The sequence below is a fragment of the Pinus tabuliformis genome, chromosome 7, assembly GCF_031772625.1.
Source record: "Pinus tabuliformis cultivar Carrire ecotype Pingquan chromosome 7, CPIR1, whole genome shotgun sequence".
Taxonomy (NCBI): domain Eukaryota; kingdom Viridiplantae; phylum Streptophyta; class Pinopsida; order Pinales; family Pinaceae; genus Pinus; species Pinus tabuliformis.
In genome coordinates, this window is record NC_142293.1 from 122286732 (window position 1) to 122430910 (window position 144179).

The 144179-nt window shown below is 40.8% G+C and overlaps 1 protein-coding gene across 1 annotated transcript; it reads left to right on the forward strand.

The window, feature by feature from the left end:
- Positions 1-28216: 28216 nt before the first annotated feature.
- On the forward strand, positions 28217-64453 carry LOC149246045 (uncharacterized). Its single transcript, XM_089439771.1, has 3 exons — positions 28217-29366; positions 29834-31657; positions 64191-64453. The coding sequence occupies exons 1-3, from the start codon at positions 28217-28219 to the stop codon at positions 64451-64453; spliced, it is 3237 nt and encodes a 1078-aa protein (XP_089295897.1).
- Positions 64454-144179: the final 79726 nt, after the last annotated feature.

The window sequence follows — 144179 nt, forward strand, 5'->3', positions numbered from 1 at the left end:
CCAGCGGAGTCGCCAAATTTTTGGAGAGGTAAATCCCCTCTACGGATAGAGGCGATCCCTACTAGCCCAGAAAGGGTCTAGCAACAATCACACAATGCTGCTACGCATGTTCCTAATTACAATTAAACAAGAGGTAAAGAGCACCTACTTGGATTCCTGCGCTGTCGTTTGACGAAGAGATGTTGCCTTCGCTCCTCCGCTTCAGCTGGTCACAATCCTCCACGATCTCCGCGAATAGATACCTGCACACGCGAAGAGGAAACAAACACAAGCGTGAAATCTAGTAAAAGCAACCATACATCAGTCAGAAAAGATGTAATTCACATTTAACCATTGCATAGACAAATGAGAATGGAACAATAATAGCAGTCATCTATTATTAATCAGAATAGAGAAGAGTACAACCAAATGTTCTGACGTCAGTAACCTTCTCAGGAGGGGCCAGTCAGCATGTATCTCAAGCATTCACCTTTGAGGATGATTCTCTCAAGACAAGCAACTCTCTCTCTCACACAAATAGCACAAAACAACCTTCCCTAAGCAATCAATCACTTCCACACCTAGCACACCACACCTATAGCAGCAATCTGAGCACTACAAGCTCTGTACAATCCAAGCTATTCCAAGCTAAGTCTAACTAGCTGCTCATGGTAATGGTGGAAGTTTATATAGGAGAAGGAGTCTCCTAAAAGGGTGGAAGGATGAGCTTATCTTTGAGGGAAATGGTTGCAAAAGGTCGAACATTCATGCCATAGAAAGGAGTCGATATTCACAAAGCTAACAACCAAGCCTGGAGTTATCTGGAAGGCTGGTTGTTTGAACGAATTCACCCAAACTGGATCAGCGCGGATAATGAGGAAACTGTCGCGCTGTCGGCGCATCTCAATAACTGGGACAGTCATGTCAGCGCGGAAGAACACGGGAAAGGCGTGATGTTCACCAGCGCGGGAAAGGGATGTTCTTCCGCGCTGGCAGCGCACGGAATACACTATGGAGCGCCAGTCATCGCGGGTATTTTTAAAACAGACGCGCTGATGCATAAAACTTTGGAAAAATGGGTTTTTGGGCTAGTTCAGAAGGCATGAAGCTTGGTGATTGACACAGCAGGGTGACTGACAGGAAGGCAGTGACAAATTACTGTGTAACAACTCTCCTCTATTTACTGCTCATCCTATCACTCTCTTTCTTTTTACTGTTTGTCTTCTATTATTGACAATTTTCCACTGCAATCACTCTCAGAGCTATTCCATGACCAGACCACAACAGACACATGATAGTTCCCTATTTCTTTGACTTGACAATTTGTTACTCAAACACTTTCCCCGATAAGATCTTTTGTAAATTCTTCTTATTCTCATATTATTACAGTCATGCCTCCGAAGAATAAGACTCAAGATACGCCTATTAATCCTTTGATTCCCCATTCTGTAGATTAGATCATATACCTTTAGTTGATAGGGATTACAGGATTAATGAATCCCAATGTGACTGTGATTTTCTTGAGTTATATTGTTGGTTAGAAGATAAACATGCAAATACGACCAATGAAATTGGGTTCTAGGAGTCCAACCTCCCCCATTATATTTTCCCCTTAACATTCCAAGCCCCAAAGTTTACCAAATGTGTCAAGCATGCTATGTCCCTGCCCAAAGAGCTATCATGGCCTCTTCAGGTGACATTCTCTTCACAATTACTACCCAGTCCATTGACCAAATGATGTTGGCTCCCATTGTGGAAAATACTGCTTCTTTCTCCCTAGAAGCCCTCACCCAGCTTTATCAGAAGCTAGATTTCACCACCAGAGCTAGAATCTTTGAGATATTCTTGCCTGAGAATGCCCAATTACCCAAAAGGAATCCTCCATATCCTTCCTCCATTTTCCCTGATTAGGCCAAACAAATTATATCCATGATTTCCTACATTTTAGGTTATTTTTCTGATCAGTGGGTAGATGAGCCCATTTTAGGATTCCTCTCCATATTTTCCACAGACAGAAAGCCTTCCACTGTGTTCAATTTCAGTCAATTGTTGGCTGACAGTATTCATGAACAATTCATAAAGTTTCCTATAGAACAAGTGTTTAATTACACCTCCATTTTGATTTATATGTTCCTTTACTATCAGTCAGACAAATTCAGTTTTGCACTACAGAAGCTTGATGATGCAAGAAATCAACAGCCAATGATCTTTTGGATCTCATTGATCATGAAATAACAGTAGGAGTTTTCTTATAAGAAGTTCATTGAATATTTTTTTCACCCAACCATGAACATTATGAACAGTGCAGTACATCCCAGGATTAGTGAAGAAATCAAGAGAATTCTGCACCTAACAGATGAAGAAAAGACTGGGGATTGGTATTTATACCAAAATTACATAGAAATCGAGTGTACGGTTATGAATTGGCACCCTATAAACTCCTCAAATACCTGCCAATGAGGATTTTTTCCGTGGAGTATATTAGAAAAATGTTGAATTCGGATGACATCCATTTTGTTGTAGCCAAGAAGAAATCACAATTCAGAATAAAGAAATAGGTGGGCCCATTTGTGTGTAACATAAGGACAGCAAGTGAAGAAGCAAATAGAATGCTTAAAGAAATGAATTTCAGTCTGAGATTTACATGGTCTTTTGATCCCTGTGGCATCATTTTAAAGCTGAGAGTGGAGAATAAAAGAACTCCTTACATTCATACTTCAAGAGATGAAATAGAGAAGTATGCCAATCAACTAGAATGGACAAAAAACACTTTGTAGGAAGCTGAATAACGACTCTTTTCCACTTCTAGTTTGCAGACACCCATTCCTTAGGAAAAATCAAGAAAAAGACAAAGGGAGGAAGGATCATCATCGACAACAGGAAGTGAAGCCAAAGAGTTTAGAATCAGTTATAGGAAGAGGATAAATTTGACTCCTAGAGTAGAGTTGGATAAAGAAACTGAGGAGCAGGCTGCCATCATAATCACAAATTCACCACTTGCAACCAGAAAATTCACAACATCTCCTACTGAACCTTCATCATCACAAGGTTGGAAGGAAACTGAGCTAGATTCACAGAATGTCCAAATAGAAAAAGAGAAGACAGTTTTTGATAGGTACAGGGAGATTAAGCTCATAAATGAGATTTTAAAAAATAGTACCTATAACTAATTTTGGAAGCAGACCTCCAGCTCACAGAGTAGGTTGTTGTTAGTCTTTGACACAGAGCATGGCAAAATGTAGATGGCCTTTCTTGAGGCCCAAATTCCACAGCCAAAATCAACAACAGACTACAAGAGCACTACTTTTGAATTCAACACTAAAGACATACATCCCATTGATCAAATGGAGATGCACAAGTAAATTGGTGAAATGATATCCTCCACTTTGACTAGCACTGCTATGTCACTATCTAAATTGTAGGTTTCATTTGCCAATGTTCAATCATAGTTGAAGATGGAGAAAGTGTCCTCCTTAGCCAAAGATAACAGGATCGATTCTTTGGAAGAATTGGTACTAAAGATAGGGTATGACCCTAAAGATGTCAATGTTGCTGAGGAGATTATTAAAAAGAAGAACCTGGACATTGAAGCCTTGAGAAAGCATCTCAAGCTATCAGCCATAGAGGATCCATTGACCAATGACATTGAAGAAAGTGAAGCAGAGAAATTAGACATGATGAAGCTAATCATAGAGAAGAATATACATATTAAGAATATGGAGGCAGAGATGGAGAAAATGATAAAGGAGAAAGAAGAGAGTCGGAAGATGACCATTGTCCCCTTGGATTCCATACCCATTTCTCAGCTTCCAGCAACAGGGAAAACCGTTGCAATCACTTATTCCACTCAATTGTGAGTGTTGAACAAGTAACAAAGACACTAGAGAACATGTCACTCCAGTCAAAGGAGATTGAGACTTTGTAGGGCCAACTCAAAGCTTTAGAAGTGCAAAAGGCCAAAGCTAAAGATGCTCGGATTACTGAAATGCATAAATCCTAGAGATTGTTGGAGAAGTTGCAGAAGATAGAGAGAGACACTTCAATTGGTCAAACTATGGCCCAAGCCAAGGAAACCATTTGGATGAATATAGTAGACTCTATGAATGATATTTGGCCTTTTATCCAAATTATATTTGAGTAAAAAAAGCTAATAGAAAAGGCTACAGAAACTATTGTGAAGGGAAGAGAGAATATTGGAGAGATGCCCACAGAAGCCTCCAAAATTATCAGGTTCTTGAACTCTAAGTCCAAGTATGAGCTTGAAGAAGTAGGGATCAGTTACAATATTACTACTATTTTGGAAATCAAGAAAGTCTTGACAAAGAGAAATCTTATTGATCAATTGGAAGAAAGGTGTGAAACCTTGGAGCTGCAAGTAAACAGGTTCACTAACAGAATTGAAGCATTGATCCAGAAGGGACTACCCATCATTTATGTAATAAATGACAAATTAATCACTCACAAAGACCATGTCCTGAAGATGAAAGAAATGGCTAGAAGCAACATCAAATCTAGTGGAATAAAGGGTAGTATGACATCAAGAGTGTTTTTGGAAACCATGTCAAATCATTTCTATATACAAAATGAGGTAAAACACATTTTTACTGTGAAGATGACTTTTTCCAAATACACAGAGGTAGATGAAATCTACCGCAGGGTAAAAAAATTGACCATACTAGATGAAAAAATATGGCAAGAATTGATCGATTTAATGGATTGAATGCTAATTTAGAAACAATAAATCAATTTCCAGCGTAGCAGCCAACACGATAATCAATTCAGCAACACAACACAGTTTTGGGTTGACTCAGTAACCGAAACCATCAAAACAGCGCCACCTTTCTTTTTCAACTGTCTACTTGGCCTATTCTTTTGCCATTATTAGATCATATTGTTTGTAATTAGGATAATAATACATTGTCAGTTTGACGACGATTTTGTAAAGGATTTTTGTACTTTTCATTGTAAATACTTCGTTGTTTGAAGTATTAAGGGTTGATTTCTGAATGTAATTTCTTCTAGATATTGTATTTTCCCAAATACTAGAGCATTAATAATACAAGGACCTTTCACAGGATTCATGTGGTGTACCAAATGGTAATGTGTCTCTTTTGTTTATCAGTTTAAGAATTGTTTTTCTTCCTCTACTATTCTAAATATCTTAATTACTCAATAGAAACTGTGATAGATAGGATTTGTTACTTAGAGCACCCTATTTTGGCTGTTGGTAATTTTAATGTTTTCCACTGAAGTCAAATCAAGGAATTCTTAATTGCTCCTTGATTTCTACTAAACCTTACATTTATGTTATTTCTATAGAAATTCTACAAATTCTCTACAAATATCACTCTGAGACCATATAGAAAATCTAACTGTAGATTAACCTAATAATTCAATATACCAAAGCAAAATACTATAACCTATGTCTACTATCAATTGTTTGCGGAAGTTTAAAAGATAGAGCAAGATCGAGCTGAACACATATAACCAGAATAAGAAGAATCAATCATCCAAGACACATAAAAATACTTTGGGGAAAACCTCAGCTAAAAACCCCACTATTTGTATTATCATACAAGGTGGAAATACATCAGAATTATACAAAGCCTTAGCTCTCACAACTAGCCAGCTCTTAGTAAAATCCTCCTAGATGCTCACAAGCAATCAAAGCTTCTCACAAGCCTTCTCCTTTGCCCTCCAAGCTCTTATTTCCTTGCGTTGTTTCTCCTGGGTGATCCTCCCATTACCAAGTGGAAAACTCTCAACAAAGTGGAGCATTGATCTCTCACATTGATCACACACCCTGTTAGAACTGCGCAATCCTCAAGGAACCTTACCTTGAATGCATGCATGAGTTTCCTTTATAGGAAAACACATGCAACTGATAGTACACTGTCCTTGACATTTAGCTCAACTGGGTGTTTCTCAGAATAGACATGCATGAGTTTCTAATGAGAGAATCTTCAGTTATCTGGAGTACACTGGTTGAGTACATGCATGCATCAACTACATGATAACTAACAATTAGTTCCTCAAACAGTTTGGAACTAATTTAACTGGACTTAACTCAGTAAACTGAGCTAGCTAATTACAACTCAAATATAACTCAATCTTATCTCCTTAATTAAGGGATAATCTCCTTAATTTAAGGGATAACTGTTGCATGACTTCAGAAAGACTTCTAACTTGAATTTTTCCAACTAATTAATCCGTAATGAATTAATTAATTATTTCCAAGCAGTTGGTGAGACTAAATTCGATTTTAATTCACAATTTTAATTCAAGGACAAATTAAAATTGGAATATTTTTTATTCTATTTTTATCATTTCTTCTTGTTATTTTCAACACTCCCTCTCAACAAGAAAGTAATTCAACTTGATCTTGATCCTGAACATTTGGAATGTTTTGCATGCAACACTTCTCTGAAGTGTTGTTGCTCCAGCAACTCTAGAAACAAAAAAAAACATCCAACCTGAATTAGTATGATGCATCTGTCATCAAAGTCTCTGACTGCTATTGCCTCTGTCAACTGAAACCTTTGCACTTCGGTTGACTCTACCTTTCTACACTGTTGTCAATCCTTCTCTACACTCTTCAGTATCTGACTGCTCTAGCCTCTGTCACTTTGATCTCTAACTGCATCAATCCCATTGATTCCTTTTGCTACTATGTACTTTGGGATCCCGTATCAAGCTACGATCCATGAGATAAAACCTCTCAATAGACCCTACCCAATTTCAACCTTCTTGAGACTATCATTTCACATCATCCCACCTCACACCTGGAGGTATGGCTGCATGTGATCCCTCTGCCCACTTCTCCAATTGTGGCTCCTCCACAATTGTCTGAGACTTCTTCTGGGGTTGCATGTTGAGAGGTAATTTACTCTCCCTCTCAACCACGAAGTCTCTAACATTTTCCTTTCTCCTCAAGGCTTTGCATGCATCTTGAACCTCAAGAACATACAGGTTCTTAACTCGTGAACCGATATGTTTCACATGTCTCATGGTGATGTGTCTAAGGAACTCCTTTCCTTTACTGAAGACAACATAGTAGCCTTTGTCCTCCAACATCGTGATCGATACCAAGTTCTTCTTTAATACAGGCACATATTTCACATCTGTCAAAGTGATAGGAGCTCCATGCTCCCTCTAAAAAGAAATCGTGCCCACTCCTAAAAGCTTATACTTTCCGTCGTCACCCATCTCTATGCGCATCTTGGGGTCTTTCTCCTCCAAGGTACTGAATAAACTTTTATCGCCGATCATGTGGAATGAGGCTCCACTGTCAATATACCAGACACAACCCATCATCGATGACACCATGCATACGATGAGGGTAAAGTCCATTTCGAACTGAGAGGCTAATGCCTCACCTTCCAATCCATTCGAGGATCCCTTCGTGGACTTCTTCGATGGGAAATTAGTCGCATAATGTCCCATCTCAATTAAAGTATGATATGAATTCGATTTGCACTTGCAACCCCGAACTTCAAACTCCGTATTCTCTTCTCCGTATATTGTTCACAGCTCTGATAAACTTGGCTCCGATACCATGTAGAAATTTCTCTATGGATCAGCTAGCTCCGATACCATGTAGAAATTCTGCAAATTCTCTAAAAATATCGCTCTGAGACCATATAGAAAATCCGACTGTAGATTAACCTGATAATGTAATATACCAAAGAAAAATACTATAACCTACTTCTACTATCAATTGTTTGCGGAAGCTTAAAATATAGAGCAAGATTGAGCTGAACACATATGACCAGAAGAATAAGAATCAATCATCCAAGACACATGAAAATACTTTGGGGAAAGCCTCAGCTAAAAACCCCACTATCTATATTATCATACAAGGTGGAAATACATCATAATTATACAAAGCCTTAGCTCTCACAGCTAGCCAGCTCTCAGTACGGATGCTCACAGGCAATCAAAGCTTCTCACAAGCCTTCTCCTCTACCCTCCAAGCTCCTATTTCCTTGCGTTGTTTCTCTTGGGTGATCCTCTCGTTACCATGTGGAAAACTCTCAACCAAGTGGAACACTAATATCTCACACCCTGTCAGAACTGCACAATCCTCAAGGAACCTTACCTTTATTGCATGCATGAGTTTCCTTTATAGGAAAACACATGCAACTGATAGTACAATGTCCTTGACATTTAGCTCAACTGGGTCTTTCTCAGAATAGACATGCATGAGTTTCTGATGAGAGAATCTTTAGTTATCCAGAGTACACTGGTTGAGTACATGCATGCATCAACTAATTGATAACTCACAATTAGTTTCTCAAATAGTTTGGAACTAATTTAATTGGACTTAACTCAGTAAAATGAGCTAACTAATTACAACTCAAATATAACTCAATCTTATCTCCTTAAATAAGGGATAATCTCCTTAATTTAAGGAATAACATTCCATGACTTCAGAAGGACTTCTAACTTGAATTTCTTCAACTAATTAATCCATAATGAGTTAATTAATTATTTCCAAGAAGCTGGTGAGACTAAATTCGATTTTAATTCACAATTTTAATTCAAGGACAAATTAAAATTCGAATATTCTGGATTTTATTTTTATCATTTCTTGTTTCTATTTTCAACAATTTCACCATCCATTTAATTTCTGAAAAGATCCAAATAGTGCAACCTAGCTTGCCCTGTGAGAACTCCTCTAAAAATTTAAGCAAAATCCAGTTTAATTTATAGACTCCATAGCCCAATGGAATTATAACACTTAAATCAACCAAACCAGGTTAAATCAAACAATCAGTACAGTCATAACTAGCCTAAAATTTACATAAAACAAAGCTAAATTTTACAGAGAGATCCCTCTCTGAAGCTGACAAGGCTAGATCCCAGCTTCCAAAGTGGTTTTGATGTTGTCCTATGTGTTTACTCCCTCAACCTCAAAAATACAGAACGACAACAGCTTTCATGCTCAAGTCAAATTATTATTTTATATAAGCATGTCCTTCATGCTTCTAGGATTTATTGAGCCAAAGTCAAAGTCCTATTTGGACCTATTGTAAAGAAAAAGGAAAAAGATTTTTTCTAATTGTAATTTAGGTCAAAATTTCCTCTAGATGCCAATTCAACCTACCTATCAAGTCATCCCTACACCAAAGGACATGTCTATTCGAACCCCTCTGGACAAGTATAAATAGAAGGAAGATGGAGTTCATTTTTCAGACATACAATTCGCTTGATCTAATATGAAATTTCACAGAAGAAAGGAAGGCCAAAGTCTGAAGTAGAAGAAGGGTTTTCTCTTGAAGTCAAATGTGTGGAAGTTCTACCTTATCACATCTCTTGTTGAAGGTTTGTTGTTGGTCTCTTGCTATTGATGAATTTGTTGTGCAGAAGGAGGGTTTAACTTAGCATCTAGAAGGTTGGAGTCTTTGTGGTCATGGGTCTTGGATATCTCATTTTGATCTAATTCTATAAGAAAAAAATAATTGGGTTTTCCCCTTGGAGGGGTTTTTCCATGGCTTAGAGCCAATATCTTGTGTTCCTTATGTTCCTATGATATTAATGTTTTGTACATTTGATAATTTTTTGATGAAGAAGAACATAATTAAATTAATAAGAAGCCAACATATTTCACAAACGTGTACCAAAGAAAGAAAAATGTAATTTAATTTGCATTTCTTATTTCTCAACATGGATTCAGAGCTAAGGTTTGAAGTATGAGGTGTGAAGATCATACTTTTTTAGCATTTGGTTTGAACGATCTTCCTCACTATAGCTTTTATTGAACACATTTTTGTGACTTTTGGTGGACTGCATGAAGTTCTCGGCACAATCCTTTAGATCGTAATGACTTTATGTTAGGGTCCCACCCTAACCCCCTTATTTATGTCAGGGGATCACGTCATAGTCAAGAGTCAATAAAGCCCATATTAATACTTGTAAGTGGTTAACCTGCAATTAATGACGGGACCACAGTTAGTTGCAAATGGGCGGTAGTATTAGTTAGATGGTAAATGGGCGGTAGTATTAGATAGATGGTATTAATAAAACCCACGATATTGGCTCGTGGTATTGCATGTATGAGTCATATATAAAGGATAGAGACTCCCTGCGAGGAGTATTGTGTCTTGTTTTGTAATCGAGCTTTGCTCTATTGGAGGTTGCCCCCTCGAAGAGGCCTGTGAACATTTCTCTCTGGATAATAAAATCATTGCTATTCTGTGCTCTGGGTATATTTTCTTCGCATATTTTGTGTTCTCGGTATCTTTTCTTCGCAAATTCTATGTTTGGGTATCGCTTTGCAGGTTAAGAGCATAACAAGTGGTATCAGAGCACTTTCCAGGGCTCGGTGGGATCTCCAAATTTTAGCAAAATTTTTTTAGGCTAGAGACGTGTTCCGGCGTCTTTAAACCACGGGATCTGTCGTTAAGCGCATAAACCTGCGGAATTGGGGAGGCATGCATGCAGGAAATACAAGAGGTGGTCACGTCTGTTGGACTCCCTTGTAACCCCTGTGGGTACCCCTTCGAGTAGTAGCGCATTAGACAGAACCGCGCACGGACTGTCTTCCACGTACCCTCTGGGTATATAGGAAGCCCCCTAGCTCCCTTGAAACCTCGCCATAGATAAACCTTCGGCCGTCTTGTTGCTACAGTACACCGAGAACAGCACTCGGAGAGATTACTCGCCCGTACGATAGGGTAGTCGGGTTGTACGGCTAAGGGTACGGTCGATCCTCCTTAGTTAGAGCCCTGAAACATTGGGCTGAGTACTACTGTCAGACCCTTATGTATATTGCGATCTGTAGCACCTGACACTCCCCAAGACCATAGTTCCCTTTCTCTCGAGGGATCACACATCATCTATTCCAGATCAGCAGCAGCAGTTGTTCCACCATTCAGATCTCTCAGATCCACCAGATCGGATATTCCAGATCAGCAGCAGCAGTTGTTCCACCATTCAGATCTCCCAGATTCGCCAGATTGGAGTAGTTGGAAAGGGTTCCTGTACCGGGATATAATTTTCGCAGGACTTTTGGTGGCATTGACATTTTGAGGATTTGGCGACTGCAGTATTGATGAGAAAGGAGTAAAACTCCGTTAGGAGTTTTCAAAAAAAAAAAAAAAAAAGTCTGAGATCTTCCAGGGCGCTTATTGGTGACCTAGCCCATCAGAATCAGGACGACGAGCTGAGCAAGGTGGTACCATTCAATTCTTGGCAAAAAAAAATTTCGGCGGTCCCAAATTTTAGTCAGACGGGTGTATGGTAGAAACTCGTGCTCAAGCAATGGCCAATGAAAGGATAGAAAAAATAGAAGAAGATGTGCACTCCCTCCACTCTACGGTGGAAAGGATCGAAAATCATCTTAAAGGATTAGAATGCCTACTACAGGACAAGGGCAAAGAGCCAGCCCACGAGGAGGCGTATAAGGGTCATGAATACCATGAGGGGGAGTCTAGCCACTCTCCTCACGTCTGGCACACCCATCCACCACCCAATCAGAGACCTCCCAAGTTGGATATGCATAAATTTGACGGTTCTCACACGTCCACATGGCTAGCACAAATGGAGCAGTATTTTCAATTGAATCATATCATAGATGAGGGGACTAAGCTTATGGTGGGCACCATGTACTTGGACAGTGAACGATGGCAATGGAAGGAATGGTATCAGCGTTGCAATGGACAATTTCAGAATTGGGGCCAATTTACCAAAGATCTTCGAAATCGCTTTGAACAGGAAGACTCTTTTTTGGGGCGTCTCACTAAGCTCCGACAGACGGGTACAGTAGATGAATATATTACCGCTTTTGAAGCCTTAGCCTTCCGCACTAAGGGTCTCACAGATGAATTCTACATGGAATGCTTTATCAGCGGTCTTAAAGAAGCCATCAAAGCTCAGGTTCTACTCCACCACCCCCCCACATGGAACGAGGCTTGCCAGGTAGCCCGTAAGGTGGAACGGGCATTAACATCTCAATCCAGCTGCCCCAACTTTCCCGCTAAAGGTCGTCCCTCACAGGCTCCCAATATGACCCAAACACTTAAGATTCAAAAGGTGTCACCTGCAGAAATGGCCGAAAGAAGGAAGCAAGGACTATGTTACTACTGTGATGAAAAATATTCCCCGGGTCATAAATGCAAAGAGCACAAGTTTTTTCAAATAGATGCCACTGACTACAGCTCCACCGAGGAAGATCCACCACTTGAGGAACCAGAGGTGACCGAAGAAGATAACCAACAGGAGATGGTATCTGATGAACCAATGATTTCGCTACATGCATTGGCAGGAATTTCTTCACCTCAAACTCTCAAAATCAGGGGTTTTCTTAAACATCGGCCAGTAATAGTTTTGATTGATAGTGGAAGTACCCATAATTTCATCCACCAAAAGATCGCTGAAGCAGCACATTGTTATGTCCGAGCAGTTTCTAACTTCCAAGTCCAGATTGCAAATGGAGGCACAATGAAATGTGAAGGTCGCTGTGAAAATGTCAAAATTCAAATGGGGGATTATCAATTGAAAACCCACATGTTTGCAATACACATGGGGGGTTGCGACATTGTCCTAGGGGCGGAATGGCTCCGCACTCTTGGGCCAATCACAATGGATTTCCAAGAGTTATATATGAGTTTTAAGCAGAACGACTACACACATACCCTCCGTGGGCTACAAGCGGGAGCCCCTTCTATCATAAGCTCGCATCGTATGGAAAAATTGTTAAAAAAGGGCTATCATGGAGTAGTAGCTCAATTTAATGCCATACAGGTAGTAGATACCATGTCTTCGCCAATTCATCCTGAGATGCAACAGATTTTGAATAAACATCGGACGGTCTTTGACAAACCTCATGAAATTCCACCCTCGCGAGGGGAACATGATCATAGCATCACATTGATCCCAGGGGCCCAACCCCCAAATGTGCGGCCATACAGACATCCGTTCACCCAAAAGAATGAAATAGAAAAAATCATCAAGGAATTGTTGGAAGCAGGTGTCATTCGTCCTAGTATTAGTCCTTACTCATCTCCAGTCGTCATGGTCCTCAAGAAAGATGGGGAGTGGCGGATGTGTCTAGACTTCAGGGCCCTCAATAAGTTAACAGTCAAAGATAAATTTCCCATCCCAGTGGTGGACGATTTGCTGGACGAACTCAATGGGGCTCAATTCTTCACTAAATTGGATCTTTGCTCAGGCTACCACCAAATTCGCATGAAGGAGGTTGACATTCCCAAGACAGCTTTCAGAACTCATGAAGGCCATTATGAGTTCTTGGTCATGCCATTTGGTCTCTGTAATGCCCCCTCTACTTTTCAGAGTCTTATGAATCACCTCCTCAGACCATATCTCAGAAAATTTGTCCTGGTCTTCTTCGACAACATCCTCATCTATAGTGGCACTTGGGCGGCACATCTTAAGCATGTAGATATCCTCTTGCAACTGCTCAGCAAGCATAAACTATTTGTCAAAATGTCTAAGTGTGCGTTTGGCATGGAAGAAGTTGAGTATTTAGGCCACATTGTGGGCCGTGAAGGTGTCAAGGTTGACCCCAAAAAGATCCAAGCAATGCAAGAATGGCCTCAACCTAAGACCTTGAAAAGCTTGAGAGGATTTTTGGGTCTCACAGGCTATTATCGTAAATTTTTCCGCAACTATGGCCACATAGCGAAGCCCTTGACGCAACTTCTCAAGAAAAATTCCTTCTTCTAGAACGAAGAAGCACAACAGGCATTTACCGCTCTCAAAACCGCCATGTGTTCCACTCCGGTCTTAGCACTACCGGACTTCACCAAAACATTTGTCATTGAATCTGATGCTTCGGGAACAGGTATTGGAGCAGTCTTAATGCAGGAAGGGCGACCATTGGCCTTCACCAGCCAACAACTAAGTGGGAAGAACTTGGGCCAATCTACCTATGAGAAGGAAATGATGGCCATCTTACATGCAGTTGAGACCTTGCGACCTTACTTGTTGGGGCGACGTTTCCAAATTCGCACAGATCATCACAGTCTTAAATATTTTTTGGAGCAACGCCTATCTTCCCCCCAACAAAATAAATGGTTAGCCAAAATGCTGGGTTATGATTATGAGATCATTTACAAGAAAGGGAAAGACAACAGGGTAGCAGATGCATTGTCACGCCAATTTGAGGAGGAAAGTACTCTGCTCGCAATATCCCTCCCCATTCCAGACTGGATTGAAGAGGCTCGCGGGGAATGGTTTTCACATCCTGAGCTCTCCCAACTCATTTCTCAATTACAGGCAGATCCTAATTCCAGCAAGGGCTACTCGTGGCAGAATGATATTCTTCGCTACAAGGACATAGTCGTCATATCACCAACTTCCACCCTCAAAAGTCGCATTTTGGCAGAATTGCACTCCTCTCCCATTGCAGGACATTCGGGCTTTCATAAGACATACGCTCGCACCAGAAGATCATTTTTTTGGACCGGCATGAAACAAGACATCCTTACTTTTGTAGCAGAATGTGACGTCTGTCAACGCCACAAGGGGGAAACCGTCAACACACCAGGCACATTACAACCATTGCCCATTCCGGCATCAATTTGGATGGAGGTCTCCATGGATTTCATTACAGGTCTTCCAAAGTCTGGGAAGAAATCAGTCATCATGGTGGTTGTGGACCGACTATCGAAGTATGCTCATTTCTGCGCTCTACCCCAACCATTCACACCTACTTTGGTTGCTCAAAATTTCATGGATCAAATCTTCAAATTGCATGGCATGCCCACTTCGATTGTGTCCGACCGTGACCCAATCTTCACCAGTAATTTTTGGCAGGAGCTCTTCAGAATACAAGGCACTCAACTCAAACTCAGTACTTCATATCATCCGCAAACAGATGGTCAAACCGAAGCAGTCAACAAATGTCTAGAAACCTACCTTAGGTGTTTCACTTCAGAAAAACAACACCTTTGGGCACAGTGGTTACCTCTGGCGGAATGGTGGTATAACACCAACTATCATGCCACCACCAAAATGACTCCCTATGAAGCAGTCTATGGACAACTTCCGCCGTCCCCTACTTCTTATCTCACGGGGTGCTCCAAAGTACAAGCAGTGGATCAACTCTTACAACACCGTGCAACCATGCTGGCCCACTTGCGCGAGAATCTTCATCAAGCTCAGAACCGTATGAAGCAACAGGCTGACCAACATCGCTCAGAGCGCCAATTTCAAGAAGGGGATCAGGTCTTTTTGAAGCTGCAACCATATAAGCAAACATCACTCAAAGACAAGGGCTGTCAAAAGCTCTCTCCAAAATTCTACGGACCATATCAAGTACTTCAGCGCATTGGAGAAGTGGCTTACAAGCTGGCTTTGCCACCTACAGCAAAAATCCACCCAGTTTTCCATGTATCATGCCTCAAGAAAGTAATTGGGAACAATTGCCGAGTTCAAAACAGTCTACCTAAATTGGATGAAGAAGGATCAATCTGGCTTCAACCTGAACAGGTTCTAGACACACGAGACAAGCACCTGCGTGGCCGCGTGATTAAGGAGGTCCTAGTCAAATGGAAAGACACCTCGCCGGAAGATGCAACTTGGGAACCAGCCGCTATTCTTCAGCAGTTTCCGCATCTTCAGCCTTGAGAACAAGGCTAGTCTTAAGGGGGAGGGCATGTTAGGGTCCCACCCTAACCCCCTTATTTATGTCAGGGGATCACGTCATAGTTAAGAGTCAATAAAGCCCATATTAATACTTGTAAGTGGTTAACCCGCAATTAATGACGGGACCACAGTTAGTTGCAAATGGGTGGTAGTATTAGTTAGATGGTAAATGGGCGGTAGTATTAGATAGATGGTATTAATAAAACCCACGATATTGGCTCGTGGTATTGCATGTATGAGTCATATATAAAGGATAGAGACTCCCTGCGAGGAGCATTGTGTCTTGTTTTGTAATCGAGCTTTGCTCTATTGGAGGTTGCCCCCTCGAAGAGGCCTGTGAACATTTCTCTCTAGATAATAAAATCATTGCTATTCTATGCTCTGGGTATATTTTCTTCGCATATTTTGTGTTCTCGGTATCTTTTCTTCGCAAATTCTATGTTTGGGTATCGCTTTGCAGGTTAAGAGCATAACACTTTATTATCTGTATGGCATGACAAATATTTGTGGCTCATCTTCTTTGTCTGTTACAGGGAAAAGTGTCTATTTAGAACTGCTCTATCCCACTAAGGTGTGACAGCTGCCTTAGAAACAAACAGAGAAAAGCTACTTTTGGTTTTCCTTTATGAATTATAGATAGAGAGGAACAGAAAGACCAACCTCTGTCTTGCGCCAATCTCCTGATTTGATCCCTCTCTTCTTTGATAGTCCTCAGCTACCTGCTCCCTTGCACGCCCAACTTCAAAAAGTACCTATAAGATCACAGAAGCATAGCACTATACAAAGACATGGATCTATAATCATAAACAATCTAGGATCAGATGTAAATTGGCCATACAAATGTAACAAGCATCAATGATACAAAAGCATGGAGGAAAACTCAAATTGCTTTTATTGATAAACAAGAAAAGAGCCAGGAGGAGTTACAACCAGTTGTTCTGACCCAGCATCAATCTCCCAGCAAAGAAGCCCCTCTTCACCTCAAACAAAGCTTAGATCACCCAACAATCTGATGTTTGTCTCAAGAAACGAATAGAAATTCCTTACAATATGCAAAATTCCAGCCTCTGGATCTCTGGGATGAGGGATCCATATATAGATATATGTAAGGGGGATGAGTCAGCTTGTGATTTGATTAGTGTCTTCTCTCTGATAGTTCTAGCTTCTACTTGGAGACTGATGGCCTCTTACTCATCCTTGGTCGAATTCAGTGAGGCAAGTGTCACAGGAGAAGATTCTGGAAGCTTCCATTGACTCTCCACCTCACGGAATGACACTGCCATTTGTCACTTCTCACCCATCGCACCCCACAGAAGGGACTTTTGAAATGCAACGCACCCTCACAGTGTATTTGGGTGAGATGCAATGCACTTAGCCAGTGGAGCAGCTGCAATGATCCTGTTTTGACTAATTCTGAGCAGTTTCTCATGGAGAACTTCTGGGAGAAGCTGTAATTTGTTGACCTTGTTCCCTTAGGGGTTAGAAAAACACTTTTAGGGACTTAGGAGCCCTTGGTTTATGGACATTTCATGCTTGGGGTTGTAGGGCCCAAAAATGTCTATAACAGTTGCCCCCTAAAGTATGATGCCGTTAATCTTTTGGTGTCGGGTGAAATGCTTTATTATGAGGATCCGAAGTTCTTTCAATGCTAGGAGGAGACCTGTAATAAGATACAATACAATACATTATCTTCATACTATTTTCATGATCTAGCTGAGGCGGGAATTCCCATGCTCAGCTTTATAAATTCATTTTCATGTACATAGGACAGACAATCATCTGAGTGTAGACTGATGATTCTGATAGAGCCATCATCCTTTTGAGTGGATGATTATCTGTGTGGCAATGATGTACATTTAATGTCTTTATTTCCTTGAATATATATCGCAACCTGGATGGATGAAACTAGATCCGAGGTCTTTAATCTCGTCCGATCTTCACTCGAAGTACAAGTCGATCCATGTGAGAAATGTTATGAAGTCGAACATGGAAAGACGTCGCTTGATTACCAGTCAATGATGTAAACTGTTAACAAGTGCGAGAGGAATCACCGATAATGATAATGACCCTCAAGGTACTGCAGTACAATTCACGTGGTGTGAATAAAGGACTTGGCATCGAACACCACGCAAAATCTTTCGGTCGAAGGCCATTGATGTAAACCAGTCACCGGAAGTGAGAAACTTGCCATTGAGGCATGCAAGCTTCAAAGTACTGAATGGGGTGTTCCTAGATCAACTTCTTGGATAATGAGCTGATGTCGACAAGAAGTGATCCGTCACAGGAGGGTAACATATGAGGGTAGAAGTGACCAGTACCTCTTTATTTTTGTCAAGCTTGAGGAGGATAACATATGCTTGTTCTATAATTTTCCCTTCGCTCAAACCCATCGCTATGTTTTAACGAGCCTAGCGATAGTGAAACTCGTTCTCGTCTATATACAAGTTTGTCGCTATTAATCTTTTCAACGAGTTTAATGACAAAGATAACTCAGTCCTTTTCAATTTTATAGAGTCTGAAAAGGAACGTAAAGGTAACTCCAAAATTCCTTTTTCGTCATCTAATCCCTTAAGTCTGAAAAAGTATAAAATAATACAGAAGGGATGGATTTTCGATACTTTTAACGAGCCGAACAAAACAAGCGCTCAATCTTTTTGTGTAATAATCCCTCAGGTCCAAAAAGATTAAAATCTAGAGGAGGGATGGTACTTCCTGTCCCTTTAATGAGTTGGAGAGGCCAATGGCTCGGAAATCTTTTCATATTTTACGAGTCAGTTGAAAAGAGCTTAAAGGAGACTCGTCTTTTGAGGAATGAGTGATAAAACGGGTAGCAGCTGATTCCAGGTAAGGTTTAGAATTTTCCAATCACGGTAGTGTCACAAGGATGGCTAGTGAAATCACTCTTCGCAGCTGTTCCTCAAAATGGGTAAACAATCAAATGGAGGTGAATGATCGGCCAATGAAAAAGTGGAGGTGACGGTGCAAACACGACCAAGGCTTTAACGACTGAAGTACTACATTCACGATGGTTATTTACCAGGGAATAGTTCATTTTTTAACGAGCTTAAACGTGGGGGGAAACATTTGCGCATGTCTTATGTTTATTTTTTAACGAGCTTGAACTATGTGCTAAAACTGCTCGTTTAATCCAGTCGTGTGATAAGAATGTCTCATATAAAACGGAAACTTTTAGAGTTTTGCCCCACATCCTTTCTTTATGCAAGTTAGGAGACGACCAATCTTACGAGTTTAAAGGGTTAGAGGTCCTACAAATTTAGAAAATAAATAGTCGATCTTCGCTTGCATGCCAAAAGGCTTGCATGCCCCCAGGTATAAAACAGAGTTTCAAGGTTACCCCTTCTTTAGTCCGTTAAAACATTTGTTTTGCCGAGAGAGGCCTACCTCTTACAGGTTACCAAAAATTGTTCCATTTACAGCGCAAACAAAACACTTCTTCGGCGATGTCTACTGAAATAGACAAAGGTGAGTGAAGGAGGCTACTCCACTCACATAACTTTGACAAGAGAATCTTGTTCTAGAATAACCCCCTCTTCCAATCACGGACGGGGGTACAGACTAGTCTCTCGCGGAAACCTACCCTATACTCGAAGTTTTCCTGCCGAAGCAGACCAGGGTGCATGCCCCCTAGGTTTCAGTCATGTCCTCCCGAATCACTCGCGCTCATCGGGAGGACGGACTGGAGATTGAGACATTTCTTGCGTGAAAAGACCATTCAGGGATGGTATATGACTATTTGCTCTGTATGATCCGGGAAATGAAAGCTGGTCTACGAGCTTGACCACTCTTCCTTCGTGCGGAAAACACATTACTCTAAAGAGTGAGGAGACAATTACTCCCATGCAATAAATATAGTCTCGTCCAAGGAGTAGATTGTAATCCAAGGGTCCTTAGACTACCATTACGTTCATGTGAACGGTTTTCCCTCTCAATGTTATGGGCACATCGGGAAGGATCCCTAACAATCGACTGGTTCCTTTATCAAAGCCTGTTAGATTTCTCATCTCAGACAAAAGCAATGGCGAACCAAGAAATTTCCAAGCAATTGAGGAAAGGATACTCACAGAAGCCCCTTCATCTATGATGGTACCAGCCATAACCATTCTATATATTTAAACAATGATTCGGAATGGTATACTAGCTGGTAAACGGGGTCTGTCTAGTTGATTCCAGTCGAAGGAGACAACTAGGTTGCTTGGAGGTGGGACCGAATAGACGACCGGGTACGACTCTGACGAACTTCCTTCCTACGGTAAAGGAACGGGTAAATTGCCCCCATGTTCGTTGGAGTTTGTGCTTATGAAAAGAATTTGGACGGTGTCATCCTTGTTCTCTTCAGTGACTATATCATCTGAAGATGGAGCCTCTGAAGGCAAGACCAGGTCAACTGCCGCCTTGACCTTTTGACTTTTGTCTGGTATGGATTCAGATGGTTTATCTTCAATGATAGATGCTTCAGCCGATCACCTGAACGGGCTAGCCAGATTTTCAACTAGTGACGAACTCGGCAAGAGTTTTTTATATCCAGGAGGAAGTCGTAACAGTGAAACCGGACGACCATCCAAAACTCTTTTAGCTTCGTCTAAGAAGGGACAACGATGGACAGCATGATCGCCTTCGCACAGTTTACAAGGAAATCTATATTTTCCTTTTTGTCCTGGGGCTTCACTTTCACTAGTTGACGGTGTGTTTTCAACATGATCATTAGAGGTTGATGACACCGGGTTGTGAAAACGAGGAGACCAGTCCCTTAAGATCCGAGGGATGCAAGGACAATATCTGTGATAGTGGTCTCCTTTGCAAATGACACATGGTGATTTAGGCCTGGTCGGTGCGGTGTGTGGATTTTCGCTAGACGACACTCATTTGCCCCCATTCGCTTTTGGCTCCTTCTTCTTCTTCTCTTTCTTCTTCTTTTCCTTCTTCTCCTTAGGTACTTGAATTTTGGCTTTACCAGCCCCATCAAGCGAAGAGGAAGGAGGAGAGGAAGAATTAGAGGAAGTAGAAGGTTGGTGGGTAACTCTGGACTCGTCTAATTGTTGATTCGATTGTTCAGGAATTGTGGTGTTCTGAACGACAGAGGTTGAGAAGAGCCATACAGGAAAACCAATTGTTAGTCCTGGAAGCGACAATGTGGCCATATGGGGTGCACCAACATCTCCCCAAGAGGAGAAGGGACTAGGATTTCCTCCAAGGGGAATTCCTTGGTTGGTGGACTCCATTTTCTCAACCCAAGGACAATGTAGGAAAGGGTAATGAATATTCCGTTTAAAATAAATTTTAGACGCTTTGACACAACTTGTTTTTTTTCAGTTTTTAAGAGTCAAGAAAGAACAAAAGATGACTCTATTCTCCTTCGATTTTTAATGAGCCTGAAGTGACAAGTGCTCAGATGGACCTTTTCTGTTAAGGAGTCTAAAAAGGAACGAAAGGGACTGCTCTGGAAATCTAGGTAGAGGGATTACCAAACCAATCGCAAAACTGCAGAATACTTTTTACGGTACGGCAGTCAATCTTCCCGAATGTTGTGTTCAGTGCATTACGATCGATAGGGCGACAGACACGGCTTCCTATGGATAAAGGATTAAGCCTATTGGGGTCTCCCAAAATATACTCGACGGTACGTGGGAGCACAAGTCCGTACTGGCACTTATCGTCTCAAAGTGGAGGAATCACTCAACCATCAGTAAGAACAACAGTTACTAGGCTTTACGACGCCGGAATACGTCTCTAGCCTAGACTTCTAAATGTTGTGCGTTAAGTTCCAAAGCGTTGTTAGATTCATTGAATTTATTTTAAGTTGATCTTGTTTATGAAGTTTGCCTTTCGGGTTCACCACGACATGTAGATGTAATTCCTAAAATGCAACCTAAGATGATAAACAAACTTTTTATCTCCTTTATGCAATGAAAATCCTAGCTACTAGGGAAAAGAAAGACAGAATCTTTTCACAAAGAGCAAAGAGCACAATCTAAATGCACTTTCCTAAATCGAGCTAATAAAAATATCTATATGCAAATGCACATGCATGTATTTGTTTTCGACTTTCTTAGTATATGAATGCTAAAAAGAAATTTGATGCACAAATCTGAATTTCTTTTCAAGCGACAAATATCAACAAGTTTCTTTTCGAAATCAAAAAATGGAGACGATTACAACACCTTACGATTTTGAAATGAATACTTGTTCTCGACACTAGAAAATTACAAATTCAGACCAAAAGCAATAGTAACAGGATAATCGACCATCAACAGTAATTAAACTTTTTCCTACGATTGAAGTCGACACTTGCGACAACTTCAAATCAAAGGGCGACAGTACGATTATGCTACTTTTGCAAAGGAGAATTGTAAATGACTCAACAAACACACAAAAACATCTACAGTTATTTTGTACAAAGGAGGCAGAATAACAGTAAGGAAAAGGGGTTTTAAACAGACATATACCGATCACAGGCAGCAAAATTCAGGAATAGAACTGGAAAGAATGAATCACAGAAGCCACAACTGCATAGAGCTAGTTTCATTAGCGCACCTGTAACACAGAGAATCTGAAATGCAGCACAGGTTGTCCACTCGGGAAGTGCACTAAAATTCAGAATCTCTGAACAGTACCTGTGCTGGGCCAGAAACGAGACTTTGTTCGGGTTCCGGGTCACAGTTTGCAGTTCAGTTCTTGGGTTTTGGCCGAGCAAAAAACAATCAGTAATGCAACAATCAGGGGTAGATCTAAGGAGGATCTAAGAGGTATCACAAGGGCAATCAGATAGTTTGTGAATCAGTTGTTTAAATCATAAACAGATCCAGTATATGGATTGAAGTAGCAATTGTCTACTTTGCATTTGTTATGGCAAATGCAGTTTGAATGCTACTTGTAAGTTTATGAAATAGACAACAAAGAATGATAAACAAATAAAGTAATTAGTTCCCCAGCGGAGTCGCCATTTTGTTACAGGGAAAAGTGTCTATTTAGAACTGCTCTATCCCACTAAGGTGTGACAACTGCCTTAGAAAAAAACAGAGAAAAGCTACTTTTGTTTTTCCTTTATGAATTATAGATAGAGAGGAATAGAAAGACCAACCTCTGTCTTGCACCAATCTCCTGATTTGATCCCTCTCTTCTTTGATAGTCCTCAGCTACCTGCTCCCTTGCACGCCCAGCTTCACAAAGTACCTGTAAGATCACAGAAGCATAGCACTATACAAAGACATGGATCTATAATCATAAACAATCTAGGATCAGATGTAAATTGACCATACAAATGTAACAAGCATTAATGATACAAAAGCATGGAGGAAAACTCAAATAGCTTTTATTGATAAACAAGAAAAGAGCCAGGAGGAGTTACAACAAGTTGTTCTGACCCAGCATCAATCTCCCAGCAAAGAAGCCCCTCTTCACCTCAAACAAAGCTTAGATCACCCAACAATCTGATGTTTGTCTCAAGAAACCAACAACAATTCCTTACAATATGCAAAATTCCAGCCTCTGGATCTCTGGGATGAGGGATCCATATATAGATATCTGTAAGCGGGATGAGTCAGCTTGTGATTTTATTAGTGTCTTCTCTCTGATAGTTCTAGCTTCCACTTGGAGACTGATGGCCTATTACTCATCCTTGGTCGAATTCAGTGAGGCAAGTGTCACAGGAGAAGATTCTGGAAGCTTCCATTGCCTCTCCACCTCGCGGAATGACACTGCCATTTGTCACTTCTCGCCCATCGCACCCCACAGAAGGGACTTTTTAAATGCAAAGCACCCTCACAGTGTATTTGGGTGAGATGCAATGCACTTAGCCAGTGGAGCAGTTGCAATGATCTTGTTTTGACCAATTCTGAGCAGTTTCTCATGGAGAACTTCTGGGAGAAGCTGTAATCTGTTGACCTTGTTCCTTTAGGGATTAGAACAACACTTTTAGGGACTTAGGAGCCCTTGGTTTATGGACATTTCATGCTTTGGGTTGTAGGGCCCAAAAATGTCTATAACAATGTCTGAGGATTGGTTTTATTTTTATTGGTTCTCTTTGGCTTGCATTCCTTGTTGTAGATCACACTTTTATCTTTGTGTCACTATACTATGTGTGGCATCAACATCATGCTTTAAATTTACGCATACATCTTAAATAGTGGCTTTGTAATATGTTTGCAAAATGACACATGTTAATCTAAGGATGCTCTATAATAGTGCACATTGTACCTATGGCTCTAACTTGCATATTTGAATAATCATATATGTGTTGGCTTGCACTCAAATTAGTGGACCATATCTACACTCTATTGCATGCTATATTAAGCATGCATTGATGGATCACATATAACAATGGTTTACAATACAATAATTCACATTATACACAATGGTAAGGATGTTACATATGTTTGTGACATAATGGCTCATTTTTCAATAACAAGGGTTCACATATTTTATTCATGAGGCTTGCATCATATGATGCTTGCCCAATTCTCTTCCTTGGCTTCTCATTGCATTTATTACACTATAATGCTCTCTCTACGATTCGTGGCTCACACTTGAATGACTCAGTTCTGGCTCTTATATAATGGCATGCATTGTTTACTTTGTGATTGCATCACATCTCTATTTGGTTTGAATAACTTACAATGTAATCTTAGTGGTATTTCTCCCATGACATCGCATAGTGGTTCGTGATATCACACAAAGAAATCATGACTTTGTGGCATTATAATTCTTAATGAAGAGACATCGTAATTCTTGAATCTATCTCAAAGTGGCTATATTAATAACTCGGTCTCACAATAGTGGCTATGCTATTATGGCATAATTTTCCAACAATAGTTCTTCTAATATTGCATTATATATGACATCATTCTCTTTGGATCACTATTGTATTAGATTGATTCGCTCATTACATTAACTATCTCATGACGACTAAAACTTCTTCTGAAGCTCTCACACCTAAAATTTTAATACTTTGTAATGGCCAACATATGTACCTTGTGATCTATGGCACACATCTGGATTACATTGTCACTATGTATACTTGCATCTCTTTGATGACTTTGAAATGGTTCGAATTCTCTAACAGTGGGATCACAATTATTCAACAATAAGATCATAATTCTTAGCAGTGGGATCACAATACTTCAACAATAAGATCATAATTCTTAGCAGTGGGATCAAAATACTTCAACAATAAGATCGTAATTCTTAGTAGTGGGATTGATGTACTCTGGACTCTCTCTATGGAGATAACATTATAATGTGGAATTGTAGAATTTCCTATAGATTCACAAGCTCATGCAATTTACTAAAGCAAAAGACAAGAATCTACTTCTACTTTCAACCAGCGAAAGCCAATAGATCGATGAAAACAATATGGACAGGAAGAAGACAAATCAATGGCACACAACACAATAAGTTTTCCTAGGGAAAGCCATTACTCAAAACCTCACATATATATATTGCATTAAATCATAAATATGAGTGAAGATACAAAGCTTGTTCTCACGAGAACAATTCCGCACAAGTATGCACAACTCTCTACCTCACAAGTCCGTTATTAGCCAACACTTCGCCAATTTCCATTGCTTGCCAATACCTATTTCCTTGTGCAATTCCTAGGATGAATAGACCATATTTAAATGGAATTCATGCTTCCAAAACTATGTAATCCAAACAAATGTCCTTCTCTGATTGCATGCATGATATTTACAACTCCCTAAATCATACAACTAATAGTACACTGTCCCTACACTCTAGTCTCAACTAGGTCTTTCTCTGAACTAACATGCATGAGTTAATTCTCATGAGGGAATCTTCAGTTAACTAGAGTAACACTTGTGAATGCACCAATGCACCAACTGTCTGTTAGTCCTCTATTAGTTCCACAAAGAGTTAGAACTAATTTAACTGACCATAACTCAGTAAATTGAGTTAATCTAATTACAACTCAAATAAACTCATCCTTTACCCTTAAAATTTAGGGAGAACACATGCATGAGTTAATTCTCATGAGGGAATCTTCATTTAACTAGAGTAACACTTGTGAATGCACCAATGCACCTACTAACTATTATTCCTCTATTAGTTCCACAAATAGTTAAAACTAATTTAACTGACCATAACTCAGTAAACTGAGTTAATCTAATTACAACTCAAATAAACTCATCCTTTACCAAAAACATGGTGTTGGTTGAAAGAAAGGAGCTCCGGCGATTGACAATGGTGGAACCCTAACCTAGGGTTTGTTACAGAACTCCCACCCATGGCGGCTAGCAGTTTGGGCTATCGGGTCACGGGCGCACTATCGGCTTGAACCGCGACAGCGGCTTCGGGGATCTCGGAGTTTTGTTTTACTTTGCGGTCCCCTCCTGGTTTCTCTGCCGCTCTGACCCCTCCTTACATTCCGCAGGCCGGTCCCCCGTTCGATTCCCGTTCTGGCCTTCTCACCGACAGACAACATGGGCGATGAAGATTTGGTTGACTATGAGGCGGACCCCACGCCTCACCAGGACATATGGGCTCATACAAAGAGACCTCAAATGATCCCGCGGAGTGTTGCTCTGGGCTTCGAGACAGGTGCTTCGTCTCTGCAGCCGCACCTGGCGAATACAGGGAAAAACAAATCTCCTGCCTTCCCTCCTGCGGACTCTTCGCCTCTCGACTGCCCGCCCCTCTCCCCTGCGACGGCACAGTTATTGGGTTCATGCTTTCAGAACTCGCCCTTTCTCGACGCTCCTCTCCAGTACCAGTTCCGCCCTGCATTACCTCCGCCCCCTCCGCCTCCGCCTCCATCTAGCTCACATTCACCCTCTGTTTCATTTATGCCGCAGGCCCATCAGCCCCCCCTCCGCCCCTCCGTATCCCTTCTCCCCGGAACCAGCACCTCGACCCCTCGTACTCCGATACGCTCGGGATGCTTCACTACCCCGCCGCTACCGGTTCGTTCCGCGGGTTCCGCTCAGCATAGCTCTACCGACCCATGCCGTAAACTTCTAAAGGAGTTCCCCTTTGGAAAACGCTCCGAGAAGGTGACAAAAGGCAGATGCCTCCGGGCAATTGATTCGGATTTCAACATAATTTTCGGGCCTGAAGCACCGCTACCGGACGTGATGGATGCTGCTCGAAAGGTCCTGGTTGGGAGGGTCCGTGGCCGAACATACACTGCGGAGCGACTCAAGCTCTGGGTAGAGGAAATTTGGGGATCATTTTTTAAAGAACTTCCAGATATTATGGTCCTCACGAGGGGCTGGTTCGCTCTACATTTCCACCGGCCCGAATACACTCAGTGGGTCCTCTCCCAATACTGGCACATTGAGCTCGCACCAGTCATGCTCAAGCGGTGGGATCCTCTCTTCGACCCGGAACGAGAACAATTGGGAGCTGGACCCATTTGGGTTCGCCTTCCTGGTCTGCCATGGCAATTTTGGAACCAGTATACATTTAAAAGAATTGGGGACACTCTAGGTACTTACCTGGAGCACGACAGATCTTATGAGAAATCGGGCACCAGGTCAATGGCTCGAATTCTAGTCCACTTGGACACCAGGCCAGGGTTAGAGGAAAAAATCACACTGCACCACAATCATGTCTCGCGCAAACAACCACTTGATTATGAAGGCGTTCCATTCCGATGTCGTAGGTGCCATAAAATTGGCCATCTTTACAAGGATTGCCCACTGATTGTGGGGGGGACATCTGAGGACACCAAAGGACCTCGTCAGCAGACCACTGTGGAACAAAATGCTGGAGATAATATACCAACGGATGGCGAGCAGGCACAACAGGAGACTCCATCCAAGAAGGTTGGGGATAGCGCTAAAAAGAACGCACGACGGAAGGCATCGGCTACACCAGGACCGCCGCGTACTCGCTCAAAGACTGCTGAGGCTGCTCCAAAACCGGCGGAGGCTGCACCTATTCATCCGGGTAATGATTCCACCCCCACTTTTTCTCAATCTTTCTCTAATGATTTGCAATCATTTGTAAACTCTCCTTTGCAAGCATCCCACTCTGAGTTTGTCTCCCTTCCCTCCATCCTTTGCACCATTGCCCCACCCCCTCCCACTTTTTCTACCACTCCTCCCTCTCACAACCTGATATTGGACTGTCCTGACTCACCATCCTCTCCGGTCGGATCCGGCTCACATCATTATCACCTGAGACCTCGTGCACGGTCTAGAATTCTAGGCCTGGGATCATCCCCTGGTCGGCACCGCAAACAAAAGCGAGGCAGACCTTCACAAATTTCTTCAGCAAAGCTACATGCTGTTGCGGATGTTGCCATGGGGCGACAGTCTACTATTGAACGGGCACTTAGAGCTATTGAGCCCATGACCTGCGGTGCCCCATGATCTGGCTCTCCTACAACTGCAGGGGACTAGCCAACCCCAAAAAACGTCTGGCTCTGAAAAGACTCTTGCATGAAGCTAGATGTGATATCATTCTCCTACAAGAAACACTGTGTACTTCCGAGGTGGCGGTGAGATGCCTACAAGCTATGCTCCCTGGATGGGTTTTACATGGATTGGATGCGTGTGGTCGATCTGGCGGACTGCTCATTGGAATAAACCCAAGGAAAAGTAGGACACTCTCTGTCTGGGGGGGAAGAGGGTTCCTAGGCATGGACATAATCATGGGTGACCTGGGCATTCCAATCAGATTTATCAATATTTATGGGCCTAATCAGAATAGACTACCATTTTGGCAAGACTTCCTAAATGGCAATCATATTACTCAGAATACAGTGATTGGGGGAGACTTCAATTTCTCATTGGGGGTTGGAGAATCCTGGGGTCATCATGCACAGTGTGATCCTATCGCGGATCAAATGCATATGCTATTAGGTGCACACCACCTCGTGGATATCCCCATGAACAAGAAGCTTCCTACTTGGCACAATCAGCGCACAGGAGAGGCCGCACTGGGGCGGCGACTGGACAGATATATGATGCACGAGGATCTGATACAGTTGGTTCCCTTATACAGACAATGGGTCAGCTCTGGGGGGCTATCGGATCACCACCCGATACTACTTCAGATCAGTGACAAAAAATCAAAGCCGCGTTCTCCCTTTAAATTCTTTGCTGGCTTTCTCCAAGAGCCGGAATACATCAAGATGGTCACGGATTTCTGGACAACACAGCCCCCACTGAGGGATCAGAGGAAAGCTTTGGACTTTTGTGATAGACTTAAGATGCTCAAAGTAATGACCGAGACCTGGGCGCGATCAAAGAGGAACAGAGACGAACAGATTCTGAAGGACACTGAAGCTCAGATTGCTCTATTGACTGATGAGAGAGGCACTGGCTATCATTCCGATACTTCCAAAACACATCTAAACCAGCTGCTAGAGCAAAAAGCAAAGATTTTACAAGAAAAGGAGGAGCTATGGAGACTTAAAAGCAGAGCCATTTGGCTCAAAGCTGGGGACAGCAATACAAAATACTTTCACAACTTTGCCAATGGCAGAAAGGCATCAAATACCATTTGGAGATTACCAAGGGAACCAGATGGATGGGCTACCACACACCAGCAGCTTGCTAGCTTGGGAGTAACACACTTCAAGCGTCTATTCACGGCGCCGAATGTTGTAAATCTACCAGATATCATCAGACTTGCAGAAAAGTTCCCTCGGTTTGTTGGACAGGAAGATATTGAAGACCTCAATAATCCGGTCACTATACAAGAGCTGGAAAGTACACTCAAATGGTTTAAGAAAGACAAGAGCCCGGGGCCAGATGGCTGGCCAGTGGAATTCTACCTGGCATTTTATGATCTGCTGGGTGGGGACCTATTGGAAGTAGTTGAGGAGAGCAGGATCTCGGGGCACATCCATCCGCCTATGAACCAGACCTTCATTGCCTTGATCCCCAAATCCGATGACCCCACATCCTTCAATGATTTTCGCCCTATCTCCCTCTGTAATTGCCTCTACAAAATCATTGCCAAAATCATAGCCAACCGCATTAAACCTATCCTGTCCACACATATATCTGCAGAACAATTTGCCTTCCTCCAAAATCGCCACATCCAAGAGGCCATAGGCACTGCCCAGGAAGCTTTACACTCCATAAAGGTGAAGAACCTCAAAGGTGTGTCACTAAAGATTGATCTTGCAAAGGCTTTTGATAAGGTAACTGGCTCTATCTTAAGATGATTCTTACCCATCTGGGTTTCCCCCATCTGTTTATTAACTGGATTATGGGCTGTGTTTCTTCTGTCTCCTTTGCCATTCTTATAAATGGTGCAGCCTCTGCCCGCTTTTACATCAACAGGGGAATCAGGCAAGGCTGCCCACTCTCCCCTCTACTATTTCTTATTGTTATGGAGGGACTGAGTAGGCTCATTGAGGATGCAAAAAGGAATGGTGAACTCAGTGGTCTCAAAATCACTGACCAGTACTCTCTTACCCATCTACTGTTTGTCGACGATATTCTAATCTTTCTCAATGGTAGTGTCCGAGACATTATTGCATTAAATGATATTCTGCTACTCTTCTGTAAAGCCACGGGCATGGAAATCAACAGGGACAAATCCACCAGATCAATGATGAGATGCACTCAACAGGAAACTCAGCTGGCAATCCAATACTTCCCTTTCTTGGAAAATAACTTACTGGAAGGAATCAAATATCTTGGATTCAGATTAAGGCCGGATGGATATAAATCTGAACACTGGACCTGGCTTATTACTAAAATTGAAAAAAGGATCATCTGTTGGCAGCATCGACTACTATCAAAAGCTGGTAGATTACTGTTGATCAAATCAGTACTTGAGGCCACCCCAGTCTACTGGATGTCCCTCACATGGATTCCTAAAGGCATCCTACAAAAAATACAACAAATCTGCAACAGGTTCCTGTGGAATGGCAATAAAAAGGGAAAGATTTTTGCTTGGACACGATGGTCTCTCGTTTCCATGCCAAAGAGATGGGGTGGGTGGGGGCTAAAATCCCTTTCTGAATTCGCACAAGCTTTAACAGCGAAACAGGGCTGGTCTCTCCTCAAGATGGACAGTTTATGGGCAGAAGTAATACACCAAAAATATATTTGGCCTTCCAACATCATTGAATGGCTTCGCAGACCCTCTTGGAATCAACAAGGCATATCCGCGATCTGGAGGGCCACACTAAAAGCCATGCCTCTCATCCGAGATAATCTTTTATGGAGAATTGGCAATGGGGCACAGGTTCGTATAGGCTTAGACCCTTGGCCTGGTTCAGGAAACGCACACCTCCTGCCGGATGGTCTGATACGACATCTTAATAATGGAGGCATTAAATATCTGGCTCAGATTGGTGACCCTCATCGATCTACCATATTCACACAGGCATGGGTTACGGATCAACAGTGGCACCTAACAGAAGAATGGACTGAACATTGGCAAAGATACATACAGGCACTTTCTGAAACACACATCAAGCTTCATGATAAGGAAGATGAACTAATATGGGCACCGGCAAAATCTGGTATATATGCACCTAAGCTCGGCTACTTAAAAATCATCGAGGCCAAGAAACCTGATATACAAAAAAACTGGTGGAAAGATATATGGCAACTACAAGCACAGCCAAGGGCCAGACTTCTAATGTGGAACATTTTAGCTGACAAGCTTCCTACAGGCGCTATTCTTAAAAACCGGGCTTTCGCTGGACCTACCTGGTGCGTTCTCTGCAGAAAGGAGGAGGAATCAACGCCCCACCTATTCCTCACCTGTGAAGTCACATTGGATATATGGCAGCAGGTCAAACAGGCCCTCAATATTACCACGGCATGGCACGCTGCAGATATACCCACTGCCTGGGATCAGTGGTGGACTGCGGTGGCTACGGAAAAGGCCAGGAATTTACCGCTTGTGGTGTCCTGGTTCATTTGGAACAAACGCAATAACATTATCTTTGAGGACGGCAGGATTAATTGGCAGCTACTCCCGCCATCCATTTGCGCGGCATACACAGAAATTCCATTTGAAAACAAAATCAATCCACCAAGGAATATCATGCCCGAAATCATTAACAGGGATATGCCTTGGGCATATTTCGACGGGGCAGCTCCGGCTCATGGTTGTGGAGGGGGTATAATTTTTCATCTAACAGAAACACATTATTTTCACCTGAGATTGGGACTCGGTCCGGGTACCAATAATCATGCTGAGCTTATCACACTGAGACATCTTTTATTTTTTGCTCTATCCAAAAATTGTCGACAAATACAAATCTTTGGAGACTCAAAGATTGTGATTGACTGGGCAAATAATAAATCTATCTGTCATGCATATTCTTTGAAACACATCTTGGAAGAAATTGTTTTTTTAAAAACACATTTTGACCGGATCACTGTTTCTCATATCTACAGGGAAAGAAATGCAACTGCTGACCGGCTCTCGAAAGAAGCGGCGGATCGTCCTCTAGGAGACTGGTTGATTGAAGAATACAATCCAGAGGGGATGCACAGATTCTATCATCGTCCATATATTGACGGCCTGCAACAAGGGGACATCCTCCCCAACTGAAATTTTTTGATCTTCATGTCAATTTTTTGTATATAAACAGCACAGCTCTGATTGGCGATATATAGATATTTCACTGTATGAGGGATATATACCTCAACTCTGCTCTATTTATGGTTTTTTTAGTGAGATACTGGTACAAATTTTGTCGGATACAGACCCATCGTATCCTCAGTGACTTTTTATATGTAAATATTTGAACAGTGGTAAAGCCACACTACTGCATATGCCTTGGCATCAACAGCATGTAATCTCTATTATTTCTCTTTAATAGAAATTACGAACTCTATTTTCCTTGGAAAAAAACTCATCCTTTACCCTTAAAATTTAGGGAGAACACATGCATGAGTTAATTCTCATGAGGGAATCTTCAGTTAACTAGAGTAACACTTGTGAATGCACCAACTGACTATTAGTCCTCTATTAGTTCCACAAACAGTTAGAACTAATTTAACTGACCATAACTCAGTAAACTGAGTTAATCTAATTACAACTCAAATAAACTCATCCTTTACCCGTAAAATTTAGGGAGAACATATACATGACTACAGAAAGGCTTCCAACTCAAATTTCCTAAGATAATTTTATTAATTAAACTTAATTAACTATTTACAAGTTTATATGAAATAGAATTTGATTTTACTTCACAGTTAATTCAAGGAAAAATTAAATTGGAATTTCTTGTTTCCATTTCTCAACACTCCCTCTCAACAAGAAAGGGATTATCTTCTACTCCGATCCAGTCTCTACAAAACTCGAATATACATCTTGATAATTCCTTTGTCAAAATGTCAATGTCTTGCTCCTCTGTGGGAATGTACTTTAACAACATGATCCTCCTCAATACACAATCTCTGAGATGATGATATCAGATATTAATGTGCTTCAACCTATCCTGAAAAACTGGATTTTCAGAGAGTTTGATACAACTTGAATTATCACAGTAAATCACTGTTGGATCCTTTTACTGACCAAACATACCAACCAAGATCTTCCTCATCCAGATGGCCTCACATGTTTCCTGACTTGCAGCGATGTACTTTGCCGCTGCTGAACTAAGTGTGACCAATCTCTATTGCTTGTTGTACCCAGAAACTGCCACTAACCTAATACTAAAATCCCTCCTAATGTGCTTTTCCAGTTGGATGAACTCCCTACCCAATCTACATCTATGAAGCCTTGAAGCTTCACCCCCTTTGTTTATTGGTACCATAATCTATACTGAGTAGTTCCTTTGCCACCTTCCAATACAGCTTGGTAGGCCTAACCATCACTTGACTCAGTTGGTTAATTGCATAACATAAATCTAGTCATGTGTTCACTAAGTACATGAGTGAACCCACAAGCTACCTATAAACAATATTTGGCAGTAATCTATTTTCCTCTCTGGTGTGTTGTATCAAGTGTACATGTCAGGTGACATCTTTTGTCTATCTTGTGATGTGGATGCTCCCACATTCTCTCCATCATCTGACAACAATCTATCCGCTTCTCTAGTGCCCTTTCTCCCATCTATAGAAGACTCTACTTGAGTGGATGTCTCCACTCTTAGATCCTATACATGTAGCTGCTCCACATCAATTTAAGGCTCCTCAACCTTAGGAGATAAAACCTCCTCATCTTCATGTAGCTGAAGCTCCCTCTCAAGAGAAACTCATATGGCCTTCTCCTCATCGAATATGACATCCCTACGAGCCACTATCATCTTGTTGGTCGACAAGTACACTTGATAGTTGTGAGGTGTATCAATGTACCCCATAAATATCCCCAACTTTGTTGTTAGCTCAAGCTTCTTCCTTGCATATTTGGTCACATGAAATATACCAATGACTCAAAAATCCTGAAGTGACCAACATCTGGCCTCTTACCGGAATAAGCCTCCTCTAGTGTCTTCATCCCAAGAATCCGATGCGGGTTACGGTTCTACAAATAAATCATTATGTTGCATGCCTCAGCCCACAAGTGTAGTGGTAGGCCTTGATCATGCAACATTGCCCTTGCTGCCCCTACTATGCTTTTGTTCTTCCTCTTGGCCACCCCATTCTGTGGAGGGTTATGGGGTGTCGTCAATTCCTGTTTAATCCCTTCCACTACACAGTTCTTAAAATTGTTTAAGACATACTCACCACCATTATCACTTCGTAGAGATTTAACCTTCTTTCCTGACTCTTTCTCAACCAATGCTTTAAATTAACAAAAGTTTGTGAAAGTTTGATCCTTCTTCTACATGAAAAATATCCAACATTTACGAGAAAATTCATCAAAAAATATAACATAATACCAGTGTTTGGTTGTGGATGATGTCAAGAATGGTCCACACACATTTGAATGGACTCACTCTAGAATAACCTCTGCTCGATTGTCTCTGTTGTGAAAGGAATACTTGGTGTATTTACCCAAAGTACACCCCTTGCATATATCAAATTTCTATAGTGTACCTTTGGGAAAACCAGTGGAGATCTGTTGCATGATCTTCAAAGCCCCACGATGCAAGTGGCCTAATCACATGTGCCACAACTCGCCAATGTCTTGGCTTTGCACCATCTCTTCTTTCGTGCTCAAAGCAACACAATCCTCTACGTTGCGGGTGGAAACACCCTAGGGTCTTGGGCTGAAAACTCCAACAGAGTAGAGGGCATACAGCAAAAAGAAATGTGCAGACAAACAATCTAAATGCTTAAACTATTGAAGTGGGAAGAGGTGGTATTACCCAGAGGTCCTACATTCGGGGTCGATCCTACAAGGTCCAAACCCTCTGCTCCTTCTGATGCCTTTAGAACCTATAACTTATCCAAGAAAAGCATATACAATAGCAGTAACAAAAATAATGTTCATGATATATGTGTTAGATCATATAAGAAAATGAACAATTGAGCATTAATATAAGATTTATAAACAAATCACAACATGGATCAATGCATAAACACGATAAATATCAGGAACAAAACAACATTTCTTTATCGATGTAAGCTAAATGAAAGGTGGAAAACTACAACCTGAGTCTTTATCCAACTCCAAGCGGAACTATCCTTGGATCTGTCCTGTCCCAGCCTCAGCAATCTTCCTCCATCGATACACATGAGGATGTCATAAGAGGGATGAAGAACATCTCAAAAGAGGAAACAAAGGTTTCCTATAACTTTGGAGTGCAGGAGGCACAAGGATTTCCTCAGACTCAATCAAGGATCAATCAACTATAATATCAATATCTCATCTCCTCCCCGTAGGCCTTCCCATGGAGGTTCGAACCAACAAGTGTGGTTCATCATCAGGACCAAATGAAAAGGCAGACCATGGAAAAGGCTTAAATAGAGAGCAATGTAGAGACATAATTTCAAGTAATGACTATATTTGAACAATATTGTTTAAATTATAATATTAATTTTTTAATATATTAAAAACAAATATTATTAAGCAACGACTGTATTAAACGACTAGTTTTTGGAAAAAAATATTTAAATAATGATATTATTAAAAATATTAATAGGTAACAACTATATTAAACAATTAGTTTTTGAAAAATAATATTTAACTAAATTTATTAAAACCAAATATTAAATAATGATATCAGTTTATTAATTTATTAAAATATGAATATGTAATGGGTATATTAAACAGCTAGTTTTTAAAAAAATATTTAAATAATGATATTATTTCATTAATTTATTAAAAATATTAATAGGCAATGGCTATATTAAACGGTTAGTTTTTTAAAAATAATATTTAAATTAATTTATTAAAACCAAATATTACTAGTTCTTGAAAATTAATATTTAAATAATGATATTAGTTTATTAATTTATTAAAATATTAATATGTAATGGCTATATTAAACGACTAGTTTTTGAAAAATAATATTAAAATTAATTTATTAAAACCAAATATTACTAGTTTTTGAAAAATAAGATTTACACTGTGATATTAGTTTATTAATTTATTAAAAATATTAATAAGTAACTACTATAGTAAACAGCCAGTTTTTAAAATAAATAAATAAATAATCAAAATCAAACTTTAAAGGAAAGAAGTCAAAAATTATAAAAACAAGTAAATGCCTAATCGAGACAAGATCATTTGATGAATAACTAATGGAAGTAAAATAAAATAAAACAAAAATATACACAAGTCAAAATAAATAAATAAATATATATATATATATATATATATATATATATATATATATATATATATATATATATATATATATATATATATCTATATATATCCAAAGAAAAATAATCAATAAATAAAATGGGGTCAACAATAAAATATGGGGCTCAGGACCATTAAACAAATAACAAAAATACTAAAAGGAGTTAAAAACGAATAGGGTGATAAAATACATAGGAACACGAAGGATCAAGAAAATAAACTCTAATGAAGAATAAATCAATAACAAATACTATAAAAAGGATGCCAATATCTACATAGATTAAAAAAAAAAACTAGGAGGACAAGGCAGGAACCCAACTTCTACTAATATTCCAACCATCATCTCTATTCAAATTATTGGGTCTTTTTTCAATTTCTAGGGCCTCCTTCAATTTTCGATGATGAAAATGACTAACCTTAGGAACAACTTGGACCTCCTCAATGCAGATGTGATGCTTAGATTTATCTACATGCTCCTCCAAAGCAGAGGAGCGGGTCCGGCCAAAAAATTCTCTCATGTGATTTCTACCGAAAGACTTTGTTTGAAATTATTTATTTTTTAGTGTTTTAACACATATACATGGGTTGGGTATATACTGACTCACGTGTACATGCTTTTAACACAGGGCAAAGTAGCGTATGGGAAGTAAAATACTGTTTTTAGAATTTGGACCAATTTTGGAAAGGAAGGGTTGCACTAGGCCATAACCAGAGCATCAAATCTACCAAGAGTGGTAAATGGTGCTATAACATATGCCCCCTAATATATGAGGTCAGAAGGGGTACATGATGTTTGAAATGTATTAAGTGTATAGAAGGAATCATGCTGAGATCGGAGAGGAGTTCACCAGAATTTAGCCTGCCAAGCCAGTGAAAGAGATTATAAAGAAACCGTTATCTAAGGCACGCATACCCATGCTCAAAGATAATAAAGCATGTCTGCATGTCAAGTAAAAAAGTGGATCCAATATGTATACAAGTATAAAGGAATTGGAAATACATAGTGGATCATCCAATCATGTCCAGATAAGTACATGTATCAATATCACATATAAAGAACTGATCAATTATGTTGAAGTAGAAAGCTGATCACTGAAGTCATAAAGTTGATCCAAATAGTACCAAGTCAAAGTGGTGGAACAAATGGTACTACACGCAACTACGGTGCCAACATATAAGTTGTCGTTGTAAGGAACTGCAACATATAAGGTGGATGGTGTTAACTAGCAGAAACAGGAGCTACTGACAAGTGAACCAAGAAATGCTGATGCAAACCTGAGGTCTTCATTGACCACCATGGTACATTTATATACAATGGGAATAAATGATATGAAGTTGACCATTTGAGAAATCATTTGTTACCGGTCATTGATGTATACCATTAATAAACACGAGACTACTCACTGATAATGATGATGAGAGTTAAGGTACCCAACACAATATAACAAGTGAGAATAAATAAGTTGTAGTTGAACACTTGGAAGAATCTATCAATCAAGAGACAATGATGTTTTCCCACTATCGATAGTGAAGGATTATGCCACCGATGACTGCAAACCCTACGGTACTGCCAATTGGACTCTAGATCTTGTTCTTAGAGCAATGAGTTGAAGTCGATGGGAAAATAATCATTGGAAGGAATTAAGGCATCCTTCATTAATCCAGCGCAAGTGTAACCTATAGGCCAATAATGTTGGAAGGAATCAAACAAATAAAGATGTAGTAACCCAACTGAAGCACGTTTCTGGCATACACAAGATGTAACTAACGCACGATAAAAACCCTCTAAACCAACCAATAATGAAAGTTGACACAGAGGCGAGGAATCCACCAATAGGGTCAAATGGAAACCAAGGTACTGCACGAATCCCAATGTGTGAGAATGAAAGCTAACGTCGAACATAAGGGAAACCACTCAGGCAAAGACCCATGATACTAATTGATGTTGAGTGCAAGGTGACCTATCAATAATGAAAATAGGGGCAGGATGTGGCTCTAGATCTACTTTTAGAGCAATTTGTCGTAGTCAATAAGAGACAGACCCACCAGCAAGAAGTCAATGGATACCTTCTCAAAACAGCACGAGCAAAGGACCAAATAGCTGATTTGATAATGAATAGGACTCTGACAACCAGGGATGGCCGACTGAAAAATAGGTCAAGAGACAATGTAGAAAGGCTGACTCAGGTTTACTTCCCTTGAAAAAAAGCATGACTCAAATTTGACTACATGGAAACATATGATAACTTTGTATAAGTTTGTCATGCAGAAGTGTTACACAAAAATATCATCACCATGATTATTTGCAGTCAGTATGGGTCTATCATTACTTGTACTGTCCTCCTAAGCAAGTCTCAGGCCTCAGCTCTTCAAATCAAGCTTTGGAAATGAGAGAAAGACATTAAAAATCAATGTAACTCTGGTTCCACACTTTCTCTCATGGTCGCCTACGGTCCCTCACCTTCTGTGTACAAAAACTGCGGACCTCCCCGCTCTGTCCCTAACGGTGTAGGTGCGTACCCCTATGAAAGTCAAAAAGCGCAAGTTTTATCTTAAAAAACTCACTTTGGGTTAATTCTAGAGGTTTCTAGAAGGAATTTTGATGTGGATTGTTCGCTCTGAGGTGGTTCATGCATCCTAAAAGAGAAGGAGCTAATCCCTTGATGAGAGGAGCTATCCCTTTGAAGGATGGCTTTATCCCTTTGAAGGAGGACCTAGTAACCTCCCTCCATTGCACTATAAATACAGGCATTGGGCTGGTTGCTAGAGAGGTTAGAAGCTGAACATTTTTTAGGGTAAATGCTGGTGAAATCAAGACTTCCTAGTTGAGCTTAAGAGGAGAGATCACACATCTTTTTGGCTTCATTGGGGAGTGAGTGAAACTTGTCAAAGTAGAGGAGACTTCTTGCTGGACCCTGGGAGGAGCTTGTACAACGTCAAGGCAAAGGTTGTAAAGTTCTTCTTCTTTTGAATTAATACAATCAAACTCATTTTTCTCAATAAGTATCTCATGTTATTTGTTTCATGGACTCCTTGACTTTCATGTTAAATATGTTTTATGCAATTGGCTTTTCAGGTGCTATTTAATTTGTTTTCCTTGTTTGTGTTTGCAGATTCGCGAAAAGGAGCTCATTTGGATCAAAGGAGCAAGGGCATCCACAAGCTTGCGTTGGACCTAAGGTAGGCCCTAAAAACACTTGTTTGCTATTGTTTATCAAAGCATATTTAGAGAAAGATAGTTTCTGGTTGGTTTGCTTGTCATTAGGTCTTCTTTAGATTCTAGGAAGGTCTATCTTGTCTGCAAGATCAACTTATTCTATGTGACAAAATGGTGACTCCACTGGGGAATTGATTGTTTTCCTTGTTTTTACTTTGACCTGAGAAACTCTATTTTTGTTTCTGTTTTTGGCTTGTTGTGTGTAAAAATGGGTAGAGTTTGTAGATCCAGGGTTATTTTTCATTTTTCATAGCTTTGGGAGAGGACCGCACCATAGTCGTTTGACACAGTGCATACCTACTCACAGCTTGGCTTTTAGCACAGAGCGTGACCGCACCTGTGCCAACTGTGGGCCTGCAAACCCTGTCAAAATTTTGAAAACCCTAAGATTTCCTCTGTTAGTCAGCTTAGTTTGTGTTTAGAAATTGTTATCCACTGCCCAGACCTGCATATAACTTGTCAGAAGATTTCCTTGGATTGATTTCGTTAGTGTTAGGGCTTTAGGTGAAATTCCTAGGAGTTTTGCTTGTTGGGTTTGTTTTTCATTTTGGTTGTGTAGTGGCTATAAGCTTAGAAGCTGTAGGGACTTCAGATCACCTTAGTGTCTACTAGCTTTCTTATGAGTCTGACCATTTATGAAATCTCCCCTTGTTTGAGGAATCCGCTTTGAGTTTTCTCTTTCCAAACTTCGAAAAGCTTGTGTTTGAGAGTTTGGATTTTCATTTTCAAAAAGAAAACAAAATTGATTGTTATTGACTTATTTGTGATTATGCATAAATTGGTCCTTAGCTTACATCTAGCTAAGTAAAACATCCTTAAAAAAGACTTTTAGTAGGCTTTGACTTCAAATAGGTTTTCATAATTTGTAGATCTCAAAGTTAGTCATTTTCATTAGTTTTGAGTGTTTTATAAAAATATAAAAATCTCTTTTGAAAACAAAAAGTTTGTTTTTTGTCGTGATTGAGTGTTTTGAAACGAAAAAGGGAAATTTTTGTGAAATAACTAGTTGTCTCATTTTGAGTGCTTTGGAAAAGAAAAGCTCTTCTTTTAATTTTTTTAATTGAGAAAGATTTGTGTTTACAAAGTATTTGCATTCTCAAACTCTTTCTTAGTTTAGAAGTTCATCGAAGAGAAAAAGATTGTTTAGATCATCTTAGGTGCATTTTTAGTGATTTTGAGTCGAGTCTTCATACCACGAGTTTCATCTCCGCACCTTTGGACTTAAACAAAAACCACTAAAATTAATACCTAAAGTAAAATTCACCTAGTAACATTTTTATTTCTAGGGCTCTGATACACCAACTTAGCTTAGGCTAGTGTCTTGGAGTAGGTGAGTAATTAACTCTCCAAGACAGTAAAAACAAACAAGTAGTTGTATCTTGTGGTAGGGAAGAAATCCAATTGTTGCATTTATGCTATGGGAAAGCTCCTCTTAAAGGAGAAGCACGATATCATGTCCGAACCAGTGTGGGAATCTATCCTTCCTCATTGGGAACGACGCCAGATATTCATGTATTAAAAACGGTAAACCTCGGATTAACCATTGTCGAGGAACCTAGGGTCACTTGTTGGTAAACCTTGGATTATGTCAAGGAGCCTTCAAGGGGATTGAGCTTGCTACTCTACCCTTGCGTGCGTATCGGATCGTAGACTGTTCCCCCAGGTGTATTTGTCTCAGTGGGTAACCTTAGTGGCCATATTCTTTAGGACTCTTCTTGAGGTGACAGTGGTGGGAAGATCCCACTGTACCTGGAGCAGACGTCGGCTAGACTCACTTGGATTTTCTGGGGGGTTCTCTTCACTCGAGACGGTTAAGTGGAGGAACTTGTGCCAGTCTATTCATTAAGCAGGTTTCCGGGGTAGCTGTTCCAACCGCCATTTCTGTATTGAACTCTGCGACGTTGGATTTCATCACCAACTAGTGTTTTCAGTCCGGAAAGTTACTGTTTGTGTGTGTTTGTTCTCCTAGATTCTTTAGGCGTGTGATTCAAATTTGTTTTGGTTCTTTAGAGAATTTAGGTGATTTTCATTGAGATTTTACTTTGTTTGCGTGTGAAGTAGTTAAAAGTTTTTAACTGTGGCTGAATTACCAAGACAGTCCCGTAGACTTCGGGGCCAGTCTCCTGAGTTTGTAAACGTGGCTGAGTTACTTAGGAAGTCACGTAGACTTCGGGGCCAACCTCCCGAGGAAGTACCGAGCCAGCTTGAAGGCTTGAAGGTCCTCGTAACTCCTAGAGACAGTAGAGTTGGGTCACCCGAGGAAGGAGAATCTTCTTTGATGGTACATCCTGATTTTCAACCGTTAGTAGCAGAGTATAATCCACATTCAGTGTCTGTTTCTGAAATTGTTGGTAGCTTTTCATCTACTAGTGATATAGATGAAGAACCCGACATATCCGAGCCTGAAAGTGAATTTGCTGCTACTCCGACATCAGGGTTTGTTTCTCCAACTTCTAGTGGTCCTGGTTCACCTAGGGTAGAAAGAGTAATCACCCAACATCTTCCTTCTGGACTTATTGATATTGAAGAACTTGTTCTGGAAGAAGAAGTAGGCATCCCTATCCATAAAAATCAACCTGTTATTGAATTAAGGGAGCGTGAATCAATTTTTTACACTCCACCTAGGAGTAGTTCTTGGTATCTTTCTTTGACTAATTTTCTAGAAAACTCAGGGTTAAGTTTTTCACCACCTCGTGCTCCTTATCACCCAACGCCTAGAGGTTTTTATACTCCCGTCAATATGGCAGGACAGTCATCCATGTTTACTCAATCGCTTGAATCTTTTTTGTACGACGGTCCTTCTGTTCCCTCCGAGTATCAGTCACTTTCTCGTACTTTTTCGGGAGCATCTCCTCAACCCATTGATCAAGGGTTATTAACTGGAAGCAATGGTACTAAGCCGTTGAGTGTAGAAGACATTCTTATGATGTCAGGTTCTAGTCCCAATCCTCAACCTCAAGGTGGCCAGTTACCACCTGGGGGCCAGCCTCAATTAACGCCTGGGGGGCAACCTCAAGGTACACAATTTGCATCTGGGGGGCAACCTTAAGGATAGTACATACCTATGGGAAAGTACGTTCCTCAAGGTCAACCCCAGACTCAATATGTACCCCAAGGTCAACCCCAGTATCAATTTATACCTCAAGGTCAACCCCAGTATCAGTATGTGCCTCAAGGGTATCAACCCCAAGGTTAATACTCGAACCAAGGTTTCCAACCACCCCAAGGTCAGACGTATGTTCAAGGAATGGGAAATGTACCTTTCAATTATCAATACTACCCTCAACCCAGTTATGGTCCTCAGTATTCTTAACCAGTTATGGGTAAGTACCTCGGAATGAATATAGTGTGGGATCCATCGCAAACCCAACAAGTGTTGCAGCCAAGTGTACAATTGTCATCTCAAACTGGACAACCCTTAGTTTCTGGTACACCCCAGCAACCAGTCCAGTCTAACATTCAAACTTTTGTACCTTCGGTAGTTTCTCAGCCTGGGCCTAGTACACCTCGTACTCCGCCTCAAATGATTGTTACAACTGCCGCAACATCTATTCAATCTACCCCGCCTACTTATGGAGTATCGACAGCTTCAGTTTCTACTGTTCCTGTATCTACTACTCAAACATCCTTACCACCGTCTGGATCTATGATTCAAACTTTGGTTCAGATGCCTGTAGGACAACCTGATTTAAGTACGGTTGTCATAAGTCAACCACAATTCACCTATCAATCATACCAGGGACAGTACCAATTCGGTCCTGCTGTGCAGCAGCCAGTTTATCAGTATCAACCGTACCCTGGGTACACTTATCAACAACCTCAACAACCCCAGTACAGTCCGGTTAATCCTGGTTTTCCGGGAGGATACAATATCCCGAACTCGATTCCTATTCCTAGTTATCCTGGATATCCTCCTCCTGGGGCTGGTCTCATGACCTAGAGTTTTAGGAACCCTAATCGGCAGTTACCGTTTATCGCAACTTTGGACTTACCTGACTTGTTGCGCCTAACGAACAATCCCATTAATTATCTTCCGTTTTGGCTGCCAATGCCGAATAAGTTTCCCAGTGACATTCCCAAGTTTGAAGGTAAATCAGGAGAGGACCCGTCGAACCATGTGATGACTTACCACCTCTAGTGTGCGTCTAACTCCATCACAGATGATTCAATCCATCTTAGACTTTTCCAGCGCACTCTAATTGGTCTCAGGGCCAAGTGGTACATTGAGTTACCGCGAGGCACTTTTTATAATTTTAGTCAGTTAGCTACCTCGTTTTTAACTCATTTTCATTTGCCAGTCCGATATGAAAATGGCACGGAATTGTTAACTTCGCTAAAACAATCGACATCCACTTACATTTCAGATCATATTCATGAGTGGAGACGTCGACGTCGTTTAGTGAAGGTATTTATTCTGGATCAAATATTGGTTGAGTGGTTTGTAAAATCTTTGTTGCCAAAGATCACTCAAGATGTTGCTAAAGCCGGAGTTGTTACTGAGGAGCAACTGAGGAGCAAGTCATTGCTCAAGCATAGTACCTTGACTTGGTCTATACTCAGTCGGGTATGTTACACGAAAAATCCCCAATCTTCCCAAGCAAAATCAAATCACTGCAGCTCCTTCGGGATCTCATGCCACTGATGGTATGATTGGTATGGTTAACACTAAAAGTAAGAAGAATTCTTCCAAGAATTATTCTCCCATTATAACCATGCCTGATTCCCCAACAGGAGATTCTTCTACAGAGATTTCCGCCGATATTCATGTTGTAAAGTCATCTGCAGCCAAATCAAAATCCGGTGGGAAGAAGAAAGGAAAGAAGAAGAATAAAACGGACAAAAGTTCAAAGGAGAAACCTGAAAAGGCGGAATCCAATGATGAAAAACGCAAACCTCATTATCCTTGTCTCATTTGTGACGATGAAAATTTTACAAGAGACTGCCCTCATCGTGCAGAGGTTGCGAAGATTGTCAAGGGTTCCCAAATTCCTGCTGTTTTGAAGGATCCTTTTCCGGCTCAAGACAGTAAGATGATAAGTTCATCCTCGAGTGCAAATGAAGAACCCATACTGATGATGTCCCATGTTAGGATTGTGACTCGATCGCAGGATTATGGTAGTAAGAGTCCTGTTGATGGTAAAGAAGCATAATCTTCTCATTCTAATCCATCAACCTCAGCTCTCGGTTCTGATCCACTACAAATCGAGAAACCTAATCCAGACTTGGTAATCAAACCGCTCGCCAAGGGTATACTTCGAAAGTCAGCTTTCAATCCACATGCGAGAGCGGCTCATAATTATAACATTGTTGAGGATTTAGCTGTTTCACCCTCAGCAATGTCAGCTTTGGAAGTGCTGCAATCATGCCCAGCACAACGTAAATTACTTTTGTAGGCTATAGGAGCTGTTGATGTTCAGGACCCGAACCTAATAATTTTCGATCTAGAAAATAGTACACCGTGTTTGCCTCATCAAATGGCTTTCCAAATTCCAGTGATAGTAAAAAATAGGCCTATTCATCGGACTGTAATTGATGAGGAAGCCTCAATGTGTATTATGTCAATACAGTGTTGGAGATCGCTTGGTTCTCCTTCGCTAAATCAATCCTCGATGATTCTAAAGGCCTTTGATGACCGTGGGTTTCATCCTTTTGGCATTCTACAGGATTTGCCTATAGGGGTTGAAGGAAAAACCGTTAGTCTAGATGTGGAGGTGGTTGATGCCCCTCTAGATTACAACCTTCTCTTGGGTCGAAGTTGGTCTTACACTAGGACAGCGGTCGTTTCATCGGTCTTTCGAGTAATAAAGTTTCCACACAATGGGAAGATCGTAACAATAGACCAGCTGGCTTACTTTTCATCCGATCCAGCCTCTTCGGAGAGTATTCAACATGTTGGTAAAACGACTATCCCATATAAGGATGTTGGAGTAGGACTAGTTAAAGATGCCGTTTTACTGGGAACTTTTCCTTTTCCTCCGATCAACACATCATCTTCATTTGCGACCATTCATATGATTACATCAGACACCATTATTTACGATGATCCTTGGATCATTCCTTCTGAATCTGAGATAGACTCATTTGGTAATTCCATGCCTTTGAGTCCATATGAAATTGCCTATGAAGCCGTGCATTCTTTTGCTGACCCATGTTCAACTGAAAATGACTTAATGAATGTGGTCTGTGAGGAATCACTTTTCACATCAACCTCAGATTTAACTACATTTTCTGAACTTGTTCACTCTGATGAGCAATTCATGAAATCCTATGTGTAGATGATTTACCATGGGAAGATCTCCATCACAGATCTTCGTTTTTACCTGAGGATGATCGTTTTGAAAATGATTTCTCATCAATTTTTACAACTGAATATGTCAAGGAACCTCAGAATCCAATGAAACATCTCGATTCAGAGTTAAATTTGGGAAACATCTCTCAAACTATTCCTATTGACATTTTGGTTAAGCCCGGAATTGTTGAGAACATTCATATAGGTGCCTCATGTACAGATGACGAAATTCAATTATATAAGGCCTTATTTCAAGAATTCCACGATGTGTTTTCCTGGTCCTATGAGGAATTGCCAGGAATTGATCCCGCGATTGTTGTTCATGAGATCAAGACTTACCCGGACGCTAAACCCGTCCGGCAACATTTGCGTCAGATTCACCCATGAAAAGCTGCTGCAATTAAAGCAGAAGCTGAAAAATTGTTGAAAGCAGGTTTCATTTATCCGATCCCGCTAACGGATTGGGTATCGAATATTGTTCCGGTTAACAAAAAGTAGGGAACAATAAGAATATGCATCGACTATAGGGACATTAATCGAGCCTGTCCAAAGGACAATTACCCAACTCCCTATATCGATCAAATCATTGATGATTGTGTCGGCAGCGAAATATTTTCCTTTATGGACGGTTTTTTCGGATACAATCAAATCAATATTCTACCTATCGATCAACCAAAAATGGCTTTCATTTGTCCATGGGGGACATTTGCTTATTGCAAGTTACCTTTTGGGCTTAAGAATGCCGGAGCAACTTTTCAAAGGACGATGTCTTATGCGTTTCATGACATCAAGCACATTGTGCAACCCTATCTCGATGACTTGCCTGCTCATTCATTACATCGAGCTGATCACCTCGTCCATTTACAAGCAATCTTTATGAGGTGTAGGCATTATCGTATTCGGTTTAACCCACACAAATGTTTCTTCTGTATAGAAATGGGTCGATTGCTGGGGTTTGTAGTTTCGAAAGCCGGCATTCGCGTTGATCCCTCAAAGGTCGAAGCTATCATCAAATTGCCTCCTCCTTCGAGTCTTCGCTAACTCCAAAGTTTGCAGGGGAAATAAATTTTTTATGACGATTCATTCCTAACTACGCCGAGGTTACAAAGGGTTTTACCCAGTTGTTGAAGGAAAACACTCAATTCTATTGGGATGAGATAGCTCAGAAATCTTTTGATGCACTCAAACACGCGTTGACCCATGCACCGTTGTTGCATCCTCTCAATTACAACCAGGATTACTTCTTGTATCTCGCCGCCTCTCATTCCACCATTGGAATGTTCTTAGTTCAGGAAGATGAATTTGGAACGAAACATGTGATATATTACCTTAGTCGAACGTTAAATCCAACTGAGCTAAAATACTCACATGTAGAGAAATTGGCATTGGTAGCCGTTCAAGCTGTCCAACGTTTTCATCACTACATTCTACTACGTAAAACTACGGTAATTTTAGATTGCAACCCTATGATCTAAATTTTGACCAAGCAATTGCTAGGGGGCAATTACTCTAAATGTATCATTATCCTGCAGGAGTTCGAATTGGAATTTGAGAAATCTAAGTCTAAGAAATCTTTAGTTTTTGCAGAGTTAATGTGTGACTTCCTACGTGCTGACACGGAAACTGTGGCGGAGGAGCCCATTGCGGACGAATCCTTGTTTCTAATCAGCACTTTAGATCTGTGGTATGGGATATCATCGTTTATCTCCAGACCCAATCCTTTCGGCCAAAAATGTCAAAGTCAGAACGTCGAAAAACTCGTTTCCAGTCCCAACAATTCAGGATTATTGGAGATACTCTTTATCGCTGTGGGGCGGATTCTATTTTTCGACGTTGCTTAACTCACGAGGAAGCTGAAAGGGTTCTAAATGACTATCACTCTGGAGCATGTGGCGGTCATATGTCTGGGTTTACCACAGCCCAAAAGATATTGCGCACTGGCTACTTCTGGCCGTATTTATTTAAAGATTGTATTACAGTGGTCCGAAAATGCCACAACTGCCAGATTTTTGATCGTAAGATGCGCGCTCCACCTGATCCTCTCCACCCTATAATTGTTGTTGGTCCTTTTGCCAAATGGGGTATCGATTTTATTACATGTAACCCTCACTCGACCGGGGGGCATGCGTATATCATCCTTGCGGTAGATTATTTTACTAAGTGGGCCGAGGCGATGCCTACATTCGAGGCAGACGGCAAGACAGCTGCAATTTTCATGTTAAATCATATAATTGCTAGGTTTGGTGTCCCACAAGCGATAATCACTGATCATGGGCATCATTTTCGAAACGTTATGATGACCGAACTTACAGGCCAGCTTGGTTTACGTCACGATAGTTCAACCTCTTATTATCCACAAGCGAATGGTCTGATTGAGTCCATCAACAAATTTTTAGTTATCATGATCCGACGAATCATTGGGATTCATCGGTCGAATTGGCACAACATGCTATTTTCAGCGCTTTGGGCGTACCGAACTTCAGTAAAATCATCAACAAGGTTCACTCCTTTCCAACTAGTCTATGGTTTGGAAGCTGTGTTACCCATTGAATGCGAAATCCCGTCATTGTAAATGGCCATCGAGTTACTTCCAGCCACTTCCGAAGAGGAAAAGCGTTTGTTATACTTGGCTCAATTAGATGAGAATCGACGTAATGCTGCATTGGCGATCGAGACTCACGCAAAACGCATGAAAGCTCAGTATGATCGAAATGTGACCCCTCGAAATTTTCGGAAGGAGATCTAGTCTTAGTTTATGATCAAGCTAATGATAAATTAGGCGCTGGAAAATTCGTTCCTATGTGGCATGGTCCCTATGTTGTCAAGTGAAAGCTAGCCAAAGGGGCTTATGAATTGGTAGACTTTGACGGGGACTCTTTGGGTAAACCCAGAAATGGCCTTTACTTGAAGAGGTATTATGCTTAAAAGAATGGGTATGGAGATTTTTAGTTAGGATAATTTTTTCTTTCTAGCTGGTGTGTTTTAGTTTAAATAGTGTGCTTAGCTTAGAAAGTGTTTTTTCGTCATTATTACTGCTTATCTTGGTTTTACTCTTGATATTGCAGATGTCGATGCCTCTCCAAACATACATTGGTTTCACTGATGGTGCTTGTCGTAATACACGGAACATCTCTTCCGCGGCTTGGGTTATCTATTCGCCCTCTGACGAGTTAGTATCTATGCATGGGGTAAGCCTCGGTCAAACAACAAACAACATTGCCGAGTATAGTGCAGTGATTGAGTTATTGTCTGAATCTATTTCATTTTGGATTCAGAGTTTGATAGTGAGGTTAGATTCTAAACTCGTTGTATTACAGCTTAATAGAGTGTATGCCATTAGAAATCCAGTGTTATTAAGATTATTTTTGAGAGTGCGTCTCTTGGAACGTGAATTTGATTATATTGAATATTAGCATATTCCAAGATCTTTAAATACATTAGCAGATGCAATTGCTTCTCGAATGTTAAATAGACATTTGCAATAATCATACATGTAAATTTAAAACCATTCCATAACATGATTTACAAAATAAGCTGGTAATAGTGATATATATATATATATATATATATATATATATATATATATATATATATATATATATATATAGGAGTGTGTCAAAAAATACATCGTCCTCGATCATAGGTTGAAAAACATCTTATGATCGGCAAAAATGATAAGTACAAAAAACAAAAATGTCACATGTGCCCACAGTAGGCGATCATCCTATCACTGGTGATGATCTCTATAAGAAACCACTACACGGGACACCTTGCAAAGGAACCTCCTAAAAGGTCCTGGGACTCCAATCACATAGCGCTGAAGTCGACGAGGAATGTCGTCTATAGTGGTCTCAGGAATATCTCCTGTCAAGCGCTTGAGATGACCCTCCAACTCGGCCAAAAACTCTACTGATTTGTCCTGTGGGGCTGGCGCGGGTGCAACTGGTTGCCTCCTCTCGTAAGGCCAGAGAGCAGCTGGTTGCTGTGGACCCACATCTACATTTGAAGTTTTTACTATCAGTTTTGAGACAATGAAAAAATAACAAAAAATTAAAATAGGAAAAATGTTCAAAAGGATTTTACCTGACTCGTCCCACTGCTCTCCTGGTGGAAGAACCATGTCTGGGTCACCACGAAAATCTATCCCAGCGTAAGGAAAGTCCTGAATGGAAAAGACCTGGTTTTCCAGCCATTGGAAATACTCAGGTTTGAATCGAGCAACCTCTGTCCTCTCGTCCGGGTGATGGGCCATGACTGCGACCCATCGCATCAGTTTGGGCTCTCGAGGAAGCCCAGCTCCAATAGTAAGGTGTTGTGGGATCAACATAGGAACCCTCTCCAGGCCAAAAATCACAACCAAAGCCCCATAACCAAAGGTCTTTAGTCGTCCGTTCTTGGCCTTGGTCAGTTGGCCTTTCACATTGGCCAACATAGCATCGCACCAATTGAAGATGGTGCCTCGAAAGCAATCAACTGCCATACGCATTTGAGATCCGGTGGCAATATGTAATGCGGTAGCTCCGCAAAGTCTGGTGACAGTGAATGCAATCACCATGAGCTCAGGACGGGATATCGTCTTTATGTCTATCCCTTTGTCTCTAGCCTAGCTGTTGCAGTACTCTTGCCGGAGGTTATCGACAGACTGGCCACCTTGCCTAGTCCCGTGCAGAGTCAAGTCTTCGCCTCTCTTAGGCAAACCAGTCAAGAAATAAATGTCCGCCGGCTCGATTTCGAGCTGGTGGCCGCCAATGAAGAAGCACTAGTCCTGTATTCTCCATCTGTCAACCAGCCACAGTAAGAAATCCACCTGAGCCCTCATGCCAGGAATGGCCCAGAATTTGTACAATCTGCACACTATCAAAGCATCAAGTGAAGGCTGATGATTCCATGCGGCAGCATCCACGTCCTCATGCTCTCGTTCACGCAAATCTAGCATGATGTACTCTCTGCATCAAGTATAAAGACAAATTAAAATGCTAGAAAATATTTTGTGTGGTCCATTTTTGATAATTTTTGGGTTCAAAACCCTTGCGGCGGGGACCGCACCTTCCAGGTTAGACACAGTGCGTGGGACCGCACTTTGTCTACACGGAAGGTGCGGACCCCGAGCTTTTTCCCAATGGAGAAAAAGTCGGGGTCCGCAGGCCCGCAATGGTAAACCTGTTGGCCCCCACGCGTGGGTTTTGCGCCTAAAAACCCTCCCAAAAATGAAATAAAGGACTAAAACAAAAAATTAAACGGTTAAAAATGAAGAGTGGGATGATGTGGATTACCTGGAGAAGACGACGTTCGATTCCGACGGTTGGATTTTCCGCAATCTTCATGGGAAGTTTTCTGAGCAAAAGCACTATTTTCTCACCCAAACTCAAACGGTAAAAATGAATTGACAAAGGCCCTTTTTATAAGTTTTGTGAGTAAATAAATTACAAATTTGTTTATGTTTCACTTTGAAAAGGTATTTTGCGACATTTTTATCCATTTCAAACAGGTAAGAGTAATGTTTGTGTTTTTGTGCAGAATCATGGATTATTTAGGTAAAATCTATCATTTTCGACGAAAAAACATGTAGAGTCATCTTTAAGCTCTTTTCTGACTCCTAAAACATGAAAAGATTGCCGAGTGTTTCTTTTAAACTCATTAAAACGGAATTAAAAGACAGTCCACTTATAGCTCTTTTCTGACCGTAAAAAACATGAAAAGATTGCCGAATTTTTGTCGTTTCAAATTCGATATTGGTTATAAAACGACGTGTCATTGATCGCTTTTTTACTTTTTCGGGTCAAGGGCACTAATAATGAAAAGTACTCCTTGGTCGTAAAAGATCAAGCGGTTCTCTCAAGTATTATTTTATACTTTTTCGGGCTTGGGAGACACAAATTTACGAAAAAGGTCAACCCTAGAGTCTTCTTAAGTTTTTTCAGACTCTCTAAAATTGAAAAATGCCGAGTTTCTCCTATACTGGACTCATTAAAATTTCATAGTAAAGGACCTATTCAATTACAAACAGGAACGAACCACTCCTTCTTAGGGTTCGAATTTAAACTAAGTTGGACTCATCCGAAGGATGAGCTTATAATCAAGCAAATGTTATCCTCCTCAAGCTTGTCAAAAATAAAGAGGTACTTGCCAGAAATGGTGGGGGAAAAGAGAGAAAAATGAGCCTGTTTGTCATACTTTGTAACCACTCTTAAACACGACACTTTTATTCACCTGGGTTGGGAAATCCTTTGCCTAACAGTTGATCAAACCACATTGAAAGTCTTCAGCCGATTTCTGGGTATTAACTTTGGGTCAATTGTCACCAAGCCATCTGTCGTGTCGTTATGTGTTCAAGAGGTCACTGCCAATAAGCCATTCATCTGCAAAATATCTGTCATCCATTTTGACCATCCCTGAGTTAGTCCTTGCAACTAAATTTCTTCAACTTGATCTATGATTTCGTGTTGTGGTCTTGCCTACGACGAATCGCTTTCTATCGACATCATCTCATTATCTAGAAAGATGATCTAGAAATCGTCAGTACCTTGAGATCTACATGCCTCAATGGCAGGTTTCTCGCCTTTGACGACAGTTTACATCATTGAATTTCGATCAAAGGATTCCGTGACATGTTCGACATCAACACATTTATTCACATCTAATGGATTGTACTGGGTACTTTGAGAGCCATTGACATCACTGGTGGTTTCTCTCACACTTGTTAACAATTTACATCATTGACTGGTAATCAAGTGGTTTCTACCATGTTCGACATCAACACATTCATTTGCATTGATAGAATCGTACTGTTTCGGAAGTAGAAATGAAGACCCTGGATCTAGTTTCCACAATCCAGGCTGCGAGGAATTTTGTATTCATTATATCATGGACTATTCATAAATAGATGGCTGCGTCCATACTGTGTCCACATGAGTCTATACTTGTGATTTTTTACAAGATCATTCCTGTATCAGAGAAGTAGTTAGTTTTTCTAGTCAGTTTTGATCTGAACATGGGAATTCCTACCTCAGCGATGATATGATCTCATATATATATCTTGCATTGAATGTTTTTACAGGTTCCAACCGAGTTCTCCACAAGATGATCCTCGAAACGATAAAGTACTTCAGTCTTCCTAAATGACAAGAAATCCTCATCTACTACAGACTTCGCACTTTACGGGGCAATCTGTTACACAAAAATATCGTCACCATGATTATTTGCAGTCAGTATGGGTCTATCATTACTTGTACTGTCCTCCTAAGCATGTCTTAGGCCTCAGCTCTTCAAATCAAGCTTTGGAAATGAGAGAAAGACATTAAAAATCAATGTAACTCTGGTTCCACACTTTCTCTCATGGTCACCTGCAGTCCCGCACCTTCTGTGTAAAAAAACTGCTCACCTCCCTGCTCTGTCCCTAACGGTGTAGGTGCGGACCCCTGTGAAAGTCAAAAGGCGCAAGTTTTATCTGAAAAAACTCACTTTGGGTTAATTCTAGAGGTTTCTAGAAGGAATTTTGACGTGGATTGTTCGCTCTGAGGTGGTTCATGCATCCCAAAAGAGAAGGAGCTAATCCATTGATGAGAGGAGCTATCCCTTTGAATAAGGGCTTTATCCCTTTGGAGGAGGACCTAGTAACCTCTCTCCATTGCACTATAAATACAGGCATTGGGCTGGTTGCTAGAGAGGTTAGAAGCTGAACATTTTTTAGGGTAAATGCTAGTGAAATCAAGACTTCCTAGTTGAGCTTAAGAGGAGAGATCACACATCTTTTTGGCTTCATTGGGGAGTGAGTGAAACTTGTCAAAGTAGAGGAGACTTCTTGCTGGACCCTGGGAGGAGCTTGTACAACGTCAAGGCAAAGGTTGTAAAGTTCTTCATCTTTTGAATTAATACAATCAAACTCATTTTTCTCAACAAGTATCTCATGTTATTTGTTTCATGGACTCCTTGATTTTGATGTTAAATATGTTTTATGCAATTGGCTTTTCAGGTGCTATTTAATTTTTTTGCCTCATTTGTGCTTGCAGATTCACGAAAAGGAGCTCATTTGGATCAAAGGAGCAAGGGCATCCACAAGCTTGCGTTGGACCTAAGGTAGGCCCTAAAAACACTTGTTTGCTATTGTTTATCAAAGCATATTTAGAGAAAGATAGTGTCTGGTTGGTTTGCTTGTCATTAGGTCTTCTTTAGATTCTAGGAAGGTCTATCTTGTCCGCAAGATCGACTTATTCCGTGTGACAAGGAGTGTTACCGGGAAAAGTGTCTATTTAGAACTGCTCTATCCCACTAAGGTGTGATAGCTGCCTTAGAAACAAACAGAGAAAAACTACTTTTGTATTTCCTTTATGAACTATAGATAGAGAGGAATAGAAAGAACCAACCTGTGTCTTGCGCTAATCCTTTGATCCAATCCCTCTCTTCTTTGACAGCCTCCAGCTACCTGCTCCCTTACTTGCCCAGCTTCACCAAGTACTTGTAAGATCACAGAAGAGGAACACTATACAAAGACATGGATCTATATTCATAAACAACTTAGGATCAAATTTAAGTTAACCATACAAATGTAACAAGCATCAATGATACAAAAGCATGGAGGAAAAACTCAAATAATTTTTATTGATAAACAAGAATAGATCCAGGAGGAGTTACAACCGATGGTTCCTGACCTAGCATCAACCTCCCAGCAAAGAAGCCCCTCTTCACCTCCAACAAAGCATAGATCACCCAATACTCTGATGTTTGTCTCAAAACCAACAACAATTCCTTACAATGTGCAAAATTCCAGCCTCTGGATCTCTGGGATGAGGGATCCATATATAGATATGTGTAAGGAGGATGAGTCAGCTTGTGATTTGATTAGTGTCTTCTCTCTATCAGTTCTTGCTTCCACTTGGAGACTGAAGGCCTCTTACTCATCCTTGGTCGAATTCAGTGAGGCAAGTGTCACAGGAGAAGATTCTGGAAGCTTCCATTTTCTTTCCACCTCGCGGAATGACACTGCCATTTATCATTTCTCGCCCAACGCACCCTCATAGTGAATTTAGGTGCGTTGCAACGCACCTAGCCAGTGTATTTAGGTGCAATGCAACGCACCTAGCCAGTGTATTTAGGTGCAATGCAACGCACCTAGCCAGTGGAGAAGCTGAAATGATCCTGTTTTGACTTATTCTGAGCAGTTTCTGGTGGAGAACTTCTGGGAGAAGATGTAATTTGTTGACCTTGTTCCTTTAGGGGTTAGAACAACACTTTTAGGGACTTAGGAGCCCTTGGTTTATGGATATTTCATGCTTGGATTTCTAAGGCACAAAAATGTCTATAACAGTTGCCCCCTAAAGTATGAGGCCGTTAACCTTTTGGTGTCGGGTGAAATGCTTTATTATGAGGATACGAAGTTCTTTCAATGCTGGGAGGAGACCTGTAATAAGATACAATACAATACATTATCTTCATACTGTTTTTCATGATCTAGATGAGGCGGGCATTCCCATGTTCAGCTTTATAAATTCATTTTCATGTACATAGGACATACAATCGTCTTATTGTAGACTGATGATTCTGATAGAGCCATCATCCTTTTGGTAGTATGATTATCTGTGCTGCAGTGCTTGTACATTTAATGTCTTTATTTACCTAAATATATATCGCAGCCCGGATGGATGAAACTAGATCCGGGGTCTTCAATCTCGTCTGATCTTCACTCGAAGTACAAGTCGATCCATGTGAGAAATGTTTTGAAGTCGAACATGGAAAGACATCGCTTGATTACCAATCAATGATGTAAACTGTTAAAAAGCACGAGAGGAATCACCGATAATGATAATGACCCTCAAGGTACTACAGTACAATTCACGTGGTGTGAATAAAGGACTTGATGTCAAACACCATGCAAAATATTTCGGTCAAAGGCCATTGATGTAAACCTGTCGCCAGAAGTGAGAAACTTGCCATTAAGGTATGCAAGCTTCAAAGTACTGAATGGGGTGTTCCTAGACCAACTTCTTGGATAATGAGCTGATGTCGACAAGAAGTGATCCGTCAAAGGAGGGCCCTAATGAATCCCACATCAATGACACGGAACGGAGCAAATGATTTTGATGGAGGTGAAAACGATTTGATGATATACGGTTCAGGGTGGTGGTCATGAAAGAATGGAGTATAATGTATGGTAGTGGGTGAGACACAGGTGGCTTCTCTGGATGACTTCTCTTGAACATGTCGGTGACACTGATGTGATGGATTGGTAGAATTAACCCCAAATGTGGATGGTATGGTGTGACCATGGCGATGTGACTGGTGAATGAAACAACCCAACTCGACTCGGACACGGAGTGGAAGTGTCATGTTCAAGAGCGACTTGCTACCAATAAAGATTCTTTGAGTTTTCTTCCCAAATTTTCCCCAGTCATTGCTGACCAGTACCTCTTTATTTTTGTCAAGCTTGAGGAGGATAACATATGCTTGTTCTATAATTTTCCCTTCGGGCAAACCCATCGCTATGTTTTAACGAGCCTAGCGATATTGAAACTCGTTTCTCGTCTAAAGACAAGTTTGTCGCTATTAATCTTTTTAACGAGTTTAACGACAAAGATAACTCGGTCCTTTTCAATTTTAGAGAGTCTGAAAAGGTATGTAAAGGTAACTCCAAAATTCCTTTTTCGTCATCTAATCCCTTAAGTCCGAAAAAGTATAAAACAATACAGAAGGGATGAATTTTCGATAGTTTTAACGAGCCGAACAAAACAAGCGCTCGATCTTTTTGTGCAATAATCCCTCAGGTCCAAAAAGATTAAAATCTAGAGGGATAGCACTTCCTGTCCCTTTAACGAGCTGGAAGGCCAAGGACTCGGAAATCTTTTCATATTTTACGAGTCAGTTGAAAAGAGCTTAAAGAAGACTCGTCTTTTGAGGAACGAGTGATAAAACGGGTAACAGCTGATTCCAGGTAAGGTTTGGAATTTTCCAATCACGGCAGTGTCACAAGGATGGCTAGTGAAATCACTCTTCGCAGCTGTTCCTCAAAATGGGTAAACAATCAAGTGGAGGTGAATGATCGGCCAATGAAAAAGTGGAGGTGACGGTGCAAACACGACCAAGGCCTTAATGGCTGAAGTACTACATTCACGGTGGTTATTTACCAGGGGAATAGTTCATTTTTTAATGAGCTTAAACGCGGGTGGAAACATTTTCTCATGTCTTATGTTTATTTTTTAACGAGCTTGAACTATGTGCTAAAACTGCTCGATTAATCCAGTCGTGTGATAAGAATGTCTCATATAAAACGGAAATTTTTAGAGTTTTGCCCCACATCCTTTCTTTATGCAAGTTAGGAAACGACCAATCCAAAAAACAGATAAATGATCGCTCTTTGCTTGCATTCCAAAAGGTTTGCATGCCCCTAGTTATAAAACAGAGTTTCAAGGTCACCCTCTATTCGAGCTGACAAAACATTTGTTTTATCAGGAAGGGTATACCTCTTTCAGGTTACCCAAAGATTGCTCTATTCACAGCGCAAACAAAACACTTCTCTGGCAATGTCTACCGAGATAAACAAAGGTGAGCGGATGGTATAGTGTGACCATCCCTGACATAACTTTGACAAGAGGATCTTGTTCCAGTCCAACTCCCTCTTCCACTCACGGACGGGAGTACGGAGGTCATATTCTCTCGCGGAAACCTACCTTATACCCGAAGTTTCCCTGCCGAAGCAGACCAGGATGCATGCCCCCTGGGTTTCAGTCATATCCCTCCAAATTACTCGCATTCATCGGGAGGACGGACTGGAAATTGAGACATTTCTTGCGTGAAAAGACCATTCAGGGATGGTATATGACTATTTGCTATGCGTGATCCGGGAAATGAAAGTTGGTCTACGAGCTTGACCATTCTTCCTTCGTGCGGAAAACACATTACTCTAAAGAGTGAGGAGACAATTGCTCCCATGCAATAAATATAGTCTCGTCCAAGGAGTAGATTGTAATCCAGGGGTCCTTGAACTGCCATTACTTTCATGTGAATTGTTTTCCTTCTCAATGTTATGGGCACATTGGGAAGGATCCCTAAAGGTCGACTGGTTCCTTTATCAAAGCCTGTCAGATTTCTCATCTCAGGAAAAAGCGATGGTGAACCAAGCGCTTTCCAAGTAGTTGAGGAAAGGATACTCACAGAAGCTCCCTCATCTATGATGGTACCAGCCATAACCATTCTATATATTTGAATGATAATTCGGAATGGTATGCTTGCTGGTAAACGGGGTCTGCCTAGTTGATTCCAGTCAAAGGAGACAACTAGGTTGCTTGGAGGTGGGACCGAATAGACGGCCGGGTACGGCTCTGACGAACTTCCTTCCTGCGGTAAAGGAACAGGTAAATTGCCCCCTTGTTCATCGGAGTCTATGTTTATGAAGAGAATTTGGACGGTGTCATCCTTGTTCTCTTCAGTGACTGTATCATCTGAAGATGAAACCTCTGAAGGAAAGACCGGGTCAACTTCTGCCTCAACCTTGTGACTTTCATCTGGTATGGATCCAAATGGTTTATCTTCAATGATAGGTGCTTCAGCCAACCACCTGAGCGGGCCAGCCGGATTTTCAACTAGTGACGGGCTCGGCAAGAGTTTTTTATATCCAGGAGGAAGTCGTAACAGTGAAACCGGACGATCATCCAAAACTCTTTTAGCTTCGTCTAAGAAGGGACAACGATGGACGGCATGATCGCCTTCGCACAGTTTACAAGGAAATCTACATTTCCCTTTTTGTCCTGGGGCTTCACTTTCACTAGTTGACGGTGTGCTTTCAACATGATCATCAGAGGTTGATGACACCGGGTTGTGCAAACGAGGAGACCAGTCCATTAATATCCGAGGGATGCAAGGACAATCTCTGTGAAAGTGGTCTCCTTTGCAAATGACACATGGCGATTTAGGCCTGGTCGGTGCAGTGTGTGGATTTTCGTTAGACGACACTCGTTTTCCCCCATTCGCCTTTGGCTCCTTCTTCTTCTTCTATTTCTTCTTCTTTTCCTTCTTCTCCTTAGGAACTTGAATTTTGGCTTTACCAACCCCATCAAGCGAAGAGGAAGGAGGAGAGGAAGAATTAGAGGAAGTAGAAGGTTGGTGGGCAACTCTGGACTCGTCTAATTGCTGATTCGATTGTTCAGGAATAGTGGTGTTCTGAACGACAGAGGTTGAGAAGAGCCATACAGGCAAACCAATTGTCAGTCCTGGAAGCGACAATGTGGCCATATGGGGTGCACCAACATCTCCCCAAGAGGAGAAGGGACTAGGATTTCCTCCAAGGGGAATTCCTTGGTTGGTGGACTCCATTTTCTCAACCCAAGATCAACGTAGGAAAGGGTAATGAATATTCCATTTAAAATAAATTTTTATACGCTTTGACACAACTTGTTTTTTCAGTTTTTAAGAGTTGAGAAAAAACAAAAGATGACTCTAGTCTCCTTCGATTTTTAATGAGCCTGAAGTGACAAGTGCTCAGATGGACCTTTTCCGTTAAGGAGTCTGAAAAGGAACGAAAGGGACTGCTCTGGAGATCTAGGTAGAGGGAGTACCAAACCAATCGCAAAACTCCAGAATACTTTTTACGGTACGGCAGTCAATCTTCCTGAATGTTGTGTTCAGTGTATTGCGATCGATAGGGCGGCAGACACGGCTTCCTATGGATAAAGGATTTAAGCCTATAGGGGTCTCCCAAAATATACTCGACGGTACGTGGGAGCACAAGTCCGTAATGGCACTTATCGTCTCAAAGTGGAGGAATCACCCAACCATCAATGAGGACAACAGTTACCAGGCTTTACGACGCCGGAATACGTCTCTAGCCTAGGCCTATAAATGTTGTGCGTTAAGTTCCAAAGCGTTGTTAGATTCATTGAATTTATTTTAAGTTGATCTTGCTTATGAAGTTTGCCTTTTGGGTTCACCACGAGATGTAGATGTAATTCCTAAAATGCAATTTAAAGATGATAAACAAACTTTTATCTCTTTTGTGCAATGAAAATCCTAGCTACTAGAGGAAAAGAAAGACACAATCTTTTCACAAAGAGCAAAGAGCACACTGTAAATGCACTTTCCTAAATCAAGCCAAACAAACTGTCTATATGCAAATGCACATGCATGTATTTGTTTTGGACTTTGTTAGTATTGATGCTAAAAAGAAAGTTGATGTACTAATCTGAATTTTTCAAGCGACAAATACAAACAAGCTTAAATCAAAAGATAGAGACGATTACGACACCTTGCGATTTTGAAATGAACACTTGTACTTGACACTGGAAAATCACAAATTCAGACCAAAGCAATAGTAACAGTATAATCGACCAGTAATCAAACTTTCTCCTATGATCGAAATCGACACTTGCGACAGATCCAAATCAAAGGACGACAGTACAACTATTCTACTTTTGCAATGGAAAACTGTAAACGACTCAACAAACACACAAAAACATCTACAGTTCTTTTGTACAAAGGAGGCGGAATAACAACAAGGAAAAGGGGTTTTAAACAGACACATATACTGATCACGGGCAGCAAAATTCAGAGATAGAACTGGAGAAAATGAAGCGCAAGAACCACAGCTGCACAAGGCTAGTCTAATTAGCGCACCTGTAACACAGAGAAACTGCACTGCAGCGCAGGTTGCCCTTTCGGGAAGTGTGCTGAAATTCAGGATCTCTTAACAGTACCTGTGTTGGGCTAGAAATGAGAATCTGTCCGGGTTCTGGGTCACAGTTTGCAGTTCAGTCTTTGGTTTTTGGCCGAGTAAAAGCAATCAGTAATGCACAATCAGGGGTAGATCTAAGGAGGGTCTAAGAGCTATCACAAGGGCAATCAGATAGTTTGTGAATCAGCTGTTCAAATCATAAACAGATCCAGTGAATGGACTGAAGCAGCAGATGTCTACTTTGCATTTGTTATGGAAAATGCAGTTCGAATGCTACTTATAAGTTTATGAAACAAACAAAAAAGAATGATAGACAAACAAACTAATTAGACTTCCCCAGCAGAGTCGCCATTTTGTTACCGGGAAAAGTGTCTATTTAGAACTGCTCTATCCCACTAAGGTGTGACAGCTGCCTTAGAAACAAAAAGAGAAAAACTACTTTTGTATTTCCTTTATGAACTATATATAGAGAGGAATAGAAAGAACCAACCTGTGTCTTGCGCTAATCCTTTGATCCAATCCCTCTCTTCTTTGACAGCCTCCAGCTACCTGCTCCCTTACTTGCCCAGCTTCACCAAGTACCTGTAAGATCACAGAAGAGGAACACTATACAAAGACATGGATCTATATTCATAAACAACTTAGGATCATATTTAAGTTAACCATACAAATGTAACAAGCATCAATGATACAAAAGCATGGAGGAAAAACTCAAATAATTTTTATTGATAAACAAGAATAGATCCAGGAGGAGTTACAACCGATGGTTCCTGACCCAGCATCAACCTCCCAGCAAAGGAGCCCCTCTTCACCTCCAACAAAGCATAGATCACCCAATACTCTGATGTTTGTCTCAAAACCAACAACAATTCCTTACAATGTGCAAAATTCCAGCCTCTGGATCTCTGGGATGAGGAATCCATATATAGATATGTGTAAGGAGGATGAGTCAGCTTGTGATTTGATTAGTGTCTTCTCTCTGTCAGTTCTTGCTTCCACTTGGAGACTGAAGGCCTCTTACTCATCCTTGGTCGAATTCAGTGAGGAAAGTGTCACAGGAGAAGATTCTGGAAGCTTCCATTGTCTTTCCACCTCGCGGAATGACACTGCCATTTGTCATTTCTCGCCCAACGCACCCTCATAGTAGGTGTGTTGCAACGCACCTAGCCAGTGTATTTAGGTGCAATGCAATGCACCTAGCTAGTGGAGCAGCTGAAATGATCCTGTTTTGACTTATTCTGAGCAGTTTCTGGTGGAAAACTTCTGGGAGAAGCTGTAATTTGTTGACCTTGTTCCTTTAGGGGTTAGAACAACACTTTTAGGGACTTAGGAGCCCTTGGTTTATGGACATTTCATGCTTGGAGTTGTAAGGCACAAAAATGTCTATAACAAGGAGGCATAAGAATACTCTCCATATGATTGGAAGTGATAACCAATTGGAGGAGTACTAACTCAATAACAAGGTTAAGGCTCTCCTAAGTCAAACTAAAGCCCATCCCAATTGAAGAAAAACTTATTTTTTGAGTGCTTTGTTCGAGGGTGACACAACTGACTCTAGCTACCATCAATTATGGAAATAATGTCCCATTCCCACTCTTTTTGGGATATATAATTTTTTTGTCTTTTTCATATTCATGAAGCCTAAAAAGGAATAAAATAAAGCTATAGTATAGTGGAAAGAATGAGTTTCCAAATACATATGTGCTAGTTCCTGGGAGGGAAACATTCCTATGCTCAATGCAAAGTGACGAAATTGGCCAATGACACTCAAAGGAATGTTCTTTCCACGGGTAAAAAGGTGTGTCAAGTTGTAGAGGCTAAGTGATTGTAAGGTTGATTTTGTAGAAGACATGGTCAAAAGGTGGCTAAAATACGAGTCCAAGTGAAGCCGACTCAAGGACAAAAGGTACAAATGGTCAACACGCAATGCAATAGTACAACTCAACACAAAGGAGCTTCTCTGGTATAAAGCCAGAAAAATAGTGAAGAAGAAAGAGAATGAGTCTTCAACACGCAAGTCATGGCGGGACTAAAGAGGACTCCCGATCCTATGCAATATAGCAGCATGGGCAACATATGCTAGCGAGGATCTAACTAAGATGTCCATGTAAAGGTTGGATCTACCATCATATCATGATTTTATAAGTCGGCGAGTGAAAATGGTTTTAGAATCAAGACATGATGGGGTCGACCCTATGGAAAAAATATCGCAATATGGAGGCTAGTATGCAAAATGCAGCAGAAAGTGATATTCCCTAACCTATATGCCAATAATAAAATGATACCTACCATGATGGGTCTGCAGTCATGGAACCGAAGCAATTTCTCAAAAAATCTCCAAAGTATCCTATAAAAACAACCCATCCCAACACTCCAAGCCAAAAGGTCAAAAAGTCCACAAAAAGAAAAATAAACTTTAGAAAAAGTAATTTTCATTTGTCAACCTATATAAGGAATTTTTGACTCACAATTTCTCATTTGTGTTTTGAGCAATTGGGTGAAGGAGCTATGGAGAAAAATCCAAGCAAGCTTCCTCCATCAAATTCAACCGTCCAAACTTCTTCCAATCTTCTAGGTAACCTTCTAATTGAACTTTTGACAAGTTTTAATGCTTTTTAGATGTTTTGTCTCAAATTTGACCATGGGAAATTATTTTTAAAATTTTCGCTCTGTGTACACATGGGTTGGATACATGTGATCTGTGTATAGGAAATCCCTATATGCGACTGTGTTAATAACGAACTCGCATGTGCGCAAATTCAAAATTAAAAAACATGGTTTTAATGATTCAAAACATCATTTTTTGCAGGATGTTGATTACTTGGTGTGAAAGAGAGCATAGTGAAATTGATAATCAAGTAATGGAGGATCAAAATGCATTAGATGCCTTACGAGGATGCGGATTGTTAAAATTCTTCAAAATGTCGAATATGAAGGAAAATACCAAGTTGCTTGAGATGTTAATCCACTAATAGAGTGTAGAAGAAGATGCCTTTGTGATTGATCGTATGCCCTTGAGGATTGAAATAGAGGATATATATTTCATTACAGGTCTTTCATGAAGGCTAGAGAGAGTCCACTCAACTGGAAGGACAAGAGGTAGCCTTAGTGTACAAGACTATGTCTTTATATACTGTCCTGGAAACACCGAAAAGATTGGAAGCCATATTCCAATCAAGCATGTAGAGATTTTATCACTAAGAATCTCGTTTTTCACCATAGCCAGGGTAAATGGTTCTGCTGCTCTACATCAGGCTTCATGTGTTTCAATGAGTCTTGCAGTGGATTGTCTCACTACAATCTTCGATTGGTGTACACCTCTGCTAGCCAATATGAAAAAACAACTTACTTCTATCCAGAAGGGTCAAACAAAGAACTTTGGATATAAAACCATCTTGTGTTCCTTCTTCTTTGAGAGAGTACCTAGGCTTAGTCCCAAGGTAATATCCACCATTAGTAGCCCAAGAGATCCACGGATGTGTAGGTGGGATGACTTAATGAAACGACTAGGGGGCGGTGAGGTCCCTAGGACTACATTTGATGACGAGTTTTTCCTTGGCTGGGAATAACAGGTCATTGCGGTCAAAGACTACCCTTATGCCGGAATGGATTTCAGAGGAGATCTAGATCTATTGTTTCCACTAGATGGAGCATGGGGTGCCATAGGTATAAATGATTTTGAATTTTAATATTTTTTGGATTCTAAGTATAAATGAAATAAAAAATATTTTTGATGAGACAAAAAACTTACATAATTATTTATCATGACACATATGTTGGACCAGAGAGACCTGATGGTCTTCCTCGACACAGGCGTCATGGAAGAGACGTTGAAGGGGCTGCAGCAGAGACTGAGAGGACCCTCCATGCAGTCCAGAGAAACTTGGTGAGGTTAACTCACCAAGTACCTATGGTGGCTATAGAGGACCTACCAGAGGATATGCAACGATGTGTGGTGGGAGTACCACGGGATTGGGTGCAACTATTTCAGTGGGTGGCCAATGCCATCGTTTTCTTTCTTGTCGCTCATCCTGAGCAGGATCATTAGATAGATGATCAGATTTTTTTTTATTAGACATGATGATGGGCATGAGCCCTAATTTTGCAAGACATCTTCCCCCTATTTTGTATATTATTTTGGACACAAAAATCTATCTATATATAGACAGTTTATCATGATGATCATATATATATAGATGATACTTCGATTATTTTTTATGTTTTAATGTGATGAATGATTTATATGAAAATCCAATGCTTGATTAGTGATAAAATCTGCTAATGGATTTTATGATCGTGGAATATGGACAAATGTGATATAAACAAATGATATTTGTAATAAACTCACTCTTAGAAATTGGTGATATAAATAAGGGTCTCTCATGCGATAGATGTTATTTAGTTGAGATACCACTAGTTGTGAATCCAAATAAACTACTAATGAATCAATATTAAGGGATATTTCTTGAGATAGTAAATTAATAACAAAAATATATTCAGCGATATTATTTGAAGTGGGACCGATATATACTCCTCTCGAAACCAACAACTGGCCAGATGGATAATAAATCACCCATGCCGTGGAAGCAAGGTTCTGGGTGTGTCTATTGGCACCATCGACGAACCCTAGATATATCAAATTGTCCATCAATACCTCCCAAAGTAGATCAAAAATATCGACATCACTAAAACTGATAGATATATATGTACAAGGATATAATATATACAATCAAGCAAATGCTAAGCTGAAGCCTAAGAAAAGTACTTCTTAAGGTAGAGCCCATTTCTGCGCTCCGCCAACTTGTTTCCTTCAAAATCAATCAATTCATAAGCTCCTTTTTTCAAAACTTTTTTTACAATGAAGGGACCATACCACATGGATTTAAACTTGCCTACCCCCAAGGCATCTTTGTCTTGATCGTAGACCAGGACAAGGTCACCTTCAGAAAAATTTCTATGACAGACAACTTTATCATATTGAGTTTTTACCCTCTTGTGAGCTTCATTGATTATGGCATCATCTCGATGTTGTTTATCGAGATGTTCCAAATGAATGAGGTGTTCTTAGAGACTAGAAGTATTGGGAAGAAGTTCAACAACTAGTTTAAGGGAAGGAATTTCACATTCCACAGTAAAAATGGATTCCAACCCATAAATTAGTTGAAAGGGAGCAAAACAAGTGGAAGCATTAAATGAAATTCGGTATGCCCAAAGTGCCGGATATAACATGATGTGCTAATTGGATCTAGCTTTGTTAATCGTCCTTTTCATGATGATTTTGAGGGATTTCTTCATGGCTTCAACCTGCCCATTGGCCTGAGGATAATACAGAGATGAATTCTCCTGTCGGAAACCCAACTTGAGAGCCAATTTAGACATCATTTGATTTTGGAAATGACTGCCATGGTCAGTGACAATCTCTTTAGGAATACCGAACCAGGAAATAACTTGATTGAAGAGAAACAAGGTTGTTATTTCACCATCATTCTTGAAAGTAGGCATAGCCTCAGCCCACTTAGTAAAGTAGTCTACAACTACTATGATATACTTTTGATTTCCTGTCGAAGGCAGATTACAAGTAGTAAAATCAATACCCCACTTCGTGAAAGGACTGACGGGGATCACAGGGAAACATAGAGATGGATGTGCGCTCATTTTCCGAGTATAAACCTAACAAGGATGACATCTCTTGACCGCTTCAATACAATCTTTGAAGATCGAAGGGAAAAAGTACCTTGCTGGCAAAATTTTTTGGGTTGTTGCAAACCCAGATAGATGACCACCACAAGCTCCATTGTGGAAATCATTAAGCACATACTCGTCTTCTTCTAAGGTTAAAAAACGTCTAAGGATTGAATCAACCCCACGATGATATAAAGTGTCACTTATAATAATATAACTTTTAGCGAGGTGACACAATTTTCTATGTTCATCCTTGGAAAAAGAGAGCGAAAACTTTAAAGTCTAGAGATATATAATAATATCCCCATAGCAAGGATCTTGTGAGGAAATAAGAAACATATGTTCATAAGGAAAAGTTTCCTCATAAATGATTTCTTCCTCACAAGGAAAATTTGAGATCAACTCTACAAATACTAAAGATTTCTTAGACTTAGCTGACTTGAATTTAAGGTTGAATTCTTGTAAAATGAAAATCTATCTATTATAATTTCCCTCAATCACTCACCTACTGAGAACAAACTGAAATGGATTGAAAACTGCTAAGATGAAAGTTTTTCGAAGCAGAATATAATGTCTAAGCCGCTAGACAACATGGGAAATTGCCAAAGCTAGTTTCTCAATGGGAGAATAACATAGTTTAGGACCTACTAACCCTCAGATCAGATAGTAGATTACATGCTCACATAAAACATCATCTTCCTGAACCAGAACCATACCAATATTTGATTTTGCTACTGCGATATAAAAAATGAAGTCTTTGTTATAATCAGGTGGTATCAACAAAGGAGCATAGGTTAATGCTTTTTTCAAAGCATCGAAAGAGTGTTAGGCGAAATCATCCCATAGATATGGGATCCCTTTCTTAATAAATCTCATAAATCCTTTTGTGATCTCGACATAATTGGCTATAAATCTACTCAAGAAATTTTCTTTTCCTTGGAGACTCCGAAGTTGACGTATAGAAGATGGGGGAGGCAACTAAAGTATTACCTCAACCTTGAAGGGATCTACATGAATCTCCTCAGTCGACATGATGAATCCCAACAACAAACCAGATGTGACAATGAATTCAATTGGATTTTATGAAAACAACATCATTCAAAAATCATTGAAGATGTTTAGGATGATCTATTCTCTTTCAAGAATGGGCAGCTAAATCATCTAAATAAGCTTCGATAATGTGCTTGATATTGTGAAAAGCATATGACATGGCCTGTTGAAAAGTAGCCCCCGCATTTTTTAGGCCAAAAGGCATCTTTTTATATGAAAATGTACCCCAAGGACAAATAAAATTTGTCTTATGTTGATCTTTTGGATGGATAGTAATTTAATTATAACCAGAAAATTTGTCCATAAACGAGAAAATATCATTACCCACACATTCATAAATAATCTGATCAATTAAGGGTGTGGGGTAATTGTCCTTAGGACAAGCATTATTTAGGTCCCTAAAGTCAATGCATACATGGATTGCTCCTTGCTTTTTGTCTACAGGGACTGGATTAGAGGCCCACTCAGTTAAGGGAAGGGGTTATATGAAACCCGCCTTAAGTAACTTCTCAAATTCAGTTTTGATAGCTACTACTTTTCTAGGGTTTACCGGTTGAAGTTTCTGATGAATAGGTTTTTCATTTTTGTACATCTTGATATCATGTTGGACTATAGATGGATCTATCCTATGAATTTCCTCATAAGGCCAAGCGAACACATCTCGAAACTATTTAAAGAGATCAATATAAGTTTGAATTTCTCCAGGGGAACATTTAACTCTAATGAAGACATTTTCAATCATGTTGGGATTCCTAGAGATGTTCACTGGAACAATTTGTGAAATAACAGACATTTTACCTTCGGCAGAAAACTGTGCTAGAGCCAAAGGGTTTAAAACTTCATGAACATCACTAGTAGATGAATAACGGGAAAAACTTGATTCAGCTTCCTACAAATGAGGGATGAAATATGAAAGATGATGTAAATCATTCCATGGTCTTTCCACACCTGTCATTGCTTCTAGAATTGCTTCTTCAGATGGCAAGACAATATCTAAGCAATCTAGAGTAGAAGTTGAATCTAGAGTCCAGGTCAGAGCCACATCCCCATCCAGCTCCTCTGGTGAAAAAGGAGTAGGATCAGAGTCTGCAGTGTTAACAATAGAATGATAAGAAATTTCAGCTGCAGACATAGGACATGCCATTCCACCTACCTGCCCCTCATCTAATGTGGTGGTAGATGAGGGTAAGGGCCAAGGATCCAAAAAATAATGAGTTCTAAAGAACTCTCTTCGAGAAGGTGCCTTGGAGGATGAAATAACATTAATTCTAGCTATAGGAGCAAGAAAATAAAAGGTACCCATTAAGGAAGAGTACATTCCAACTCCTAAATTCTTTATAGGCGGCTGGGGATTATCCACTAACGGAACAATATATTCAGAAGATGGATGGGAGTCACCCAGAGAATAATCCATATGATCAACCTTTACAATTCTCCCTTCATGAGGAAAACAAACTGTTAGCCTCCTATACCAATAGGTTTCATATATCATGATTGGCAGGGGAAATTCCAAATATGTTCTGCTTTGATGATGCAAAGGTCCCATATTTGTGTGTAAAAACACATCTGTAAACAATTTTGTTGATGTCCTACTTGTTGATGGATGATCCAACAGTGTACGCTGGATCATGCCATGTTTAAATTGATGTTATAGAATAGAGAAAGAGAATCTATCCAAACAATTTAAGCTTGGCAGATCAGTAGTTAGGTAGAGAACAAAGGCGCTCAACTGCTTAATCTGGGCCCTTGGAAGTGATAAGGGTAGTTTTAGATAGCAAATCATTTGAAAAGAAAAAGAAAAGATCAATTGAGGGTTTGCAAGTCCAAGTGCACCCTCCCTGAAGTAACAAAAAATGATAGGTACTAAGATGGGTAGGTAGACAGGGGTTGCCGAAGCCTGATTTTATTCATGTGTTAGCTTGACAAAGAAAGTTTATATTGGCAAGAACAGAGCTGTCTATTCAGCATTTTGATAAAAAAATATGGAAGCATGTCTAATTTCCCCTTTTTCCCCATAAGACCTCTTTCTAACATCCTTCCATGGACCATTGGGCTCTCCCCAACAAAGTCCTGCTATCACCTTCTCTTTTGAGAAACATCAAATCAAAGAGTTGGTTTCCATCACACAAGAAAGCCACATTTCTTGTGTAAAATCATTTCCCACTCTCATCTGCTTCCAAACCTAAGTTTACTCCTTAAACTTAGCTCCCAGTTCCTCTTTCACATCCCAAATTCATATTAACTTCTAAACTTACTATATAGCTCCCTAAGTTTTCCCCTTCCCTTATTATTATAGCATTTTATGTAAAAATCCCACAAATATGTGCATATCCTCCCCTCGGGCAGTTTAGCCATATATCCCAAAGTTTGGAAGTGTGATGAAGTCGGAGTCCCATGTAAATATTTGTTCATACTATAATCGGGAATTAAATTAACACCTAGTTGATTTAATAACACTTACCCACCTTATAAACTGTAATGTCATGTTTTCCCCGTTTGTTATGTAAATTTTTGCAAAACCCACAATTATCATTTATCCAAAGTTTTTATGTCTCCGCGTGTTTTACCGAAAAATGAAAAATAATTAAATATTGGTCGGGTCCCGCCGTAATCGCGCTGGCTGTTTTGTCTCCCGTCTACAGTCAGATCTGAGCCCTCCCATCCGACGGTCATCGGGTACTTCGGAACCCCTCCTCCATCCGACCGTTAGCGCCTGAAATTTTCAGACTACTGATGTATTGCCAGGGACGCGTGTCCATTTCTTATTGAATCGGGCGACCTCTAACAGATACCGGACCCGTACCACAAGCGGTCCGATAAAATCACTTACCACTATTTCTTTTCCGCCCATGTCATCGTTGCGTCATAATTACGTCAGCAATCATGTCAACTCCCATTTCGCTGTCTATCCGACATGGCCGCCATGTCATCCCTCCACGTCAGCCCAGTCACGCATCGCCACGTCACCTGCCGTACCCGGACCTGACCAGTGATGTCATGCTGACGTCATTTATTAAAAAGGCGCCAAAAATCTCATTTTCTCCATATTTTGCGCAAAATCACGATTTTTCTCACCTTTTTCATTTAATGAAGCGCTTTACCACCTGCATGCTATTTTCACGTTGTTGTCCGCCAACTCCAGAATTGAACTCCTGAGCTGCTGCCACTGTGGATTCACCACTGTCGACACCCCAGGCCTCATAATTATCAGGTATTTACCATTTCCTCTGTGCAACCTGGTTTTCGAGTTTCCCTGTATTAAGAAATTCTAAGCAAACGGTCAAATTCCCTGTGTTCTCAGACCCTGTAATTGCCAAATTAAACCAGAGCAAATTTGAAAGGGGTCCCGGGTCCCATTCTGCTCCATTCTCACAATTATTGCTCCATTTCCAACTCAAATCCATTAGCAAACACATTCCACTTCGCAAGGCAGCCCGCTGGATTACAATTCACCCCTTCCACCTCTTTCAGTGGCATTTTCACTCTGTTAACCCAATTCACCTTCATTCTCATCTCTGCAAGTTATTTCATCGACCATAATTTACTGTTCAGTGCCATCTTTGCTAAAACCAAAGCACAATTCAACTCCAAGTGACAACTAAGCAATGGAGACCCTTGTGGCATTGAATATTGCACCCCTGAATGCCCCACATAAGAGCCTAGAATGGTTGGCCCTTGCTGACAGAGATTATCAAATGGTGGAGTTGATTGAATTGTCCAGCAGATACCATATTCCAATCATAACTAAGATAAGAGAAAGACATAGAAATGGGACTGACATCTTGAGAATCTGGGATTCCCATTTACCAATTTATTACCTTCCTCAGGTGAATGTCTTCCCTGACTTGATTCACCAATGCTGTGCAAATTATGATCCAAATCAAAGGGTTGTCCTCAGTCCTTCAGGCTCTATTTTATTCCGCATCACCCCTGAAGCCATCAACCAAATGCTTCATTTTCAATCAGCAAAACCATTGACTCCTCTTTCTATGCAACACCTGATAGAGCAAGGTGCCAAGCTTTCCAGTTCACAAATCACAAGAATTGCTCAATTATTTATGCAACCAGATTCTCAACCTCAACAGCCTCCTCCATTTCTACATGTATGGTTCAATGGCATAGGAAGGGTACTGGTAAATATGATTTCCTACATCCTGGGTTACAATACCAGTGAGTATGTGGATGAAACTATCTTAGTCATGCTGTCTATATTCACCCCAAGAAAGCCTCCTGCAATCCAATATGACTATGCCAAATTCATTGCTGATAGAATTCATGAGCAATTCATGAATCTGGAGAGAGAGAATATTCAAATATACCTCATACATATATCATTTGATATTATACAATCAGCTTGACAGTTTCCCTATTTTCTTCAAAAAGCTGGATGCAAAAGGAAACAAGAGATCAGTGATATTCTGGACACCAGTCTGTCACCATATCTTTTACTCTCCATACAACTACTGTGAGTTCATGGATCTGTTCATTCATCCAGCCTTGTCCCTACTGTTGAGTTCTCCTCCTCCTAGACTCACCGATGAAATGCAGAAGATCCTCCAGCTTTCAAAGAACTATAGCATTGGAGATTGGTACTTCTACCAAGACCACATAGTAATCAGAGTATATGGCTGTGAGCTAGCCCCATACAGACTGCCAAAGTATGTTCCCATGAGATTTTTTGCCCTAGAATACTTTCGGCAATTTGGAAATTCAGACATGGTACACTTCCATAGCAAAAATAAGAAAGCACAGCTGAAAATTAAGCACCAACTGGGTCCATTCATTTTTAATAAGAGGGAAGAAGCTTGGGAAGAGGCAGACAAGATCCTAAAAAGCTTCCAGCTCAAAAAAAGCTTCTATTGGGCACCATATGACCCTAATCATTTCATAAGCCTTAGAAGAATCAAGTATAGGCTTGCTACCTATGATCACCTTAGCATTCCACAAACTAAAAAATATGCTAACCAACTAGAGTGGAGAATTATTCTAAAGAAGAATTAGCAGAAAGAGCAATTAAGAAATTAGAAAAAGCAGTTGACTTGGAATATTTTGGACAGGTTTGGTCTCCAGCCCCTCGGCATCTTGGAGAAAGTGCCTCATCTTCCACTGTTCCCCAGCAGTTTTCCCAAGCAGCTGGCCAAGCAGCAACCACAGCTAAAGAAAAGGAAATACAGCAAGAACAACCACTCCCCAATTTGGAGCAACCAGAGGAAATGGCTGAGCAACCTGCCTCCACAGACCAGCAAACTCAAGAAAAAATACCTCCAATGCAGGAAGCAACAGTTGAAGCTACAGTTTTACAAACACCAGCAAATGAGGAAAGAATGAAGAAAAGGGATAGACAAGAGGAGACTCCTCCTACCACTTCAACAGATCAGCAAGGTGAGAAAAGGCAAAGACTTAATCCTTTCTCTGAGGAGGAAATGCCTGACAGACCAACTATGGGCATGGGTCCTCCTAGCACAGAAGCATCAGCCAGCTCCTTTCAGCAGGAGCAAGAGAGACAGCAAGGAGGGGAGGTCAGCTCCTCAGGGAAACAATTAAGACCAGAATCAGGCATCAAAAAGCAGTTCACAGACATAAAAGCAAGAAATGAGCCGGTTAGATACCAGCTCTATAACCAGCTGCTCAGAATGGCACCAACCAATCAAGAAAGGCTCATGTCAGCCTATGATATTCAAGAAGGAAAGATGATTCTCAGTCATTTTAGACCTACCATACAGCAACCTCAGTCAGCTGCAGACTACATCAGAACTAACTTGGAAGTGTTTGCCAAAGACATCCACCCCATGGACCAGATCGAGCTACACAAGAAAACAGGGGAGATGGTCTATTCTACATTGGCTGATAAAACTCTATTAGCACACAGATTGCAAAATTCTCTACATAACACTACTGCCCAGTTAGAATTAGAGAAGGCTTCATCTCAAGCCAAGGACAACAGAATCAAGTCCTTGGAAGAAATTATTATAGAGCTGGGACATGATCCAAATGACCCTAAGGGTGTGCAGGCATTAATGAAGAAAAAAGATGAAGACATAACAGCTTTAAGAAAGCAAATTAAGCTACCACCTACCCTTCACCCTCAGACTGAAGGTGTTGCCCAGCAAAAGAAAGATGAAGATGTGGTTGCTTTGCTCTTAGCCCTACATAAGAGGCTGATAGAGACAGAGGGTGCCTTGGAGGCAACCCTAAAGCAAAGGCAAGAAGAGCAAGCACCTCAGCCACCACAAGCAACCATAAATATTGAGGATACTCCTCAAATAATAACTCCACCAGCTCCTCCCACTGGGAAAACATCAAAGGCAGGCCTTTCAGGCTCAGCACCAGCACCGGAAGTGACATCATAGGTAGCAGTGTCAGAACAGGTACCTAGCCTTAGCATGCAGAATGTGATGAAGGAGCTTGAAGCTCTAGAAGTAAAGATGGCTGAACTTAAAGAGGCTAAAAAAAATTTAGCCAAGCTTGAAGAAAAATATGACAATTCCAAGAAGAATTTGGCTAAAAGGGCAAGAGAGATAAGAGCTCTTGAAAAAAGGATAAAGGAGTCAGAAAAAGAGCTTACTCTGGACAAAACTATAAGTGAAATCAAGAAGATTCTATGGGCCAACATTGGTCAATCCATTATAGACCAATGGCAGTCCATTGAAACTATCCATGAGCAAATGGATCTCCTAAGCAGGGCAAAATCAGAAAATCAAAGAGCCCGGGCATCCCTAGGGAATATGCCTGAAATAGCCAACAGAATGATTCAAGTCCTTAACAATTGCACTGGCCTTCAGCTAGCAGGAATGGGTATCAGAAACAGGACTGATACCATTTTACTAATAAAGAGGGTGCTTACCTTGAGGAATTATGTGCAGACATTGGACAGAAAGTGTCAAGAAATGCAAACAGAGGTAAATGAATTTATTGCAAAAATCACAGCATTGCATAACAGAGGTCTTCCCAGCTTGGTAACTAGTGCAGGAAGGTTATTATCACATGAACATTATGCCAAGAGGGTCAACAATTATGCAACAAATCAAATAACAGCATCCGCAAGCATTTCAGAGGAAACAGGGCCCCCATCTGGGCAGAGTCTCTATGAGAAGTTAGAAAATTTGTTTTTTATTGAGCATGAGATCAAGCACCTTTTTGAAGTGCCTCCAAATTACTACAAATACACTGAAGCTGATGAGACTCTGATTAAAATACAGAGACACCAATTGCCTACTGAAGATTGGTGGAGAGGCATGATAGAAACATTACTTTGATAAATCAAATTTTGTTTGAAGTCTTTTTGATCAATCTCGAGTCAGCATTTTCAAATGACTCACATGTTCAATCTACCTGGGCGGCAATAGAAAGAGCAGCTGGATAACAAGGATAGTGACTTGGCACAAATGAACGAGTGCAGATGACGGGGCTAAAGCAGCCGCGCCGTGACAAGGCAGCAAAAGGCGAAATTCCTCGAAATGGATGCAAAGCACTCGGCCGGCCCAGTTGGTTGCAAAGTCAAAGAACTCTGACAGAAATGAACAGCTGTTGTTTGTCTATTTTAATAGCAATAACTGTTGTATCTACTATTTTTGGAGAGTTGGTAAGAAAGTTATGAGTTAATGACTCATCTTTCAGATATTTTGTGAAACACTTTTGTATATATATCCCCACGCATAACTTATTTGGGGTTGTTGATTTTATTCTGGAGAGCTCTGTTGTATCTTCTCAGAGTTGAATACAAGAAGCTGTTGGTTTTCTCAATTTGGCTTTGCTTGGACATGTTGTGATGAGATTGCTGGCTACTGCAGGATTCCCGTGTTATCTCATGATGCAATAAGTTTTTCTGAACCGTGTTTTGTCTTTTCTTTGTTTACAGAACCCATCTATGCTCTATGTTTAATAATCTTAGCAGTAAGGAAAAAGAATAGTTCAGGATTTGTCCATAGAGGCACCTTAAACTCAATCTTTGTTGCTAATTATGTTTTCTTCAGAACTAGTTATAAATGTGGAATTCTTAAATGCTCCCATTTACTCTAACTTTTCCATGGTGAAATCTATTCAGGAATTCTTAATTGCTCTTGAATAGCATTCAACCCTTTATTCTCATTTTCACAGTGAAAGAAATCTTCATTGCCTTTCATTGTGTGAGTTCATACTGTTTTTTCTTTAAATCGAATGTTTGTTTCATGAATACCTGTCTGGCTATGCAGTGACACTATCTTTATCACATACTCTAAGCACCACACAATTATGGACTCCCATTGCCCAATGGAATAAAACCCTCTGAATATTGCATGCCCCTCTTTTAGAAGATATCATTCAACCAAACTTCAAACAAAATTCAGTATTTCATAGCTAGCCTAAAATTCCCAAAACAAAGCTAAATCAGAAAGAGAGAGCCCTCTCTGATTGCAGGTAGGCTAGGACCTGCAATCCAAAGATTGGTTTGTGGTTACCTCGGCCGTATTCCCTTAGGAGTCAAAGGGAACAACCTGAGTGATAACATCATTGGCGACTCCACTGGGGAAAAAACAAATTTTTCAACTGCTGCCTACTCCTTAATGCTGTATATAAATTCTGAATGACAGCTAGAAAGCCTTGGAAACTGTTTTTGCTTTGCATTTGCAGGAGTATATAAAAGCTGCGTCACTCAATCTTTATTCAGTCTTAAGTTTTATACAGTTGTTTCAAAATTTGATCAGTTCCTTGCTAGTTCTAAAAGCATTCCGAGAAAATACCAAAACGTATTCGGAAGCTGGCTCCCAAAAATAATTCTTGTTATACAAGGTCCAACCCAGATCCAAATCCTCCTGCTGCTTTTGAAAATCCGAACCTAATCCCAAAGATCCTGAGGAAGCAAGAGCAAGTAGAAGATTTTGCTGACAATACTCCTGAAACAGTTAACCCAAGCTGTGTTCCAACCCCTGTCAAGGTTTTATTTCGTTCATCCCCTGCTTCCCCTTGTTCATCATCCACATCTCAAAGCACTCCTTCTACACCTCCATTTCCTGCACATACTACCACTACCACTGCAGCAGTTACTGCTTTTCCAGTTACTCCTATTATCCCCATTGTTCCAGTTGTTCCCTTTATTCCTGTTGTTCCTTTTGTCCCTGTGAATATGGCTAATAGATATGCGCCCTTGCAACTACCTGCTAATCCTGGGGCTTTGCCTCAAGATTACCAGTCCAAAATCACATATTTTGATAGCACTGGTTCTTCCACAGCCCTTCAGCATACCAAGAAAATGCAAGACTATTTCGAGAATTATGAAATAGATGATGATAGTGTGAGGATGAGAATTTTTGTTCAAAGTTTAACAGGTGATGTAAGAACTTGGTTCAGATCACTTGCTGCAAATTCCATAACTACTCCTGATGAGCTTTATCAATCCTTTACCAACATATGGGAGATAAAGAAAGACCCCTTGCACATACTAGCTGAGTATGACACAATTAGAAGAGGCCCACAGGAGACTGTCTTGGAGTATTTTGAAAGATTCAATAATGTCTACAATGCAATACCACAGAATTTAAGGCCTCCACCCGACCTTGCCTTGTATAAATTCCCTGATGGATTTGACCCAGATATAGCCTACCAGTTAAAGGAAAGATCCCCTCAAACTCTTGCAGACATGCAAAATGTTGCTGTTAGTGTAGAAGCCAACCTAATTGCCAAAAGAAATAGGGCCAAAATGGAAAGAAGAACCACCTTTAAGGAAGAACCCTCAGCCCTAGAGTAAAAGCTAGATGTTATTATCAGTGGCATGCAAAGACTAGAAGACAGAGTAGAAAGTGTAGAGAGAAGAGCTTCATGGGAAGGACAACAATCCAATACTACAAGGAACCCAAATTTTAGGAAAACCCAGAACACAAATGTTGGTAGGGCTGGCCTAGAGCAAGACATAAGACCTCCTTTCCAAGAAAAATTTACTGAAGCATCAACATCAAATGAGCCAATAGATGACACTCACATCAACTTGATGGGCTTAAATGATGAGCAGCAGGTTTTCCTAACACAATAAGACCAGGAGGATAATGATATCAAACAGTTTCAAACCAAGTCAGGGGAGTCATTTGACTTCAAAGAAGGCTATGACACAGCTGTCTATGAAGTTCACAAGCAATATAAGTTAAGAAGTAGGATCATAGATGTCCCTGAACCTGCCAAACAAAGGATACTAAACAGCCCAAGATGATCAAGGAGAAGGCTATCCTCATAGAACCAGTTGACAAAATAAATCCAGACCCAAAAGAAGTAATAGTAGAAGATGTGACTGAGATATTTCCATCAAAAAAGCAGCCATAGGTAACATCTTCTTCACAGGAAAACCCTGATAATACCCCTCAGAAAGTTTCCAAAACAAATATACTCCAATAGGAAACTGACAATCAAGACAAAGTCACTAAAAACACAGTTGAAAAAGAAAAGTCTGTCACTCATAACACCAAAATTCAATCTAAAAAACCCTTTGATCTCGAGGCAGAGATTGCCAAATTGAAGATAACCATTCCTCTCTTAGAACTTGCCAAACATGATGTGTATAAACAACAAATTAAAAAGTCCCTTAAAATGTCTGAGAATAGAGATGATGTTAATGTACTGGATGACACACCTGAGTTACTTTTTGGACCAGAAGTTGATGGAAAAACAATAAATACAGGTGTCTTACCCTTTTATGTCAGTCTACACATCCATGACAAGATTTTACACAATGCAATGTTTGACTCAGGAGCCTCACATAACCTCATGCCTAAATCTGTAATGGAGAAACTAAACTTAGACATTACAAGACCATACAAGGACTTATTTTCATTTGACTCTAGCCAGGTCAAATGTTTGGGCCTAATCAAAGATTTGTGTGTTTCTCTAGTCCAATACCCAAACAAAACCATCCTGATGGATGTGGTTGTAGCTGATATCCCACCTAAATATGGGATGCTATTATCAAGATCCTGGGGAGCCAAACTCCAGGGATCCCTCCAATTAGACATGTCCTATGCCACTATTTCAGTCTTTGGGCAACCAAAGAGACTGTATAGGGAGACATTGATGAAATATGTAGTGAGCAGTGAGGATAAACCCCAAAATTTTCCTATTTATGCAATTCATTCTGACATGGATTCTTTTATCCTGTCTAATGATGATGCTTGCCCTATAGCTGATGATAAACCTTTGGCCCTGGAACAAGAAACACTCACAATTAAGCAGTCAGTTGTCCAAAACCTTGAAACTGTTTTAGAAGATAAATCACATAAAAAACAAGAATCTCAATTGTCCATTCCAAATTCAACTGAGCCTCCTAATACTGTTCAAAATCAAGGCATCCTCTGGTACCTTGAGTTTGATGGCTCAGTTAACAGATTAGGAGCAGGAGCAGGAGTGTGGATCCACAATAGGCAAAACAATCATGCAGAGGGTCGTGCCTATAGGCTAAATTTCAGATGCACTAACAACATGGCGGAGTATGAAGCCCTCCTACTAGGGCTCAAATTAATCAAATCCTTACAGGCAACAAGAGTGTCAATTCTAGGAGATTCTGACCTGATTATTCAACAAATGAAAGGTAGTTTTGTCACTAATGACAATAGATTGAGAGCATACAGATCTGCTGCAACTGAAATACTTAACACTTTCACTGAATCCCAACTTACTAAGATATCAAGAACTCATAACCTCCATGCACACAGTCTGGCCACTTTTGCTAGCACTTGTAAATTGCCCTTTGAGCCTAATCATTGTTTCATAGCTGAGATAAAGCACAGACCTGCTGTTCCAAACAATGTCAAAGACTGGCAAGTCTTTGAAAATGATGCACAAATAAATAACTTCCTAACTTTACAACATGAATTTTCAGGTTTAAATATTGATGTTGATGCTATGGATGACCTACAATAGCAGATGAACCAAAACCAACAAACCATATCAGCTCAAACAGCAAGTAAAATGCTGCACCCTACGACCTTTGATAACAAGAATGTGCAAGAGCTTAAAAAAATCAATCTTGATGAAATAACTAAGGCAGAGTCTGAAGTTATTGAATTAAAAGACAATTTTTTACCCACAGGCCTGACTCCTTTGGAAGACATTTTTGACTCCAATGATATTCCTAGGAAACCAAAGATGCAGCCCCTAAATGCTGCCATTGAAGAATGCAACATTGGAACAGTTGAAAAACCCAAGATAATAAAACTATCAAAGTCTTTTCCCCTTGATCAGAAGCCGAAGTATGTTGACCTCTTTAAAGAGTTCCAAGATGTGTTTGCATGGAGTTATGAGGACTTAAAATCCTATGATACTTCAGTCATTCAACATACTATTCCTCTCAAACCAAATCAAAAGCCTTTCAAGCAGAAACTAAGGAGAATTAACCCAATTCTTCTCCCTTTGATTGAGAAAGAGGTACAGAAAATGTTTGAAGCAGGTATTATAGCACCCATTAGATTTTCAGAGTGGGTTTCTAATCTTGTCCCTACAAGGAAAAAAACAGGTGAGATTAGGCTTTGTGTTGACCTCAGAAATTTGAATCAAGTATCCCTCAAAGACAATTACCCCTTACCTAAAATGGATCACATCCTCCAAAGAGTGGTGGGGGCTTCAAGAATTTCATTACTTGATGGGTTTTCAGGCTTTAATCAAATCCTGGTCCACCCGGATGATCAGGATAAAACAACATTCACAACCCCGTGGGGAACATTTAAATATGTCAAAATTCCTTTCGGACTGAAAAATGCAGGAGCTACCTTTCAACAGGAAATGGATATTTCCTTTGCCAAGGAGATACATGATTTCCTAGTTGTTTACCTTGATGACCTCACCCCTTTTTCAAAATCAGACCAAGAACACCTTAGACACCTAAGGCAAATATTCATGACATGTAGGAAATATGGCATTTCCTTAAATCCCAAGAAGTCTCTGTTTGGTCTAGAGGAGGGTAAATTGCTAGGCCACATTATTTCAAAAGGGGTAATTAGAATTGATCCGGATAGAATTCAAGCCATTCTACAAGTCCCACAACTGAGAAATATAAAAGAATTGCAAGCCTTTTTGGGAAAAATCAACTTTTTAAGAAGATTCATCCCAAACCTAGCAGAATTGATAAGGCTACTAAACCACATGTTGAAAAAAGATTCCAAAGTGAAATGGACGTTGGAGGCCAAACAGGCCTTTGAGGGCATCAAGACCGCCTTGACTCAAACCCCAGTCCTTACAAGTCCCCAATTTGATAGGGACTTCATTATTTTCTCCTTTGCCTCCCAACATACTATTGCTGCTGTTTTACTGCAGAAGGATGATCAAGGGAATGAGAAGCCCATTGCCTTTTTCAGCCGAGCCCTTAGAGATGCACCCTTGAAGTATCAGATCATGGAAAAGCAGGCCTATGCCCTGGTTAAGGCCATCAAAGATTTTAGGATTTATATTCTATACTCTCATGTCACTGCTTATGTGCCAAATGCTATTGTGAAAGACATATTGACTCAAGAAGGGCTAGAAGGCAAAAGAGGCAAGTGGATTGCTAGCATTCTTGAGTATGATATTGAAATAAAACCCACTAAGCTGATAAAAGGACAGGGTTTAGCCAAATTAATGTCTGAAACAAACTTTCAAGCCCTAGACATCAATGAACTGGACAATGAACCGGAGCTGGCGACTCCACAGATCAATATAGCCTTTGAACAATCCCCCTGGTATGCTGATATTTGTTATATATTGCAAAACCTGTGTGCTCCCCCAGGGTTGTCCAGAACTAAAAGCAGATTTTTAAGAATGAAAGCTTCTAAATTTTGTGTTGCGGATGGTGCCTTATTGTGGAAAAATCATGAAGGTATATTGCTTAATTGTTTAACTATGAATCAAACTGACAATGTTATGAGAGATTTTCATGCAGGGGATTGTGGAGGACATCTGTATTGGAAATCCACTATGGATAAGATATTAAGGGTTGGCTACTATTGGCCTGTTATATTTGCAGATGTCAAGAAATTTGTTACTTCATGTCATAAGTGTCAGATATTTGAAGGCAAAATAAAATTACTGCCATTACCCCTTAAGCCCATTTCAACGGAGAAGCCTTTTCAATAATGGGGCTTAGATTTTATTGGGGAAATTCATCCTTCATCCTCAGGTCAGCACAAATGGATCCTAACATCCACAGATTATTTTACCAAGTGGATTGAGGCTGTTCCATGCAGACAAGCAAATGACTCCACTATCATTCAGTTCCTTGAAACTATTATTTTGTCCAGATTTGGTTTCCCTGAAAAGATCATTACAGACAACGCTGCTGCCTTCAGATCCAAGAAAATGGTCAACTTTTGCCATAAGTTTCATATCACTTTGGGCCACTCCACAACATACTATCCTCAAGGCAATGGTTTAGCTGAATCATCTAATAAGAGCCTTATTAACATCATCAAGAAGATATTGGAGGAAAATAGGAAAAATTGGCACAAAAAGCTTGTAAATGCCTTATGGGCAGACAGATTGACGACCAAGAGATCTATTGGGACCAGCCCATATGAGTTGGTTTATGGTATGGAGGCCAAGTTTCCCTCATCACTAGGGGTTCCTGTCATCAAGTTACTTCAAGAAGTTCTAGCTGAGCCCAATGATATACAAAGAAGAATTAACCAAACTATCTGTTTGCAGCAGACTAGAGACCAAGTGTACAACAGAGTTCAGGCTTTACAAGAGAAACTCAAGAAAATCTTTGACAAAAGAACCAAATTAGAAGATTTTTTAATTGGGAATAAAGTGCTTAAATGGGATTCAAGAAGAGAGGACAAGAGAAAACATGGAAAATTTGATTCCCTCTGGAGAGGGCCCTTTGTTATTCAAGCAGTGCAAGGAAACAACACATTTTTTAAAAAATCTGGATGGCACTGAGGTTGAAGAGGGCCCTGTAAATGGCCGAATGTTAAAGCACTATTTTGACTACTCTCCATGTATATAACCCAAGGCTGCCTTGTACATTAATAATTGTTTTTAGTAGTTTGTTTTCAGCAGACAAATAGAGTTCCAGTTTCACAAATTTTGGGAATGATCAAGGGAAAAGGTACTACTGCATAGCTCCAGTTTTGGTCATCTAGAAAGAAAAAGTTCTAGATTTTGGCAAAGGTCAAGGACCAAGGAATTTTGACTTGCTGTTCTTGGTCTTTCATATGAAAAAACCATCCCCAAGTGGAGCCACTGTTAGCCTCCTATACCAATAGGTTTCATATATCATGATTGGCAGGGGAAATTCCAAATATGTTCTGCTTTGATGATGCAAAGGTCCCATATTTGTGTGTAAAAACACATCTGTAAACAATTTTGTTGATGTCCTACTTGTTGATGGGTGATCCAACAGTGTAATCTGGATCATGCCATGTTTAAATTGATGTTGTAGAATAGAGAAAGAGAATCTGTCCAAACAGTTTAAGCTTGGCAGATCAGTAGTTAGGTAGAGAACAAAGGCGCCCAACTGCTTAATCTGGGCCCTTGGAAGTGATAAGGGTAGTTTTAGATAGCAAATCATTTGAAAAGAAAAAGAAAAGATCAATTGAGGGTTTGCAAGTCTAAGTGCACCCTCCCTGAAGTAACAAAAAATGCTAGGTACTAAGATGGGTAGGTAGACAGGGGTTGCCGAAGCCTGATTTTCTTCATGTGTTAGCTTGACAAAGAAAGTTTATATTGGCAAGAACAGAGCTGTCTATTCAGCATTTTGATAACAAAATATGGAAGCATGTCTAATTTCCCCTTTTTCCCCATAAAACCTCTTTCTAACATCCCTCCATGGACCATTGGGTTCTCCCCAACAAAGTCCTGCTATCACTTTCTCTTTTGAGAAACATCAAATCAAAGAGTTGGTTTCCATCACACAAGAAAGCCACATTTCCTGTGTAAAATCATTTCCCACTCTCATCTGCTTCCAAACCTAAGTTTACTCCTTAAACTTAGCTCCCAGTTCCTCTTTCACATCCCAAATTCATATTAACTTCTAAACTTACTATATAGCTCCCTAAGTTTTCCCCTTCCCTTATTATTATAGCATTTTATGTAAAAATCCCAAAAATATGTACATATCCTCCCCTTGGGCAGTTTAGCCATATATCCCAAAGTTTGGAAGTGTGATGAAGTCGGAGTCCCATGTAAATATCTGTTCATACTATAATCGGGAATTAAATTAACACCTGGTTGATTTAATAACCCTTACCCACCTTATAAACTGTAATGTCATGTTTTCCCCGTTTATTATGTAAATTTTCGCAAAACCCACAATTATCATTTATCCAAAGTTTTTATGTCTCGGCGCGTTTTACCGAAAAAAGAAAAATAATTAAATATTGGTCGGGTCCCGCCGTAATCGCGCTGGCTGTTTCGTCTCCCGTCTACCATCGGATCTGGGCCCTCCCATCCGACGGTCATCGGGTATTTCGGAACCCCTCCTCCGTCCGACCGTTAGCACCCGAAATTGTCAGACTGCTGACGTATTGCCAAGGACGCGTGTCCATTTCTTATTGAATCGGGCGGCCTCTGACAGATACCAGACCCATACCACAAGCGGTCCGATAAAACCGCTTACCACTGTTTCTTTTCCGCCCATGTCATCGTTGCGTCATAATTACGTCAGCAGTCGTGTCAACTCCCATTTCGCTGTCTATCCGACATGGCCGCCGCGTCATCCCTCCACGTCAGCCCAGTCACGCATCGCCACGTCACCTGCCGTACCCGGACCTGACCAGTGACGTCATGCTGACGTCATTTATTAAAAAGGCGCCAAAAATCTCATTTTCTCCATATTTTGCGCAAAATCACGATTTTTCTCACTTTTTTCATTTGACGAAGCGCTTTACCACCTGCATGCTGTTTTCACGTTGTTGTCCGCCAACTCCAGAATTGAACTCCTGAGCTGCTGCCAATGCGGATTCACCACTGTCGACATCCCAGGTCTCATAATTATTAGGTATTTACTGTTTTCTCTGCGCAACTTGGTTTTCGAGTTTCCCTGTATTAAGAAATTCTAAGCAAACGGTCAAATTCCCTGTGTTCTCAGACCCTGTAATTGCCAAATTAAACTAGAGCAAATCTGAAAGGGGTCCTGGGTCCCATTCTGCTCCATTCTCACAATTATTGCTCCATTTCCAACTCAAATCCGTTAGCAAACACATTCCACTTCGCAAGGCAGCCCGCTGGATTACAATTCACCCCTTCCACCTCTTTCAGTGGCATTTTCACTCTGTTAACCCAATTCACCTTCATTCTCATCTCTGCAAGTTATTTCATCGACCATAATTTACTGTTCAGTGCCAGCTTTGCTAAACCAAAGCACAATTCAACTCCAAGTGACAACTAAGCAATGGAGACCCCTGTGGCATTGAATATTGCACCCCTGAATGCCCCACATAAGAGCCTAGAATGGTTGGCCCTTGCTGACAGAGATTATCAAATGGTGGAGTTGATTGAATTGTCCAGCAGATACCATATTCCAGTCTTAACTGAGATAAGAGAAAGACATATAAATGGGACTAACATCTTGAGAATCTGGGATTCCCATTTACCAATTTATTACCTTCCTCAGGTGAATGTCTTCCCTGACTTGATTCACCAATGCTGTGCAAATTATGATCCAAATCAAAGGGTTGTCCTCAGTCCTTCAGGCTCTGTTTTATTCCGCATCACCCCTGAAGCCATCAACCAAATGCTTCATTTTCAATCAGCAAAACCATTGACTCCTCTTTCTATGCAACACCTGATAGACCAAGGTGCCAAGCTTTCCAGTTCACAAATCACAAGAATTGCTCAATTATTTATGCAGCCAGATTCTCAACCTCAGAAGCCTCCTCCATTTCTGCATGTATGGTTCAATGACATAGGCAGGGTCCTGGTAAATATGATTTCCTACATCCTGGGTTACAATACCAGTGAGTATGTGGATGAAACAATCTTAGTCATGCTGTCTATATTCACCCCAGGAAAGCCTCCTGCAATCCAATATGACTATGCCACATTCATTGCTGACAGAATTCATGAGAAATTCATGAATCTGGAGAGAGAGAGAATATTCAAATATACCTCATACATATATCATTTGATATTATACAATCAGCCTGACAGTTTCCCTATTTTCTTCAAAAAGCTGGATGCAAAAGGAAACAGGAGATCAGTGATATTCTGGACACCAGTCTGTCACCATATCTTTTACTCTCCATACAACTACTGTGAGTTCATTGATCTGTTCATTCATCCAGCCTTGTCCCTGCTGTTGAGTTCTCCTCCTCCTAGACTCACCGATGAAATGCAGAAGATCCTCCAGCTTTCAAAGAACTATAGCATTGGAGATTGGTACTTCTACCAAGACCACACAGTAATCAGAGTATATGGCTGTGAGCTAGCCCCATACAGACTGCCAAAGTATGTTCCCATGAGACTTTTTGCCCTAGAGTACTTTCGGCAATTTGGCAATTCAGACATGGTACACTTCCATAGAAAAAATAAGAAAGCACAGCTGAAAATTAAGCACCAACTGGGTCCATTCATTTTTAATAAGAGGGAAGAAGCTTGGGAAGAGGCAGACAAGATCCTAAAAAGCTTCCAGCTCAAAACAAGCTTCTATTGGGCACCATATGACCCTAATCATTTCATAAGCCTCAGAAGAATCAAGTATAGGCTTGCTACCTATGATCACCTTAGCATTCCACAAATTGAAAAATATGCTAACCAACTAGAGTGGAGAGAAGGCACATTAGTGGAGAATTATTCTGAAGAAGAATTAGCAGAAAGAGCAATTAAGAAATTAGAAAAAGCAGTTGACTTGGAATATTTTGGACAGGTTTGGTCTCCAGCCCCTCGGCATCTTGGAGAAAGTGCCTCATCTTCCACTGTTCCCCAGCAGTTTGCCCAAGCAGCAACCACAGCTAAAGAAAAGGAAATACAACAAGAACAACCACTCCCCAATTTGGAGCAACCAGAGGAAATGGCTGAGCAACCTGCCTCCACAGACCAACAAACTCAAGAAAAAATACCTCCAATGTAGGAAGCAACAGTTGAAGGCACAGTTTTACAAACACCAACAAATGAGGAAAGAATGAGGAAAAGGGATAGAAAAGAGGAGACTCCTCCTACCACTTCAACAGATCAGCAAGGTGAGAAAAGGCAAAGACTTAATCCTTTCTCTGAGGAGGAAATTCCTGACAGACCAACTATGGGCATGGGTCCTCCTAGCACAGAAGCATCAGCTAGCTCCTTTCAGCAGGAGCAAGAGAGACAGCAAGGAGGGGAGGTCAGCTCCTCAGGGCAACAATTAAGACCAGAATCAGGCATCAAAAAGCAGTTCACAGACATAAAAGCAAGAAATGAGCCGGTTAGATACCAACTCTATAACCAGCTGCTCAGAATGGCACCAACCAATGAAGAAAGGCTCATGTCAGCCTATGATATTAAAGAAGGAAAGATGATTCTCAGTCATTTTAGACCTACCATACAACAACCTCAGTCAGCTGCAGACTACATCAGAACTAACTTGGAAGTGTTTGCCAAAGACATCCACCCCATGGACCAGATCGAGCTACACAAGCAAACAGGGGAGATGGTCTATTCTACATTGGCTGATAAAACTCTATTAGCACACAGATTGCAAAATTCTCTACATAACACTACTGCCCAGTTAGAATTAGAGAAGGCTTCATCTCAAGCCAAGGACAACAGAATCAAGTCCTTGGAAGAAATTATTATAGAGCTGGGACATGATCCAAATGACCCTAAGGGTGTGCAGGCATTAATGAAGAAAAAAGATGAAGACATAGCAGCTTTAAGAAAGCAAATTAAGCTACCACCTACCCTTCACCCTCAGACTGAAGGTGTTGCCCAGCAAAAGAAAGATGAAGATGTGGTTGCTTTGCTCTTAGCCCTACATAAGAGGCTGATAGAGATAGAGGGTACCTTGGAGGCAACCCTAAAGCAAAGGCAAGAAGGGAAAGCACCTCAGCCACCACAAGCAACCATAAATATTGAGGATACTCCTCAAATAATAACTCCACCAGCTCCTCCCACCAGGCAAACATCAGAGGCAGGCCTTTCAGGCTCAGCACCAGCACCGAAAGTGACAGCACAAGTAGCAGCATCAAAACAGGTACCTAGCCTCAGCATGCAGAATATGATGAAGGAGCTTGAAGCTCTAGAAGTACAGATGGCTGAACTGAAAGAGGCTAAAGAAAAGTTAGCCAAGCTTGAAGAAAAATATGACAAATCCAAGCAGAATTTGGCTGAAAGGGCAAGAGAGATAAGAGCTCTTGAAAAAAGGATAAAGGAGTTAGAAAAAGAGCTGACTCTGGACAAAACTATAAGTGAAATCAAGAAGATTCTATGGGCCAACATTGGTCAATCCATTACAGACCAATGGCAGTCCATTGAAACTATCCATGAGCAAATGGATCTCCTAAGCAGGGCAAAATCAGAAAATCAAAGAGCCAGGCATCCCTAGGGAATATGCCTGAAATAGCCAACAAAATGATTCAAGTCCTTAACAATCGCACTGGCCTTCAGCTAGCAGGAATGGGCATCAGAAATAGGACTGATACCATTTTACTAATAAAGAGGGTGCTTACCTTGAGGAATTATGTGCAGACATTGGACAAAAAGTGTCAAGAAATGCAAACATAGGTAAATGAATTTATTGCAAAAATCACAGCATTGCATAACAGAGGTCTTCCCAACTTGGTAACTAGTGCAGGAAGGTTATTATCACATGAACATTATGCCAAGAGGGTCAAAAATTATTCAACAAACCAAATAACAGCATCCGCAAGCATTTCAGAGGAAACAGGGCCCCCATTTGGGCAGAGTCTCTATGAGAAGTTAGAAAATTTGTTTTTTATTGAGCATGAGATCAAGCACCTTTTTGAAGTGCCTCCAAATTACTACAAATACACTGAAGCTGATGAGACTCTGATTAAAATACAGAGACACCAATTGCCTACTGAAGATTGGTGGAGAGGCATGATAGAAACATTACTTTGATAAATCAAATTTTGTTTGAAGTCTTTTTGATCAATCTCGAGTCAGCATTTTCAAATGACTCACATGTTCAATCTACCTGGGCGGCAATAGAAAGAGCAGCTGGATAACAAGGATAGTGACTTGGCACAAATGAACGAGTGCAGATGACGGGGCTAAAGCAGCCGCGCCGTGACAAGGCAGCAAAAGGCGAAATTCCTCGAAATGGATGCAAAGCACTTGGCCTGCCCAGTTGGTTGCAAAGTCAAATAACTTTGACATAAATGAACAGCTGTTGTTTGTCTATTTTAATAGCAATAACTATTGTGTCTAATATTTTTGGAGAGTTGGTAAGAAATTTATGAGTTAATGACTCATCTTTCAGATATTTTGTGAAACACTTTTGTATAGATATCCCCACGCATAACTTATTTGGGGTTGTTGATTTTATTTTGGAGAACTCTGTTGTATCTTCTCAGAGTTGAATACAAGAATCTGTTGGTTTTCTCAATTTGGCTTTGCTTGGACATGTTGTGATGAGATTGCTGGCTACTGCAGGATTCCCGTGTTATCTCATGATGCAATAAGTTTTTATGAACCATGTTTTGTCTTTTCTTTGTTTACAGAACCCATCTATGCTCTATGTTTAATAATCTTAGCAGTAAGGAAAAAGAATAGTTCAGGATTTATCCATTGAGGCACCTTAAAATCAATCTTTGTTGCTAATTATGTTTTCTTCAGAACTAGTTATAAATGTGGAATTCTTAAATGCTCCCATTTTCTCCAACTTTTCCATGGTGAAATCTATTTAGGAATTATTAATTGATCTTGAATAGCATTCAACCCTTTATTTTCATTTTCACAGTGAAAGAAATCTTCATTGCCTTTCATTGTGTGAGTTCATACTATTTTTTCTTTAAATCGAATGTTTGTTTCATGAATACCTGTCTGGCTCTGCAGTGACACTATCTTTATCACATACTCTAAGCAACACACAATCATGGACTCCCATTGCCCAATGGAATAAAACCCTCTGAATATTGCATGCCCCTCTTTTAGAAGATATCATTCAACCAAACTTCAAACAAAATTCAGTATTTCATAGCTAGCCTAAAATTCCCAAAACAAAGCTAAATCAGAAAGAGAGAGCCCTCTCTGATTGCAGGTAGGCTAGGACCTGCAATCCAAAGATTGGTTTGTGGTTACCTCGGCCATATTCCCTTAGGAGTCAAAGGGAACAACCTGAGTGATAACACAAAGGATGCGAAATAAAAACGATACAATAGCATCCATCTCATAAACCCAATTCCTACCTAAAATCATATTGTAATCCAGATTTGCATCAACTATCTCTACCTCAATATTTACCACCTTATCTCCAAAACAGACGAGAAAGGCTAGAATAATCCCATGCCGTCTATGAGAATGACCATCAAATGTTGTCAATAGAGTAGGTGAAGGAAGTTACAACATGAGGTGATCCAATATCTTTCCAACATGATATGGACATTACACATATGGAAGATCCCTCATCGACTACAGTTCAAAAGATATTGGTCTTTCGATACGCAGACTCAATATGAAAAGACATATGATGTGGGAGTTTCTTCTTGATGTTTGACATATTGAATGTAAGCACAAGAGAGTTTTTTGGATCAATTGCTCTGATCGTAGTGAGAAATTAACTCCTTTGTGCTGGGCACAACTAGAGTACCTCTAATGCCGACATAGCACAAGGACTCTGAGCTAGATCTTCTACAATAGAGTAGTTCTAGGTTGCCTTAGCATTACGGTTAATGATTGAGCATTTTGCGGAGCCTTTCAGCATTCGAGGTATAGACTCAACTATAAGCCTCTCGATATGGAGCAGCTCTGAAACATTAGGAGTATACTTAGCCTTGGACATTTAATGTTCACCGTAGTCATGTGACGTGTATAAACGTCAATATGTGAAATCTTCATGTAAACATTTGATGTATTTTCCCCTTCCCTATTGCCCCCAGCGGGGGTACCGGTACTAGAGTTCGCGCTAGCAAGTAACTGTTGCCCTTGGGGAAAAGGGTTAGTTAGCACAACCTGGGAGCTGGAAGAACCCTGCTGAACTAATAAGCACTGAGCATCTTGGATCTTAGGGAAATATTAGTCAAATTATCTCCATTGAACAACTTGCATGGAAACTTTACTTTCTTCTTAGACTCATTTTTACCCCCTCCAACATCATTGTCAAGTTTGTTTGCATTACCCTTCCCATCCTAATTATTTTTCCTACCTCATCCTTTCTTCTTCCCATCGGATTGTTGGTTTCCTTTGGGGTTAGAATTTTGGACGACATTTATAGATGAAGGTTGAGAAGGCATAGGAACTGATGGTGATGCCTGCATAGAAGAATTAGTTTGTAAAGACAACTGCTACAATTGATTTAGCAGGTTGGTTGTGTTAGCATCAATTGATCTGACTAGCCCGTCGGCATGGGGACCTGGCTTTAGCTTGGCTAAATCAACCTTGGACCTAGGAGCATTAGGAAGAATTTTCTGAAGAACCCCAGATTGAGAATATATAATTTCTAACTGTTGGGCTCTAAAAATACCCTGCTCTTTGGTGAAAACACCGGAGAGCGACACGTCCTTAGAGATCTCGGGTTTTAAAGATTTAAGAAACCATTCAAGAAGGAATTCTTGGGGAATATTAGCTTTAATGAGCCTCTTCCTTCTCCTCCATTCCTGGATATGATTCAAAATGTCGGTTGCCTAGTCTTGGTGGAAATTAGCCAATAGCTCAGTTCCAACATCATAACGGACATGCAACTGAAAATGGTTCAAAAATATTGTAGCCAAATCACCAAAAGAAGAAAAGGTGCCCCCTGGGAGTTCAATTAACCACTTAAACACATTTTCAGTTAGGTTACATTAGAATAATCTCAACTTGATTGAATCATCTATCAGGGAGTTTGATGAACACCATAAGTGAAAAGTGGTTATATGGTCACCCGGATCTTCACTAGTCTTCCCTTCAAATTTGGGTATATCTAACGAAAGTTTGGTTGGAACCAGAGGCCAGGCCGGGTTATATCTGATTGGATCATTAGTCAATTTAGATAGATCTGGCAAGTTTAATGTTGCTAGGAAAGGTATCGTGGAGGATCTTGAGGATTCCACCCTGTCTGGGTGGAATTCCCAACGTTCTAAAAAGAGTACCTTGGATTTGTGAAGGCACCAGGTTTCCTGAAGTAATTCATAGAAACACCTGAACCATGAGGAGATCCTTGTGGCCCATAAAAAAATAGAGTTTGACCAACTCCTACTGAAAAATTTCCATATCCAGTGAAATTCTCCCTAGAGAGGTGTTGAATGGAGTAGAGAGCCCTTGATAAGGGTTCCATGCATGAGCATAGGGAGAAAAAATATGGAATAAACTAATGGAAGAATATGACATATTACCCTGTTGGCCGAAAGAGAATTGACTCCTAACTCCATGTCCACTAATAGCAGGGTTTGTTAGGATATTCCGACACATAGGAAATAGTTAAGTATAACTTGGTCTAGTGTAGAGTTAGGTAAAGTATGTTTCTTTACTATGTACATTTGTAACTTACAATCTGATGGTCATGATATGTTCTAGACATGAAGCGATCCGACGGTTCATTCTCTCCTTGGTATTATCGACACTTGATTTGTGGCTTAACACCCGATTGGACCATGATCTCTATTTAAAGAGAATGGAGGGTCATTTGTAGGGTGACCTTTCATGAGAGAAGATTATGTAAATTTTCTTTCTTTTATTAATAAATAGTCTAAAGTGGCCACATTGGATCAGGCCGTGGACTGTTTCCCTCTTTGAGGGTTTTAACCATGTCAAGAATACTGGTGTATTGATATGTGATCTATTTGTGAGTGGTGTCCTTTGGTGTTCTATCTGAGGAAATTACCCTATAAATTCCTACATGGTATCAGATCTATTTGAGGACCACATCTGTTGGTGATCCAAATTGGAAGCCAATACAACTACATCCAACTGTCGTTTCCTAGATCTACTATTTCTGACTGCTTTCGGGCCGAGAGGACTACTCTATTATGTTAGGAGCATCTGTTCCAGTGACTTCTGATCCTGTGTTGAGTCAAATGCTACCAAACACTAGAGTTGTGTCACCGATATGTTCAAGAGAAGTCCTATCTACAGTTTTTACCACTTATACACTATCCGATCTTCTTACCACAGTCCTGAATCAAGCTTACCTACTCTACTATATCCTTTCTTTCGTGTCGATGATGTGGGATACATTATGGCCCTCCTTTGACAGATCGCTTCATGTCGACTTCATCTCATTATCCAAGAAGATGATCTAGAAACTCCCTTCCAGTACCTTAGAGCTTGCATGCCTCAATGGAAAGTTCTTCACATTCGATGACAGGTTTACATCACTGGCCTTCGATCGAATGATTCTTTAGGTGTTCAACTTCAGCTTCATTATTCGCGCTCGTGGATTGTGTTGATTGTACCTTGATATCCATTTTCATTATTAGCAGTTCCTCTCATGCTTTTTAATGGTTTACATCATTGACCGGTAATCAGGTGGTTTTCTATCATGTTTGACTTCGACAGATCTATTCGCATGCTAGAACTAGTACATTGATTGAATCAGGACAGAGATCAAGACCCTAGATTCCATTTGATAAAATTCAGTTGCATGGAGTCGTGAGTTATTTATGATTGTACACATGATTATATGGATGTTTGTGACCATACTATGGGTCCATATATATGATCCTCTTTATTCAGATGGTTGTGTCCATACTGTGTGTTACACAGTAATTTATCACTGTCCTTATCTCAGTCCCTCTGCTGTGTCATGTGTCAAAAAAACATGTTCATGTCTTTCCACTAATATAAGAAGATTAAACAAATGCTCTCTGATGCTGCAAATTGACCCTCTTTCCCTAAGTTTCTGCCTCATCGTGAGTAAATCCTTAATATACGTGACGATCCCATGTCATAAATAGTCTCATTGTGACTCTTTCGCAGGTGTACATCTGTTTCCCACGACAGTCGGATTTCTAGACCCAGCGCGAGGTTATGAGCTATATATAGTGACGATGGGTCTACGTGCATTGCCTCCTAGCGATGTCGTCGCAGAGACTTAGTTTATAGCTAGGGACAATCCAGATTGGGCGAATTTGTTCCAACGGTTGGCATTCTGGATGTCTCTAAACCTGGTTGTTGGGTTAGTTTGGGTCGCCCTTTCCCCCCTGGAATGGTAGTTCCGTCTTTTGTGCTACCTTCCTTAAGGATAAGTGCCCTCTCCCTCATTTCATGGAGACTCTTTCTCCTATAAAAGCATTCACCTTTGCTATGATCTGCTAGTTCTTTTGGTTAGGCAGTGTTGCTAGTGCTTTTGAGTTTGATGGATAGCTAGTGTGAGTGTGACAAGTGTGGGATTGTTAATAGCTTGTGAGAGGTTGTGGAGTGCCCTTAATTTTGTATTAAAGCTTATGAGTGAGAGAGATATTGTATGTTGGGAGACCCATCCTAGAAGAGTAAATTCTTGGAGAAACATTGTTATGAAACCAGCTCAAGAAAAAGATAGAAATGATAGATCAACGCCTTAGAATTCAGCCTCTTCGAGGGGGAAAACTCCTTTATATTACATAAATGAACAATTGTTCGATGATAAAAATGAAAATACCTCCTTTCTATATATAGGAGTCTAAGGGGTCATAACATAATTAGATCCGACATAACAATAATAATGTAAGGGCACAATAATAACAATAGTGGGCTTCTATGGGGCACAATACTAACAATATGGGCACTACATGGGTACATCAATGTAATAAGTGGGTTGTACTAATAACAATAAGGGGTTACACTAGTAGTATAGGGGCCTAACATGCCCCTCTCCTTCAAAAAGTGTTGTCCTCAACACTTGAGTAGTTCTTGATGCTTCTGTATAAAATTATTGTCCTCCCATGTGGAATCTTCAGCGGGTAAGTTCTTCCATTTGATGAGATACTATGAAATTGATCGATTTCGTAGCTGTCAGGTTCTTGTTTCTATCACTGCTCCAGGTTCCAATATGATTTTTCCTTCCTCTTCAATTTCTAGCAATATTGTTTGAATTGGGATATTTTGCAACTTTTGAATAAGTGGCCATACTTCTTCGTCCTTCTTCCATTCATCCCTTGCTTCGTTTATCCAATCTAGTTGGATAATAGAAATAGAACAAAACAATGCTTCCACATCCTCATCCTTGAAGAGTCTTCCCGTTCAGTAAGGTCGTCATTTTTTAAGTGCATGTAGTATTGCCAACATTTCCTTCTCATAAATAGCTTGCTTGAGATGTAGCAGTAAAAATACCCAATCACCTACATCAAAACATTTTTCACTATGATGTTGATCTACCTGTTGTTTCGTTTGATTTTGCACCGAAGTGGTGTTATCCTTTAAAATTTGGAGAACTTGTTGTTGATGCTCGATGTGATCTTTCACTGCTTGAACCTTTTTCTTCTTGATATGTCCTTCTATCTCTAGAGTTTGAGGAGTGGTAATTTTTTCCAATCCTTTACAAGATATGGTCGGATTCATTTCTTGATGCTCGATGTGATCTTTCACTTCTTGAACATTTTTCTTCTTGATATGTCCTTCTATCTTGATAGTTTGAGGAGTGGTAATTTCGACCAATGAATTACAAGATATGGTTGGATTCATTTCTTCTTTCTCGATGTGATCTTTCACTTCTTGCACCTTTTTCTTCTTGATATTTCCTTCTATCTTGATAGTTTTAGGAGTGGTAATTCTTGCCAATGCTTTACAAGATATGGTCTGATTCATTTCTTCTTTCTCTAGGGTGGGGTCCTGGTGTATATCTTCTTCTTTTGATGTTTCTTGATCCTTTTCTTCCTCCTCTTCATATTCCATGTAAACTAATTTCTTCTCAGCACACTTATGACCTTTAGTGCATTTACTATCACAATTGTAACAAAGCCCTTTTTCTCTTTTTTTCTTCCAATTTTTGTGGTGTAACCCTTGTAGGTTGTGGAAGGCTAGGAAAAACAACACTTCCATCTTTATAGTTGTGAGGGGTATGCTTTCTGGTTTCCATAATTTTGCTTTCCACTATGTCACAAAGCCCTTTTACTCTTTCCAATTATTGTGGTGTTGCTCTAAAGAAGGTGTTGTTCTTTGTATCCTCATAATGTGATATCATTTCCTCCATGAAAATTGACCACGTAACAAGTTGTTTACGAGAACAAAGCCCTTCATACAATAAAAATTGATCCGGTTCTAAATATGAAGATGCAATATATACCTTTTGTAACAATGGTACACCATGTAGATCAAAATATTGGTCCATCTGAATTATCCAGTTTACCGGATCCTTGCCATCAAACCTCCTCATCTTGCTTTTTCTTGATTTTAGGAGCTCAATCTTGAAATGACTGTAACTCTATACTTTCAGATCTTTAAGTTCTAAAATTGTGCTTTATAGTAGCCCTCTGTGTCCTCTTTTCAATGTCACCAGTCTAATCCAAATTGGATTCTCCAAGAAAGAGTTATGCATAATCTCCCAAGATGACCTGATTATAGACCTTTCCAAAAGAGTGAACTTGTATGAAGTGCCACGTGTCACTGTTTTGACCTTTGGCACTGAAAACTATATACAAGAAACTACAGTCTGTCTTCTTTCTGTATCTTCTTACAAAATTTCAATCCGATGCTCAGCGAGAAAGTTATGACTATTTTCCCCAAGTCATCTATTTGGAATGTAATTCAGGAGTCTGCAAAAATACCAACTTCCTCAGATCATATCTCCGCAAATATAGTGCGAAAAGATCTGAAATTTGGACTCAAGATTCAGTGCGATTTCTTCTCGAATGGGTTTGTTTTTTATCTTCTGAAATGTCGCAGAAAAAAATTTTATAGCGAAAATTCCACGATGACCTGTTTGGAGCAGCAAAACCCTAGAATCCAAAGCTCTGATACCAAATGTTATGAAACCATCTCAAGAAAAAGATAGAAAAGATAGATCAACGCCTTAGAATTCAGCCTCTTCGAGGGGGAAACCTCCTTTACATTACATAAATGAACAATTCTTCGATGATAAAAATGAAAAGACCTCCTTTCTATATATAGGAGTCTAAGGGGTCGTAACATAATCAGAGCCAACATAACAATAATAATGTAAGGGCACAATAATAACAATAGTGGGCTTCTATGGGGCACAATACTAACAATATGGGCACTACATGGGTACATCAATATAATAAGTGGGTTGTACTAATAACAATAAGGGATTACACTATTAGTATAGGGGCCTAACAAACATATTGGTTGGACCCTTCGAGAAGGCTTGCGATATCAAGACTTGGTTGTAAGCTTTGCTCTTGCTTCATTATTAATACAATTAGTGATGATTTCCTATGTCGTGTATGTAATTTACTTGATAGCTCATGATTTCTTGACTTTATGAGTAAATAGATCATTGTTGTTCTCGGTTATGTGCTCTTTTGTTTTCTTGTGGTGTTTCACGTTGATTGCTCATTAAGGAGAAGGAAACGGAAGCTAGAGCAGCACATCAGAACTTCACCAACCACCAGTTTGAGGTAGGCCTCCAACGATGACTATTTAAGGGAATCAATTGTTGTTTTGTCTTTGTTGTGATTAGACCCACTGCTACACAGTAATTTATCACCATCCCTGTTACTCCTCTTGTCGTACCTTGGAGGACTCATCCCGGGAGTTATAAGAAGTGACAAAGTCTAAAAACACTTGCATTATGTTCCCCTGAGTATGTACTTCATGTTCCCTAAAGACACCTTCTACAAATTATCCCTGAAAAGTGCTTTTTTTTTCCATTGGCACAGGTCCACAGTATCTTACCCGCGCCAATCATGAAGATCCTCAAAAGAGGGCGCGACCATTGGCGCTCTGTCTTAGAGCAGCAGTCGCGCCAACCAAGTTTGGTCATGCTTTTTGCCTTAACGCACGTCCGATTGTTGTTTCATTCATTACATGGAGCTTTTTGAGGATAAAAAATCAGTCTTATGTCGAGCTCTATCCTATCTCCATCTTTAATGGCTTTTGGGGATAATGTTAATCCACAATAGGTGTCTCGGTTCATCGTATCCTCCTCCCTTCTTCATCTATATAAGCTTGTCCTTATGCATTTGAAAAGCTAGTGATAGTCGTTAGTCATGGAGTGCTAGATGTTGAGTTCTTGAGTTCTTGGAGGAATGCTACTGAATGCTAGAGAGGTTACGCTGCCGGAGAGGAGATGCATTGCAAGACACATATAGTTACTCGCCGAGCCAGGAGAGGTTCAACGTCAGAACCATGGTTGTAACTCTTCCTGTTTATTATTAATTAATGAGCAACTGCTATTATAGTTCCAATCTCATTGTCTATTATGGCGATGCGTTGATTTATTTCCTTTCTGATTGAAATATAGTTATGCCTTGGTAGATTTTATGTTGGTATCTGTCTCTTCCTTTGCATGTGCAGGTGTCCGTTTATGATCTGCTGGAGCGAGGGAGCGGGAATATCAACTCTGCTTCAACCATAGCGTTGGATTCCAGGTTGGTATTCTTAATTCACCTTTAATGCATAACTAGGAACTTGCGTGGCAGCGTGGTTTGATTGTGGCTAGTTCTGTTTTAGGCTAGTGGGATCGCCTCTGTCCGCAGAGGGGATTTACCTACCCAACAATTTGGCGACTCCACTGGGGAGGAGCTATTTGGAATTTGTCTTGCATGTTAATTTTCTTCTGCTTGCTTGAGTGAATGAGCTTCTTGAGTCAGTTTTGAGCTTATTCTTTACTGTTTGACCCATCTGAGCACTGTCAACCTGACCTGAGGTTGTATCATTTATTTTTCTAGCCGGCAAGCTTAATTGGCACGGTTATTACTCTGACAGTCACGCCATTTGGCGCATGTTTCTCAAAAGCAACTCGCGCCAATCCTGTGGTAGCGCAAGTTGCAGGCTGACAGTCGCGCCAGCCCTGTAAATTTTGCTTGTGTGTTGGTGGAAAGCTCTTTCAGTCTCTTTTTATACCTCTTACAGCCTCTGGAAGTGTGTTGAACCTCTGCTTGACTGGTCTTAGCCTTTATCCTTCAGCTGTTTGCTTATTTCTATTGATTTTCGTCTCAGCCCTAGGACATCTAGTGACTTTGCATGTCTAGCCTTCTGTGGGAAGTTTTGATCTCTTGATTATCCAGTCAACTTGTTGGTTGTGTTCTGCACCTATCCAATGATTTGTTAAAGCTTGATCTTCTATACTCTTGAGTGATTCACTTCTAATCTCTTTGGATTTCACTTGACTTCATTCGAACTTAGATTACATGGTTTAGTGAAAGTCTTTGTGTTTTTCCTTGCTTGCATAGTTCATTTTGGTGTTTCAGAATTGGTTCTATTTCATTGAGTGAACTTGGATTGTGCATATCTCTTAAAATTTGTTTAAATGCATCATGCCATCTTAAAGGAAAGAAAAACAAAAAATCTTTTGCATCATATTAGTTAGCATTCGTTGTTATTTGTTGCTATTAAAAAGAAAAAGAAAAAATTTCATTTCTTGTTATTAGCTGCATTAGGATCTTTGTTGTTTGTTGAGTGATCATTTCGTTTGTAAAGATCTCAACCCTCCTGTAGATAGAATTCATCGAATCAAATGATATAATTTTGGCATATAGTTTGCATTTAAGAAGTTTTTGAGGTATCACATACGGTAGGACCAAAAACCTGAAACATAATCGAAGATAAACTTTAAAATAAACTCAATGAACATAACAACGCATTGGAACATAACGCAAATACTCTAGAGGTCTAGGTTAGAGACGTGTTCCCACGTCTTTAAACTTGGTAGTTTATCGTCGAGTGGTTGGGTGATTCCTCCACGGTGAAACGATAGGTGCCAATACGGACTGTGCTCCCACGTACCGTCGCGTATATATTGGGAGACCCCTATAGGAATAAAGCCTTTATCCATAGGAAGCTGTGCCAGCCGCCCTACGATTTGCAATGCAGTGAACACAGCATTCATGAAGATTGACCGCCCGTACCCTAAAAAGTGTTTTGTGGTTTTGCGAAAAGTTTGGCACACCCTCTACCTAGAATTCCAGAGCAGTCACTTTTGATCCTTTTCGGACTCCTTAAACGAAAAGGTGCCTGTGAGCGTCTTGTCACTTCGTGCTCATTAAATATTCGAAGGAGACTAGAGTCATCTTTTATTCTTTTATCGACTCTTAAAAAATGAAAAGGTTAAGTTCAGTGTCTTAAAATTTATTGGCCACGATAACATCTACCCAATTAGATTTTGTTTGCGTTAGCTTGAGTAGGATTATTTCTCGTTCAATGGCAGCCTTCCCGGTGCCCACCGGCCAAGGTGTTCCTCCTGATGGGAACCCTCGTCCATTTCCTTCTGTTGGAAATGTCGGTGTTCAGTATATCGCAACATTGTCTTTGCCTGGGTTGACCATTGGTTTACCCGTATGGTTGTTTTCAAACTCGGTGGTCTCGAGTGTGATAACTTCTGCTCCGAATGAACCCACCTCCCAGGTAATACCCACTTCGAATATCACTTCTGAGGTTAATGCTGTCCAATCTAATACGGCAAACAAGGCTTCGAAAAAGAAGAAAGGGAAAGCGAAAAATAAGCCAGAACAACCTAAACAGGAAACCCCAAAACCTCAACCTGAGGACGGCACTAAACGCAAACCCAAGTATCCTTGTTTTATCTGCGATGAGGATCATTATACCAAAGATTGCCCGAGGCGGTCCGAAGTTAGTCGTTTGTTAAAAGGCACCCCTGGGACTCTTGCGGTGCTCAAAGAGCCCTTTCCCACCCAACACACTCAAAAAACTCAAATGGTGGCTGACCCTACTCAGCCTCCCTCTTCCTTTGGTTCTCAAGTGTTTATGGCTGGAACGATACCCATCAATATCAGTACTCGAACAAAAGATTACCCGCCATCTACCGGGAAGGGGCCTGAGATACCCTCTAGTGCTCCTCCGTTCAGTTCGGGTCCACCACCACCTCCTCCACCCGAACAACGTCTTGTTGATTCCAAGGTGGACCCTTCCCCTTCTTCGCCTACTGCTGCGTCCTCATCTTCTACTTTGCCTCGTGAACCTCTGGATTCAAGTAACCAGGTGGCTAAGAAGAAAAAGAAGAAGAAGACCAAGAAGAAGAAGACTCCTAAACCAGAGGTTAAAGGTATAATCCAAGTTGAGCCACCTTGTGCTCCTTCGCAGAAGGTCAAATTTCCTTGTAAGTTGTGCAAGGAAGACCACCTTCTCTGTGATTGTCCTGGCATTCCCAGGGTTTTAGAAGTATGGTCTCATGATCCGGACCTCCCTGCATCGTCCTCGGTAGATCGTGGCGATGTTACTTTATCACCTGGAAACGGTAAGGGAAAAGAGAAGATTCGAATCCCTTGTAAACTTTGTGAAGGCAATCATCCCCTTCACCTTTGTCCATTCCTGGATAGAGCCTCTATTGTATTGGAAAGTCTTACAGCTCCCTCAATCCAACTTCCTACTGGTTATCAACGTCTTTCTGCAATTGCAGAACGTTCCCCTACTGACAAAGAAATCAACCAAGATTTCTCTCTTGTCCAGCCTCCTCTTCCTGAATCTGGCTCTGCCAAGTCTGTTCCAGACCAACCATTGGTCGGAAAGAGCGTCAACTCGAGTTCACCACCCGCCGACCACTCTATTTCAGAAGAGCATCAAACTCATGTTCTTCTCGTCTCCTCAGATTCTCCTACATCCGGAAATACCCCTACATCTGAGAGTCCTATTGTGCTCTCCCCCGAGCAGGGGGGCAATCATACGATTCCCCCACCAAGTAGTTCAGTCGCTTCCTTTGACTGGAGACGTTTGACTACCTTCCGCCTCCCGTCATGTGCCTTTTTGGGTCATGGTACACGCCTATGACAAGGCAATACCTGGCACTGTTTTGGATGAGGGTGCATCTGTTAATCTTATGTCTGCTACTACTTGGCAAGCTTTGGGTTCCCCACAGCTTGTGCCCGTAGCATCGAATCTGACTGCTTTTGACGGAGGAACTAGCCAACCATTAGGGATCCTTCCAAAGTTCCCTATTACTTTGGGAGGCAAGACCGTCTATATAGACGTATCGGTTACCCAAGGTGCTTTAGATTTCAATCTTCTCCTTGGTCGTGACTATGTTTATGCCATGGGGGCCCTTATTTCTTCACTTTTCCATGTGGTTTGCTTTCCACACAATGGACGAATTGTGACTATCGATCAATTATCGTTCGTTAGTCCACGGGTCCCCCCTGCGCAGTCGTCATCCCCTCCTGGTGTTCATCCACCAGTTGCATCTGCCTCACCGCAGGTCAACTACGTGGCCACCTATCCCGTGCCTGTATCCAGCGATGCCACCGTCGTGCATAGTGTCCTGGGGGCATTGGGTCTTGACTTCTGAGATGTTGTCCTTCCACTGGGAGTGGCACTCTTGGAAGCCCCGACTTCCTGTTCATTATGATGAAGTTCGGGCGGAGCACAGTTCGTTTTCCTGTCTCAAGCTCCTTAAAAAATGAAATTAGGTGGTAGAGCATAGTTCGTTTTCCTATGTCAAGCTCCTTAAAAAATGAAACTAGGTCTAGCCGAGCATAATTCCTGATCTTGTGTCAAGCTCATTAAAAAATGAAATAAGGGTTATGAGGATAGTTCTTTTACTGTGTCAACCTCATTAAAAAATGAAACCACTCCCTTTCCAAATCGAGTCTTTTGATTAAGATCTCGTAAAATACAAGTCGAGTCTTTCACAGATCTCGAGAGTGAACCTTCATTCCATCCACTCCGTGAATGCCATGAAGCTTGGGGGGCATGTACCTCGATTTGCATCATCATGCTAGGGGCATGCAAATTTATAGCAAGCATAGTTTTTCGTTTCAAGCTTGTGTAAACATGAAACCGAATTCAAGCAGAGTTCTCCATGGTTCAAGCTTGTGAAAAAATGAACCCATACCTGATTTACACCCCGTGATTGCCTTTTATCTGCTAAATTCTGCTAGATGAGCCTTGGTTGTTTCATTCCATCGCCACCATCTCTTTGGCCGATCATATGCTTTCACTTGGTTGTTTCTCCTTTCCTGAGGAACCGTAGCGATGAGTGGTTTTATTAGCCAGCCTCTTAACCTTTACATGTTTCGAGTAGGTTCCACCATTACCGGAACCAGTTGCTACCTTTTATACCACTCGTTCCTTCAGGACGAGTTGCCTTTACGCTCTTTTCTGACTCGTAAAATATGAAAAGATTGCCGAGTATTTTTCCTTTTTGACTCGTTAAAGAAAATAAAAATGGAGGTCTGCTTTCAGCTCTTTTCTGACCATTTAAAGAGGAAAAGATGGCCGAGTCGCTCCTCTTGACTCGTTAAATGTTAATAAGGGGCGGTCGTTTTAAGTTTTTTTTGTCGACCGTTAAAACATAAAAAGATTACCGGGTTTTTGTCGTTCCAAACTCGTTAATGGTTACGAAACGACGTGGTTTTGACCGCTTTTTACTTTTTCAGGTCGAAATCACTAATTATGAAAAGTACTCCTCGATCATAATGATCGGGCGGTTCTTTCGGGTATTATTTTATACTTTTTCGGGCTCGAGAGACACAACTTTACGAAAAAGGACATCCCTGGAGTTTCCTTTTCTGCTGTCTTTTCAAACTCTCTAAACAGGAAAAGATGCCGAGTTATTCCTTTGTCAGACTCGTTAAAACTTAATGACATCGGATTTTGTCACAACGCAAGCATATGCTATCCCCATCAAGCTTGTTAAAAATAACTGGGGTACTCACCAGAAATGGCTGGGGGAAAAAGAAAATTTTTGAACCATAATTATTATCGTGACGGCAGTATGTCGCTCTTGAACATGGCACTTTTCTGCTTTCGTGTCCGGGGTGGGGATATCTCATCTCATATCTTTCACTTGCTTCCATGGATTTGGGTACCTTATTTGACCTCTCATCCACTCATTGCCTCGTCATCATGACCTTTGATACATTGATGTCAAATACTGCCGATTCCATTAATGTGCCGCCGATATGTTCAAGAGATGTTGACCTCTGCAAAGAAACAACCTCCCTCTGATAGTTCGCACAATCTTGATTCACAACATTATCTCTCTGTCTCGTGTCGATGATGTGGGAAACATTATGACCCACCTTCGATCAAGGTCACTTCTTGTCGACTTCAACTCATTATCCAGGAAGTTGATCTAGAGACTCCTTTTCCGGTGCCTTGGAGCCTGCATGCCTCAATGGAAGGTTCTTCGTGTTCGACGTGAGGTTTTCATCATTGGCCTCCGATCGAATGATTCTACGGGCGTTCGACTTCAGATCATTAATTCACGCGCCGTAGTTTGTACCTATAGTACCTTGAGGACCATTGTCATTATTGGTGGTACCTCTCGCATTTGTTAACAGTTTCCACTATTGACTGGTAATCAGACGATGTCCATGCATGTTCGACTTCAGCTCATATATTCACATGCTTGAACTTGTACTCTTGTTCGGGTCGAGATGGAGCGCAAGACCCTGGATTGTGTCTGTTGTAATCTAGGCGTGATTCTTGATACTTGACTCATTCACTGGATGGCTGCGACCATACCTGAGTCAATTCGTTGATCCTAACCAGATGGCTGCGTCCATATTATGGATCTAGATTATTTATGTACTCTCTTATGGATGGCTGCGACCATACCACATACATCATGTAATTGAACTATCAGTCATGTCTCTTAACACAGATCCTCGGCGGCAGTAACTATATGTGTTCTTGTGTGTTCTTGTAAAGCATTTCACCCCTCTCCACCTCTCGGACTTCATGCTTTAGGGGGCATCTGTTACACAGTAATTTGTCACCATCCCTGTTACTCCTCTTGTCATACCTTGGAGGACTCATCCCGGGAGTTATAAGAAGTGACAAAGTCTAAAAACACTTGCATTATGTTCCCCTGAGTATGTACTTCATGTTCCCTGAAGACACCTTCTACAGATTATCCCTGAAAAGTGCTTTTTTTTTCCATTGGCGCAGGTCCACAGTATCTTACCCGCGCCAATCATGAAGATCCTCAAAAGAGGGCGCGACGATTGGCGCTCTGTCTTAGAGCAGCAGTCACGCCAACCAAGTTTGGTCATGCTTTTTTCCTTAACGCACGTCCGACTGTTGTTTCCTTCATTACATGGAGCTTTTTGAGGATAAAAAATCAGTCTTATGTCGAGCTCTATCCTATCTCCATCTTTAATGGCTTTTGGGGATAATGTTAATCCACAATAGGTGTCCCGGTTCATCGTATCCTCCTCCCTTCTTCATCTATATAAGCTTGTCCTTATGCATTTGACAAGCTAGTGATAGTCGTTAGTCATGGAGTGGTAGATGTTGAGTTCTTGAGTTCTTGGAGGAATGCTACTGAATGCTAGAGAGGTTACGCTGCCGGAGAGGAGATGCATTGCAAGACACATATAGTTACTCGCCCAGCTAGGAGAGGTTCAACGTCAGAACCATGGTTGTAACTCTTCCTATTTATTATTAATTAATGAGCGACTGCTATTATAGTTCCAATATCATTGTCTATTATGGTGATGTGTTGATTTATTTCCTTTTTGACTGAAATATAGTTATGCCTTGGTAGATTTTATGTTGGTATCTGTCTCTTCCTTTGCATGTGTAGGTGTCCTTTTATGATCTGCTGGAGCGAGGGAGCGGGAATATCAACTCTGCTTCAACCATAGCGTTGGATTCCAGGTTGGTCTTCTTAATTCACCTTTAATGCATAACTAGGAACTTGCGTGGCAGCGTGGTTTGATTGTGGCTAGTTCTGTTTTAGGCTAGTGGGATCGCCTCTGTCCGCAGAGGGGATTTACCTATCCAACACCCACTCTAGGGCTAGAGGGGTTGCCTTTGTCTATAGAGGGAACACTTTCTTGCATCACAAGTTGGCAACTCCGCTGGGGAGTCCTTCCTATGTTTTTTCTCTTGTTTGCTTTTGTTTGATTTTGATTTAGTGGCTCTTGAATTTTGGGGTTGAACAATCAGTCTTTTGGGTTACCTGGGTCAATCTGGGAAATCCCTTTATTGACTGTGAGGATAGTCTAGTCTTTGTTTGGGAGTTTTCATTCATTTTCCATTGTTTCTAAATTTGTCACTAGAAAGAGCTTAACAGTCACGTTGACGTCTCCTTGTCTTTGTTTTAAAAGTCTATGCGTCACTGAATCCTGTCGTACAGTCGCAACGATTCCTGAAATCGGCCTGTCGCGGAAGAGACGTGTACTCTCACCACGACGTCACTCTGTTGCTACGGCTAGTGGTTGATCGTCCCTAGTTGTTGGTGTTACTCTTGCGACAATTCATGTATAATTATTTTTTCGGTTCTACCTCCTAAATTTACCAGTCTGGTTAATCCCTTACTGTCTTTATCTTACATATTAGTTTATTTTAATTGCTTCTGATTAAGGTCCTTATTCTTTAGCTTCATTGAGTGAATCTTGTATTTTTGGCTTTGTGGCCTAGCTTTTCAAGTTTTGAATTATTTGGCTTGGTTGCTTGTCTATCCAAGGTTCATCCGCAGTCGTCTTGTTGGTTTGCTTGAAGATTTTTTTCGTTGCTTGTTTCTTGTTGATTGAAGCTTAGTGTTAATTATTGAACCAATTTTGATATTGATTTGATTTTTTCACTACCATACATAGATTACAATTGTTTGGGTCAATCGGTTCACGCTTGCTTGTTTGTTTCTTTAGAATTCAAAGCTATCAAAATCAAAATATTGCATTTATTTAGTATACGAAAGTGAAAGTACATTTGCATTTCAAGTTCTTCATGTTTGAGAAATTGGAAGGCAAACTTTGAATCTATCATTAGTAGTATTGATGCACTGTAGTACTTGATGTGTTTATGCATTGTGTCTCTTAGTGACTACATTTATTGATCTTGGTTTTGTCTTGGTTTGGGAATGATCCCTCTACCTTTCTGTAAGTAGGGGTTCATCGAAATGAAGGATGCTTTATTCATTCTAGTTGCATCCTAGGTTTTGATATACATACAGTAAGGCATGGAAATTGAAACATAATTCAAGATCAAATCTAAAATGAACTGAATGAACCTAACAACACTTGTCCTTTCAGGCCCATTAAATATTTGAAGGTGACTAGAGTCGTCTTTTCGTCCTTTTCTCGACTCTCTAAAGATGAAAAGGTCAAGTTCTATTCCTGTGTCTTAAAATTTATTTGGCCATGTTCACATTTACCTTGTTAGATCTTGTTTGTGTTTTAATTTACGTAGGTTTAATTTCCTTACTCATTAGTTTTCCTAGTGTTTTTGAGTTAAATCATCCTAGTGGAATCACCGATCCCATCCCCCGTTCCAAGTGACCAAGGATCTCCATCTTTTGTCGCTTCTGAGGTACCGGTTGTTAGTGATACTCTTCCTGTTATTTCGAGTATCCAACCGCTTAACTCTCGCGCTCCAGAGGACGAGTCTTATGATATTCATTGGAACCCCATTTAGGGGCCTTCCGAAGAAGACATTCCTGTCACTCCTTCTGGTGTTTCGGTCCCAATGTATTCCTCCAACATGGATGAGACGAACCCCGTCCCGGGTGAAGAAACCTTTATGGCAAGCGGTGAAATCCCTATACCTACAGAAACTTCACCCTTCCATGTCACCCCTCTTGGTATCACATTGCCTTTACGCTACAATGCTTTGGTGGATATCATGGGTTCTAGATCTCCCCTTACGAGTTCCATGTGGTCTCGTACTGTAACTCCGACTTCGGAGCCTTTTACGCCCTAGATTCACAATGTGACTGTCACATCGGTTCTGAATATTCCAACCGTTTGTGTGGCTTCTTCAGCCCCTATTGTCAGTGTCATCACTGCATCTTCAATTGTGACCACTGTTGCTGGACCATCAACTGGTCCTACAAATAGTGGTCCATCGGCATCCACACCTGGAGTTGTTAATCCTACCCCTAGCACCCTTCCTTCTTTTGGTTCCATTCCAGCAGGGGGGAATATGATCAATATTTCCAATCTCTTCAGAATCCGGATCCACAAAATCCATTTCATTATTATGATTTTCAAGGAACTCATATTTATCACCCTGGACCTATGCCATCTCAACCTACGGTTGAGGTATCGGTTCTGTTATTTGTTGCTTGGGGTACCACCACTTATCATGGTGGCCAAGCATAGCCTTCAAATGTTCAAGGACCACCCTATCAAGGTCAGCTGTCATACGGGCAGCTGCCTCACGGAAAACCATATTATGGTCAACCTTATCCAGGGCAACCTGTCAACCCACAAGGACAACCCTTCTAGGAACAACCTTCAACCTTCAGTGGTTCATCTTTCACCTACTTCGGGCAACCTTCTGGTAATCCGGGACAACCTTACATGTAACAAGGCCAACCCGGTATCCAACAAGGTTACCCTTCTGGGCAAGTCGGTCAACCTCACGTTCAGCAAGGCCAACCCACTGTCCAGCCTAGTCAACCCTCTGGACAAATTGGTCAGCCTCAGATCCAACAACCGATTGTCCAATTTGGTCAGTCAGGGAAACCCTCGGTTGTGCAAGGTCAACCCAATACCCAGCAAGCTCAACCTTCTGGGAAAATGGGTTAACCTCAATCTCAACTGGGTCAACATTCTAGCAAGATGGCTTAGCCTCAGTTCTCCCAAGGACATCCAACTGGGCCTGCTTAACCGAGCACTCAAACGCTCGTTGCTTCTCAAGCTCCACCTGGTTTTCAGCCCTAGCCCGGGCTCCAGTCCCAATCTGGTCTTCAAACTCAAGTTGGGCCCCAAACCCAACCTGCTCATCAAATACATCCTGGCTCCCAGGCTCAGTTCGGAGCCCAGCCGCCTTATGGTTTCTAGCAGCCCCAAAGGAAAACTCACTTTGCCCCATACCAAAATTACCAACAACCACAGGGTAACTCTTATCAGAATTTTCAACAACCATATGTTGCTCCTGTGGGTCAGGTTGGTAATCAGTGGAATGCAGGGGGTCAAATCCAGGGTCAACCGTCCAGCTACAGCTATAACCCCTATGGACAAAATCTCTATGGACAAAACCCTTATGGGCCAAATCCATGTGGACAAAATCAATGGGGGCAACCGGGAACTGGATGGAACTCTGGTGTTGTTTCTTACCGGTGGCCTCAGATGTCCTTCAACCCTCAATTACCCTTTTTGGTGACGTTAGAATTACCGGATGTGTCCAAACTCACAAATGATCCTATTCTTCATAATATGTATTGGCCATTAGTTTCAACTAAGATTCCCGGTGATTTTTCGAAATTCAATGGTAAGGCTGGAGAAGATCCTCAAGCTCATGTCATGACCTATCACCTATGGTGTTCATCAAATTCATGGCTTGATGATTCAATCTGACTCCACCTATTCCAATGGACTCTCACTGACTTTGCCGCAAAATGGTATTTTGAGTTAGCGAGCTGAACTTTTCAGGACTTTAACTCGCTGGCTATGGAGTTTTTAACTCATTTTCAGTTGTCGATTCGATATGAAATGGGCACACACCTCTTGACATCTTTGAAATAAAACGTGGCTACGCATATCTCTGATCACATCCATGAATGGAGGCGACATCGTTGTTTAATTAATTTCTGGATCCCCGACCAGCTGCTGACTGACTGGTTTACAACCTCATTCATCAGTCTGATAGCCTGGGACATTTCTATGGGGGCATGTGTAACTGAAGAGCAGGCCATTGCGCGTGCTCAGTACCTTGACTTGTTTATTCCCAGTCTAGTACGCTATATGATTATTTTCCAAACGCTCCGTGACCCAGAACTTCCTAAGCTCCATCAACGCCATCTGTTGATGGTGTCATTGATTTTGTTAACGCATCCTCTAGAAAATATTCTACCAACCTTGCGAAGCAAATTATAATGCTCCAAATGAAAATGCTTCCCAGGCCTCATCCAATTCTGGTAAAACTTTTGAGGTTAATGCTGTCCAGTCCATCGCAGTGGAAAAAACTTCGAAAGGTAAGAAGAAGGAAAAGGAAAGAATAAAGTCGATCAACCAAAGCAAGGTCCCCCTAAGCCTTTGGCTGAGGAAGGTGCCAAGCGTAAACCTAAATATCCTTGTCTTATTTGTGACGAGGATCACTATACTAAAGACTACCGAAGGCGGTCTGAATTTAGCCGCTTTGTTAGGTCCCTATAATACTAGTGATTACCCCATTACTATTGTAGTTGTATCCCTTATTAATATTGTTGTGCCCCTATTTTTCCCCATATTGTTATTATTATGCCTCTATTGTTATTTTTGTGGCTTTATATTATTATTGTTAGGTCGGCTGGGTTATATTGTGACTCCTTAGACTCCTATATATAGAAAGGAGGTTTTTTCATTTGAATCATCAAAGACTCATTCATTTTGTGTAATATAAAGGAGGTTCCCCCCTCAAAGAGGCTGAATTCTAAGGCATTGATCTATCATTTCTATCTTTTTGTGAGCTGGTTTCATAACATTTGGTTTTAGAGCTTTGGATTCTAGGGTTTCGCTGCTCTAAATAGGTCATCATGGCATTTTCACTATAACTTTTTTCTGTGATGTTTCAGAAGAAAAACAAAAAAACCCATTTGAGATGAAATCGTACTGAACCTCGGGTTTGAATTTCAGAGCTTTGCGCACTATATTTGCAGAGATATGATCTGAGGACGTTGGTCTTTTTGCAGACTCCTAAATTACATTCCAAACAGGTGACCTGGGGAAAATTTTCATAACTTTCTCTCTGAGCATCAGATTGAAATTTCGTGAGAAGTTATAGAAAGAGGATGAAATGTAGTTTCTTGTATATATTTTTCAGAGCCAAAGGTAAAAACAGGGACATGTGGCATGTCGTACAAGTTTGCTCTACTGAACTATTCTATAATTAGGTCACTGTGGGAGATTTGGCATAACTCTTCCTTGGAGAATCCAATTTGGATCAGACTAGTGGCATTAGAAGGATGACACAGAGGGCTACTTCAAATTCCAATTTCAGAATTGGATGATCTGAAATTACAGAGATACATCAGAGGTAATATCGAGCTCCTACAAAGTGAGAAAAGGTGTGTATATTTTTTTTTAAATTTTTGCTTAAGCTTGGTTTTGAAAAATTATTTTGAAGGAATTCAAAGGGAATAGTAGAGAACTATTATTGGTAACTGATGCCCTAAGGAAAGAAAATGCAAACACCTAGTAAGCAACCTAAAATCTCTAGCATGACTCATGAAGAAGATGAAGAAATGCTACATGATATATCAAAATTACAAGACCAAGTGCATTGTGCAACAAATGTCACTCTCACAAAAGCTAACAGAAGCTAATATAAATAGCGTGGAATATAAGATAAAGGGCATGGAAGCTAAGATGAATGGCGTGGAAGCTAAGATGGACGATTTAAAGATAGATTTAAAGACAAATGTGACGACAGGCATGGCAGATTTGAAGACAAATTTGACAAATTTTCTACAAGAAATACTTACTAATGGTAAAAGGGTAGTAAAGGAAACTCATGATGTGAACAAAATAAATGTTAATGATGATTTCATAGACTCTACTGTTGGATCGAAGACCCACCATATTCCAAAAATCGATATGAGGAAGTTTGATGGCAAGGATCCCGCAACATGGATATTACAGATGGAGCAATTTTTCGATCTCAATAATGTGCAAAACACACAAAAGGTACGTATTGCAACTTTATATTTGGAACCAAATCAGTTTGTATGGTATCAATGGCTTTGCTCTCGTAAACAAACTATCACTTGGGAAATTTTTACGAAAGAATTGACATCACATTATGAGGATACCAAAAGAAACACTTTTTTTAGCCAATTGATAAGTCTCAAACAAAATGGTTCAATAATGGAGCACATTGAGGAGTTCCAAAAATTGAACATAAGGGTAAAAATATTCCAGAGGAGCATAGGATTGATGTGTTCATAGGGACTTTAAAGGATAATATCCAACATGATGTTTGCCTTTGAGAACCTGATTCATTAGAGAAGGCATTCAGGTTAGCAAGAAAAATTATGGCAACCCAGAAGCATACCACTCACAACTATAAAGATGGAAGTGTTGTTGCCCCTAGTCTTCCAAATCCTATAAGGTTGACACCACAACAATTGGAAGAAAAAAGAGCAAAAGGGCTTTGTTATAGTTGTGATAGCAAATACACTAAAGGTCATAAGTGTGCTGAGAAGAAATTATTCTATATAGGTTGTGAAGAGGAAGAAGAAAAGGAGAAAGAAAGTTCAAAAGAAGAGGATATACTCCAGGAAAAAAGCCTAGATAAAGAAGAAATGAATCTGACCATATCTTGTAATGCATTGGCTAGAATTACCATTCCTCAAACCATCAAGATAGAAGGACAAATCAAGAAGAAAAAGGTAATAGTGTTGATTGATTTAGGAAGTACCCACAATTTTATTCATTGTAAGGTAGCAAAAGAATTGAATTGCTTCCTATATCTAGCACCAGAGTGTCAAGTGATGGTTGCAAATGGAGGAAAAATAAATTGCTCTGGAAAGTGCCATAATATCAAGCTATCCATGGGAGAATATGTATTGACTAACCCAATGCTTTCCATTCCAATGGGAGGTGCTGATGTTGTACTAGGAGTCCAATGGCTACAATCCTTGGGTACAATAGCTTTTAATTTTCAAGAAATTTTCATGAAATTTTCTGCAGAAGGAAAGCAAGTTGAATTAAGGGGTATTGCAGGGAAATTGGGAAAGATAATTAGCTCTAACGGTATGAAAAAGCTTCTGAAAAAGGAACAAATAGGTGTAATTTCACAATTATGTTCGCTAGATGTGTCCACATTGGAATCATCTATTTCTCCATATCTCCAAAAAGTCTTGGACAAACATTCAAAGGTATTCAAGACTCCCAAAGGTCTCCCACCTATTCGTGATCATGATCATGCTATTCATTTGATTCCAGGAAGTGTTCCTCCAAACATCAGGTTGTACAGATATCCCTATTCCCAAAAGAGTGAAATTGAACGTATGGTTGCAAAAATGCTAGAGGTTGGTATAATTCAACCTAGTCAAAGTTCTTTCTCTACTCCAGTAGTATTGGCGCAAGAAATATGGATCATGGCACATGTGTCTGGATTATAGGGAGCTCAACAAGCTCATTATTAAAGATAATTTTCCTATTCCTGTCATTGATGAATTACTGGATGAATTGCATGGATCAATTTACTTCACCAAGTTGGATCTTCGTTCAATATATCATCAAATAATAATGAAGATTGAAGACATTCCGAAAACAGCATTTAGAACTCATGAGGGTCATTATGAATTTTTGGTCATGCCTTTTTTCCTTACCAATGCACCTTCTACATTTCAAGGTTTGATGAGTTCCATTTTCAAACCCTTCCTTAGAAAATTTGTGTTAGTATTTTTTGATGATATACTAATCTACAGCAAGTCTTGGAAGGATCATGTTGAACATGTTGATAGGGTGCTACAACTATTGGAGGAGAAACAATTATATGAAAAAATATCCAAATGTTTCTTTGGAGTACAAGAGGTGGAATATCTAGGTCATATTGTATCTCATGAAGGAGTTAAAGTAGACCCTAGCAAAATTAAAGCCATTAAGGAATGGAAAATCCCCACATCCATAAAGCATCTGCGAGGATTTCTCGGGTTGATAGGGTATTATCGCAAGTTTGTTAAGAATTATGGGAGAATAGCAGCGCATCTAACAACATTATTGAAGAAAGATGCATTTTCATGGACTCCAGAAGAAACAAAGGCCTTCGAACATCTTAAAAATGCAATGTGCCAAGCACCGGTCTTAGCTACACCAGACTTGACAAAAACCTTTATTGTGGAATGTGATGCTTCAGGAAATGGAATTGGTGCTGTTTTAATGCAAGATGAAAGACCCATTGCTTTTGAAAGTCGTCCAATCAAGGGAAAGTTTTTACACAAAGCTATTTATGAGAAGGAAATGTTGGCAATACTACATGCACTTAAGAAATGACAACCCTACCTAATGGGAAGACACTTCAAGGTAAAAATGGATCATGATAGCCTTAAATACCTTTTAGAAAAAATATTATCCTCTAAAAAGCAACAAAAGTGGGTCACAAAGATGTTGGGTTATGACTTTGAAATCATCTACAAAAAAGGGAAGCAAAATGCGGTGGCAGATGCACTCTCAAGAAAGGATGAGGATGTGGAAGCATTGTTGTGTGCCATTTCTATTATCCAACCAGATTGGATAAACGAAGCAAGGGAGGAATGGAAGAATGATGAAGAAGTGTGGGCACTTATTCGAAAGTTACAACAAGATTCCAGTACATCTTATACATTTAGCTGGCAAAATGATTCATTATGGTACAAGGATCGCTTATACCTCTGTAAGAATTCCCAACTGAAACAAAAGATTCTTAGGGAATTGCACACTTCTCCCTTAGGAGAGCACTTAGGATTTTTAAAAAATTACCACAGGGTTAAGAAGGAATATTTTTTGGGATGGCCTTAAATCGGATATTCAAAAGTTTGTGGTAGAATGTTTGGTTTACCAACAAAATAAATTTGAAACAATTAAGACCCCGGGTCTATTACAGCCTTTATCCATTCCAAGCCAACGTTGGGATGAGGTTTCAATGGATTTTATCACAAGTTTACCCAAGTCTGAGGGAAAGAGTGTCATCATGGTGCTAGTTGACAGACTTACCAAGTATGCACACTTTTGTCGATTACCACATCCATTTAAATCCGGTACAGTTTCTACTACATTTATGGAAACAATTCAAAAGCTACATGGAAACCCAAAGATTATTGTAAGTGACAGAGATCCCATTTTCACTAGAAATGTTTGGACAGAATTATTTTCTTTTCTTGGTACTTAGTTAGCTCATAGCTCATCTTATCATCCTCAATCTGATGGGAAAATGAGATAGTAAACAATTTTTTGGAAGGATATCTTCGTTGCTTTGTATCTAAACAGACACAATGGGTCAAATGGTTGCCTCTGGCTGAATGGTGGTATAACACTTCCTTCCATACAACAACAAAAATGACCCCATTTATGGCACTTTATGGATATCAGCCACCATCCATCACATCATATTTACGAGAAAATTCTAAGGTTCAAGCAGTGGAACATGACATCGAACATCAACAAGTCCTCCAACTCTTAAAGGATAACCTCGTGTTGGCATAGAATAGAATGAAACAATAGGCAGATCAACATCACAACGAAAGAAGTTTTGATGTATGTGATTGGGTATTCCTACGACTACAACCATATAAACAAATGTCCCTCAAGCAAGCTAAGAAGGATAATAAATTATCACCAAAGTATTATGGTCCATACAAGGTGTTGCAAAAGATTGGTACTATGGCATACAAATTGGAGCTTCCTACAACTTCTCGAGTGCACCCAGTTTTCCATGTTTCATGTTTAAAGAAGGTTATAGGTGACAATCTCCCAATTCAAACGATATTGCCAGAACTTGACAAGGAAGGAAAAATTATATTGGAACCGGAAGCAGTCATAGAAACAAGAACTTGTCAACTACGAAATCGATCAATTTCAGAGTATCTCATCAAGTGGAAGAACTTATCCACTGAAGATTCCACATGGGAGGATGAGAATTTTATATAGAAGCATCCAGAACTACTCAAGCATTGAGGACAACACTTTTTTGAAGGAGAGGGGCATGTTAGGTCCCTATAATACTAGTGATTACCCCATTACTATTGTAGTTGTATCCCTTATTAATATTGTTTTGCCCCTATTTGTCCCCATATTGTTATTAATGTGCCCCCTAGAATCCATCTATTGTTATTTTTGTGGCTTTATATTGTTATTGTTAGGTAAACTGGGTTATATTGTGACTCCTTAGACTCCTATATATAGAAAGGAGGTTTTTTCATTTGAATCATCAAATAATCATTCATTTTGTGTAATGTAAAGGAGGTTGCCCCCTTGAAGAGGCTAAATTCTTAGGCATTGATCTATCTTTTCTATATTTTTGTGAGCTAGTTTCATAACACGCTTGTTAAAAGGTGCCCCTGGGACTCCTGTTGTGCTCAAAGAACCTTTCCCCTCACAACAGACTCAAATGGTGGCTGATCCATCTCAATCCTCCTCCCCCTTCAGCTCCAAGTTTCTATGGCTAGGACAATTCCCATCCATATCATTACACGGTCAAAATAGTATCCTTCACCCGCCAGGAAGGAAACTGAGGTCCCCTCTAGTGCTCCTCCATCTAGTTCAGGTCCGCTCCATATTAAGTAACCTAGTACTGAGTCGGTCATTCGACCTCCTCCTAAAGGAGTGATCCGGAAGTCTTCCTACAACCCTAATGCTCGTGCTGCTCAGCATTATAGCATTGTTGAGGACTTAGCCCAAGCTCCTTCAGCTATGTCCACATTAGAAGTCCTCCAGAGCTGTCCCTACTAGAGGAAGTCGTTACTATCAGCCATCGGTGGCATTGACCCAGCTAACTCGGATTTGATCACTTTTGACCTAGAAAATCATGTATCGAGACTGCCTCACCAAATAGCCTTCCTTATTCAAGTCGGTATCAATTCTAATACTATTCACCACATTGTTATTGATGAAGGTGCTTCTACTTGCATCTTGTCCGTTACTTGTTGGCAGGCTATCGGTTCTCCGACCCTAAGCCAGTGTCCCAATACCTTGGAATCCTTCGATGGGAGAGATTCTCGTCCTTATGGTATACTCCCACGTCTGCCTATTACCTTGGAAGGGAAGATGATCGAAGTAGAGGTCGAAGTTCTTGATGCCAATTTGACTTACAACCTCCTTTTGGGATGAAGCTGAACATATGCCATGCGAGCTGTGGCTTCATCTCTATTTCATGTCCTTCGTTTTCCCCATCAAGGGAAGATTGTCATCGTAGACCAGCTATCTTTCTTCACTTCCTCTTCTTCCGATGGCAACGTGCCTTTCGTGGAGCATACCTCCATCCCATATGAGAGTGTGGGTGCTGGGATTTTTAAAGATCCTGCCCTCATGGGTGTTTTTTCACTCCCACCTCCCAACATCACTCACATCAATATGATTTTTGTTCGTTCTGATCCTTGCATTCTTCCTCCCGTTGATCGGGTAGAATCTTGGGGCGATGTCATGCTGTTGAGTCCTACCGAGCTCAAATACATCGAAATTGTTTCTGCATCGGCTTCATTTCCTGAACTTGCTCCTTCAAGTAGGGTGTTAGAAAATTATATATATTACGGAGCAATGGAACACATAAAATATTGCAGAAATATAAACATAGAAAATGCACAAAACAAGAGAGACACAGATATACGTGGTTCACCCAGTTTGGGCTACGTCCACCCCGAACAGCCAGTCCTTCCTTTCTATTATCCAACAAAATGAAGAGACACAACCTACAACAAATCCGCTGTAATATCCTCTGTTTTCTCTCACAGTCTCACCTCTCTGTTTCTCGCTCACAGAATACACATCTATCTCTCAGCCTCCAATACAATACCCTCATACAAAGAGAGGGGTTGCCTTCTAGGGAAAAAAACCCTAAACTAAACATAAGTTCTACCGTCAGATCATCTGCCTAATGAGCAGTCTAGATTGACTAGAAATTACTATACTTTTACAAGGCAATTTTACATTTGCTTTTAGCTTCGGGGGCGCTACCCCCGAGCCCCCGCCGGGGGACCGCTGACCCCCAGTCCCCCCGGCCGCGGGGGATCGGCCCCCCCGGACCCCCGCGGGGGGGACAAGTCCCCCCGACATGGAGGGGTGTACAAGACTTCCTGGGGTATACATCCGGCTGAAACAAAGACCTTTGAACAATCATGCTCCACACACAACATAGGGCTCTTGACTCGTATTTCCAATCCCCTTGGCTTGGAGATGGCGCTTCTTTGGACCCCTTACAAGAATTTTTTCCTTCTGATGAAGCAATTATCAAGACTGTGGCTTTTAAGGAACCCCCTTGGTTTGATCATCACCATCGTTCCTCGTTTCTCCCTACCCATGGGGCTATGCTTACTTGTCTTGAGCAATTTGCTTCTTGTGTCCCCTCCAAACCCCTTTAGACACATATTCAAATCCATCAATTTTTCTTTGAGCGAAATATGGGGAACATTAGAAAACTCAAACTATTAACTTCTCTATTAACCCAGGGGTTATCGAACATATCCATGTCGGAGTAACCTATACTCCGGAGGAGATTCAACTTTTATACTGATCTTTTTCAAGAATTTCATGATGATTTTGCTTGCTCATATGAAGAGATGCACGACATCGATCCTAGCATCGTGGTGCATGAAATACCTATGTATCCAGGTGCTAAACCTGTTCGACAGCGTCTACACCCCGTGCACCCCTGAAAGGCTGCAGTTATCAAAGTGGAAGTTGAAAAGATTCTTAAAGCTGGTTTTATTTACCCTATTCCACTTACAGATTGGGTTTCTAATATTATCCCCGTGACCAAGAAACATGGCACTATTAGGGTATGTGTTGATTATCATGACATTAATCGTGCATGTCCCAATGATAACTACCCTACACCTTTCATTGACCAGCTCATTGATGATTGTGCACAGAGTGAGATTTATTCATTTATGGATAGTTTCTCTGGTTACAACTAGATCAATATATCACTTGTGGATCAACACAAGACCACCTTTATCTTCCCATGGGGTACTTTTTCCTATAAAAAACTCCCTTTCGGTCTAAAAAATGTCGGTGCTACTTTCCAATGTGCGATGTCTTATGCGTTTCATGATATTTGGCACATTTTATAGCCTTACCTGGATGACCTTCCGGCTCATTCAGAAAAGTGCCAAGACCATCCAAAACATCTTCACGAAATCTTTCTTCATTGTCGACACTATCGTATTCGTCTTAATCCGCATCAATGTGTCTTTCGTGTTGAATTTGGAAGACTTCTTGGGTTTTTCGTCTCCAAAGAGGGCATCTACCTGGATCCCCTTAAAGTTGAAGCCATCTTGAATCTTCCTCCCCCTGCTTCTTTGCAGCAATTGCAGAGTTTGTAGGGTAAAGCAAAATTTTTACGTCGTTTTATTCCAAACTATGCTAAAGTGGCCAAAGGCTATACACAGTTATTAAAATGGAATACCCCTTTTGTCTGGGATGTCGTTGCACAAGAGTCATTCGAGCAGCTCAAGGTGCTCCTTGTTTCTACTCCTTTGTTACGTCCGCCTAGTTATCACCATGACTATACTCTTTATTTAGCTGCTGCTGATAACACCATTGGTATGGTTCTGGTCCAAGAGGATGATGATGGTACTGATCACGTTGTCTACTATCTTAGCCGCAATCTACTCAATACGGAAACTCAATATGCCTATGTCGAGAAGTTGGCATTGGCTGCCATTCATGACATCCAACATTTTTGTCACTATATATTATTGTGCACCACGATTGTAATTTTTGACTGCAACCCAAGGACGTACATATTGTCACGTCAATTACTAGGGAGAAAGTACTCAAAATGAATTTTTATCCTTCCAGAGTTTGAATTGGAGTTTACTACAGCCAGGTCTACGAAATCCCTCGTTTTCGTCAAGTTTCTCTGCTCCCTACCATATGCAACCACTTCCTCTTGATCTGAGGACCATATTCCAGATGAGTCTCTGTTATTGATTAGCACCCTTGATCCATGGTACGGTGATATTATTGTCTACCTTCAAATGTACTCCTTTCGTCCTAATTCATCTAAGGATGCTTGGCAACATATTCGCCATTATTCTCAACCCTATCACATTATCAGGGACACCCTGTACCGCGTCGGTGCTGACTCTGTTTTCCGCCATTGTCTGACGTTCAAGGAGGCCGAACGAGTCTTGAATGACTGCCACTCTGGCGCCTATGGTGGTCATATGTCCGAGTATGCTACTGCTTAGAAGATCCTCCATGCTGGATATTTTTGGTCGTTTATTTTCAAGGATTGCATTCTCGTCGTCCACTCTTGTCATGCGTGCTAAATCTACCAACGGAAGATGTGTGCGCCTCCTGCTCCTTTGCACCTCATCATTATCGTCGGCCCTTTTTCCAAATGGGGCATTGATTATATGACCTGTTGTTATAGACATTTTTGTGCCTTACAAGCATTGAGAATGAAATGTCCATAATCTAAGGGATCCAAAGTCCCTAAACATGTTGTTCCTACCCCTATAGGAACAAGGCTAACAAACCACAACAATTCATAGAAGTTCTCCACCAGAAACTGCTCAAAAACAAGTCAATTCAGAATCATTTCAGTGGCTACACTAGCTGTTTGCACTGAATGTCAAAGCCAACACTGGCTACCTGCGTTGAATGTCAAAGGGAACACTGGCTACCTGCGCTGAACGAGAATGGACATGTGGCAGGCTCATTTCTCAAGGTGTCAAAACCCAAGAAGCTTCCAAAATGGCACTTGCCTCAGGGAATTCGACTGGTGATGAGTAAGAGGTTCCAAATCTCCAAGTGGAAGCAAGAACCTCCAAGTGGACTCAAGAACTGACAGAGGGAGAGGACACTAGTCAGATCTCAAGCTGACTCATCCTCTCTCCAAACATCTATATATGGATCTCCCCTCCATAAGATCTGGAGGCTGGAATTTTGTTATTGCAAAGAATTGCTGTTGGTTTGAGATTGGAATCATTGGGTGCTTAATGCTTTGAAGGGGGTGAAGATAGGAATTCCATTTGCTGGGAAGGAGATGTTGGATTGGAGCCCTCTGGGTTGTATCTCTTCCTGAACCTTGTTATTCATCAATAAAGCTATCTTGGTTTCTCCTATATACTGATGTATCTTTGATGTGTGGTTGCATTAGTATGTTTAGTTTATTTCTAATCCTGAACTAGTTATGAATATGAATCTATGTCTTTGTGTAGTGTTCTCTTCTTGTGATCTTGCAGAGACCTGTTGAAGCTGGGCGAGCGAGAAGGCAAGTAGCTGGGAACTCTCAAAGAGAAGGGAAATTGGATCGAGGGACAAACGGAAGACACCGGTTAGTCCATCCATCTCTCTTCATTCTTAATTCATAAAGGAATAATACTAGAATAGCTATCTCTGTTTGTTGCTAAGGCACTGTCACACCTTAGGTGGATAGGATCGTCCTGCATAGGCATTTTTCCCCACAACAAATTGGCGACTCTGCTGGGGAGATTTGTTTAGTCATTTTATTTGTGTTTCTATCATTGTTTGCTTCATAGACTTGACAACAACAATCGAACTGCATCTGCTATTCCCGGATGCAAAGTAGACAGTTGCTGCTTTAATCCAATCACTGGACTTGTCTATGATCTGAACAATGGACTCACAAATGATTTTATGATCCTTTGTGATAGATCTTAGTACCCCCTCAAAGCATCCCTTTGATTACACCTTGCTTGTTGCTTTTATTTGGCTTGAAACAGTTGATTAAATAGCAATCTGTGACCCAGAACCTGTGGGAAACGAGAGTTTCTCCTTCAACGCAGACCCAGTGAAGGGATTCTGCATTTCAACGCAGGTCCTGTGAAGGCTACCTGCATTGAATGTCAAAACCCCTGTGTTGAGGTTGCGCTGAACCAGTTTTCCCTTGTGCAGCTGGGGTTCTCTGCTCTGTTTTGCCTTGTTTTGATCTCTGATTTTTGCAGCCTGTAACCAGCATAGGTACCAGTCTGATAACTCCTTTTCTCTGCTTAGATTCCGCCTCCTTTTGTACAAAAAGACTGTGAGTGTTTTTATGTGTTTGTGGTGTCATTTACAGTTTTCCTTTGCATGAGTGAAATAATCATCCTGTAGCCCTTGATTCAGATCTGTTGATTGTGATCTTAGAAGAGAGTTCATTGGCTGTTTGCAGATTGATTATACATTTACTCTTGCTTATTGGTTTGAGTTTGTCTCTTTTAAGTGTTGAAACAAGTATTCATTTCGAAAATAGTTAAGTGCTGTAATCTCTTCTACCCTCTCTGATTTCGAAAAAGTAAACTTGTTTGTATTTGTCATTTAAAAGCAAATTCAAAGTTGTACAAAAAGCTTTCTTTGTAGGCATCAATACTAAGAAAGCGGAAAACAAACACCTGCATTGTGCATTTGCATCTTGATAGTTTGCATGTCTGATTTAGGAAAAGTGCATTAGAGTGTGCTGATTGCTCTTTGAGAAAAGATGGTGTCTTTCTTTTCCCTTAGTAGCTAGGATTTTCAAAGTTGAAAAGATATAAAGCTTGCTTATCATCTTTAGACTGCATTTAGGAATTGTATCATACATCTCGTGGTGAACCTTGAAAGGCAAACTTCTAAAAAGATCAACCTAAAATAAATTGAATGAACTTAACAATGCTTTGAAACATAACGCACAACATAGAGGTATAGGCTAGAGACGTGTTCCGGCGTCGTTAAGCCTGGTGACTATTGATCTCGTGGATGGTGGGTGATTCCTCCTGAGGGACGATAGTGCCAGTACGGATTGTGCTCCCATGTACCGTCGCGTATATATTGGGAAACCCCTATAGGCATAAAACCTTTATCCTTAGGAAGCTGTGTCGGCCACCCTACTGATCGCAATGCACTGAACACAGCATTCAGGAAGATCGACCGCCTGTACCCTAAAAAGTATTCTACGGTTTTACGAAAATTTTGGCACACCCTCTGCCTAGAACTCCAGAGCAGTTCCTTTTGGCCTTTTTTAGACTCTGTAATGGAAAAAGTCCATCCGAGCATTTGTCACTTCGGGCTCGTTAAAACATCGAAGGAGACTAGAGTCATCTTTAGCTTTTTCTCGACTCTTTAAAACTGAAAAAGCAAGTTGTGTCTAAAGTGCCGTTAAAATTTATTTTAAATGGAACAATCACCCCTATTCTTGCGTTGATCTTTAGGTTGAAAAAATGGAGCACACCAACCAAGGAATTCCCCTTGGTGGAAATCCTAGTCCATTCTCCTCTTGGGGAGATGTTGGTGTGCCCCATATGGCCACATTGTCGCTTCCAAGACTGACAATTGGCCTGCCAGTCTGGCTCTTTTCAACCAATGTCGTTCAGAACACCATTGTTCCTGAACAGTTAGACCAGACCAGAGTTGCCAACCAGCCTTCTACCTCATCTAACTCTTCCTCTCCTCCTTCATCTTCGCTTGACGGAACTGGTAAGACAAAAAACCAAGTTCCTAAGGAGAAGAAGGAAAAGAAGAAGAAAGAGAAGAAGAAGAAGGAGCCAAAAGCGACTGGGGGCAAACAAGTGTCATCTGACAAAAATCCACACACAACATTGACCAGGCCTAAATCGCCATGTGTCATATGCAAGGGAGACCACTTCCACAGAGATTGTCCCTGCATCCCTCGGATACTAAGGGACTGGTCTCCCCATTTGCACAATTCGGTAGCGTCGACCTCTGATAGCCATGTTGACAGCTCACCGTCGACTAGTGAAAGTGAAGTCCCAGGACAGAGAGGGAAAGCTAGATTTCCCTGCAAACTGTGTGAAGGCGACCATGCCATCCACCGTTGTCCCTTCTTAGACGAGGCTAAAAGAGTTCTGGAAGATCGCCCGATTTTACGAGCGCAACTTCCTCCTGGATATCAAAAACTCCTGCCAAGTCCTTCACTAGTTGAGAACCCGGCTGGCCCGCCCTGGTGGTCAGCCAAAGCACCTATCATTGAAGATGAACCGTCTGGATCCATGCCTGACGAAAGTCAAAAGGTTGAGATGGCAGTTGACCTGGTTTTGCCTTCAGAGGCTCTATCTTCGAATGATACCATCACAGAGGAGAATAAAGATGACACCGTCCAAATTCTCTTCATCAGCACAGACTCCGACGAACAAGGGGGCAATTTGCCCATTCCTTTATCGCAGGAAGGAACTTCGTCAGAGTCATACCCGGCCGTCTATTTGGTCCCACCACCAAGCAACCTAGTTGTCTCGTTCGACTGGAACCAACTAGGCAGACCCCGGTTGCCAGCAAGCATACCATTCAGAATTATCGTTCAAATATACAGAATGGTAATGGCTGGCACTATTATTGATGAGGGGGCATCTGTGAGTATCCTTTCCTCTATTGCTTGGAAAGTGCTTGGTTCGCCAGTGCTTTTGCCTGAAATGAGAAATCTATCAGGCTTTGATAAAGGAACCAGTCGACCTTTAGGGATCCTCCCCAATGTGCCAATCACATTGAAAGGGAAGACCATTCAAATGAACGTGATGGTCGTTCAAGCACCCTTGGATTATAACCTACTCCTTGGATGAGACTATATATATTGCATGGGAGCTATAGTCTCCTCACTCTTTATAGTAATGTGTTTTCCGCATGAAGGAAGAATGGTCAAGCTCGTGGACCAACTTTCGTTTCCCGGATCACGCATCGCAAATAGTCATGTACCATCCCTAAATGGTCTATTCACGCAAGAAGTGTCTCAACCCACGGTCCATCCTCCTGATGAGCGCGAGTAATCCGGGAGGATATGACTAGAACCCAGGGGGCATGCGTCCTGGTCTACTTCGGCAGGGAAACTTTGGGTATAGAGTAGGTTTCCGCGGGAGAATATGACTAGTCTGTACCCCGTCCGTCTAGGAAGAGGGTTATTCTAGAATAAGATTCTTTTGTCAAAGTTATGTGAGTTGGTGGGCTACGTCGCTCACCTTTGTTTACTTTGGTAGACATTGCCGAGGAAGTGTTTTGTTTGAAAGATTAACGAGACAATCTTTGGGTAACCTGAAAGAGGTAAGCCTCTCTCGTTAAAACAAATGTTTTGGCGGAAGTGAAGTAGAGGTAACCTTGAAACTCTGTTTTATACCTGGGGGCATGCAAACCTTTTGGAGTGCAAGCAAGGGGCGACTATTTATTTTTAAAATTTTTAGGACCTCTAACCCTTTAAACTCGTAGGATTAGTCATTTCCGAACTTGCGTAACGAAAGGATTCGGAGCAAAGCTTACGTAAGATCTAAGCTCCCTAAAAAATAGAATCTTCAATGAGACACTCTTATCATATGACTGGTATATTCGAGCAGTTTTAGCACACAGTTCATGCTCGTTAAAAAAATAAACGCAAGATCCGAGCAGTTTTAGCACAGAGTTCATGCTCGTTAAAAAATAAACATAAGATCAAGCAAATTTTTCCACCTGCGTTTAAGCTCGTTAAAAAATGAACTATCCCAGTAAATAACCACTGTGAATATAATATCATCAGCCATTAAAGCCTTGGTCATGTTTGCACCATCACCTCCACTTTTCATTTGGCCGACCGTTCACTTCCATATGATTGTTTACCCATTTTGAGGAACAGCTGCGAAGAGTGATTTCACCTAGCCATCCTTGTGACACTGTCGTGATTGGAAAATTCCAACCTGTACCTGGAATCAGCTGCTAACCCTGTTTATCACTCGTTCCTCAAAAGACGAGTCTTCTTTAAGCTCTTTTCAGCTAAATCGTAAAATATGAAAAGATTGCCGAGTCCTTGGCCTTCTAGCTCGTTAAAGGGACAGGAAGAGCTATCCCTCCTCTATATTTTAATCTTTTTGGACCTGAGGGATTATTACACAAAACGATCGAGCGCTTGTTTTATTCGGCTCGTTAAAACTATCGAAAACTCATCCCTTCTGTATTGTTTTATACTTTTTCAAACTTAAGGGATTAGATGACGAAAAAGGACTTTTGGAGTTAACTTTATGTACCTTTTCAGACTCTCTAAAAATGAAAAGGACTAAGTTATCCTTGTCGTTAGACTCGTTAAAATCATTAAATAGCGACAAACTTGTCTTTAGACGAGAACGAGTTTCACTATCGCTAGGCTCGTTAAAACATAGCGATGGGCTTGCCCGAAGGGCAGGTTATAGAACAAGAACATGTTATCCTCCTCAAGCTTGACAAAAATAAAGAGGTACTGGTCAGCAATGACTGGGGAAAAATTGGGAGAAACTAAAGAAAACTTTGATGGTAGCAAGTCGCTCTTGAACATGACACTTTTCCTCCGTACCACAATCGGGTTGGGTTGTTTCATTCATCGGTCACATCCATGGTCTCGCCATACCATCCATATTTGGGGTAATGCTACCAATCCATCACATCAGCGTCGCCATATGTTCAAGAGAAGTCGTTCAGAAAAGTCAACCGTGTCCCATCCACTGCCATACATTATCCTTCATCCTTTCATGACCGCCACCCTGAATCATATGTCACAGATCGTTTTCGCCTCCATTAAAATCATTAGCTCCGTTCCGTGTCACTGATGTGGGATTCATTAAGGCCCTCCTTTGACGGATCGCTTCTTGTCGACATCAGCTCATTATCCAAGAAGTTGATCTAGGAACAACCCCTTCAGTACTTTGAAGCTTGCATGCCTCAATGGCAAGTTTCTCACTTCCGGCGACAGGTATACATCAATGACCTTTGACCGAAAGATTTTGCGTGGTGTTCGACGCCAAGTCCTTTATTCACACCACGTGAATTGTACTGCAGTACCTTGAGGGTCATTATCATTATCGGTGATTCCTCTTGCGCTTGTTAACGGTTTACATCATTGATCGGTAATCAAGCGATGTCTTTCCATGTTCGACTTCAGAACATTTCTCACATGGATCGACTTGTACTTAGAGTGAAGATCGAACGAGTTTGAAGACCCCGGATCTAGTTTCATCCATCTGGGCTGCGATATATATTCAGGAAAGATAAAGACATTGACATGTACATCATTGCAGCAGATAATCATCCTACTCAAAGGATGATAATTTCATCAAAATTATCAGTCTACCACCAGACGATTGTCTGTTCTATGTATAGAAAAATGAATTTATAAAGCTGAGCATGGGAATGCCCGCCTCAGCTAGATCATGAAAGCAGTATGAAAAACAATGTATTGTATTGTATCTTATTACAGGTCTCCTCCCAGCATTGGATGAACTTCGGATCCCCCTGATAAAGCATTTCACCCGATAAACAGCGTCATACTTTAGGGGGCAACTGTTATAGACATTTTTGTGCCTTACAAGCATTGAGCATGAAATGTCCATAATCTAAGGGATCAAAAGTCCCTAAACATGTTCTTCCTACCCCTAGAGGAACAAGGCTAACAAACCACAACAATTCACAGAAGTTCTCCACTAGAAACTGCTCAAAAACAAGTCAATTCAAAATCATTTCAGTGGCTACACTAGCTGTTTGCGCTGAATGTCAAAGCCAACACTGGCTACCTGCGTTGAATGTCAAAGGGAACACTGGCTACCTGCGCTGAACGAGAATGGACATGTGGCAGGCTCATTTCTCAAGGTGTCAAAACCCAGGAAGCTTCCAAAATGGCACTTGCCTCAGGGAATTCAACTGGTGATGAGTAAGAGGTTCCAAATCTCCAAGTGGAAGCAAGAACCTCCAAGTGGACTCAAGAACTGATAGAGGGAGAGGACACTAGTCAGATCTCAAGCTGACTCATCCTCTCTCCAAACATCTATATATGGATCTCTTTTCCATGAGATCTGGAGGCTGGAATTTTGTTATTGCAAAGAATTGCTGTTGGTTTGAGATTGGAATCATTGGGTGCTTAATGCTTTGAAGGGGGTGAAGATAGGAATTCCATTTGTTGGGAAGGAGATGCTGGATTGGAGCCCTTTGGGTTGTATCTCTTCCTGAACCTTGTTATTCATCAATAAAGCTATCTTGGTTTCTCCTATATACTGATGTATCTTTGATGTATGGTTGCATTAGTATGTTTAGTTTATTTCTAATCCTGAACTAGTTATGAATATGAATCTATGTCTTTGTGTAGTGTTCTCTTCTTGTGATCTTGTAGAGACCTGTTGAAGCTGGGCGAACGAGAAGGCAAGTAGCTGGGAACTCTCAAAGAGAAGGGAAATTGGATCGAGGGACAAACGGAAGACACCGGTTAGTCCATCCATCTCTCTTCATTCTTAATTCATAAAGGAAGAATACTAGAATAGCTGTCTCTGTTTGTTGCTAAGGCACTGTCACACCTTAGGTGGATAGGATCGTCTTGCATAGGCATTTTTCCCCACAACACCTGTAAACCTCACTCGACTGGCGGGCATGGGTATATCATCGTTGTCATTGATTATTTCACGAAATGGGCCAAGGCGATGCCTACGCTATCTAATGACAGTAATATAGCAGCACAATTTTTATTCAATCATGTCATTTCACGATTCAGAGTCCCTCACGCTATCGTCATTGATCACGGTTCTCATTTTTGTAATCATATGATGACTGAGTTAACAACCTAGCTGGGCTTGTAGCATGATAGTTCAACACCATATTATCATCAAGCTAATGGCCAAGTAGAAGCTGTCAACAATGTTTCGGTCACGATGCTTCAATGCACCATTGGCATACACAAGTCCAACTAGCACCTGATGTTTTTTTCTGCCTTATGGGTCTACCGAACTTCCATGAAGGATGCCACTGGGTTCACCCCATTCCAATTGGTTTACAGTATGGGAGATACCCTTCCGATTGAGTGTGAGATCCCTTCGCTTAAATTAGACATTGAATTGCTCCTAAACACTACTCTGGTAGAAGAACGTATTCTTTTCCTAAAGAAGTTAGACGAGACCTGTCTACTATCCCCTCTAGTCATTGAAGCGCAAAAGAAGAGAGTGAAAACTCACTTTGACCAAATTGTTCATCCTCGTTCTTTTGTTGAAGCAGACCTAGTCCTGATCTATGATCAAGCGAATGATAAGTTGTGGGCAAGTAAATTTGAGCCTATGTGGCATGTGCCTTACATTGTGAAGCGTGTTTTGCAGAAAGGGGCCTATGAACTGATCGATTATGAAGGGAATCCTCTAGATAAGCCCTAAAATGGGCTTTATCTGAAGAAATATTATGCGTGAATCTTGTGCATTTTATTTTTACATACGTGTGTTTTCAGCATGTGTGTTTTCAGTGTGTGTTTGCTTGAATGGCTTGGTGTGTAGGTGTAATTTCCGTTTATTGTGTCTTTTTACTTCTTTGCAGATGTCTGCTACACCTTACATTGGCTTCGCTGATGGTGCCTGCCGTAGTACCCGAAACCTCTCCTCTGCGGCATGGGTGATCTACAATCCTCACGGTGAGTTAGTATACCTTCAAGGCATTTGTCCGAGTTGTACCACAAACAATGTTGTTGAATATAGCACTGTCATTGAATTATTGACCGAGGCTATTAACCTCGATATTCATGCATTGGTTATGCATCTGGATTCTCAACTTGTTGTCCACCAACTTAATGGGCATTATTCCATTAGAGATCATCGGATTTTAAGGTTGTATTTACATGTTAAATTGTTGGAAATAAATTTTGATTTTATTACATATCAACACATTCCAAGAAGATTAAACACATTAACTGATGCATTAGCAAATCATGTATTAGACAGACATTTACGCAACATGTAATCAAACATCATATAAAAGCATTTAGACACAATAATGAACCATAAGATAGCATGTGTATATATATATATATATATATATATATATATATATATATGTCATGTGGCGCACTGAGGTGCTCAAAAAATAAGTGTGTATGTCAAAAATAGAGTCTGTTTCCAATACATCTGAGACACATGTCTCTCGAAAATCAGCAGAAAGTAAAGCCTAGGTATCTACTGCGGTGGGTTATGCTCTCTATAGTAGACTATTGCTCATGCAACTCATCTCAAGATTCTATGCAACCTAGGTATCACTCCGACTGTGTGTCTCTGGCACTCTACTAGGACCTCTTCGATCCCCCTATAATCTAAGATCCCATCAGTTAGGCCCTCAAGGTTATGGGTTATCTCCTCCACTGTATTGCCACTCAGGGGAACCAGGGCCAACTCTCTATTGCCCTGTGACTCCCTCCATGCCTCGAGAGCTAGTCCTACAAGCCTCTCTAGTCCCACATCTACAAGTAACATAAGAGACATCATTAAGACATATACATGATAAAAACATCATAAAAAACAAAACACAAAAATAGTGTGTTGTTTCGATCAAGTTTTTTACCTCCATCATCCCACTGCTCGCCAGTAGGAAGCATCATGTCAGGGTCTCTGCAAAATTCCATGCCTACTGTTGGGTAGGCAAATCCCCTCTGCGGATAGAGGCGATCCCACTAGCCTAAAACAGAACTAGCCACAATCAAACCACGCTGCTACGCAAGTTCCTAGTTATGCATCAAAGGTGAATTAAGGGGACCAACCTGGAATCCAACGCTATGATTGAAGCAGAGTTGGTATTCCCGCTCCCTCACTCCAGCAGATCATAAACGAACACCTGCACATGCAAAGGAAGAGACAGGTACCAACATAAAATCTATCAAGGCACAACTATATTTTAGTCAGAAAGGAAATAAATCAACACATCACCATAATAGACAATGAGATTGGAACTATAATAGCAGTCGCTCATTAATTAATAATAAACAGGAAGAGTTACAACCATGGTTCTGACATTGAACCTCTCCTGGCTGGGCAAGTAACTATATGTGTCTTGCAATGCATCTCCTCTCCAGCAGCATAACCTCTCTAGCATTCACTAGCATTCCTCCAAGAACTCAAGAACTCAACATCTAGCACTCCATGACTAACAACTATCACTAGCTTGTCAAATGCATAAGGACAAGCTTATATAGATGAAGAAGGGAGGAGGATACGATGAACCGGGACACCTATTGTGGATTAACATTATCCCCAAAAGCCATTAAAGATGGAGATAGGATAGAGCTCGACATAAGACTGATTTTTTATCCTCAAAAAGCTCCATGTAATGAAGGAAACAACAGTCGGACGTGCGTTAAGGAAAAAAGCATGACCAAACTTGGTTGGCGCGACTGCTGCTCTAAGACAGAGCGCCAATGGTCGCGCCCTCTTTTGAGGATCTTCATGATTGGCGCGGGTAAGATACTGTGGACCTGCGCCAATGGAAAAAAAATCACTTTTCAGGGATAATCTGTAGAAGGTGTCTTCAGGGAACATGAAGTACATACTCAGGGGAACATAATGCAAGTGTTTTTAGACTTTGTCACTTCTTATAACTCCCGGGATGAGTCCTCCAAGGTACGACAAGAGGAGTAACAGGGATGGTGACAAATTACTGTGTAACAGATGCCCCCTAAAGCATGAAGTCCGAGAGGTGGAGAGGGGTGAAATTCTTTACAAGAACACACAAGAACACATAAGAACACATATAGTTACTGCCGCCGAGGATCTGTGTTAAGAGACATGACTGATAGTTCAATTACATGATGTACGTGGTATGGTCGCAGCCATCCATAAGAGAGTACATAAATAATCTAGATCCATAATATGGACGCAGCCATCTAGTTAGGATCAATGAATTGACTCAGGTATGGTCGCAGCCATCCAGTGAATGAGTCAAGTATCAAGAATCACGCCTGGATTACAACAGACACAATCCAGGGTCTTGCGCTCCATCTCGACCCGAACAAGAGTACAAGTTCAAGCATGTGAATATATGAGCTGAAGTCGAACATGCATGAACATCATCTGATTACCAGTCAATAGTGGAAACTGTTAACAGACGCGAGAGGTACCACCAATAATGACAATGGTCCTCAAGGCACTATAGGTACATTCTACAGTGCGTGAATTAATGATCTGAAGTCGAACGCCCGTAGAATCATTCGATCGGAGGCCAATGATGAAAACCTCGCGTCGAACACGAAGAACCTGCCATTGAGGCATGCAGGCTCCAAGGCACCAGAAAAGGAGTCTCTAGATCAACTTCCTGGATAATGAGTTGAAGTCGACAGGAAGTGACCTTGATCGAAGGTGGGCCATAATGTTTCCCACATCATCGACACGAGACAGAGAGATAATGTTGTGAATCAAGATTGTGCGAACTATCAGAGGGAGGTTGTTTCTTTGCAGAGGTCAACTTCTCTTGAACATATCGGCGGCACATTAATGGAATCGACAGTATTTGACATCAATGTATCAAAGGTCATGATGACGAGGCAATGAGTGGATGAGAGGTCAAATAAGGTACCCAAATCCATGGAAGCAAGTGAAAGATATGAGATGAGATATCCCCACCCCGGACACGAAAGCAGAAAAGTGCCATGTTCAAGAGCGACATACTGTCGTCACGGTAATAATTATGGTTCAAAAAAATTCTTTTTCCCCCGCCATTTCTGGCGAGTACCCCAGTTATTTTTAACAAGCTTGATGGGGATAGCATATGCTTGCGTTGTGACAAAATCCGATGTCATTAAGTTTTAACGAGTCTGAAAAAGGAATAACTCGACGTCTTTTCATGTTTAGAGAGTTTGAAAAGACAGCAGAAAAGGAAACTCCAGGGATGTCCTTTTTCGTAAAGTTGTGTCTCTCGGGCCCAAAAAAGTATAAAATAATACCCGAAAGAACCGCCCGATCATTATGATCGAGGAGTACTTTTCATAATTAGTGATTTCGACCTGAAAAAGTAAAAAGCGGTCAAAACCACGTCGTTTCGTAAACATTAACGAGTTTGGAACGACAAAAACCCGGTAATCTTTTTATGTTTTAACGGTCGACAAAAAGAACTTAAAACGACCGCCCCTTATTACCATTTAACGAGTCAAGAGGAGCGACTCGGAAATCTTTTCCTCTTTTAATGGTTAGAAAAGAGCTGAAAGCAGACCTTCATTTTTATTTTCTTTAACGAGTCAAAAAGGAAAAATACTCGGCAATCTTTTTATATTTTACGAGTCAGAAAAGAGCGTAAAGGCGACTCGTCCTGAAGGAACGAGTGGTATAAAGGATAGCAACTGGTTCCGGTAATGGTGGAACTTACTCGAAACATGTAAAGGTTAAGAGGCTGGCTAATAAAACCACTCATCACTGCGGTTCCTCAGGAAAGGAGAAACAACCAAGTGAAAGCATATGATCGGCCAAAGAGATGGTGGCGATGGAATGAAACAACCAAGACTCGTCTAGCAGAATTTAGCAGATAAAAGGCAATCACGGGATGTAAAACGGGTATGGGTTCATTTTTACACAAGCTTGAACCATGGAGAACTTTGCTTGTTAAATTTTTTTTGTTGCATGCCCCCAGCATGATAATGCAAAATCAAGGTACATGCCCCCCAAGCTTCATGGCATTCACGGAGTGGATGGAATGAAGGTTTACTTGGAAAGACTCGATTTTGAAGGAGGATGCATGCCCCCCCGGGCCAGCTGCCGTCATCAGAATGACAGAGTGGATGCTGGGGCATTTCCTGTGGAAATAAGACCATTTAGGAATGGTAGATGACTATATGTGAAGTGTGAACCGGGGAATGAAAGTTGGTCTACGACTTTGATCGTCCTTCCTTCATGCGGAAAACACATCACTCTGAAGAGTGAGGACACAATAACACGTATGCGATAAATATAGTCTCGTCCAAGGAGTAAATTGTAATCTAACGGACCTTGGACTACCATGACACCCATTTTAATAGTCTTCCCTTCTAACGTGATAGGTACATTGGGAAGAATTCCTAAAGGTCGAGTGATTTCTCGATGGAAACATGTAAGGTTTCTCATCTCAGGCAGAAGCAGTGGGGAACCAAGTGCTTCCCAAGCTGTTGAAGAAAGGATACTCACAGGAGATCCCTCATCAATAATTGTACCGGCCATAACCATGCGGTAGACTTGGACTATAATTCGAAATGGTATGGAGGCTGGTAACCGAGGATTGACTAGTTGATCCCAATTGAAGGAAACAACTAGGTTGCTTGGAGGTGGGACTGGATAGACAACCGGATATGATTCTGATGGACTTTCTTCCTGGTGCGAAGGAATGAGAGGGATGCTCACTTGATCATTAGAGTCTATGTTGATGAATAGAATTTGGACGGTGGGATCTTCATTCTTTGTAGTGATAACATCATTTGAGGAGGTAACTTCTAAAGGCAAAACCGGGTCACTTGTAAGCTGGACCTTTTGACTGTTGTCTGGTTTAGATTCAGGTGTAAGATCATCTAAGGATGGAACTTCTGTAGGAAAAACCGGGTCACTTGTAAGCTGGACCTTTTGACTTTTGTCTGGTTTAGATTCAGGCGTAAGATCATCTAAGGATGGAACTTCTGTAGGCAAAACCGGGTCACTTGTAAGCTGAACCTTTTGAAAGACCGGGTCAACTGTAATCTGGAACTGTGGACTTTCGTTTGGTTTTGACTCAGGTGGTTCATCCTTGATGATAGAGTGGTGCGTAGATGATGAATATAAATCAACACTCGTTCTGACCAGGGATTGGTCTGGAGCAGGCGGAGCACAGGTAGGTTCAGGAAGAGAAGGCTGGACCAAAGAGGAACCATGCTTGATCACTTGGTTAGTGGAAAGATGATCTGCAGTTGCAAAAAGATGCTGATATCCAGCGGGTAGCCGGGGTAAGGGAGCTGACAGACTTTCCAAAAGACGGGAGGCTTCATCCATAAGTGGACAAAGGCGAAGGAGATGATTACCTTCACAAAGTCAACAAGGGAAACGAACCTTCCCTTTTCTCTTACCAACTAATAAGGTATCGTCGATCTGCGACGACAAGGGGCGAGTCGGGCCACGGGACCATATATCTAGGATCCTGGGAATACCAGGACAATTAGAAAGAAAATGGTCCCCCTTGCATAATCGACAAGGAGACTTAGCCTTCCGCGGAGGAGCAGAAGGTGGTTCCACTTCAGATATTTTCGTGGTAGATGCGACCTTTCCCTTAGGAGACTTCTTCTTTTTGGTCTTCTTCTTCTTCTTCTTAGCCACCTGGTTACTGAAATCCAAGGTTTCACCAGGCAAAGTAGAAGATGAGGACGTAGCAATGGGCGAAGAAGGGAAGGGGTCCACCTTAGAATCAACATGGTGTTGTTCGGGTGGAGGAGGTGGTGGCGGAACAGGAGTCATCACACTTGAGACCACCGAGTTTGAAAACAACCATACGGGTAAACCAATGGTCAACCCAGGCAAAGACAATGTTGCGATATACTGAACACTGACATTTCCAACAGAAGGAAATGGACGAGGGTTCCCATAAGGAGGAACACCTTGGCCGGTGGGCGCCGGGAAGGCTGCCATTGAACGAGAAATAATCCTACTCAAGCTAACGTAAACAAAATCTAATTGGGTAGATGTTATCATGGCCAATAAATTTTAAGACACTGAACTTAACCTTTTCATTTTTTAAGAGTCGAGAAAAGGATAAAAGATGACTCTAGTATCCTTCGAATATTTAATGAGCACGAAGTGATAAGACGCTCACAGGCACCTTTTCGTTTAAGGAGTCCGAAAAGGATCAAAAGTGACTGCTCTGGAATTCTAGGTAGAGGGTGTGCCAAACTTTTCGCAAAACCACAGAATACTTTTTAGGGTATGGGTGGTCAATCTTTGTGAATGCTGTGTTCACTGCATTGCGAATCGTAGGGCAGCTGACACGGCTTCCTATGGATAAAGGCTTTATTCCTATAGGGGTCTCCCAATATATACGCGACGGTACGTGGCAGCACAGTCCGTATTGGCACCTATCGTTTCACCGTGGAGGAATCACCCAACCACTCGACGATAAACTACCAGGTTTAAAGACGCTGGAACACGTCTCTAACCTAGACCTCTAGAGTATTTGCGTTATGTTCCAATGCGTTGTTATGTTCATTGAGTTTATTTTAAAGTTTATCTTCGATTATGTTTCAGTTTTTTGGTCCTACCATATGTGATACCTCAAAAACTTCTTAAATGCAAACTATATGCCAAAATTATATCATTTGATTCCATGAATTCTATCTACAGGAGGGTTGAGATCTTTACAAACGAAATGATCACTCAACAAACAACAAAGATCCTAATGCAGCTAATAACAAGAAATGAAATTTTTTCTTTTTCTTTTTAATAGCAACAAATAACAACGAATGCTAACTAATATGATGCAAAAGATTTTTTGTTTTTCTTTCCTTTAAGATGGCATGATGCATTTAAACAAATTTTAAGAGATATGCACAATCCAAGTTCACTCAATGAAATAGAACCAATTCTGAAACACCAAAATGAACTATGCAAGCAAGGAAAAACACAAAGACTTTCACTGAACCATGTAATCTAAGTTCGAATGAAGTCAAGTGAAATCCAAAGAGGTTAGAAGTGAATCACTCAAGAGTATAGAAGATCAAGCTTTAACAAATCACTGGATAGGTGCAGAACACAACCAACAAGTTGACTGGATAATCAAGAGATCAAAACTTCCCACAGAAGGCTAGACATGCAAAGTCACTAGATGTCCTAGGCCTGAGACGAAAATCAATAGAAATAAGCAAAGAGCTGAAGGATAAAGGCTAAGACCAGTCAAGCAGAGGTTCAACACACTTCCAGAGGCTGTAAGGGGTATAAAAAGAGACTGAAAGAGCTTTCCACCCACACATAGGCAAAATTTACAGGGCTGGCGCGACTGTCAGCCTGCAACTTGCGCTACCACAGGATTGGCGCGAGTTTCTTTTGAGCAACATGCGCCAACTGGCGCGACTGTTAGAGTAATAACCGCGCCAATTAAGCTTGCTGGCTAGAAAAATAAATGATATGACCTCAGGTCGGGTTGACAGTGCTCAGATGAGTCAAACAGTAAAGAATAAGCTCAAAACTGACTCAGGAAGCTCATTCACTCAAGCAAGCAGAAGAAAATTAATATGCAAGAAAAATTCCAAATAGCTCCTCCCCAGCGGAGTCACCAAATTGTTGGGTAGGTAAATCCCCTCTGCGGACAGAGGCGATCCCACTAGCCTAAAACAGAACTAGCCACAATCAAACCACGCTGCTACGCAAGTTCCTAGTTATGCATCAAAGGTGAATTAAGGGGACCAACCTGGAATCCAACGCTATGATTGAAGCAGAGTTGATATTCCCGCTCCCTCACTCCAGAAGATCATAAACGAACACCTGCACATGCAAAGGAAGAGACAGATACCAACATAAAATCTACCAAGGCACAACTATATTTCAGTCAGAAAGGAAATAAATCAACACATCACCATAATAGACAATGAGATTGGAACTATAATAGCAGTCGCTCATTAATTAATAATAAACAGGAAGAGTTACAACCATGGTTCTGACGTTGAACCTCTCCTGGCTAGGCGAGTAACTATATGTGTCTTGCAATGCATCTCCTCTCCAGCAGCATAACCTCTCTAGCATTCACTAGAATTCCTCCAAGGACTCAAGAACTCAACATCTAGCACTCCATGACTAACGACTATCACTAGCTTGTCAAATGCATAAGGACAAGCTTATATAGATGAAGAAGGGAGGAGGATACGATGAACTGGGACACCTATTGTGGATTAACATTATCCCCAAAAGCCATTAAAGATGGAGATAGGATAGAGCTCGACATAAGACTGATTTTTTATCCTCCAAAAGCTCCATGTAATGAAGGAAACAACAGTCGGACGTGCGTTAAGGAAAAAAGCATGACCAAACTTGGTTGGCGCGACTGCTGCTCTAAGACAGAGCGCCAATGCTTGCACCCTCTTTTGAGGATCTTCATGATTGGTGCGGGTAAGATACTGTGGACCTGCGCCAATGGAAAAAAAGCACTTTTCAGGGATAATCTGTAGAAGGTGTCTTCAGGGAACATGAAGTACATACTCAGGGGAACATAATGCAAGTGTTTTTAGACTTTGTCACTTCTTATAACTCCCGGGATGAGTCCTCCAAGGTACGACAAGAGGAGTAACAGGGATGGTGACAAATTACTGTGTAACACCTACATATGGCCAATCCTCGACAAAGACCATTTGGCAATCTAGCCACTCTCGGAATAGTGTCCCCCATGATATCGATCAACCGCCACCCCCCCCGTGGCATAACATGTACCCAACGGGTGATGTAGGTCTCCCGTGGTCCAGGCCTGCCTAAGTCCATGTCCTGCAATTGAAGAGACGGAACCCTCTCCAACATGAGTGGGATCAAAATAGACCTGTATCCAAACTGCTTCACCTCCCCACGACGACACTTTTTGAGCTGCCTCTTCATGTTAATGGCCACTGCTTCGGCCCAGTTGTACATGGTTGGGTTAAGGCAATCAAGAGCTAACCGGAGGTGAGTCTTTGTTGCCTCATGTTGGGCTTGAGAGCCCATTTTTCTTGTCACCATGAATAATACCGAGCGAAGAGTCAAGTCTTCCACTGTCGGGATCTGTAATTTCCCGCTAGTGTTTGATTTGCATGCCCCTGGGCACACCCGTGCTATCAACATGTCTAGTGTCTCGCCGGCGACCCGTTGACCCTCTAAGATCAGCCTCTCACCGCAACGAGACAACCCAGTCAAGAAATATATATCCATAGCATCAAATTCAATGTCTTTGCCTCGGATGACGAACTTCCCATCCGTCAGGTTCCAAGAGTAGATTAACAACTCTAGCAAATCAGGTTGTGCTCGAAGATGTGGAGTGAGGAAGAATTTCAACAATCCACATGCAAGTAAAGCTCTTCTGCACCCAGGATCATTAAATTCTTGTTTTTCATTGATATCATGAGTTCTTTCCTGCCACACAAATGCCATGTTGCCCTGCGTTAAAGGAAAAATGGATTAGAACCCTTTGCATGAGCTTAAATCCATAAATTATAAAAAATTTCAACTTCACGGCATCGTCGCGGCTATTTTCCAAATAGCGGCAATGGCTCGAGATCAATAGTTCATTTTTCCCACGATCATCGTGGGAGTACATCTATCTCTCGCGATGATCCCGATGGTGGTACGTGTTATCACACCCGACCATCGCTAACTCGAGCAGATATTCCACAACAACCGAGAGGCGGATTTAGATTTGAAAATCCACCTAAAACTACCTAGCTAATACCAAATTGAACGAAAAAACTACTGAAATGTAGCACAAAGGGAAGATTACTTACTTGGTGAAGGTCTCAGGCGAAATCGTGGATCATTGGTGTCGGAATATAGCTCGGAACTTCACTCAGGTTTGCACACCAAAACACCAAAGGTAAAAACTCACAATATAAATGTAAAAATAAAATTACCATACCCTCCTTTTATAGTGTTTTTTCAAAAATTTAGAGTTTTACACTATAGGGTTTAGGGTTTTTTCCGTTTGTTTTGGGGTTTTAACTAGGGTTTTGAGTTTTGACCTAATTTCCACATATATAATGTATTTATGTCGAATGGATCTTATGGTGTAATGTTTTTGTGCAGAAATAGGGATGGCTAGTACATGTCATGATCCATATACACTTGGTCCTAAAGTCCTCTTTAAGCTCTTTTCTGACTTGAAAAAATGAAAAGATTGACGAGTTATTCTTTTTGACTCATTAAATGAAATAAAAGGCAGTCCACTTTGAGCTCTTTTCTGACTGTATAAACGTGAAAATATTGTTGGACTTTTGTCGTTTCAAGTTCGATATTGGTTACAAAACGACGTGTCTTCAATCACTTTTCTACTTTTTCGGATCGAGACCACTAATTACAAAAGGTACTCCTTAATTGTAATGGTTAAGCAGTTCTCTCGAGTATTATTTTATACTTTTTTGGGCTCGAGGGACACAAATTTACGAAAAAGGACCCCCCTGGAGTTTTCTTTTCCGTGTCTTTTTCAAACTCTCTAAACATGAAAAAGACTCTGAGTTTTACCTATGTCGGACTTGTTAAATCCTGACGACATTGGACTCGTCACCATGACGAGAATCAAGCTTCTCCTCCCTAGGGCTAGTTAAATTATCACTAGGTTGGATTCGTCCAAAGGTTGAACTTATATTACAAGCATATGATATCCCCTTCAAGCTTGTTTTCAAAAATAAATGGTGTACTCAACAACAATGGTTGGGGGAAAAATTTGGAAGTCATCATTGGTTACCTACGACAACTAATCACTCTTGAACATTGACACTTTTGCTTCTTGTTGGGTTGGGACATCCACACATCATCATTTGGCCTTCCGGGATTTTGGGTTGCCATTCTGCCTCATTCCATCTAATCCATGTTGTCTCCATCAAGCCTCTAAGCCCTTGGTATGGAAAATGCTGCCACATTCCGACGTTGTGTTGTTGATATGTTCAAGAGTATAATCCTTCTGCAGTTCACACCCTTACCTCCTCCTCTAATACTCTACTTCACCATCTACCACTTGTTCCTCGTCTCATGTCGTTGATGGGGGAAACATTATGGCCCTCTTGTGATAGATCATCTCCTATCGACACCAACTCATTATCCAAGAGATTGATCTAGAGACCGCTTTTAGTACCTTGGAGCTTGCATGCCTTAATGGCAAGTTCTTCGCACTTGAAAATAGACTTTCATCATTGGTCTTTGATTGGGTGATTCCACAGGTGTTCGACTTCAGCTCATTTTTCACACTTAGCGGATTGTACTGGGTAGTACCTTGAGAGCCATTACCATTATTGGTGGCTTCTCTCACACTTGTTAATGGTTTTCATCATTGACCGGTAATCAAGCGATTTTCTATCATGCTCGACCTCAGAACATCTGTTCGCATGCTAGAATTTGTACTATGATCAGTTGGGTTCCAAGACCCCGAACTAAGATTGCATATGTTCAGGCTGCGTGGATTGGTTCGTGATTACATATATGACTCTTTGATGGATGGATGCAACCATACCTAAGTCTTCATGGATGGCTGCGACCATACCTTCATCATTATCATGGTCTTGTCAATTGGATGGTTGCGTCCATATCACAAACCTAGTTTCATATGTCTTTTGGATGGTTACGCCCATGCCTAGACTATTTGTATTTCACTATTAGAGATATCAGTTGTACTTGCGCCTATAGGATCTTTGAGGTGGTTTTCCAGTTCAGACAGTTTCGTAAAGCATTTCACCCCTCCCACTCTCTCGGGCTTCATTCTTTAGGGGGCATCTGTTACACAGTAATTTATCATTGTCCTCATCTCAGTCCCTTTGCTGTGTCATGTGTCAAATAAACATGTTCATATCTTCCCACTGATATAATAAGATTAAACAAATGCTCTCTGATGCCGCAAATTGACCCTCTTTCCCTAAGTTTCTGCCTCTTCGCAAGTAAATCCTTAATATACGCGACGATCCCATGTCATAAACAGTCTCATCACGACTCCATCATATGTGTACATCTGTTTCCCGCGACGATGCGAGGTTATGAGCTATATAGCGACGATGGGTCTGTGTGCATTGCCTCCTAGCGATGTCGTCACAGAGACTTAGTTTACGGCTAGCGACGATTTAGATTGGGCGAATTTGTTCCAATGGTCAGCCTTCTAGATGTCTCTAGACCTGGTTGTTGGGTCAGTTTAGGTCGCCCTTCCCCCCCTGGAATGGTAGTTTCGTCTTTTGTGCTACCTTCCTTGAGGATAAGCTCCCTCTCCCTCATTTCATGGAGACTCCTTCTCCTATAAAAGCACTCACCTTTGCTATGATCTACTAGTTCTTTTGGTTGGGTAGTGCTGTTAGTGCTTTCGAGTTAGATGGATAGCTAGTGTGAGTGTGACAAGTGTGGGATTGTTAATAGCTTATGAGAGGTTGTGGAGTGCCCTTAATTTTGTATTCAAGCTTATGAGGGAGAGAGAGATATTGTATGTTGGGAGACCCATCCTAGAAGAGTGAATTCTTAGAGAAACATACTGGCTAGACCCTCCGAGAAGGCTTGCGACGTTAAGACGTGGTTGTAAGATTTTCTCTTGATTCATTATTAATACAATCAATGATGATTTCCTATGTCTTGTATGTAATTTACTTGATAGCTCATGATTTCTTGACTTTATGAGTAAATATATCATTGTTGTTCTCGGTTACGTGCTCTGTTGTTTTCTTGTGGTGTTTCAGGTTGATTGCTCATTAAGGAGAAGGAAACGGAAGCTAGAGCAGTGCAACGAAACTTCACCAACCACCGGTTTGAGGTAGGCCTCCAACGATGACCATTTAAGGAAATCAATTGTTGTTTTGTCTTTGTTGTGACTAGACCCACTCTATGGCTAGAGGGGTTGCCTCTGTCCACAGAGGAAACACTTTCCTACATCACATGTGGATCCACACAAATGATCCCCTTCTATTCGGATGGTTGCGCCCATGTTGTGGATTCATGTATTCCTAGATGCCTATTCATGTATCATTAGGCATGTTTATATAAGAGATGTAAGATATGTATATGTATATGCTTGATTTGCAGGTCTCCTAATGATGTTTTCACGGTCCTTGCCTTGCCTTGTCAAGAATTTCACCCATCACCCCCTATTCTTCCTTCATGCTTTAGGGGGCATCTGTTAAACAATATTTTGTCACACCTCCTGTTCACTTCTTGTTCCACATCCTGAAGTGCTAAAATCTTGACAATTGTGAAGTGTATTCATCATGGAACACTTGAAACATCCCTGAAGAATGGAATAAAAACTACCTTGAGTCAATTGTAGAGAAGGTTGACTGAAACCCTAAATTTCAGGACCAATGCTCTTTTCTCCACTGCCTACCCGTGCTAATGGTAGGCTGTAGTTATTTGACCTAGCGCTAGCAGTGTGGATTTTGATATAAAGTCATGTTGAACCTCTTCTGACAGGCTTTCTCAAAGTGGAGGAGAAGCTTCGTATGCTAGAAACTTCAAGAAATAACGAGTTTGATGTTGTTTGGTAGAAATATGGTCGAGCTCTTCTATTTGGATCTCTTGATCCTACCTTTAAGGGCATTCCCCTTGATATGTGGACCTTCCTCCCTCCTTAGTGGATCCCCAACTCCCTCTCCCTTCCTATAAATTGAATCGCTTCCATCCCCAAATGGTTAGTTATTGATTTTCTGCATTACTATGCTAAGATTATGCCTAAATGCTACCCATTTAACTTGGAGGAGTGCTTGAAGAGTCTTGGCTTGGACTTGGACATCCACCACAAGGAGATCTCCATGATTAAGGAAATGGTTGTATGCTTCCGTTTTTGATTCATTAATATATACATCTAATGTTCACTTTCCATAAATGCCTAAATATTTATGAATTTAGCTTGGTACTCCTTGATATGTCAAGTAGTTTATGTTTGATATGTATTATGTATGCTCTTGTATTTTTTATTGTCCTTTGATCTCTCTTGCAGGTGCTCGGATGTAAAGAACAAGCAAGGAGCGAGACTAGGAGCTGTGAGATCGAAGCCATCACCAATGGATTGAGTGATTATCATCAGAGCGAGATAGATTTCTCCTTCTCTTTGTATTTTAAACGTAAGCTATGAAAGTTTGCATTAGTTTATTCATTTTGTTGCTAGACCCACTCATTGGGCTAGAGAGATTGCCTATGTTTGCAAAGGGGATTTATCTTCACAATAGATATATGAAAAAATCAAGAAGCATTCATTTGTCTAATATGGTTTTGAGTATGAAACCTTAGGGACAATAAATTGTAATCTATAGAGGAGAGAGAAACATAGAGAATCTAGGCACGTAATCCTGCCCAAGTAAAAACCCTAGGGCATACATCCATGTAGAAATCAAAATAGGGAGAAAATACATCACAAAAAATACTGACCAACTAACATTATTGATCTAGATATCTTCAGCTACAGAATTATCCAAGATCTTTTACTTATGTGATGTTAGTATAATTGCATATGAAAGAGTGTAAAACAACCACATGTTCATGCTTTAAGGAAGATGAAACATAGCAACAACTATCAAATCATGAACACAAAACACATTGATAATGGAGTTCACCCAGTGTGGGTTATGTCTCCAAGCCCTCGTGTCAAGAGTGGGGAGGTTGCTTCATTAAATGTTGCAAATGTGATGATGATGTACATGGCATAGTCTTTTTCATTACAAGGATGAATACCCTCAATCAAAGGGGCATGTATCTCCATGATACGTTTTCAAGAACTCTCAGTCACATGGGAAAACTCCCTCAACAAGAGTTTCATATCTCTCCACGAGACATTCTCCCTATAGGAACTCTCACTCAAATGTGCATTCCTTTAGCACGACAAGCTGATAAATTCTCAAACAATGTAGCATAAAAGTATCCCTCAACATAATGGTAATCAGGGATCTAAACAATACAGCATCATCCCAATAAATCAAAATAAATCATGACATAACTGTATCATATACCTCCATTTTCGGGGATGGCCAAAAAATACAAATCTCAGCTATTGAAATAGACACTACCGCTAAATTCATGGCACGAAATCGTGTCAAACGACTCTAAAATTTTCCCCTTTCTAACACTGTCAAATTATGGACCCTCGAGCATCTTGAAGATTCCCTCAAATATTCCTTCATAAAGATGGCCAAAAAATCGGCTACTTGGATGAAGATTTTGAGCACACCATTGTGCTCCTTGCGAAATTATATGAAAAATGACTATAAAGTTGACAACATTTTCCGTTGGTCAAAAATCAGCCTCCAAGGGAATCTTTAAGATTCCAAAATATTCTCCAAAGATTCCTTGAATTTCTGCTACTCAAATGGATATTCTAACTACACGTTTGAACTCCTAGAGAGAAAATGTGCAAAAATGACCATAATCTTGTCAAATTCTGATATTGACATCTTTGACCCTCAAGGGAATCTTTTCAGCATTAAAGAATATTCCCTACAAAGATTCCATCTTGAAAAGTGTGTCAGCATAGTTCCACGTTGCTTTTCAAATCATGTTTCCAGTAGGCATTCCACCAATCTTCCTCCCAGTCGAATGAATGAAAGGCATATCTAGAAGTGCATCGGCAGAGAATTCAATAAGAAGCCCCATGGGCCATTGGTATGGGCTGAGATTAGGTCGGTGGAGGTCAAATGTTCCAACCCCTTCCCGACTCGAAATAACATTGGCTAACATTTTGTTGTAACGATGATCAAATCGTCGTAACTGGTGGATGTTTTTAGTTGACAGTTAATTGTGATTCTCATTGGCGGTTCTAAGTTTGTTGGTGGTTGCATTAACTCCGGTGGTCAACATTGATGTTTGGAATTTGTTTGTTGTGAGGATTGGCGAAGATATTTCAAGGTTAACCGCAACATATATTTATGGGGTTGCCTATTGAGGGTCATCCCACATGGGTTGGGAGGGTTCAACTCCCACCGACTCCACATTACTACGAATATAATATGTTGTGGTTTCGTTGGGGGTGGCAGGGGTTGCAGCCTGCCACCCCAACCCTTATATATTTTTAATATGATGCGACTAGTGGGGTGGGTGGGTCTGCCTCCATTTTTTA

Coding starts and splice junctions, on each gene's coding strand:
- LOC149246045 (XM_089439771.1), top strand. CDS start 28,217: ATGGGTGACCTGGGCATTCCAATCAGATTTATCAATATTTATGGGCCT. Junction 29,367..29,833: donor GGCATTTTATGATCTGCTGG/GTGGGGACCTAT, acceptor TAAATGGTGCAG/CCTCTGCCCGCTTTTACATC. Junction 31,658..64,190: donor GGCTCATGGTTGTGGAGGGG/GTATAATTTTTC, acceptor ATGTTGGACCAG/AGAGACCTGATGGTCTTCCT.